At 43.6% G+C, this 114,627-nt stretch overlaps 5 protein-coding genes across 6 annotated transcripts; 2 read left to right on the top strand and 3 right to left on the bottom strand.

Moving 5' to 3' along the window:
- Window positions 1-30,353: 30,353 nt before the first annotated feature.
- mrc2 (mannose receptor, C-type 2) lies at window positions 30,354-54,309 on the bottom strand. Its single transcript, XM_029508494.1, has 29 exons — window positions 53,933-54,309; window positions 47,507-47,911; window positions 45,814-45,987; window positions 45,487-45,651; window positions 44,763-44,876; window positions 44,343-44,486; window positions 44,039-44,230; window positions 43,273-43,427; window positions 43,017-43,121; window positions 40,378-40,493; window positions 40,147-40,295; window positions 38,641-38,858; window positions 38,275-38,417; window positions 38,079-38,175; window positions 37,853-37,982; window positions 37,678-37,710; window positions 37,405-37,571; window positions 36,956-37,124; window positions 36,725-36,867; window positions 36,474-36,582; window positions 35,944-36,110; window positions 35,747-35,855; window positions 35,388-35,626; window positions 34,954-35,116; window positions 34,686-34,835; window positions 34,428-34,541; window positions 33,168-33,347; window positions 32,923-32,946; window positions 30,354-32,809 (listed from the first exon to the last, which is right to left on the bottom strand). The coding sequence occupies exons 1-29, from the start codon at window positions 54,057-54,059 to the stop codon at window positions 32,589-32,591; spliced, it is 4,422 nt and encodes a 1,473-aa protein (XP_029364354.1). The 5' UTR covers window positions 54,060-54,309; the 3' UTR covers window positions 30,354-32,588.
- A 3,489-nt stretch (window positions 54,310-57,798) lies between these two features.
- Window positions 57,799-65,600, top strand: LOC115047205 (suppressor of SWI4 1 homolog). The gene is made up of 13 exons (XM_029507997.1): window positions 57,799-57,985; window positions 58,600-58,770; window positions 59,612-59,713; window positions 59,795-59,845; window positions 60,034-60,204; window positions 60,394-60,470; window positions 60,746-60,853; window positions 60,964-61,087; window positions 61,175-61,253; window positions 61,439-61,568; window positions 61,657-61,814; window positions 61,905-62,291; window positions 63,622-65,600. Exons 1-13 carry the CDS (start codon window positions 57,971-57,973, stop codon window positions 64,572-64,574), a joined length of 2,526 nt encoding a protein of 841 aa, XP_029363857.1. The 5' UTR covers window positions 57,799-57,970; the 3' UTR covers window positions 64,575-65,600.
- An 80-nt stretch (window positions 65,601-65,680) lies between these two features.
- On the top strand, window positions 65,681-68,395 carry eif3g (eukaryotic translation initiation factor 3, subunit G). Its single transcript, XM_029508944.1, has 10 exons — window positions 65,681-65,791; window positions 65,884-65,930; window positions 66,535-66,623; window positions 66,919-66,978; window positions 67,076-67,180; window positions 67,268-67,463; window positions 67,588-67,698; window positions 67,807-67,943; window positions 68,091-68,197; window positions 68,290-68,395. The coding sequence occupies exons 1-10, from the start codon at window positions 65,769-65,771 to the stop codon at window positions 68,303-68,305; spliced, it is 891 nt and encodes a 296-aa protein (XP_029364804.1). The 5' UTR covers window positions 65,681-65,768; the 3' UTR covers window positions 68,306-68,395.
- Window positions 68,396-69,160: 765 nt separating this feature from the next.
- Window positions 69,161-80,558, bottom strand: dnmt1 (DNA (cytosine-5-)-methyltransferase 1). Of its 2 annotated transcripts, XM_029507686.1 has the most exons (34): window positions 80,350-80,558; window positions 79,753-79,789; window positions 79,198-79,305; window positions 78,851-79,091; window positions 78,672-78,744; window positions 78,470-78,554; window positions 78,332-78,372; window positions 78,199-78,250; window positions 78,029-78,112; window positions 77,803-77,912; window positions 77,571-77,689; window positions 77,400-77,492; window positions 77,154-77,305; window positions 76,593-76,780; window positions 74,708-74,888; window positions 74,504-74,601; window positions 74,158-74,305; window positions 73,940-74,052; window positions 73,649-73,850; window positions 73,432-73,565; window positions 73,134-73,310; window positions 72,822-73,046; window positions 72,544-72,736; window positions 72,284-72,374; window positions 72,033-72,173; window positions 71,656-71,938; window positions 71,418-71,559; window positions 71,096-71,262; window positions 70,824-71,001; window positions 70,537-70,732; window positions 70,278-70,441; window positions 69,890-70,006; window positions 69,572-69,665; window positions 69,161-69,452 (listed from the first exon to the last, which is right to left on the bottom strand). In XM_029507686.1, the coding sequence occupies exons 1-34, from the start codon at window positions 80,394-80,396 to the stop codon at window positions 69,415-69,417; spliced, it is 4,512 nt and encodes a 1,503-aa protein (XP_029363546.1). In that variant the 5' UTR covers window positions 80,397-80,558; the 3' UTR covers window positions 69,161-69,414. The 2 variants fall into 2 exon arrangements, with proteins under 2 accessions (XP_029363546.1, XP_029363547.1); XM_029507687.1 differs by lacking the exon at window positions 78,199-78,250 and having other exon boundaries at window positions 78,029-78,173.
- Window positions 80,559-83,038: 2,480 nt separating this feature from the next.
- s1pr2 (sphingosine-1-phosphate receptor 2) lies at window positions 83,039-98,563 on the bottom strand. The gene is made up of 2 exons (XM_029509360.1): window positions 98,228-98,563; window positions 83,039-86,311 (listed from the first exon to the last, which is right to left on the bottom strand). The coding sequence occupies exon 2, from the start codon at window positions 86,182-86,184 to the stop codon at window positions 85,069-85,071; it is 1,116 nt and encodes a 371-aa protein (XP_029365220.1). The 5' UTR covers window positions 86,185-86,311; window positions 98,228-98,563; the 3' UTR covers window positions 83,039-85,068.
- Between the last annotated feature and the right edge of the window lie 16,064 nt (window positions 98,564-114,627).

Genomic DNA, 114,627 nt, shown 5'->3' on the forward strand with positions numbered 1-114,627 from the left:
GCGTTTCTGTAGCGGCCGACTCCACACACTGTCTGGAACTTCAGGGTCCAGTCAGCGCGACAGATGACCTCTTCATTGATGGTGAACAATTTTTGGGTGTCCAGTTGGTCCCTGGACTCCAGATCCTTTCAAAGCTGTTGTTTAACCCCCCCCCCCCCCCCCTCTCTCTCTCTGTCTGTCTGAGCTTCTCTGTGAAACGCTCCAATGGTCACTCTCACAGCAGACAGTTTCTCTCAGACAGCAGGACTCCGTCTGGAGTGTTTGTGCAAGTTGGCAAACTGCTGTTTCCTGACAGTGTTTGGATGGAGGTGAGAGCGGACAGGCCCATCTACTGTAAGTCAAAACACTGTCAGCAGCTAAGAGCTCTACCTTTTATAACTGTCAGTGTTTGTCTGACAGCTTAACTGTTGTTCCGCCGCGGCAGGGAGAGATGAAGAGAGAAAGAAACCAAGACAGGACACTACAGGGGAAGTGAAAGACGGTGTTCGGGGGAAGTATTGAAATAATATTACACCAAAATGTCTCTTTGGAGATTCAAGTAATGGCCTCCTGAAGGCAGCTCGTCCTTTTCGAAGAAGACGCAGGAAGTAAATGAGGACTGAGTGTATCGATGTTACTGATTTCACAATCAGAACAAATGAAAACAGCCATAAACAGCAGAAAATAAAAATCAGGCACAAGATGTGCATGTATACATATTTATGTCGGAAATAAATTCACACACTGCTTTTTTGTTATGCTGCGATATTTTAATATTCCTATTTCCATATCTTTACATTAGTGAACTATAATTTTAGTTGTGTCTGCATCGCTCTCCTATAACAGTTTTCTTTTTAATTCACCGCCGATTTTTGTTTTATTGTATTCTTTTCCAGCGTTGTGTCCCGAAATGCACTCATGGATTTCTTGGTTATCACTCGCCTGTATTTAATTTGATATTCCCATAATCAGAGTAGTTGTCATAGATCATAAAAGCTGGCTAACAGTCATTGAGCTCATTTGCTCATTGTGTTGTCCATCTGTTTCACTGGAAGAGTGATGTCTTTCTGCTCGGTCTAATCATCATTGGACATAAACTCGTGTGCTTATTATGATTTAACGGGTTCAAAGCGGAACATATGAACAAAACCATCAGATTTGTTTCAGTGAACGTCCCTTCTGAGCTCTCCTTAAATAGCCCAGCATTCGATCCAGATGCTCTACAAGTTTAGCTAAAAATGACACCAACCCCCCCACCAATAGAGATTTCTATGGCAAAAATTTCCAGCACATAATCGGTAGCTGTCAAACTTTCCATGACCCTGTAATCAAAGCTTTTACAACCCCCCATTCATGTTCACCAGTATCCATTCACAGGCAAATGGAAAATGATCCACGGTTTGTTTTCTCTCATTTTACAATGTGAACAATGCGCTACTTTCCAACTCCTCATCCTGCAGCCCCCTCCGTGACCCGCAGAAGTTTAACGTCCATGTCAGTTGGATCCGGTTTCAAACTTTTCATCGATAGGTTGTTTAATTTCTCTGTCGTCTGTGAAGGTTGTTTTGGGGTTTGTCTGTTTGTTTGTTTTTTTTCTTAGGTGGCAAAGAGATTTAGCTTCACTGTAGAAGAAGGATCATCTTTTGCTCAATGGAGTGTAGCTCCCCCCCCCCCCCACCCTGATATCAGACGGTTCTGATCCCCACCCCGCTGACAATTAGGTCGTTCATGCAGAAGTGCTACTCGGCTCTCTAAGAGGGCTAATCCTCTCCTTTTTGGCATTTTAGTCTTTTCAGTTCCTCCAACTCTCCTATCAAATCCATCGTCGTCTTCCGTTGATTACAGATAGTTCTTATCTCATCAGACACGAAGCACTTTTGAGAATTCCAGCTCTCTGCAGAAGTCTGGGCTCTGTCAAATATTTGTTTTTAGTAAGGTAAGATATTACCTTGTACTGCTGTTGCGGGAAAAACTAAAATATGATGTTTCAATTCTGGAAATTTGAGGGCTGATGTATTATTAACCCAAAAACAGCGTATTTTATTTTATTTTATTTTATATATTTATTTATTTATTGATGGACACAGGATTCAGAGGAGCTGTGGAAAAGGTGTTGCCCTGGGTGGGAATTGAACAGTAGAAATGAGGTCAGCACCCGCAGGAGGGCCACTGGGCCTGCTGTGCCCCATACCGTTCAGACTGACACTAGAGGATTAAGCTGCCGGTGCAAAAGTGTGTGTGTGTGTGCGTGTGTGTGTGTGTGTGTGTGCATCATCTCCATTGCACTACCCTGCACTTCTACCATCGGCCTACATATTCATCAGATAAAGCAGCCATCCAGACACCGACACAGATGGATATGTCTGAGACATGAAAAAAATCAGATGCTGCTCTGTTTTGTGAAATTAGTCCGGCATCAAAGTTTATCTGAACGATCTACTTCCCACTCTGAAGCAGGTTTATTACCGCAGCATGTCTCGTCTCGAATCCAGCAATCTGATCAGCCGTTTGCCCTTTACCGCCGAGACGCCAGGAGGATTAGAAGCACCTTTGTGAGTTCACGCTCTGCTTCTGCATTCTTGACTTTTGCTTTCTCTCCACTGCTGCGCCAAGTGGCTCTGACAAGCACAGAAAGCCCAGTCATCCCATCCCCAAACAGCCCAGAGGTGACGTCATGTGCACAGGAAACACATGATGGCGCGCGTTCTTGGCTAATTACGACAATTTGCAGATGGGGTTGTGTCCCCAGAAATGGAAATGAGAGCGAGAGATTGACAGAGACACGCTGATGAGGGCTGATGGAGACAGAGGGAGACAGACAGAGACGCTGTTTGGTCTGTGTGCTGACAAAAGGCTACAGAGCAGAGCCACAAATTGCATACAGTCATGAGCGGATTTGTAATGAGGAGCAGTATGTGACCATGACGAACTCACAAACACACACACACACACACACACACATACACACATATTAGCACGCATGCACACACAGGAAGTTGGCAGAGATTGTTGGCTTTCCACATTCATTGTGCTTGAATTGACCACCAGGGCACTGCAGAAGAAAATGCCTTCAGCAGCATATTAATCTGACGACCTTTCCCCAGCTACTTCTCAGGATTTTCAAGCTTTATTGTTTCCTGTTTCCCAACAGGTAAACCCTGACAAAGTCGGGACCAACCGAGCCCCTCCCTGAGTTCAGCTGGTTCGGCTGCAAAAAACACAGACAGTGGAGATTAATTAGCCCACAGCTTAGTGCTTTCTGCTCTAAAGTGGCACTAATTAAAATGTGAGTCTGTGTTTTCATTTAGTCTGTCAGCGCGCAAGTCCAAACGTCTTTATCTTTACATGAGTTTACATCTGAGACCGGCGCTGAGATGCATCTATTTTTTTTATGTCTTTAAACAGGGGAAGATTGACTGATGTGAGAAGTTATTGATACTTTCGGCTGTGGTGTCCCCCCCCCCCCCCCCCCATCATGTGTTTTCAGATGGATGCACACATATTTCCCCGAGGGTTTCCAGGTTGCATATGGGTTGCTTGTGTGGCTGAGCTTTGTGAGCGGAGGCCTGATAAGATGAAAAAGATGGAGGAATTTGGCAACAATATTCAGTATCCAGCGCTTGAGTTCTTAAATTGATATTGATATTGACTGATATTTATCTTGGAGGGCATCTATGGGAAAGGATAGAATTTTAGTATTTATTGAGAGGTTTCCGTGGCTGGGGCCACTCTGGGTGAGATCTTTTTTCTTTTTTAAGATGACTAAACAGGAGCTAACCATCCTGGTGGTTAGTTGGCTTGTTAGTTCCTCATTCTTTCCAACACTTTATCTGAAACTACAACTACTTTGATGGAATATCATCCGTTCACGAAGCAGGGGTTCAATCTTTGTGACCTTGGTTGTCCTCTGATCTGTCCTCTACCGCCACCTTGAGGTTGACGTTGAAAACTTGGATGAATGTCCATGAAATTTGCTGCAAATATCCAAACTCTTTTGTTTTGTTCTTGTGGAAAAAGGCTCAACAAGTGTTCGATTGATTTTAATTTAATGGAATTCCCTCAGACGGAATGAATCACTGTTCACTGTACTGAATCAATGTTCAGTACGTTAGTTCATGACCAAATACCTACAAAACCAATTCCTATTAACTTCAGCTAAACGTTTCAATTATTCAAAATGAATGCAGCTACCATGCTGAAACTAGGTTTTTGCACATTTCTAGTAACTTTATAACTGCTTACAGTGAGCATGTTAGCGTAGCCATTGATTGTATAATGGTGGGCTAATTTAACTATTTAGTGCCAAGTTTCAGCTCACATATGCGCCGTCTGGAAAACCGTAATTAGATTTATTGTAGTGAGCAACATACAGCAGCAAGGTAAAGTATATGTACTTGGTTGGCCTCCAAACATTCATCCATTAATTCATTCGCAACACTGCCGTTCATTAGATTAATGGTGTACTCATCTCTCTTCGCTGCTTGAGGTGGGTCTATAAATCCTGACACCCCCCCGCTACTAAGTCACTTTGGTTGAAATTCTTGTGTATGTTGCAGCCAGTTACATATTGGCACACTGGGGAGATGACCTTTTAATTGTTCACTGTTTGACCACTGAGCAGCTCAACTGGAGCAGCTGGGGGGGGGGTTTGGGTGCCGTAATAAAGGTCACATCACTGTCAACCGCTGAGAAAGGGGAGAGCATTAATTATTCACCTCTGTCAATACGATGAAATACTTTCGTCTATTCCTGTTACTGTCTGAGCCGCTGTAAGAGCTTCTTTTTTTTTTTTTTCCCAGAGTGCTCGAAAAGATGTCAGGGAACTAAGGTAAGTCATTTGAATAATTTTATTTTCACAAGAAAAAACAGTGAGGAAAACCAATTTGAATTCTAAAAGTAAAGCCAGAGTATTCAGCCACATTCATCCGACTCATTTTTCTGTGGTTGTAGAAAGACGACGCCAGCTTTGGCGGCCTCCGTGTCCTCCAGTGGTGACATTAAACTGTGGTACTCTTTCTCCCAAGCAGAAAATATAGCCAATCAATCAAAGCGCTCATGCAACAAAAATATTCACCTCCAGAGAAACCGCCGATCCACAGCGTCCGCAGACTTCAGGCCTGAACACAGAACACGTGGCGCCGAAGTCAAGACAGAAACAGATAAGGCTGACTTTTAATCAGCTCAATAAATATGTCGTCCTTGACTAACTGAGCAACATCATGAATAATTTGTTATTCATACAGTGATGAAATAACTCACAGGGGCACCGTGGTGTGATGAAGCCCTTATAAGTTGACAGGAATGTTTACAACAGCGCCCGTGGTTTGAAGAGACTTTATTGGTATTGTCAGCTTGAGAAGCAGCAGGCTGCTACGCAGCGATATGAGGTGGGGCAGCAGCACCGTCCACAGTGCATGCATCTGCTTTAACACTTCACACATTCAGCCCCAAAAGCCAGATTCCACCTTTAACTACAGCTGACGTGAATTAGGTTCTGCAACTCTTTGTATAATGCAGATGCTAAGACTGTTTGTGTAATTGCTCGTCTGTAAAGATGGCACCGTTTGGAGGAGGCCACTTTAGAAAATTATAATCTCTCTGCACATTTGGATACAAGAATAAGCTCCCCAGACTGTCCAAACATAATGTCAGCGAGAAGGCAGGCTCATCATCTATCGCCTCTCTGGGGAGGAAGTGTCTCAGCCTCTCGCCAGCTCAGTCGAGGTGATTATGGAGTAATAATACCTGAGTCTACTTGTGTACTGCAGCACACGTTTGTCAGGCTGACAAATCTGCTGCTGAAATCCTTCCTGCTGCTGAAACAGGCTCGTAAGCTTTCTGATGCGAGTGCGGTTGGGACAATTAAACACACATTAGAGAGCCAGTCAGGTGTTGGGTCAGATCTCGCTGCCGTTCGATTTTCTCTCCCATCCGTTTGCCCCGGAGGCTTCTCACACTGTTCGACTATGTTACATCAACAGCACACATTATGGCTGTTATCAGAGAGGAAGGAATATTATTCAGTGCACTCTCTGACAAACTGATGGCGATGAATAGTAATACGATTGTGGCAGAATCTGAATCTGACCCTGATCCGTGTGCGACTTTCCACAGACACACCGACGTCATGGCAACCGGGGCGGCGATGCCTCAGCATGTTAATGAGCCTGATGTTGTCCGAGACATGCTGTCAGTCACCTGGTGGAGTTTAGCTGCTCGGAAGTGGCAGCGAAACAAGAGCGCAGAACATTAACAGGAAAGAACGGAGAACGGCGGGAGAGGGGGAGGAAATGCGGATGCTGAGTGGTTCATTGGTATGGAAAAAACCACTGAGCTGTTCTTAATCAGACCTGCGTCGCCCTGAGCACGAACTCCAACATTATTTAAAGGCTGGCATTAGCTTAGCTGACTTCCCACCTCCAGAGGTGGACAGAGTACACAACTTCTCTACTAAAAGTACAGATACTCCTCGTCAAATATTACTCAGATACAAGTAAAAGCAGCTTCGTCAAAATATAATAGTACAAAAGTATTTGCTTAAAAAATGACTTAAGTAAAAGTGTAAAAATAATACCTCAGGAAATACAGGAAAGGAAAGCAGTAACTTTGTCCCTGCCCACCTCCTTCCCGCTCCACCTGGTTCTGCTTCGCGAAAGGCCACTTATGTTGCTCTGGCCTGTTCTCAGTGGAGCTGCAGGCTGGATATACCTGTAAATGCTACGCAGGGGGGACATTTTGAGAGGCTGAAGACGGTCCTCACTTGTTGAAAACTCACTCTGAGGGTCAATGTATGGGAATGCATTCAGGTTGTGCCCTCTAAAAGGCGTGTGTGTGTGTGTGTGGATTTATGCACGTGTGCGTAGGCCTCGTACAGTACACACAAACAAACAAATTGTATTGAACTTTGCATTGGCTTTACAGGAACGGCTGTGTATTATTTTGTGAGTATGTGTATGAACTACGGGGGGGGGGCAGCTCTGGCTGCAATCCAGACCCAGCTAAGTCATTGTTGCCAGTTCTGGATGGCAAATCACCAACTTGGCAACAACTGCTTTCAGACTGAAAGGCCGGGGAACGAAACAGAATGGCAACTTTGTTATGTGAACGGCTGCTGCAGAGTCGTCTGTTATATGTGGCCTCTGCAGCATAAAGCTTAAGTCTGCATCTAACTTGTAATTGATAAATCGAAGGAACGAATGAAAGACGGAAGCCTCGGCGCCGTGACCGCAGATTTATGCATGTTAGAGGGGGAACTTTGTTATTTCTTTGAGTTCATCTCCACTTTGTTATGAATGACAATTGCGTCTATCAGTCTGTGTCTTTGAGATAAGATAAGAAGTATAGACCTCATTAATACCAGAAAAACACATTGTTGAGAAACAGGCTGCTAGCAAATAAAAACTAATTGGTACATTTCCCTCCTGCAAGAGGCGCGTAGGTTTGCTGCTGATTTTTTATAAACTGATGGGGAATCTCTGTTTGGATGTGCGAGTGTGTTCAAATATGCTTATTTACTGTGTGATCTGGTTTGTTTGTTATGCATTGCATGATGTGTGTGTGTGTGTGTGCCCGTGTGCACGTGTGTCCATATTTATTCATGCTCTGTGGCAATGCATGCACGTCTTGCTGGGCAAAGAGGAACAGATGAACAAACAGAGAGTGAAGGGGGGCCAGCCTGCAGGCTTTTTCTGTGTGTGTGTGTGTGTGTGTGTGTGTGTGTGTGTGTGTGTGTGTGTGTGTGTGTGTGTTTAAGGAGAGAGGTAATAACCAAAGCTTATTTTATGTCCTGCTTTGGTCCACCTTCACAGTTCGCATTGTGCTTTTGGGTGGACATAACTCCTGTTGATGGCTGAGTCGTGGCAGCAAGACGTGTAGCCCTGCTGCTGCACGACACATAAATTACAGCTTCACCCGCTGAGTGACTTCACACCACACAAAGCCATCACCCGACAACGACACTGGCTATAACAAAAAAAAAAAAATAAAAAAAATAAATCCAAAGTATTTTCTCAGCCAAACTTTAACATACTTTTTTTTCTGTTTGCAGCAGAATGAAGGCTCACAAAACATGCACCGTTGGTATTTTCTAAATCAGCGGGCCACATAGCGTTGAACTTCTCTGAGGGTGAATTATTATTCCTGCTATTATTGCAAGATTCATCGTGCAGTCAGTTATAATATACCCCCCACAACACTTCACGCTCACAGTGACAGAAGAGGAAAGAACTGAACTGAAGTGGTGAGATTCCCGCTTTCTTCATTCACATTCCTGCAACACACAAGTTGCAGCTGGTGGCTTTTCTAATGAAATTTTCAGGCCAGTCAGAAACCAAGAGGGTCGGTTATGAGGCGCCATCCAACACCAGAATGTCATCCTGACTTATAAATGAGTCCTCCAGCCCCGGGGCAGGCCCGGAGCCAGGGTCAGGGTCTGGAACATCAGAGGAAAGTTAGTTCAGCAGAGTCATAAGACCTTGCCGAACGCGCTGAGCCGGCCACTGCAGCCACACACACGTAAACATATCTCACACTGGGGAGATTTCCTGAGGCGAAAACAAGTGCACATTTAGGATTGTTGGCTTGGCGAAAGCCGGCGGCTGCGATGATGTGTGATTTTGTGAGAGGCGTGGGGACGCAGCTGGTTGGCTGAACGATACACTCGTGATTTATTTATCTATTTTTTTTTAACTAGGTGGTTTATTTCCCTTGCTGCACTGCCATCTTTCCTGCCATCTTTCCAGTCATTTTCTTCCTTCTTAGACAGGTTGGGGCTACATGTTAAATAACATTTAACACAGCCGCTGAAAATCCACTGCAGGCAGCTCCATTCCTTCCACTTGATATTCTCTGGGGGCAAAATTAAAGTATGCCATCATCACTTTGGACGCGAGCAGCATTTTTCTTCATAAAGTCAATTTTGAATCAAAAATGTCACAAACTGGCAACTACGCATAATGGTTGTTGTTGAAAATAGAACAGGACAATTTATTTTTAATAGATAAAGAAGACATTTAATGTTGATGGATGGTGCTTATCTTTCAATTTTCGAAGCGTTTCGATATCTTAATGTGCAGAGATGTTCATCTGAGGAGGAAGAAAAACAGCTAGGCCAACAGACATTGAGAATAATTTCAAAACAGGTGATTAATATGGATCCAAATCTGAGTGAAAGAATCACTTTGAGTCTGTGGGATGCAGGAGAACAAAGCAACAACTCTCCTTGAGGTTCTTTTCAGAGTATGGTGTAGACGTGCTGGTGATAGGCACGGCTTCAGTAATGGCTTTCGCACTTCCAACTCTCCTGAGTGTCTCAGTGTGGCTGACGCAGGAAGAGCTTCCTTGCTGCAAAGCAGGAAAGTGCTTGCCAAGGAAAATGGAAGTGTTTTAAAAATGGATTTTCAGTTTAAACAGCATGTAAAAGTAAGCAGATTAGAAATGTATACATCTCGCACTTACATGCACAAAGTCTCACTGTTTTCCTCAACCTCCCTCCTGTTTTTTTGTTCTTTTCTCCTCTTCTGCTATTCTCCTGTAATTTAGTCTTTATCTCTTTCACTCTGATTACTTCTTCTAAGACAATAACACAGGCTCACTCTAAATGGGCAGTTACGAGGAGAGATGTGCTCAGTGTGCCATTGCCGAGGAAATTAGCCCGCGTTTGTGATTTAATTTCAGATTTTCTGACTTAATTACTATTGTGCGTATTTGTTGGCTTGGTGTGAGCTTGCCAATGTTTTTTATGTGTCCTGGAACTTTAAACACACAAGGAAAAACATTATTTAGACCAGCAGGTTGAAGTACAGCACATACAAGGGCACCAATAATGATGGCACTGTAGAAAGAAAGCAGTTATTTAAATTATGACAGCTGGAGTCTGTCTCCTGGAAACAGGGAATAAAGACCTTTGTGTTTCAAGAATAAACGTGTTATTTACACAGTTATTTATCTCTGAAATATGAAACTGGCTGAAGTGAAAGAAAGAAAAATGTTCCTGTCAGCTCTGAATGGATGAGAATAACTGTAGAGTCAAGATAATAAAAAGTTGAAATTCACTGCAGGGGTGAGCTTTTTTTTTTATTTTTTTATTTTTTTATTTTTTTGTGGCGGGGGGGTCCAAATATGGGGCCAACTTAAAAAAAAAGAAAAAAAAAAAAAAGTTCAGCGTTATAGGAGCTGTTTAATTACTTGATTCTTGCTTTGCACAGCTGTTGTACTTCGTTTGTACTATTTCACGCTACAATCAACTGCATCGCTGTAAAACATACGACAACCAAATAACTCTGAGGAGTCTGAGAATCACGAAAACAACGTGAAAACTGAAACGCATCGAGCGAGGAGCTCCCAGTGCAGGTGAATATGCAGCACAGTCATTTGTGACTGTAATTTAGCGACTGTGCGGCGTCAGGGCTGAACCCAGCTTCCCCATCAGCATGTGGAACTTCAAAACCAGTTCCTGTGTCCCTACAACCCTCCCCAGAGATTAAAGCTGTGAGCCGTGGAATGGAAAACCATGTGTGGTTCAAGTTTTTGAAAATGTTGGGAGAAGTTTTCTGCACACGACATCCAGCCATCAACTGCACGCTCAAATGTTTTTTTTCCACTGCTAACATAAGGAGTAGCTCTAGATCCTGCATGATTAACTTCTGAATACTTCTGTTGAGTAAGATCATTACATTTTTAAAGTATTATAGTTTGTCTGTGTTCCCCGTGGACAGGGTTTCCTGCAGGCAATGGAGATCCCTTGTTTGACAGGTGGACATCAGCCAACGCTACGAATCCCCATGTGACGGCTTTTAAAAGAGAAGTAATGAGCCAGTTTTGGTCTGGAGTTGTTTTTACAGGTTGACCAATGCCAGAGAGGTAGAAAACGTAGCTGTGTGCTGACTTTGAGGGGTCAGCTCAGAGTTATTACTGCTGCTCCTGCCCAAACACACACACACACACACACACACACACACACAAATGCTCAGAAAACACGCAGCCATGCAATTTTAAAAATGACAATTCAGAGAAAGATAGAAGGATGACAATGCAATGATACAAGTGAGCCTTGAGCTCAACATCAATTTCTCCTATCGATTTCCATTTTGTCCCAACACCGGAAAAAAAAAAAAAAACAACAATTTCACAGCAATGGACCTTTTTCCCTTTTCCCCTCTCCCTCTTCTCTTTCGTTTCTCTGCTCTTATCTTGCTTCATTTTCTTCTACAGCCTTTTATTGCTGTGGCTGGAAATAATGACATAATAGCAGTAGTTTTTCTTTGCGAGCTGTAAATGATGGTTGACAGTAGTTGAAGGTGTGTGAGAGAGAGAGAGAGAGAGAGAGAGAGAGAAAATGGGGGGAAGGGCATATCTCCTCTCAGTAGTTTCATCTTCTTGTGTCAGAGCCCTCCAGAGTCAGGGGCCCTTCAGGGTCAAGGAAAAAAGTCAAAGGGGAGAGAGGAGACATGTAGTGAATCATTCTGCTCTGCTGGATCTGTATTTCTGTGTTAAAAGCATGACAATTAGGAGAGCATCACCGCCAGCTGTTCCTCAGAAGGCCATTTAGCATCATGCTGAAGTGCAGAGTTACACAAATATGAAAGATGCTTTGGTTGTTTTGGCTGTGCGTCCCACGACTTTTTCTACACAAACGAGGCCAACTGAAGTGTTTAGATGACATGAAGGTTGGGGTGATATTATAATGCTTTATTTGCTTCTGACCACGCTTCAAAAAACCGGGGTGAAGTGTACGGGGACACCAGCAGCGGTAGCCGTACTGTGTATCCAGATGGCTCTGGCAGCCGAGATGTACACACTCAATCAACACACAAGATGAGGAGGCGGCCTCTTTTGGCTCGGGGGTTCGAGTGTTTATAGGTATTCTAATGGTCGAGAGGCTGAACGCAGACTGGCTACCCTGAGAGAGATGAGAGGTGTAAAACCAAATTAGGCCAGAAACAAAGAGGCATCCACTGAATAGCAGCCACATCTACGACGACTGGCAAACACTCTGAGCTGTGACGCCCGCCCCCCCCCGCCCTCCAGCTCTCCTGAGAGGAAGAGCCGGGCCTCCACTCCTCATGTGGTCACAATGCAAACAAGCCAGACCCGAGGACTTCAAAGCAGCCACACAAACGCCACACACAGGGTCTGTCTGAGACATCTCCGGTCATGTGACGGGGCGCCAGGTGCACTCAGACCGGGTCCTTGGCAAAGTAACGTGGTCGCTGCCCCTGTCAGTTTTGAGAGGCGGCCAATCAGGGAGCTCTCCTTCCTTTGAGGTGGCCGTTTTTTTTTGGTTTTTTTTTTTTTTTTGGGGGGGGGGGGGGTCGTGCCACCTCCCACAGTGGAAGAGCACCTGCTGCTCTCCAATATGCCCACCCGCTCCCCGCAGTGTCACAACAGTCCTCATTCAAATCCAACCCCCCCCCCCCTCCCTCCCTGCCAGGTGGGGGCAAACACATGCCTGCTGTCTAACAAACACCGAGAAGTGCCAGCGTTGCCCGGTTAGCTCGGAGGAGTCCTGAGAGACGTCATGCCGGAGCCAAACAGTTTAGACATGACCCACACGGCCAATAAACACAGCAAGTGCTTTAAAACACGCTGGCACGAAAACAGCTGACAGACACACATTCAAAATAAATCAAACGGTTGGTAGATCAAGGCAGACAAGAGTGAGGGAAGAGAGGAAAAAAAGCTGTTGTCTCCCAAGCAAAGGCCTAATAAAAGATTTTCAGCATGAATAAACACAATCTAGTAAATCCGTGTCTTTATAGGAGAGTGGGAGAGAGTGGAGGGCCAAATGAGAACCCGCCTTCCACCTTTTGTTTGTTAATTTCCTGCGAAGAGGCGATGATGACCAATATGTCTGACCATCAAACCAAAATAGCCATGTGATGTTGGCAGGGCGGTTTTAGGAACTGGAGACCGGCCAATGGAGCCAGACCAGCTTCTCAATGACGACCTACACACGGGGGAAATCAAGCCAATCATTCACCCCCCCACACACACACAAGCCTCCCTTTACCTCTAAATAATCACACTCCTGCTCGTTTCTTTTCTCTCCTCCGCCCGTCTCACTCGCTCAGCCTCCTCCGCCATCGATCTATTAACCTGTCCCTCTCAGCAGAGCTGGGGCAATTTCAGCTGGGCAAAACCAATTCAGCACATAATGTAATGCTCTCCACTTCAGCTAAGCTCCAATTGGAGCTCTTGAACTGGAAATTACATTTTCACAGCTTGCTAACACTGAACGAATGCCAATTATAATGGGTGTTGAAGATGAAGATTCAGTGAAAACAGCGGCTAACTTAAAGCCAAAACCAGCATATTTCTCAGAGCCAAATGTTAATATCACCTAAGTTATATTTTTGGCAGCTGCCATTTGTATTCAGGAAAACGGACGACACTTTCCCTTAATCTTCTTGCCACTCTAACCTTTTTTTCCCCCCCTCACTCTACTTCTGTCGTCTCGTCCACGTGAAGCGCTGTGAGTCAGTTAGGAAGACAGCCAGCAGGCATGGAGATCGTGGCAACAGCATCATCAGCTGCATCATGGCACCAGTGAGCGAGTCCAAAGAGTGAGGAGAGGAAGGAGGAAGACGGAGAAACAGAGCCACAATGTCCTCTCCCGTCAGGAAGAGAGAGAGAAAGAATAAATGGAGAAAAAACGATGGCGATTGGAAGGGAAGTTAATGGTGATGAAGTGCTCTGCTGGAACAAAGTCCCCCTCAGATCCATTTAGCTTTAGCTGTTCAACTGCCTGACAGCACAGCGGCATAGTGGTTAGCGCTGTTGACCCACAACAAGAAAGTCACGGGTTCGGTTCCTGGGGCCTTCCTCCCACCGTCCAAACACATCATGTTTGGGTTAACTGGTGACTAAATTTCCTGATAGTGAGTGGTTGTTGGTCTCTGTGTGTCTCTGTGTGTTGGCCCTCCGACGGACTGGCGACCTGTTCAGACCCCACCCTCACCCAGTGTGAGCAGGGATTGGCTCCAACAACCCCCACGACCCGGAAAACACATCAGCATTTTTTATTTTTTTTAAATATTCAGCAACATAAATAAACTAAATCACACAGCCAGCGTTTTCGTTTTCAGACAATATACCACCATCGACTTAATGTCTTCAACCGCATTACCTGAGAATTTGGAAACAGTAAAGACGTCACCACACTATGGAGCATTTAAGTGATGTTCAGCAACAACACATTTATCTCCTGGTGTGCTTATGAGGAACACGAAAGGAAAGTATTAAAATCATTTATTTTCCCCCCCATGAAGGATTGTATGCAAGCCAAGCGCCAATGTTGAAATGTAATTGTCCATAAGGTATAAGAAAACCTAAATGTTTATACTTTGGTGTTCCTATCTGAAAAAGCAAAGTTGCAGCCTGAGTGCATTTTCAGTTTTATTCACGAGCCGACTGTTGTGATGGCTTTAAATTGAACAGTAACTCATCGGACCTTTCGTTTTCAAGTAAAAAGAAAATAAGTCGCAGCTAATAAAAACTCGTGTCGGCCTAGTTGATCTGCAATGAAGGTGAAATGATGGCGGACGTTTTCATGATTGCGCAAATATTGAAAGACCTCTTCTGTGAAATCTGTAACAAACAAGTCAACCATCGAAAACAACTTCCAACTGGTACTATTGAAATCATTTTTGTTTGCTGGTTCCCGACCAGAGTTGCATTTCAATTAAGTTTTAAATCTTAATACTGTAAATCCTGAAGTTGAGTTTGCAACAATTAAGATATAGTAATTACACAATCTCACTTTAATGTCATGAAACCTATTTGTAGAAAAACTAGCAGTGTTTATCTTACAAAACCAAATTTTCCAACCTTAAGATTTTGGTTTAAAAAGCTGGTTGATGTTTTTGGAAAACATTTTTCTGACTAAAAATCCTATTTATTTTTTTCCCCCCATCCTCCTTACAGAACAAACATTGGCTGTCTGCTTGAGTGTGTCGCTCATGTTGATTTTAGAAGTCATTCATGTTCGAGCTACTTTACTCGCAGTGTGGATGAGTAGCTGAAATGAGAGATGAAATATCGCACATTGTGAATTCAGGACGATCCCAAGTGTAGTGTGATTCCCAATGATGATCACACCTGTCGCCGACACCATCTGGAGCGCTCTCAGATTTGTTGCTCGCTCTCGTTCCTCTCCCCGTGTCAACAGCTCGTACCTCGACCAGTCGTGTCTGCTTTTGATAAATCATTTATCATCTGAGTCAAGCAGGTCATGCATCACAGCTTTCTCTGCTGATGCAGACGCTGCATATTTCGCTCGCAAAATATCCAGCCGGTGCGTGCAGATTGAATGGCAATTGAGCAGCTATGGAGACGCCGAGGAAGCCGTAAGGCTGGAATTTGTGTTTGTAAATAAGCAGGCTGGCAAATAGTACCAAACAGTCTAACATTAATTGTCATACCCCAAAGATAACAGCTTTACAAAAAATAAATAAATAAAAAATTGTTTTATTTAAACCCATTACGGGGGGAATGAGAGGATGCTGGAGAAAAGCGTGTCTGTGTGATGGCTCATCTCTGGAGGCCGTGCTGTGGATGTACACAGCTCATTAAAATGAGCAGCGATAATGGGAACAAGCTTGATTATCTTGCTAATGACATGTTGTCTCATAAAGAAACCAGGAGGCTGCTGCGCTGGGATTAACTGCAATACAACATTGGAGAGACTAAAATATTTCAGGTCCGCGGACAATTCATAATTTGTGCACTAACATGAACTAATAGACTGTAAGGGTTTTTTCTTGTTTGTTTGTTTGTTTGTTTGTTTGTTTGATGTTGGTTTTTTTGAAAGCCGAGGTCAGAGATGGGTTAAACTACCAAACTTATTCTCACAGGGGACACTATCTGTGAAAGCAGGCTAATACAGTGAAACTGCTGCTGGTAATCAAGTGTAATGTTCAGCTTGGTAACCATCTCCAGCTCTTCTCCTGTTCATCACCATCTGGCTTTTGTCAGCAATGGCAAAGTCTGCAATCTGCTTTCAGACCAGGTTAAATGACCCTGCAGTAGATTTATGTATAAATCAACTCCAGTTCTGATTGGCACTGATGCAAATTCAACATTAACACAAATGTTCCCGTCTCTTCCTGTTATAACCCCCCCCCCACCACCTCCACGCCGGGGGGGGGGGGGGGGGCAGACACACATCTGTAACCTGTCTGCGCCAGTGCTGTTCAACCAAACACACCACAGCCACACTTTCCTCCGAGACTGAGCTAATACTCTGAACCAACTCCTAAAAACTCCCATTATAGAGTCGCAGGGAGACTCTTTTTCAAGTGCACCAACTTAGAAATGACACGCGGCAGATCCATTTTCGTGGGTGTCCTCAGTCTAAGCAGAAGGGCAAACTGAACCAACAGCAAAAATCAACTGGAATTCATTAGCTGGCTCTCCCAAATTTTAGAAAAGGCAGGTATACTTTTAATTTTGTAGAGAAAAGGAATCCGACTGCATCTGCATACTAACATTGACTAATCATCACCAAGTATAAAATGCATATAATGTAGTTTCAATGCAAAAAACAAAACCTTTTAGAATCTTTTAGAAAGATTTGAACCAGATGTGGTGCTACGAAGTCCATCGAGTGGTGTGAATGAAAAGAAAACCTGCTGGTGGTCCTACAGATCAGGTCAGAGGTCAGATCAGATGTCACCAAAGTCAGCAGGATTATTCCTCCTGGGACTCCTCCTGAATGTGAGTGCAGCGTTTCACAGTAGTCCACCCAGCTCTTTTTAAAATTACGTGTGTCCAGTGTGTGAAAATGGACTTGAGACTAGTTTTGTTCTTCTGTTTTTTTCCCCCAAACAGCTACATGGATCTATTTCATGCAACCTTTAGCTAATTGTTCAACTTTGCTCCCGGCTCAGTAACAGGTTTCGGCAGCAGGTTCCTGTTGGAGGGAGCACAATACACGTCTATTGACGAAGAGGCTGCAGCAGGCCAGTGGCTGCCTGCCCAGAGCAGGATGTTTTTGTGTGCGAGTGTGTGCGAGTGTGTGTCCGCACACATTTGCTCTTTTCCCCACACAGAACGTCTATTGTGATGGTTCTGGCACTCTGCAGTAACATTTGACTGGGGGCCTCTGCCAGCTCCCCGTCCGCCTGCCTCTCACTTGGGACTAAGGAGGACGGACAGAAGGACAGGTGAAGAATCACATCCTGAATAACTTTGCCAATAATGAGTCTAACTCGGAGTGGTATTCTTGGAAAAGGCATCAAATGAAATGAAAAGGATAAAAACAACAACAACAAAAACACTTTTAGTATATCAGACCCCCCCCTTAGCACCTCCACCCTCCTTCTCCATTCACTCAGTTTACAAACCTCCTGCTTTTAAAATATCAGTAGCTGGCCACTTCTGATGCGATTCTAGATGTCACCATATCTGAAAGTCTCCAGAAGTCTTTTAAATATCAGAAACTTTTGAAGTGCAGAACCAGGGGAAGAAATGTGAGGTCTCATTATCATCATCACATCTCTGCTGCGATAGAGCTGTTGGCATTTTGGGATGTTTCAGCCATCAGACCTTTTTTTTTTTTTTTGGTTCTTTCTTTCATGTGTGCAAACAAGTGTCAACCAAGGTGAAAGCCAAAACCGTCCCACCCCACCACCACCACCTCCACCTCCTCCTCCGGCCCGGCTCTTAGTCTAATCTTGAGCCCTCCTCAACTGTCAGTCATCCTGCCTCCTGCTGAGTGACAGCCCTGTCAGCTAGTGCAGAGAAAGGGGAGACTGACGGGGTCCAGTCACATCTGTTGTTTTACAGACAGTCTGCGTTCAGCCCCAGGGATCTCATTATAACCCAGCCCGTTGAGAGAATCGCTCATGAAACACCCAGCCACATGATGCACACACACACACACACACACACACACAACAAGACGGCACGATTTCAGCCCAAAAACGCAGGCATATGTTCAGTCTGTGCAGACATGCAAGTTTAACCAACCAGTCTATGTGTTTGTATGTGTGTGCAGGAATAAAAACAGAGAGAAAGCTGGATGATGGCGTAAAGAAAAAGTGCCGCCTCAGTGCAGCACACGCCATGCAAAACAACAAGTGACACCACTCAACATTCACTGCCTGCATTCTGCTGTGCAGCTGTCGATCTGGGATTAAACTCTGCCTGAGAACAGACGCTAAAGGTGAGCAAAGGCAGGATTCAAAGTCAAACAGGCAGCAGTCAGGAGGCGGAGAGGTGCTGCTGTAGACTGCCCACTGGCTAAGTGTCACTCCGCCATGAAACAAAGTGGGCTGATTTGTGTCACGTTACTAATTCTCACTGGCGTGATGGGAAACGCCACTGTTTATCTGTGTGTGTGCGTGTGGTTTGTGTGAGCAGGCGAGGATGAGTGTGGATGGAACGGGAAGAAGTGCTGGTGGTGGCGGTGAGGAGGGCAGCGTGGATGAAAACAGCGTGCATTCTGGGATGCGCATGTTGATGCAAGTCATCGTGTCACTCCGGCTCTCTGTGAGAGCAGGATGCCCATTTACTCCCCACTGGCCACTGCATCTTTGTATTCACACACACAAACATGCAAATGCACCGTCCTATCTGCTGCTGTGTCCCTCTGTGCTGCTTTTTTCTTTAACAAAACAGCAATAACAAATTAAAAGCATATTTCCTGTATTATATATCATCGTTTTCCTCGCTCGTCTCTGCTGGCCGCGAAAACATTATGCTGAGAGCATTGTAGCATCATAAACAGCATGACACGGTCCAAGAAATAATATTCATCAGATGATCAGACACGGTGCAGCACAATCTGACATTTTAACCTGATCATCTATCGCTTTATCAGGAGGGAAATAATGATTCATAATCCTTCAATGCACATTAACACTTTAAGAGGTCGAATATGGAATTGGAACTGAAACATACATGTATAATTTTAGTAAACGTGTGATTGTCTGATAATGTGTTTTCAGATCTTTGCATCTATTTTGATGTCTGGATCTTTTGTTTTGCAGTATATGGGCGCAAAGACCAAAACTCTGGATTTCAGTCGCAACCAGAAGTCTCCTTTCAGTGAATGTAACATTTTATCTACGAATAAACTCAAACAGACAAATTACTTTCTGGACGTATCGGGGAAGAATATATATAATCAACTTATGTAGACAGCAATCTCCCGTCTATGAATTCTGACTCCCTCCTTCTTCAGCACTCGGCCTCTCATTGTCCATTTAATAATTCAGCACACTCCTGGCTTTTAGTGAGCAGTACCGACCCGTGCTCCCATGTGTGTGTTTTGTTAGGACACCAAGCACATTGTCGGAAAAGTAAGTCAGTGTTTTCAGCGTCTGAGATTTTCAATCTAGTCAGTGGGTCAAGATCAGGAATGGGCATTAAAATTCATAAAGGATTGCTTTAAATCCAAAAGGTATGTCAGAAACGGAGAGACGAGACGAGGCGATAAACATGCGAGCCTCGGGTCGACATGCACAAGCCAACAAGACTCCGAGGTAAAGCAAGCCCACTGTCTGCTCTGCAGACTCAGCCGAGCTCCCTGCTGATGTTTACTGAATGTCCACAGAGTTTAGTCAACCCAGCCTGTTACCTCTCACAATATTCAGAAGCCGTCTGCTGGTCCTCCCTCATGTTGTGCTCCAGTTTCAGCAGATTAACCCGCTCGTTCAATTGGAGAGGAAAAGAAACTTTAAATGGACTAAAACTACGCTGAAATAATTTTAATCCAAAAACTTAAATCTTAATAGCGTACAGGCTTAAACTGGCCTTGATCTGATGCATGGCTGCAAGGCAAGCTCCACCATACTTCCCTGTTTATGATATAATCTCTTGCCTAAGGCTACACACCAGTTTAAACAATCCTCTCTAACCAGTGTCTCATCCAGCCTCTCGTCCACCCTCCAGCTGTGATTCAAATGCTCCGACTCACTGTGAAATGTTTTTTTTTTTTTTTTTTTTTTTGGAGGGGGGGGCCTCATCATTTTTCTTGAGGGTCCGTTTTATTGCTTCTACAACATGTATGCATGCAGAATGCCAGGCTTTGGTCTGGACCAATAAAGGGCTTAAGATGATTATTGATGTTTGTTACAGAACAGGCCTGTCGGACGTGAGGAGTTTTGAAAACACTGTTGAAATGCTATACTATGAAGAGTTGAATAGTTTAGGTCGTCTGACAGGAGGTTGTGAGAGGCACAGTCGGTATTTTACCTGCGGGGAGATATGGATCCAAAACAAACAAACAAACAAAAAAAAAAAAAACCAAACGTCTGTGTTCTTAAGTGCACACTTTATTTTAAACATTTTCACGCTTTGTTGTCCAGCAGCCCTTTCATTTTAAAACATTTTCTCAACTGTGTATCTATTATGTACAAGCTTGCTTTAGCTTTTATTTATTTTACTTTTTTAGGACTGAAGCACCTGATCTGTGGGCAGAAATATGTTAGTTCCAAAGAAAAGGGCACGATAAAGGTGTGTAAACGCTGAAAACAAAATGAACACTTCAACTGATATTTGCTTTTTTTTTTTTCGGAGCAGTACATAGCTCAGCTTCTGTGCCATACTGAGAAAGTAACTGCAGGTCGCTCACTGTGTTTAAGGTTGTCACGTCAAATATCCTTAGCCATCACTTTAAGAGGACGTAAAATGAAGTGGAGTCTATGGGCAAAAAGAGCAGGACAGATCCTGGACTTTTTGGTTTGTTTCATTACCCGCCTTTTTTTGTACAGATAATGATGTATATATGTAAATGCACTGAAGGGCCAATGTATCTCAACTCATATTCAAATGAAAGATGTAGATAACACGTATATTTAGATCCGTGTGTCGCCGGCTGTTAATAAAAGCCAAGACGAGAGGGGACAGATTTACATAATCTGTCTAAGCGTGTGTATTGATGTGTGGCGTCATTATCACTATCGAAATCAGCTGTGCAGAAGTAGCCTCAAAGCCTGTATGTGATAACGCAGCGTTGCTTGTGTACTAATCAGTCAAATGTGCAGTCGAGGCACGAAAATCCTCAGTTCACGTGGAAATGTGAACACAGACAGTGATTTCTTTAAACAAGACCCTCCCTCCTCTCGTCCAGTCACATAAACTGTACAGACAGTGAATAGTATGTCGATCAGGTGCAGTGCAGAGGACTGCAATCCCTGATCAGTTTGACTCATATTCACTTTCAAATTCTAACTCACCCCCCCTCAAAAAAAGAACAGAGAGGGCTGACAGAAAAATATCCTATTCACTGCACAAAAACAAGCCATTCAATTGAAAAGTTCTGCTGTATTCAAATCCAGAAATAACGCTCTCAACCTTTCCTCTTTTGAAAGTTTTAATGGCTCACAAATCGATGCTTCCTGAATTTTTGCAACAAACTCCAGTGTAGAAAGATAAACTTAGTTGAGGAAATAAGCCTGGTCCTTTGGTACCACACGAGGCAAGGCCACAGAGAAATTACCTTTATTAAGTCTACAACGACCCTATTGATTTTCTGTTGTGTGTCTGCCATAATAATGAAGATGGCGGATGTCAGCGGGGCCGCAGCATAATCACTGTATGCTCTGACAGCCTTCCTCTGACTGATGAAGAGAAGAATGGCCGAGCTGGAACATGTAGCCACCTGGCAGGCGTGCAAGAATCACACATATCCAACTGTCACTGGTGTTTAACGTGCACATATGCAGCATGTGGGCGAGTGTTGGTCAAGATTAAAGGCTTAATCTTGATTTATTTTAGCAGTAGAATAATATAGCTCCTCAACTGATTCCATTATTTATCAGTGGTGAAGTGAAGGTCAGTGACACATTGTGAGGTTTATCGCTGTTTCTAATAATTAAACTTTAAAAAGGGGCCATTTGTATGCTTTCTGTTTAAAGCGGGTTCTTGCTGGAAGCAGGCGGCGGTGACAAAGCCTTCATGTTTGCAAGACACAAGGTTACGGCACGCCCTCCGAGCAGGCCCTATTATAGCCATGAGCTGGTTAGCATGCTAATTTAAAGTAAAGCTGTGAAGTTTAATGCTGAACTCCAGCACACTTGTCAATAAACAGCTGTTAATGTCTCTTAATGGCTCTTTGACAACAGCAAAACTTTCTATGAAGGAGGCGGGAGAGAACCTCAATGTCACCACATCAAACTTAGTTTGTTACTGTGATCCAAGGCCACGTCTTCGCAGCGCCCCTTCATCTCGCCGGCGGAGGTCCATTAACTCCATTCTGTTCAAGCAAGGCATCATGGGAGCTCAGAGTAAGGTGGATGTTTTCCGTCTGAAAATTCATTTCTTCCAATAAAGGCGAGAAGGCCAAACGAGATTCTGATAAACTGGGACGTGGAAAATGGTTATAAGATTGACTTCAACGATCCCTTCCTAAGTCTTTTGAGTCACTGCAAACACAATCAAACACAATCAAACCCACACAGGTGCGGCAGGGACCGACACATGCCCACACAGTCCCACATTGCGGACTTTGATTTGATCCCTTCCACATTCGCATCGAGGGGCCATTGCTGTCTAAATTCTGGGCTCTTCTGCATCCCTTGACGTTGTCATTCACTTCCCCAGCAACATTAGCCACAGGACACATTCTGAGGCAGCCGAGGAAACTTTGATCCTTCTGAATACAAATGATGACACAGCTTCACAAAGAGGCCTTTCACTCGGACCGCGCTGTCGTGCCGGGCAGTTGCCTTGAAGGCACGTGGGGGTCAGATTCGCTGCACTTGAACCAGCTGAACCGCTAAGAGATGCTACACAGAGCAGCACCGTTTCACATTCCCGCCCACGGAGATGAGTTGACTGACATTTCACAATCCACCAAAATCGTAATAATTGGATAATCATTGAGCTTATTTGCTAAGCAAAAAAAAAATGCAATTCTTACTAGGAATTGTTCCATTCAAAATTACTCTTATAGGAATTTAGCTTTTGGGCAGTTGATTAGATGAAACGAAAAAATTAGGGATGTAACCTTGTCTTTAGGAAACTCAGCGTTGTTATTTATTTATTTTTTACAGTAACAGATTAATTTCATGTTGAAAGGAATGAAAATAATCATCACTTATAGGTCTGACACGGCACCTTTTTTCAGGAACGGATGAGCGTGAGCTGAGACATAAAAAAAAAAAAAAAAAAAAAAATATATATATATATATATTATAAAATATATATATATATATATATATATATATATATATATATATATATATATTGGCCTGTTCTTAGAGGAGAAAGTTCTCATACATCATGTTTAAACTTACTCGACAGTGCACTTGCTTCTTCTGTCTGAAAGTTTCTTAAGGATAAGGGATGAGAGGAAGAAGATACGGAGGGCTGTTGGACACAGCCTATGAGAGTTCAGAGAGGGGCGATATATACTCAGAGATGTTGGCTCGGCGTGACTTATTGCTCCTCTAAAGTCTTTTTATGAAGTGAGAAATCTTCATGTCTTGTACCTTGATGTGCAGAGTGCTGGCTCTCTGGGAGATGATGGACAGTCGGTCTGTGAACTACAGGCAGTCCTGTCTGTTCTGTCTCAGCTTCTCAGTTTTGCTATTCGTCTCTTTGGCTGTCTGCTCCCTGCAAGAGGGAAGCAAGATTGCGTTTCATTGTTGCCTCCGTGGCTCCATCTCTCTTTCAGCTGAGCATGCATTACATTTTGGGGGTTGTTGCTCCGTGTTCTGGGCTTCTAGAAATTATATATTTATATTAACTTTGCACTTTTGCACGATTCATACAGCGGCAGTATTACATTTATACTGCCGCAGCGGCCCGGCTGCAGCGATTCGGATGTTGCAGAAAAACTAAACAAATATCATTAAAAGGCTAAATTGAACGATGTGGCTTACAGTATCCCATCATGCAATGCAGTATGGCTGCTTGAGTGGATTCCCTCACCCAAACAGGTTCAACAGTTCACCTCATGAATCAGCTCTTGGATAACTCGCAACACGTCTTGAAAATATCAGAGCCACTTCTCTCTGGCCAAGTCCGACGTCCTTAATCACCAGCCGCAGTATCCCCGGTCTCTGCACCACCTCCCACTCAAACTCCTCTTCACTTCATGGCCCGGCCCACCCCTTGCTCTCAGACAGAGAAACTCATTATAGCTAAGGATTAGATCGATCAGTACGGTGGGTGGAAGGATGAGGGGGGGGGGGGCAGTGTAGAGGCAGCGTGCCTGGGCAAAGCAATTTATGCCAACAATGGAGCTCATCTCTGCATATCCTGACTGCTTCACAGGAAAACACACACCACACAAACAGACACAGACACACTATGCTCACATGTTTACTATTGCTGTGTGTATTTCAACTAAATTGACTGGGAAGATACTTATTAGCACAAATAGCACCAACAGAGATAGGTGGTGCCTGAGATTCCTCAGCGGTGGGGCCAAAATTAAGCCAAGAAGCTTTTTGGTTAGAAAACAGTTTCTCTTGTTAAAACATGCACCCACACGCAGTATTGCCACATTGTGAGAAATCTGCTACACAAAGAGAAAATGGTCTGGGGTAATAAAGCCCCCCCCGCCACCACACTGCTTCTATTCTCAAGGCCAAAATTTTCCGCTCTTTGTGGCGGTTGGCTCTTCAGGAAACGCAGCGCCTCCTGTCATTGCCCTGGTAACCGGTGAGAGTAAACACCAGTGGGATTGAGTTGTTGCTCGGCGGTGCGTCTTCACTGGGGCCTCATCTCACTCCTCAGCCTATCTTTATTTCCCAGAGGGGTTATATCGGCCACAGTGCCCGGCTCACCCCGACTCAGGAACCATCAGCTCCTCAAAGTGTGTGTGTAGAAACTGTATGCACACATGCATGCTCATCTGAGTGTCCCTAATGTTGTGGGGGGGGTTAATAACGGATTAAGCATCAAAGCATAGAGCACGAGAGCAGCCAAGCCGTCCATAAATTAACTTCACCTTTTGTCTCTATTCCTTCTTTTTTTTTGTACCTCCTCATTATTACTTTGGGGTGGAAATCCATGCAAATGAAGACGTTTCTAATCCCGTCCCTGGTTAGGGATGATAATGGCACCTTTTGTTGTTTACAGTAAGGAATTATCATCAGGCAGGTGGAAGAGTGGGTGCCATATGAAGTGATCCTTTCATTTTTACTCTCCTTCATTCTGGAAGAGCTCACAGAAGACGGCTACTGCTGAAGCAAAAGCTTCAAAACTGTTGAATTAATTTGTCTTTCAGGGTCAGAAAAATATTAGCATGAAAAAAAAAATCTATCATTTAGAAATGCTTTTGGTAAAATTAGAGTTGCTATCTGATCTGTTTGGAGTGAGACATTCTATTGAGTCTGAATCTCTGCTCCTCTGTCTGTCTGTCTGTCTGTCTGTCTGTACTTAAGGTTTGTTCTTGAAATTAATGCAAACTGTGCTAATTAGGCCCATTAAGAATGCTAATTACACACCCAGAAAATAGCCAACAAACAAGACCACCAAGTACAGATTCCAGCCTCCCTAAAGGCAGAGACTGGGAGCAGCGTGCCCATAATCCCTTTCTCCACATGGATGCTGTCCTTGGCCTGAGAAAGAGCAGCATCCCGCAGGCAACAACATGTTCTCATCTGCACAGAGGAGATAACCACACCACACCCAGGATCCACTGCCACCCCCCCCCCACCACCACCACCGCCACCACAAACCTGCCTCTGCACACCATCCATCCTCCTGGCCCCTCCAAGTTTTTTCTCTTATAACTGTCCATCATGGCACGCACGCACACACACACCAACTGAAGTACAATGGTGCTGCAAATAGGCTGGAAATATGAGGAGGGAGAAGAGTTAAGATGGGTTTGGACAGCAAAGAGAGAGCAAAGCTTTTTCTTTCTTCTTCCTCCTGCTCTGGTGTTGGCGCTCTGCTGAGCATCTCTGCTGATTCAGTCACTTTGGAGTGAACGGGCTTTGATTTGGACAAAGATTGGGGAATTTGATCCTCGTTCTAAAAGAGCTGGCACACAGCGGTTGTTTTCATGGCCATACAAAAATATTTCTGACAAAAAAAAAAAAAAAAAAAAAAAAAAAAAATCAATGGCTGATTCCAGATGGGGCCTTCTCGGCCGAGAGTTGAGTACATCATATCGAGGCATGTCACCGTGCCTGCAAAGTGTTTATCGGGCGACCTGCTGGCCAAAGAGATTATTACATCAACTCCACACTCACAGTTAAGAGGAGTTTGGCAATGACAAGCAATGAACCTTGACAACAGGTGGACAGAGAGCTGTCATACTGGAAGATGACTCACCAGCAGCAATCTCAGCCAAGAGCTCTTACCTCTGCAGATAACAGGGACACTATCATCTCTGCGGTGCCTTCATAGAAAATGAAGCAGACTTTGAGCCCTTAAAAGCATAATATTTGTGCTGCTCTCCTTGTAGAAGACTCAGTGCTCGGATAGATCATTGGTCTCGAACCACCCGAACCCTCGCCCTGCAAATCATATCCAGCTGAGCAGATAGCAGATATTTCATAATGTTTTTACTTAACTCCCACTAATTTCAAGGTTTGAGGAGGGAGTCAAACTGAAAGGCTGTGTTGCTTTCTTCTTTTTTTTTGGGGGGGGGGGGGGGCTGTCAAATTTCACCCCCCAAAAACAACAACACATGCATCTTCTGGCTAAAATGCAAAGCCAACACTGAATGCCAAAAACTGCTGTTGGTTCAGTCAAACAGCGAGCCAGTCCAACTTTACAGCAGAAGAAAAATGTTTCCAGCCTGGTGAGAATAAAGCCTCAGATCTCTAGAGCCAGTTTCCTTCTTTGTGGAAGTCCCTCCTTTATCCAAGTTATCTGTTTGAATTTTATTAAAGCTAATATAAAGTGTTTATCCCTCCTACTAGATGTGGCACTAGATCACAAATCTCCCCGACCAGAACATTTACTGCCATTCTCAGTTAACCTGATGTTTTAGCATCCACAGAAAACAGAGAAAAGGCACAACTGAGTAAAGTTACCAGCCAATGAAAAACAATTCAACCGCAACTATAAGCTGTCCTGATATGTTCCACAGAAGTGCTGCCAGTGAGCCAGATAGTAAAATCAAGAAACCCATAACATTTTTATGGCTATTGTAGCTGTCACTAATAAAATCTTCTATCTTGGTAAATTTTGGTTTCACATTGACAACAGAACTGGAACAAGACTGTGAAAGAAATGCAGCCTTGGGCTTTAAATAGAACTAAAGGCGCTGGTGGAGACATTGATAGAGCTTAGAAAAACTTCACATCGTACCAGTTTAGCAGGATTGAAATATAAAAAATTCTTTTTCTGCAATAAACGATCCTCTGGTAACTTTTGAAAATGTACTAAACTGATGTGTTTCTTCTCGTTTGAGAAGAATAAATGGTCACGAGTTCCGTCACCGTGGCTGACAGCATCAGACTTGATGCCGAGCCGAACAGCAGGCCGACGGTGGAGGTCACAACCATGTCTGACTGCATACAGTCATTAAAATGCACTTTGTCGAACACGTCACCTTCGTCGGGGCATATTGTGGAGGGTGGTTCGATGAATGTGGCAGATGGAGGAGCCGTTTTGCTGATAATATGCACGTTCGGGCTCATAGGTGCCATTTTGGATGAGACTTTAAAAGCCATTGATTACATAAGCCAATAGTTCTGAGTGCAGAGAGAGTTTTTATGAGGCAGCTTCTTTTCAGAGGGAAAAGAGCACGATTCTCTTCCTTTCAAAACACGCTTTCTTTCTCTCTCTCTCTCTCTCACTGTCTCGCCCCTCCATTGCAAGTCCAACAGCTGCTTCTCCTTTGGCCGGCCTCCAAATGGATGACTGAGGAGAGTGAATGGGTTTTTAATTTCACTTATCGCCACTTTCTCTCTGGTTCCCCTCCCTCAACCTGCAGTGCCAACACCGTCAGTGAAGAAGAAACATTGGAGTGGGAGTAAACAGCAGTTTGTGAACAGGACGGGATGGGAGAGGCAAACCTTCAAATTAAGAGGACATTGATTAGGCATGAGCAGGGGCATGTGGAGAGTCTCACTCGTCCTTCTCTCCTGTTGTTGGTTAATTAATCATGATGGGTTTTAGTCAAGTACCTCAGAGGAGGCAGGAGGGAATGAAGTGGATTATTGTTCTGTCGCTGCCAGAGTAGAGACCTCAGACACACTGTTTTTCTTTACTCTCCAAAACTGCAGACGGGTGCATCCGTTGACGCCTCGGGCAAGATGGCTGTTTCTTTATAACTATGGAAACTGCAAGTCAGACGTGCAAACATGAACCCACAGGCCGGCAAGAGATCCTCCTCATGGTTCAACCTTTTTCACCTCGGACTTACAGGAAGCAGCTAGTGGTGACAGGTTGAAGCCATAAAGGTTGTTAGGTTGCAGCTTCTTAGCATGAGAAAATGAGAAAAATCATGGCACACATGCACACACTCCACACACAATCAGTATGAAATTTTACATGACGCTGAATTTCCCTCAGCTGTTGCCAAGGAAACATTTCAATTAACTGTGTTTTTCTCCTACAAACCTTTGAAACACACCTGAAATATTCAGGAACCTTCATCGAGGACAGCAAAGTACAAAAATGATAAATACAACATGGCAAAGTATTTAGACAACCAGTTGCACCTGTGGAATGGAAATAAGACTGATGGAGAGCTGTGCTGAAATTCAGCAGACAGAAACCGTAACATGTAAAGAGTAAGCAGAAACTCCTCGACAAAAAGTTCCCTTACACTAGAGACATTAAAGACGACAGGCGGCAGGACTGTGAAACCGATAAACATCCGCTGGGAAACCCCTGGATCCTTTAAACTGAGTGCCTGAGTGAGACGGATTACACAGAGCCAGTTTGATTTGAAAAGCAAGAAATTTACTGACCAAGATATGAGACGCTACAGAGATGCAGGTCTCTGGGAGGAAGCTGAGGCCAAACGCTTCTCATACACCGAGTGTTGTGGTTTAAAACAGCCAATATCTCCGAGATGTCCTACCTGTTCCAGCCTGGTCCGGCCTGGAGATGGCGGTGGAGCGTGACCAGCGTCCGGACCAACACTCAACAATCCCAGCACACGACAACATGGTGAGATGAGATGATACTAAATGGATAAATGGCCAAAATTAATGTGAGATAACACAATAAAAGAGCAACAATGGTCGAGATTTACAATTAAAATAATATGGCTCGGCCTGTGTATCTACATTCCTGCATTGTTATTTTTATTTGTGCGTGTGATCCACAGACACGCAAATGAAGTAGCGGCATGTTTTTAACACTCATCCAATCTCAGTAGTCATCCAAATCCAAAACCACATGCTCACCCTCAGCGCTGGTTTTCTCTGCAGTCACTTTAGTTACATAAAGCTCAGTTCTGGTTTAGGATTCAGTTTGTTGTCACATTTGACACCAAAGTGTTGAGCACATTTGGTTTTCATTACTCCTCCATTATCAGCTTAGGTTGAATTTATTTGTTTCCTCTTGTGATTGAGTTACCTGCATCTGCCATGCCGTCTGCCATCTGAGGCCGAGGGTGGAGCCTTTTTAAAAACAGAGGCCAAAGACCTGGACCAGACCAATGGCTGCTTCAGCATGGGGGGAGATGTTGTGTATTTGTGTAGACTTTAGACCTCTTGGCAGTGTAATTTCCCCCCTTTTGTTTCTAATGGACTGATCAGTCTGTGTATATGTCTCCAAATTAAGGTCCTGGGCTTTCACCAACTTTTATTTTTTTGAAAGCTCAGTTATTTGTCATGTCTGCACAATTTCATAATAAAACCCATTTAATGAAATCTGAATCCATGCTTGCTTGTCCTTTAGCTGTGAATTTGAACACTTACATCTGTCAGCTATTAAACTTTCTTTCTGACTGTAGATAATCTATGTGGTTGTATAGATCTGTAAATATTGATTGCCTCTGAAACCTGATTTTTCAGCTGCCTTATTAAAGAAAAGAGGTGAATAATTATACAAAATACAAGAAGATCTGAGCAACAGTTTTTCTCCAGATGCTCAAATTATCCAAAAAAATCTAACTTAGTAATTGCCAGTATAAAAATCTCATCAGGCTAAAAAAAAAAAAAAAAAAAAAAAAAAAATCACACAGGGATTGCAGCTGAACTGCAGAAACAGTCGGTTCAATCAAGGCATCACAGTCATTCTGCAATTTTAACATCTGAAATAAGGCTGGAAGCTGCAGGCTGGCTGAGGCTTGGTGTTTTAGGAAACACACCCCTGAACATGAACAGGAGGGGGCATCAAATAAACAGACGAGGTGTGCCCTCTGGTGGAACAACACCAACATCACAGTCTGAGCTACTTCTCCACCTTGGAAAAGTAAAACCTGGGAAATCTGACCCCCAAAGGTATGGACGCAGAGTTTTCTCATTTCTGAATATATATCCATAAATAACCGTGAAAACAGAAGCTTTGAGAACATAGACTTTATTCATTTCATATAAAAATGCCACAAAAACTTAAACCTATTAAAAGAAGAAGAAGAAGAAGAATGTTGAACAGGTAATCTTCACGGGGACATGAGTCGGACATGACCTCACCGGGGGAGAACACCTTCACACTCCTGCCTGTGCAGTGAACCGCCAGCAGAGGCCGAGCCTGAGAAAAAACCTCTCCTCTCCCTGACTCCTCCTTTTCCCCCTTTTCTCCTTCGTAACGTTCCTCCCCACCACCACCATCAACTTCCCCAGCCCAACTCTTCCTTCTGACCCTTCATGTCCCTGAGCCCTCCTCCTCTGATTGGTTCCAGACGTGCCACTGAGCTCTTCTTGACGACTCAACATTCCACAGCTGGAGACGGCACACACACACACACACACACACACACACTCCTATTTACTCCCTTTTCCAACCTTCCCCCTCTATCTTAGTCCAACTCACTGAGCTAAAAAAAAAAAAAAAAGCAAAGTTTTTTCACAGCAGCTCAGCGAAACACCAAAAGCCTCAGTCTCAAGCGTCTCCAAAGCATTCCTCTCTGAACACGACAGAAATGCATTTAGAGAGCTGAAGGGAAAAAGAAAAATGTTAGAACAAGGCAAATGAAAAATCTGCTCATTGTTATGCACAAATGTGAAATATATTGAAAAGAAAAACAACAACAAAATGACAGGAGGGTTTTCCTTAAGAAAGAGGGAATTCAGTTTTAAAACCTTTTTTTTTTTTAGGCTCTCATATATACAACATTGTCATTCACACGAGGGATGTTTTCCTCACTGGGGTAATAGGGTTCAAGTGTTGGCAATTAGCCCATAAAAGTGGGAAAGTTTCCAAATGCCCTTTACCAGTCGTACTCAAGTCAAAGCATTAAATGAAAGAATGAGAATGGGAAATTATTTTGGTGATGAAACACACAGGGAAGCTAATTGTGGTCCATAAAAAATGATGAATCAAATATCAAATTGCAAGTCCCTCTTTTTTTTTTTTTTTTTTTTTTTTTTACAGGGTGCACACAAAGAAAATTGCTGTCCTTAAAAAAAAAAAAAAATGCTGAATCAGCTCCAGATGGTGGCCTGAGGAGCCAAAAGAAACAAAAGTTAGGAATCACACAGCAGTGGACTGTGTCTTAAGGATAATGACCAAAGGCAAGCACATGACAAAGATTGATTTAGATCAAGATAATAGTAGAAAGTGCCAGAATGTACAGAGAGCCAAACAAGCGAGTCCTGCTGTACCAAGAAGACAAAGGAGACTATTTAAAGCCCAGCTTTCAACACTAAGTTCTACTTATGTGCACAGTTTTTAGTGTACTGCCCTCAGACGGTTTGAGGTCACTGGTCCCTGTCACCTTCCACACATTCACATTTGGACTTCCCCCCGTCTCCGCTCGCCTGACAGCGGTGGCGCTGACGTGTCGGATCAGAGAGGTGGAGAGAGGCAGGCTCACAAAAAGCACACATGCATCATCAGTAACAGTTTTCTGCAGCTGCACAGACAATGACAAATCAATGAGAAGGACATGAACGCAGTAATAAGAACAACAAAAACACACCTCAAGGTCAGGTTAATACTGTCATGGCAAAGAAAATGATAAAACTGAGAGAGAAAAAAAAGACTTTGGTCCTGAAGAAGACTGACTGTGTATTTAGAGAACAGAGACAAATGGTTTTTGTTAAGATTCGATTTGTGGCTGTGATTGTCTCCCCTTTTTTTTTTTTTTTGCTTTATAAGTCTTTCAATCAAAAATGGGAACAACAAAGGAAATATACACCAAGCAAAACTTTACTTTGGCAGCAGGGGAGACAACGAGGAGTCATTTCATAAAGACGATTTTAGGCTGTACTTTTCCACTTGCGACACAACTAAATTCCCAGAGGATCCACGGATGCTTTTCGGCAAAAGCTGTACATATGGAATGGTCTGATTTGTTTGGAGAGAAATTTGTAGAACAAAGTCTTGGCAAAACAGGATTGAAAAGGCAGGGGATTGAATTTAAAAACAAAATATCTGCTGCGCTCTACACAGCCCTTCAGCACTTAAAAACCTTTTCTTTTTGGTTTCAAAAGAGACACACACACAAAAAAAAAAAAAAAAAAAAAAAAAAAACATAAATGCCATAATGTGTTTCTGAGTCTGCACACTGAAACCAGCCTCTCCTATGCCAGGTCCAGTCTTGGGTTGGTCAGCCCGTTGGTCCAGAGGCAGCTCTGCTACTCCGGCTGCTCGTTCAGCTCCATGTCGGACACCAGGATGTTCTTCTCCGTCTGCTCGGTGAGGCTGGAGTTGGTGCGGCTGTAGCGGGCTCCTTCGTAGGACCCCCGTGACCCGACTGTTCGCCGACGGTACAGGTAGATCACACCAACGATCAGCATCACCAGCACCAGGCCTGTCACTATGACGACAATCAGAGTGGGCAGATGGTCGCCATCCGCTAGACAAAGGCAGATGATGAAAATCTGGATTAACACATGGACGGGTGACTCACTTTCTGGCAAAGTTTCATTTTATGAAGACTTAGACACGGCAGCTGATGATCATACTTACAAGTTACATCTGAGGGTTCAGCACCTGCAGACAGGAGAGGGGAGAGTGAATGAATAATTTCCACTTATTGTTGATTTTAATTGTACTTAATTTTAGCCGCTCATCAAGATAATAGACAGTTTATTCATGAGTTTTATATTCATGCACAGTGAAAAGACTCCCAGGCATGATCCATCATCCTCAGTCAGCACTCACGAAGCCCTGAAAACTATTTAATTTCCTTCAGTGCTGGCTAGTGCACTTACTGCGTGGCCGTTTGCAGATGACTCCATGTGTGCGGTTCCTGCAGGAGCCCGGCTTCCACAAGCCGCTGTTGCTCTGGATCCAGAAGCAGGAGTTCGGAGACAGAACAGAGAAGGCCAGGTTGTGCGCTTCCCAGTTGGTGTATGACATCTCGATGTCCTCACTCCACACCAGACCTCTACCTGCAGCAGGAACACAGGCACACACACTAATGTTAGACACCGATTCCTTTGAAAAAGTACAAAACAACACTTTGTGGAGTAAGAACACAGATATTTCCATGTTACCTGTAATTAGAAATACTATAATCCCATATTTCCTAAAATAGACCATACATATACTTAAACTTGGCTTCTCAAATCTCTGCTCCTGTGTATAAAGCAGACGCTGCTGATAAATGGAAGCAGCGGTAGCTCATATATGTTTCATTCTGTCTTCAGTGTTAAAGTCCAGTTAACCAACATTAGAAAATTTCTAACTTTATTTTGAAGTCATAGTTTTGCAAACGTAAGTGACCCAGTTTCTAACTTTATCCGTAAGTTATAGTTTAGTTAATTAACCAGTGGAGGTTTCTAGCTTCAGCCTCAAGTTATAGTTTTGCTAATTAATGTTGGTTAGCTTCTAATTTTAGCTTTAATTTACCGCCTGTCTAAAAATGGTGGCTAGTTTAGAACTTTCGCTTTAAATTATAGTTAGGCTAACTGCTTCCTAGCTGATCGCGCCCTTTCATTTCTTCATCTCGCAAATTTCAGCAGACATTGGAGCTTAGTCGTGTGCAGTGGGACGATGTGGGATCATCTGTCGTGGAAACGTGTTTTTACATTAACACAGAGGTTATCAGTCTATCAGTCTCACCTTAGTATGTGTTTTTTTGAGTCTTAGAGGCTTCCAAGAAGATTTTTTTCTGTTACCAGGACCAGCTCGCTCACATTATCACAGCAGAGGGAAAATAATGTTTAAATAAATTAACTTTTCCGAGATCCTTCACTTTTGCTTTATCACATTTACTAGACATGAGAGAAACAATCTTAATCGGGTCTGTGCTTAATTAATTCTTTCATGATTATTCTCTTCAAAAGTCATAATCAGTCAGGTTAAACAAATTAAATGAGGAAAATTATCAGCAAGCAGTGGAAGGTAATTCGACTGAGAGTAGCATAAAACGAGTAAGCCTGGATTTAAAGTTTTGAGAAGTTGAAGGTTAGTACGTATGTCCCTGCAGGAATAGTTGGGAAAGACTCATTGTGTTTGTGTGGTTGGACCTTTCACGCTGATGCCCAGCCAAGCTCCATGTGCCTGTTCTTCATAGCTCTGGATGTGCTCCAACACAAATCCATTCTCTGTCTCATCCAAGATGGAGAGAAGTTCTGCTCCCACTAAAGGAGGAAAAAGAGAGAAACAGTCAGAGATAGAACAAAAACTTAATTAATTACGCAGAGATTATGAACAATGGTGCAGCTGGCTCAATGAAACATTTCTAAATTTAGACATCTTGATGCATTTGGTCAGATGTGCCTCACCTTTTTTACATGACACGCGTGCGTCCTGCTGCAGTTTAAGTCTTTGCAGGTTGAAGGCGTAGCAGTGATTTCGGAAAGGCACCCAGGCCCACTCCCCCAGCAAGCTGGGGCAGTGACCGGGATAGATCCACTGGTGGCTCACAGGATCATCTGTCAGGGAGAAATTAATACTAATTTAAGTTTATTTCAAGTTGTGTTTCCACTAAATACCACAGGACTCTGCGTGCATATGGCCTTCTGGTATTGCTATCATATTGCACAGTCATACCACTAATTTGACAGATAGCTGCCTCCAGTTTAGCATCACAGGGAGTCATAGTCCACTGCCCGGTAGTGGTCATGTGACCGCATCCAGCCATCTGATTGGGCTCCCCGTATTTCCAGTTTGAATAAGATACTTCTTCTTCACCCAGCCAGGTGAAGCTTCGTCCCTGAAAACATCCAAACAATGAGTTCATTGTCTTATCTAGATTATGTAAAAAAAATAAAAAAAACGGATTCCATGTCAACACTAAGAGAAGAGAAATGTGGTGACTGAGGAAGTTACTGCAACACATTTTCATTCATTTCTCCATTTACTTTGATACGTTCACTGTATTATTATAGAACCCAGACCTGCTTTATTATACAAAAACATGGATATCTTAGATTATTCAATGTGGGAGCTCTGAAGTAAACTATTCGTTTAGTTAATAGACTCACTCCGTAGTTGTAAAGAGCAATCCAGGCTGGCCGGCGCAGGCTGTTGATCAGCAGCGTGAGATAAGCTTGCTGGTAGGGATCCTTCACTGTGGCCAGAGTCCCATTCAGAGATTCACAAAGATGCAGAGCACCGGTCCAGTCCAGTCGCTTCTCCACAACCCGGTACGTCACTCCACCCAGCTCCACAGGCTTCGACAGCGAGGCAGGAATCAACGCGGGTGCTGGGGGAAGTTGTTGGTCTGAAGACAAAACCGACACATTAAAGCAATCCAACGGACGTTCGTTTGTGGTGCAAGCAGGTCACCACTTTTAAAGCACTTTTAAAGCAAAGCTTGCTGTGGTTATAACTGACATCACACCTTGATGCCTTTGACAAATGTAGCCATTAGATTCCATCTCGCAGGCCCGGGAAGCCCACATGCCGGTGTTCTTCTGCGGGTTCCCATGAATCATCACCACACAGTTTCCCTTAGAGGTGACAGTAAGCTCATGAGGACAGGAAGAAGACTGAGGACAACACATGACATGAGTGGCGATAGGTGGGTGTTGTGAGTACCCGTGTCTTGTTGTGGTGTGGCCCGCTGTTGTCGAGTGGCTCTCCAGGGGCCCAGTTGGTGTAGCTGAGCAGGCTAGTCTTGGCCCACTGAAAATGACCTTTAGAATCCGAGGTCAAACCAACCCAAAGGTCCACACTGGCATTGTTCAGCAGGGTGGTGATAAAGGCTGTGTAGAGAATCAATTACATGACAATGCTATATAAATAAATCTGATTTGAATTTATTTGATTTGAGATGTGGGTGGAAAGGTATATGAAGAATAAACATGAAACTCTACAAAAGCCATCAGTTGATGATAAATAAGCAGTGCATCCCTGATATAAAATGTAGGAAAGCACACTGAATCCATTTGATGCCACTCACTGTGACAGATTGAACAAATGTGCATTCTAAATATAATCAGACCTAAAAAAAAAAAAAAAAAGCCATCTACATTCAAGAGGAAGATTAACTTCATAAAGTTAAATTGGGTCAACGCTCCCCTCCCGCCGCTTGTGACTGTTTGCCAGCTGTAATCTGCTGTAATTACCTTGCTCCAGATGATTGGACACCACTGCCAGTGCACCTCCTTGCGGCTCACATTTCAGCTTGGCTGCAGACCATGTGACCCGGTGTGACTGATCGAACACCCTGAAACACTGTAGAAACAGCGTCACAGCTCGGGTTAGGTTAATCAGCTTCAGTTAGGATAGCAAAAGGTGCATGAAATAAGACTTTAGCTGCTTACACAGTTCTCTAAATATACTGTTTAAGTACTACAATGGTGTGTTGTAGCTCTACCTTGTGCTGATAGGAAGCCCATCCATCAGGACAGCCTGCAGGTTGGTGGGGGGTTGATGGAGTTGGAGGAATGGTGCCTGTGACGTTCACTCTCTTGCAGATGTAGGGAAGGTCGGAGTGGCATTTCTGATCAGCCCAGTCCGCTGTTTGGAAGCGAAAACCACAAACTGTATTTCAGTGCACTGCAGATGATTTACTGCCTTGAGGTTATCCCATCTCGGCTAATTGTACCTTTGCTGGCGGATATGTGGATACACTTGCGATCACGGCTGAGCGGGTGGGGCCTCCCAAGAGCCCAGGACACATAATTGAGCACAGAGTTGTCAGACCAGCGGAAACGGCCGTCGTTCTCGTACGTGTAAAGCCCCAGCCACCAGTTGTCACCCTCTACTTTCACCATCTGAATGTCAGAGAGAAACATCAAGGCTTCTTCAAACATAAAAGGCCTGTCTGTGGAAAAGGAACTAGTGCAGACTAGTGCTGTAAATATGCAGTCAAACAATGCTGGACGGTGTTTCTCTGCACAATACAGACACCATAATTACCGGTGACTTCATAAACAGGCTTGTGCTTGTTAGATATATCTTATGATTTTCCACTATATTAACTGAACTGCCTTCTGAAACCGTTCAAATCAAATGCATTTTTTTTTTTATTCATTTCGATGGAGTGTCCAGTGCCTTGTGTAAAGTGTTGGCCAGGAAAGCTTCTTCCTCAGCTGAGTGGACGGAAGCCAGCGAAGAATCAAACCAGGAGCAAATCCTCCGGGCCTGGTCCCAAGTGGTGCGGTGGTCAAAAAATTTATACTCAGCCTCCTGGAAGGCAATCCACTCTGGTGAACCGGCGCCTGACCAGCCACGGTGAGACATAAAAGACAGGTTTCAAATAAGCACTCTGGAGATAATTTCAATATGTGGAGAGGTGAAACTGAAAGCTGAGAAAATAATACTAACCTTCAGAGGCTTCGGGTTCTTTCTCAACACTACCTGAAAATACAAGACAAAGAAAACTGCTAAAGACGACCAGAAAACATGACGAACATGAAACAATATTTTTGTTGTAAAATTGAAATATTTTGTGGACTAATGGACACAATGTGCCCAAAGAAACAGTGCATCATGGTTGTACCTCTGGGGAGCTTGCAGATCCAGTCTAACTCAGAGTCACAGTGCATGGCCAGCCAGGTCATAGTGCCCAAGTCCGCTGCAGCACACTGCCGAATGTTGTAGTAGTAGCGGCCAAAGTTCTGGTATGTGAACTGAGACAAAAACATAGCAAAACTGATGAAGTATACTAGAAACACAACAAAGTCAGAATGCAACTTTTTGGACTAAGTTTTGCTGCCATCACTCACAGCCAGTCCATCACTCCACCTCCAGCTGCCGTTGTCCGTGGGGTTCCTGCGGTTCAGTCCAATCCAAAACCAATGCTGCTCGTGGTCCTCAGACTCCCTGTGAAGCACATTTTAATCAACATCATCGCCATCATCATCATCATCATCATCATCATCAGCATGATTACATGTCATGCGGTCAGAGGTGTGCACCTACCCAAAGGCCTCGTGAAGGATCTGCAGAACGAAATACTCCTCGTCCGGACCGCTGATGCTCAGCAGGTTGGCGCCGTGTTTCTGACAGAACAGGTGAGCCTGCAGCCAGCTCAGCTTCTGCTCCAGCCGGGAGGAATGAAACACCTGCACACAGGTAGCACTGACATGCAATAGCAGTCTGATGCGAATGAACGGACGGATGAATGCTGTGAAATAAGCAGCACTAGCTTTACTTTCCGCTGAACCGATGGGGCTGAAAAAAGGTTGGGTTAGTTTAGGAGCCGCAGGACAGCAGGGGAAACTGTGAGTGAAGTCAGGAGGCACTTTCAGCAGAGTGGCGGCGGTGTGTAATGTTTCTGGGACGAACCTTGTAGCAGTAGCGCAGGTTGCTGTTGCTCTTCCAGCCACTGGGACAGGAGCCGGTGAGACTCGGGGTGGGCTGAGGGACGGGGGGCTCGGGGCTCAGAGACGTGTCCTGGTTCTGTCGGCAGATGAATTTCGCCTTCGCTGACGCACACTCCCTCACCTCCCACAGACCTGTTGCGAAGCCCGTCGCCATGGAAACACAGCCGCCATGGACTTTGACTGAAATAGATAGAGGGTGAAACATAGGTGAGCGGAGAGGAAGAGAGAGAGAGAGAGAGAGGCTGAGCTGATGAAATGCTCAGGAGCAAGGAGGAGGAAGAGAAATGTCCACCCAGACTCTATTCTTCAAAACTGTGTTCGAGATCATCATGATGGATCATAATTTCAAGCGGTAGAGGGTTGGACTTTAAAATGAAAGACTTCACTGGAACAATATCTCATGAAATGTTGCATGTGGGAATTTTTTTTTTTTTTCTTAATGATGCTGTCACAATCTTATCACAAAGACAGTAGAGTATTTTCTCCTACTACTGTGCAACCTCAGCTGAATTTTAGGGGTTATGAATGAACCCATCTATGAGTACTAGCAGGTGTCAATGCTGGAAATAGTGTCACATGACAAATATCATCAGCTTTTAACCAGAAAAAGCAGAAAAACTAACATACTAGGACTGTAATCCGAGCAGAGGTCATTGAGTCCATATCTCTGGATCTATCAGTGACTCTAAAGCCAGAGAACACGCCCCACAACTGGGTTTTGAATACGTTTGAGGATCTGGTTTAGAAATTACGGCCACAGTGAAGCCAAAGCCCCCAAAAAGGCTGGATTTTACGAGGAGAATACTCGTGTTTGATGCCTCATCTCTGTGCTGCTGCCATGACAGTTTGTTGGAAGACAAAACTATGACTATTCCAGTTACAATTTCCTCAACAAACAGGCCCAGTTTTGATTCATTAAGTTAAAATCAGAACACATGCTTCTTGTCCCTTTTTTTGTCAGGCGCCGATGATTTTCTTAGATAGGTGGCTTGTCGGCAAGTCGAAGCTGCTGCAGAGCCAGATCAGGATATACAGGCTGCATGTGAGGCTCTGAATCTGTATTTTGGCAGAAGAAGAAAAACCTGGGAGCAATCCAGCTTCTTCTTTGTGGCTAAATCCCAAACTGGCTCTGGTTCTGAATGGAACTGCTGATTTGGGCAATTGAAAATCTCAAAATGTAGATTAAAAATCCCCTTAGAGAAGAGAATTCATCACAACGGCAAGGTTAACAGATAGACAGGGTGTAAAGAAGACAAAAACCAATAAACAGAATGATGTTTACTGGACGAGATATAAAATTACAGCAGTCAGAGCGTCACGTGATATCAAATCTGATTTCTCTTGAAACTCAATTATTTATATCCTTAAAACTGATCACACAAGTCTTTTTTTGGACCTAAAAATTATTTTTCCACATTTGTTTAGAGAAACAGACGAATCCAAATTATCGTGACTCGTTGGGATTTACCTGGCTGATCTCGATTCCAGTTGGTGAAGGACACCTCATCCCCGCTCAGCCAGTGGAACGAGCCGGGGCTGGGGTGGTCGTGGAGGCCGATCCAGAAGGAATCTCCAGAACGACCGAACAACAGGCTGTTGGCGTACGCCTGCTCAAACCTTTCAACAATCAAAGAAGCATTTAGGGAGGAAATAGGAAGTATGCAAGTGTGGGAAAGCATGCTCAGCTGCTGTGTGTTACCTATTGGTGATGGTAATGAGAGCGGCTCCATGGCCCTCACAGGCTTTCCTGGCCTCGTCAAATGTGAGCAGATCTTCTCCCACCCAGTAACAAGCTGGACTGTGCCATTTCCAGCCCTGGGAGGAAAGAAGAGAGGAAAAAACACACAATCTGGATCTTTATCAAACTGCACACGTAGGCACGTTCATGCTGATTTTCAGATAATGCCCTGTCTATGTAAAAATTTAAGTGGGTCAGACTCATTACAACTGAGTTAGGGGTATTTAAATTGATCATGTTTCAGGAACGTCACTTACTTAGGCCAACAACAAACTGGAACAGTTCAAGGAAAATTGAGCATCAAATAACATCAAACTTTTTCAGTCTGCAGGATTATTCCTTCCACTTCAAACAGTATCACTTCATTTTTTTCTGCCCTTAAACTTCCACTAAATTTAATTCACATCTGTCAAATACTTGTAATTAAAAACAATCTCCTAACCAGCAGAATAAACAAACAGCACCTGAAACTCCTTTTGGTGAGGTATCTTAAAACAATTGATTTCATCCCTCAAAACAGAATTAAATCCACTTCAATGAGCCGACTTTATCCCAAAGCCGGAATAAAAAAGAACAAGTTTATGCATGCAGAAATAACTTTTCCTTGGCCTCTGTCCCTCCTGCCAGTTCAAGCACCGTCATTGCAGAAGCAGTGCGGCACAAACTCACAAAGGGCGACGGGGTCGAGGTACTGTGTAAGAAATGACAAGTGTCAGGGAGTTTGTGTACAGCTTTGAGTGAATGAGCTAAACCTTTTTTCTTTTTTTTTTTTTGCACAACCCTGTTTAGTATCGCAGAAATAGAGCTGAATTATTAAACCTGTTGGGCAGACGTGATGTGTTGAATTTTCATCTTCGTATTTGCTTGTTGCAGTCAGGACTGACAGCTTTTTCCCATGACTAAATAATACAAATATTTTTCCTTGTGTGTGATCATGGAATGAAATGCTACGTATACTCAATTAGATTTCTATGACTATGACTGATTTCATTTTTTCATTCTTATAAATCACAAAGATGCCCAAGCAATTAAATATTTTTATGAAAATAATCAGAAAACGGGTCTGAAAATATGAATTGTAAATATTCCCACCACTTAGAAAAACAACATGATAAGTAATACAGTTTAATAGTTCAGGCTTTTCTTCAGGAAGATGCTTTGGAAAATTTGTAAATTCCAATCTGGACATCTGGCACAATATTCACAAACTGTATCCTTAAACAGCTAAATAATCACAGACTTGAACAGAATATCCCAGAGATTTGACATTTTTGGTTATTTTAGGCCCCCCCCTCTTTGTGTCTACGGGGCCTCAGCAGCTGCTCACACCCCAGGCTGCATCTGACATTTGCAATCGCTGTTTTCTGATCTTGCCGTTAAATCCCACATAAAGCCACTGATCACTTATCTTTGGAGAACAAGAGCATGAAGAAAAAGCCTGCTGGTGGTTACAGTGTGAGTGAGTGGGCAAAATGGCAGCAGTGGTAACAACGAGCTCAGGGCTGAAAGAGGTTAATGGTCCGGGGGCGGGGGGGGGCGCGTTGTGTGGTGCAATGCTGCTGAAACTGTCAGTGGACTCTCTGACGCCATCATTTCACAGATTGCGTGAGAGTGAGATCATCTGCTCAAAAGAAGCCACTGCTGCCAGTGCCACGCTAAATGACCCCCATCACATTGCCACCCATGTTGCCTCCAGCCGCCCCCGTGGAGAGGGATAAAGTTTCATTACTCCAAACAAATGGTCTGACCGTAAAGAGACGTTTGTTGAATCTAACAGCTGATGAAACCTCCACTTGAGGTTGTTTGCATCATAAAACAACACACGCACGCACGCACACGCACGCACACACACACACACACACAGCAGAAAGGAACAGGGACATATGATACGCAATACGATTCATCTTCTCAGAATGATAACTCACTGTGTCACAAATCAGCGTGAAAAATAAAAACGGTAAATGCAGCAGATGGACTTGGACAGAAAACACCTTTAGGAATGGACAGGTGCGGTCAGCTCAGGTATGAGAAGCTGAGTAGTCTCATATATGTTGAATTATGAAGTGTGAAATCTGAGAGCTGTAAAATGGACGTTCCAGATGTGATTCAATTCACCACGTGGCTGCAAGTAGTAGCCATGAAAGTGCATATTAACGTGCAATGGACCTTTTCCTCTTGAATCAATTTACAAATCATCTAAAAAAATATAAGGTATTTTGCATTAAGCTTGTGTTGGCCTTGAAAATCTATGCGCTAAGCCAAAAAAGAGCGTGTGTCTGTGTGTGTCTGTGTGTATCCAGAGCCGAGTTCATCTGCTGTGCCTTTTAAGCTTCCCAGTCCTCTGGGGATGATTTATATTACAGTTACAGACCGGGGGTGGACGAGTGGGCCAGTGGGGGGGCAAGCAAAAGGGGAAAAAGATGAAGGAATGGCTGAAATATTTCAATAATAATTATGCTCCCTGTAACACCACAGATTGTCAGCAGCTGGAATAAGAGCACTGAAATGGTGCAGGAGATGTGAATAGAGCCTCTGTGGCAATAAAAGGTCAGGGAGAAAAACCAAAACACACAATGCAAAGAAAAGAAAAAGGGCAATACTTGTTTGCAGTCTTGGTGCTGCGGCTTCCCGTCACTCTTTGTGCCTGGTTTCTTGCAGATGGAGGGGAGAGTCAGATTGCAGGGGCTGTCATCCCAGCGGCCCTCCTGCACATGTTAAGCAAGACACAAACAGACAACGAGAGCACAGCTGTTAAATATATACAAATGGCGGAGAATCTTGGACAACAAGAGCCCTTTACTGTGAAGCCCTGGGGACTTGAGGGGGGTCAGCATGAGACCGCTGGAGGTCACTCACCGATCCCCAAATGGAGACGCAATCCTCTGGGGTGTTGCGAAAGTTGTTGGGTTCAAAGGGGTGCCAGTAGGTGAAGATGACAGGTGTGTGGTCAGTCCACTGGAAATCCATTTGCATGTCAGTGTCGTGGAGGCCTATCCAGAGCTGGTCGATGTCTGAGACACAGATAGCACAGTCGGATTAAGAGGACGGACAAATGTGGAAGAAAGAAACAACAGCCAGTTATGACCTAAGAATAAAAATCTCTCATTTTCCACCAAGTTCAATAATTAAGCTGGAACTGGTGCCATGAACTAAAAATATTATTCCTCACTTCATGTGCTGTTTTTTTAAGCCCAGGAAGGAAAGGCAAAGGGGGAAAAGGTAGGAAAATAGCTGAAATCGCTTCATACTGTCCATATTTATTCATCCATTTTATCAGAAAACATTGAAAACTGTTTTTTTTTTTGTTGTTTCACAGTTTGGTTCACTGAGCAATTAGAGACAGAAAAATCTTTAATTTAAACTGCGAACCCTCTGCAGGCTGAGTTCCTGTGTTTTTGCTCCCCGTTGAGTGATCTCATATATATATATATATATCTGAAAAACATTAAAATCCCTGACTTCCTCTGTGAAGGCAAAATCATTAATTTCTTTGATTTAAGGACTGCTGGGAAACCCTGAGGCAAAGACATGGAAGACAGGTTAACAAGGGACCTGTTGAAGGTGAAATAAAAATGTGATGTGTTGAAAACAGTGTTTAAATAAAGACAGTGTGAGGGATTACCTTTCTTCATGTTGCGCATAATGAACTCCAGCTCAGGAAGGGTGTGGATGCTGACCAGGTTGGCCTCCATCTTCTGGCAGGTTTTTTGAGCTGTATCCCAATCGGTCTTCTCTGAAGTCAGCTTGTAGCAGCCAGCCTGGAAGGCCTGCCAGCCCACATCACACTCATATTTCTCATCATCTGCCCACGAATCTGTGGGAGCAAAAGACGAAAACACCCATTCAATTCTTCTTCTATACCATGGCAGAGTTGCAACTGCTGCATTTAGCTTTAAATCAGCTATTGCGCATGCCTGCACACTGACCTGTGGTGAAGGGGTCCAGGGTGGCGTTGGGCCTCTTCTTACAGACATATGGCAGAGCAACAGAACAATCACGGTTTTGCCAGCGACCTGATGACTCACTTTTAATCACAGCACAGTTCTCCTCCTCAGCGTGGTTTGGATGGTCTTAGAGTGACAAGAAGAAATACAAAACCCCAGAAAACATCACTAATGTCAAGATGATCTTGTTCAAGGCACTTAACCCCCAAATACGCTGCTGGTCAACAGTAAAAAAAACAGTGGTTGCACTGGAAGTGTTTGAACTCGGAGCAGGGCCTTGTTAAAAATGAAGAAAGCTTGTGCAGCCTTCTGTGGGAAATAAATATGCATAAAAAAATTAAAATTATGTGTCAGGTTTAAAAAAAAGGAAGGATATAGGTTGATTTGTTTTTGCAGACTAACCTGGCTCCCAGTTGAGATATTTCAGAGGTGAGGAGTCGGCCCACTGCCAGCCTCCGTTGATATCTAGGTCATTGAGGCCGATCCACAAAGAAGCACTGTAGGCAGTCAGTAAACCTGCAACAGCAGGACAAGCCCTTTCTCAAATACTACAAAATACAACAAGACAGGGAAAGACTCAATACTTCTATCTCAACTTAGGCCTAACAACCTCTCCAGACAGCTGTGGATTTAACTGTCAACACTGGACTGGGTAAATGACAGAGTAGTTGTGTATGAATTGCCTAAGTGTGGCCTGATATTGGCAACAGGGCCACAACAACCCCCCCCCAAAAAAATCATTCCTGCTGGAGAATGATTCAGCAAACCAAACAGTCTGTGTTTGCCAGCATGGCATTATGCTGCACAGCACATTGCATTGCTATTGATTTTTTTTTTATTTGTCAAAAGCAAACTAAGAGGATCCAGGCCAACAGCCAGGGCAGCATAGCTCATTGTTGAAGGTATAACTGGAGTTTAATTAGGTAATCAGGGCAAGTAAAAAAAGATGAAACCAACACTTACGTGCCAAAAAAATGCAGTTAGAATTTAATACATCCATTTAAATTTTATGAAGGTTCAAAGTTCTGCATAATCCAGTGTGTACCGTTTTGGGTGAACGTATGTTTGTGCATCTTAAGGTGGACATGCAGCAACATCTCTTTGGATAAATGTACACTGACTTTACCGTTGATGTAGGTCTGCTCATGCAGTTTGGTGATGCTCAGCAGGTCTGCCCCCTGCTGCTGGCAACTGATCCGAGCCTCACTCCATGACAGCGTAGCCTGGAAGTTAAACTGGTAGCAGCTGTCTGTCAGCGGGTCAGTATCCCAGAAAGTCTCACAACCGCTGCCTGACAGCGAGTGGGGGGTGGGTGGGGGAGATTAAGTAGCCCGTTGGACCAGAGGGGAAAGCAGGAGGAAACAGGAGGTGAGTGGGAAGAAACTGTGATTTCCAGTGTGCTTAGAGATAAAACACTCCCATCCTGAACTGAAGCAGTGACTCAGTGACTCACTCTTGACTGGACAAAACCCCCATCGCTCGTCTTTGCCATAGTCATAGGTGGTGGCGCACCACAGGTGACCGTCCTCACGGCCGATGCTGGTGCAGCTGTGGAACCACTGGCCATCATACAGGAAGGGCAGGTAGCAGGGGCGGCCGTGAGAGTTCCCCTGGATCGTATAGATCTCTGTGGAGCAAAGAGAGGGAGGGGGGGGGGGGGGGCTTTAAATCCCTGCAGCAGCAGGGGTGCATCAGGTTGTGTTGTCTAAAGTCGCGGCTGCAAACTGTGCTGAACTCAAATACCCTATCTGTTTTCTCAGCAACTTGTATAATCAAACAGACGGTGAAAATAGAGGATGATGTTCCAAAACAAAGACGTCAAACAGTGGTCAGCTCAGGGAAGAGTAAACAAATAAAAAGAAGGATGTGATTAGGAAAACTAAGTATCTTTTATGAGGAACCTTATGTGAAAACAGAATCAACAGCTAAAGGACAAGATCTGAATAGTTATTCGAAAGGAATATCCTGAAGCGTTTGCAAGAGGTTTACCAAGCTGTATTTGTTTTGACAAAATACCCTGATGTCAATATTCTGCAGGATTCTGTCATTCCCAGGAGTTAAATATGGTGTGAAGAAAAGGACAGCAGCGAGAGAAAAAGAGGGAGAGGGACAGAAACAGGGAAAGGCTGGATCTGTAGTGTTACCAAAACATGCTGGGCCAATGGAAAGTAGGGCAGACATGTTAAACGGGGGAGGAAAAGATTTCTAAAGCTCCCTCCCTGACTTCCATCTCTCCGCTCTACTGCTTTCTGGCTGCTGTGAAGCTGCTTCACCGGCTGACTAATGTCAGAGGTATTCTTTTTTTCTCCAGCAGCGAGTTGACTTCACAAAGAAACTTGTGAAGACCGGTACTTTAAAGTTAAAAATGTCAATGCATCCTATTCCCTTGCCACAAAAAAGAAGATTTAGGATAAAGAGGAAAGTAAAGCAGAGATTATCTGGTGTTTCGTTTATGGCAGATCTGGTTTTAATTGCAGACAAGCTGAGCCTGTTAACTGCAGACTAACTGAGGCGACCATTTTATATTGGTAAGAATAATACTGACAGCGGAAATGAGAATTAGCTGTAAGCGGCCCAGTTTGGATTTAATATTCACTGAAAACTACATATAAATACAAATATACACGATGGGAACTCAATTTATGTCGAGTATTTACTGCAGTTTACAAATACCAGCTATGTTATCCTTTTTGACTGGCAGGCAGCCACTTGTCCTAAATGATTCCCTAAAAACAACATTTTGCTTTATCCATTTGATCAGATACAGCTGTGGCATCCACAACAGCGTGTCCATCTGCTGCACCGAGGCAGCAAAGCACACAGCGAGGAACAAATGGGTCACTACAGCTGGATACTGTAGCTGACCATGATCTTCAGCATCTGTAATCTCATGTCTGAATTTCACAGCTTCAATATTTATTCATTACTTGTCTCTAGCCATCTTTGGATTGATGAATGCAACAACTCTCCAATGTTTTTTGCTTAAAGTTCATTAAATTATCATAAAAAAAAATCACTTCCAGACTTGATTACTCAGGCCGTTTGTATCTTGTATTTTCTATGCAGAATTCGGTGTTGCTCAGGATTATTGGTTTGAAAAATAAAGGCACTTCGTTGCAAATGGGAACTACGTTGATTCTTCTCACCTTGATACATCTTAGCACACAGGTCCTGTGCGCCACCGTGCAGAGTCCATTTGAGCTTGGAGGGTGGCGGAGTTGAGGAGGAGTTCCACCGCGAAGGTGAGGGAAGGTAGTTGTTGAGGTTTTCCAGCACCTGGCCGCAGTTCCACGTCCAACGCACTCTGGGCGGCTCGCGATCACAAGTGTACACGCCGAGGGGGGACCTCTCCAGCCTGGAGGTGAAGTTGCTCGTGGTTACGCCCAGGCAGAGTGAGGAGCCCAGGTTGAACAGGCGTCCTCGGGTCACCCACTTCCAGCGCTGGTTGGCTTCCTCACAGGAGGCCGACAGGATGAGGGAGTGATCCCGCACCCCCAGGCACCCTCGGGAGCCCTCATGGAAGAAAGCAAAGGCATCAGAGTCCACAGCGGCTGTGAAGAGAGAAGCGTTAACAGAAGGGACAAGTCATATTGATGAACTTTCACATGTACGCCTGACTGATTCTTGGCAGGTTGTAATACACGTTACATAGACTGTTTTTGTATATTTCACATCGTCCTATTAAAACATACATATATACTCAGAACATTGCACAATACCCTTTTGCACAAGACTAACAGTATTATTGAGAAATTATGACTAATTGCAGGGATTACTGCACTCCAGCAGGACTGCACATTTATTTATTTATTTTATTTTATTTTATTTTATTTTATTTTTCCTTTTTGCACTTAACTTCCAGGTACAGAAATTTCAAATTTACACATAATCACAAGTTTGATTTCACCATAACTAAAGTTTCAACTGTCTCTTAAAGGCAACAAAACTTGAGAGACAGGATATATGTGTATGTCTCTCTGAATGGGATATTGCCTCAGTCAACTGTACCAAAACTCAGACTTCTGCTTAATGAACTCGTTCGTTGGTGGAGCTGCAAGAGTATGTAAGACCTTATGTAAAAGGCAGATACATTTTAAGTTTTTAAAATTCAAAAGGCTATAAAAATATATATATATATGGCGGGTGGAGCGTTTCCTGTCCAGGACTTTGAAAGGCTTTTAAAAGCATGATTCAATGGGTTTAAGGGTTGAAGCATATATTTATAAATGCCCAGCTGGTGATACAGTCATCAATATACAAAAATATCATGGAGTGTAAAAACATCAGTCGATCACGTTGATGCCAACGGGACCTTGTGTTGGCAGCTAGCGTGAGGTCAATGACTGGATCAATATCTCCATTTATAGATGCAGTGCTGGTTTAAACCTCGTCTGTGTGACAGCAGTCGGTGATATTAATCCTCTAATAATCCTTAAAATCCTGTACACACATTTTATGGCAGCGATCTCAGCAGCAACCAATTGAAATGACATGCAATAAACTGCTTACACGTGTTTTTAATGTAAAGTTGACGGTATTAGTTTAACCTGGAATTGGGTTAGAGTTAGGTCTGTTTGTGCTGGTTTTCACCGTGGACAGAGCAGCTGTTGGTGGATTTTTAGAGATGAATACATAATGATACCTATCATAGGAATTTGTAAAGCGTCTCACGTGTAACAGAGTGTGTTAACATGTCTTGATTTGACTCACTTGACGAAAACTCTAATGGTCCTCAGTGGTCAGTCTGCTGATTTCTTACTACTGCAGACTAATGTCTTTGCAGGCTTTGCTTCAGTATGATCCTCTAAGGAGCTATAGCTGCTTTACAAGGTCTTAGCCACAGAGCCTTGAAGTATTCTCGTATACATCCCCAACATCCAAAATAAACAAAATGTTCACAGAAAATAAAGTCTCTGAAAAAAAAATGTGTTGAACTTAACACATCCAGAGCAAAGGCTGGACGCCAGACGCAGTGACTGGAATTTCGGGAACAAAAACCCAACACCCCCTCTCCAAAAAAATATGTGGTTTCACTTCTCTCCTGTTTTTCGCTTTTCTTTTCTTTTCTTGAAGGATTTAGAAACGGGCAACCAAGAAGCCAGCACTGTGAATTTGCAGGCGTGTGGCAGTGAATGTGTGTGAATGTGGGAGAAAGAGGGAAAGACAAAGAAATGCATGTCAGGAGTGTAGGAGTGACTCTAAATTAAAACTGAAGAAAAAAAAAAAATCCCTGAATAAACATGAATCTCTTCCCTCAGACCTGAGATTCACAGAGAGAGACGACAAGCGCCTCAGCATTCCTACTCCACGGGCTCCTGCGAGAGGCCAGGAAGTGGGGTAGGTGGGAGAGAGATCACCGGGTATTTGGCTGAAAAACACAACTCTCACATGTGGGTACTTGAGTCCGCTCAATCTGCGGCAATCCCTCATTTCCCTACCTTTCTGCTCCAATGCTCTGAATCTCCTTTGCTGCTACTTTTATGGACACAAAGACAATGGAGTCTCATAGAGAGCCCCGTAAAAACCCCTGTAATCTGGAAGAGACGGCTAACACACCCCCTCTCTCCCCCCCTGCACTGTCGGCTCTGTGGTTGAGTTTCTCAGAAGCAGTGTTAGTTCATTTGGTCGGTGGCAAACACAGCAACAGAGCAGTTCAACATAAGTTTGAAAGTGCTGTGTGTGTAATCAGACATAATCACCACCCTGCTCTTTTCTTTTTAGAAAGCCATCCATCTTACAGTGAGCAGCGCCCAGCTGTTGGTTTGTTTTCTGCCAGTTTATTGTTTCAACCATGAAAGACTCGAATCAGATCCAGTGTTTTGCCCAATGGGGAACACCAAATCCTTAAATACTGTATCCAATTAACACAAAACATTTGAAATTCCCCTGTAATAATTCTGTTTTTCCATGACATAGATATTAATCCATTAATACGGCTTAATCCATATGGATACAATATCTAAGAAATGCAAGCAAAGACCTGTTTCTGTGGAAAACCGCTGTCTGAAGATCCAAACATCACTGATTTCTGCCAGACCATCAACTTCTCAGGTTCTCCTCAGGTCACCATTGACAATAGACCTCAATGCACAAAAATTGTGAAATTTTCCAATTATAAGTTGATTTATTTACTCATTTTTTCTGTCAAGCATCACCGTCTAATTTCGTAGCACAGACCATAATGTAAAACAAACAGATGGATCAATCAGACCCTCGGTAACTATAACTCATATAAGACCCGTCTCTTGGTGACGTCTGTCTCAACAAGCAATAAAATCCAGATATGCTGGGATCTTGGCTCAGGCTTTAGCCACAATTCTCACAGAAAGTAAAAAACCATGTTGATACTCATCCACAATGCGACACAGACATGCCGATAAATCTCCATTGTGTCATTTACACAGTGGGAATTAAAGCCATGTCTAGAGACAGACCACAGACTCGGCTTCACCGGTGCTCGTGGGAGGATTTTCACACCAGAACAATACCAGAATCAGAAATACACTGTGTGTGTGTGTTTGAATCCACTCCAGTATGTGAATATAAGCTCAGTATTAATGTGGTGACAATATGGGACATTCCCGCCAAAAGCTACAGAAGCACAAGACAACCTGAGGCTCAGTTTCCAGACAGCGAGAGGCAAATTCAAAAGGAAGTTTTAATTCCAGTCTGGAGGGGACACATCGGGATGTTTGATGTGAGAAAACTCTCGGGCAATCAGAGAGAGTGCAGAATTCCAGATTAACTTTAAGCCATTGAGCCCTGTGAAAGCTAAGCCATAACAGCTCTCCTGCTGTGATCTCATCCTCTTCTCTGTCCTATCACCCCTTTTTTCAACACTGGAGAAAGTTTCTTGCTGAAGAGAGAGAGAGAAAAGGCTGAAACCGACGGCCAAGAACAGCCAGCGGTACTCGCCAAGAGAGGCCGACATTCCCAGAACCTCCACCTCCTCAATACGGTCATCCATTGGATCGGGTTTGAAGACAATACTCAGGAATGCAATTGACGAATGAATAGCAAGTTTTTGCTTGAGACGTTATGTTAGTGCCACAAATTTCTCAGTATGTGGTCGGTTGATGATGTGTATATCTGAGGATCTAAGCCGAAATATGTGTCCAACATTTTCCTATTTTGACAGATGCCTGAGATAAAGAGAGAAAAGCAGTCAGTGTGATAACAAGGTAACCAACAGATAGACAGGAAATTCCAGCCTGTGTTTGTTTCTTTGGTGTTTTATGGTTGTCCGGCCTCTGAGGAAACCCATGCTGAGGATAGGTTTTACCTCATCCAAGAAGGTTCAGGAAAGAGAGAGACAGAGCGAGAGAGGGTCCGCCACAGGAAAGGGCATATTTGCATTTGGCAGCCACACTCAGAAAAAGAGCTAACTGGAACATTTGGGAAAGAGCATCTCAAATTTAGAAACCAGAGCGAGAATAAGTGCACGCTGTCGAAACTTTCCATCACTCCCACACTCCTGCGCAGTGTAATGGAGGTTAGGACTTATCACACTGCAGGTAATCGTACCTCACGGGTAGAGACGCTTGGATTCATTCGTGTTCAGTGAAAGCAATGTGACATAATGAGCAACTTGCTGTTCAGGCACATAATTTTTACTCTTACGCTCAAATTAACTCAGTCATGAATTGGGGGGGGGGGGGTGGTGGAGGAGCAGATCTGTGTCTCCTGTAAATCACCCTCATATCTCTGCCTGGGGCCATTTTTCCAAGATGCAATCCAGGACAAGTCACATGTACGCCTGACTGATTCTTGGCAGGTTGTAATACACGTTACATAGACTGTTTTTGTATATTTCACATCGTCCTATTAAAACATACATATATACTCATAACATTGCACAATACCCTTTTGCACAAGACTAACAGTATTATTGAGAAATTATGACTAATTGCAGGGATTACTGCACTCCAGCAGGACTGCACATTTATTTATTTATTTTATTTTATTTTATTTTATTTTATTTTATTTTTCCTTTTTGCACTTAACTTCCAGGTACAGAAATTTCAAATTTACACATAATCACAAGTTTGATTTCACCATAACTAAAGTTTCAACTGTCTCTTAAAGGCAACAAAACTTGAGAGACAGGATATATGTGTATGTCTCTCTGAATGGGATATTGCCTCAGTCAACTGTACCAAAACTCAGACTTCTGCTTAATGAACTCGTTTGTTGGTGGAGCTGCAAGAGTATGTAAGACCTTATGTAAAAGGCAGATACATTTTAAGTTTTTAAAATTCAAAAGGCTATAAAAATATATATATATATGGCGGGTGGAGCGTTTCCTGTCCAGGACTTTGAAAGGCTTTTAAAAGCATGATTCAATGGGTTTAAGGGTTGAAGCATATATTTATAAATGCCCAGCTGGTGATACAGTCATCAATATACAAAAATGCCTGGGGCCATTTTTCCAAGATGCAATCCAGGACAAGTCAAACCTCATTTCACTTTAATATCACACAGTACAACATGCTGAGCTGTTCCAGATCAAACAATGTTTTTCACCATTAAAACTCTGGGAAATGAAAAACAATTGACGTACAAAAAATCCTGAGAGACAACATTTTATAAATCAACAAGCCCTTCTATCCTTTCACGTCACCCATTTGGTCTCAGAGTGATTGAAAGGAGATTCTCGATTTCAGCAACAAGGGAAATCTGGTGGCAGATGGGTGCAAGTTATTAAAATATATATATATTTTAATAACTAGGCCTCGCCAATGAGAACTTCACATAGGGCTGTAGGGTGTGTGTATTCTCAGGGATGAGAACACAAAGTAAGATTTTGCGTATGTATAAAGACAGTTTTGTAACTAACTTCAAGATTAAACAAAAATTTAGATAAATGAATGCGTGACGTCCTGCTCAGAGTGCAGTGTGGTAACTTCTACTCTCAAAAAGATGAAATCACAACAGATTAGAGGTCCTACGAAAGGAGGCAAACTGTTCATATCTGATAATAACAACAATAAAAAAAGTGCTGTGCATATGCAACGTAATCACTGTCTGGGTGGGTTTACCCTTCACCCCATCCTGTTGCATGTAATTGTGTGGTGTCTGTTCAGGACTGGACTGGATGTGTTAATTGCAGCCTGTAACAGGATGTAAAGGTCACATCTGCCCTCAGGTTGCCCAGTGAAGCGTCACACTACTACTCCATTTAACAGACATACCTTTACAAAAAATAAGCAACGACAACAACAAGAAAACATTACTGAATTGAACAAAAAAACACCCCCCCCCCCAAAAAAAAATAAAAAAAAAGTGCGTCGCTTTGGATAAATTTTACGCATTAATACAAATGTCAGAGACCAAAGCCTGCAGCCTCCCCCTCCCTCCCTCCCTCCTACCCCAGTTTCTCTCCACATCTGTTTCCACTCACTTGCTCGGACTTTTGGTTCGTGGCATACCAAAGCACCAAATCCACCGATACAGACCAAACACATCTGAGCTCTCTGCTTTCCAGCGCGTTTTGTCTGGACGTCGGTCGGTGCCAAAACAAAAGCGTGACTTTTACATGAATGAAATGAAGCGACAGTTGAGATTTTCCTCACCAGAAAGGCTCCTCTTCAGTTCCACGCTAAAGATGAATAAATATAAAGTGCATTTGTAAAGTCCAAGTTGCCGATTTGTCCATGCTGCCCTTGATTCCTGATTTCGGTGACGGTCGTTGCTTTGCATGCTCCCAACTAGACTACAACACACGAACACATAGACTCACACATACACGCACACACGTACACAAACACAAGCATATGCTGCAATGATCCCCCCCAAAAAAGAAAAAAAAAATTAAATGGAAAAAATAAAAAATAAAAACACACAGTGGAGGCTTTCAAAAGTGAAGCCAGAGAAGCAGAAGTGTTGTACTTTGAGGACGGATGATGCAGAGTTGGTGGTGAGTTTGACCGCTAGAGCTCCGTCTGCCTCAGTGAGATGAGACTGAAATGAATGGAGCAGCGTCAACACTGTGTGTGTGTGTGTGTGTGTGTGTGTGTGTGTCACTGTTTGTATGGTTCCCAACGTGAGGTCCGGGGACCGACACAGGCTCACAGCGCAGAGAGAAACATTAAGCAAAACTCAAGAGGAGGAATTGTTGTAGGTGTCTTTATCAAAGTGAGCAAATGTCTTATTTTATTTAACGTGATGGGCATAAAAAGTCAAAGAGAGTGAGAATAACTAGAATTGTTTAACTTTGTGCTAAAATAAATAAATAAATAAAAGAAAAAGAAAAGGAAATACAGCAAGAAGCTGTCATGTTGCGTGAGAAAACTGGTGAGATCTGAGAAAATCAAAACAATAAACACTGTCATTTTGTTTTCCTATGTGGAAAAGAAAAATATACTAACATTTCATAAACAAGGCCCTCGGTGGGCCCTGCAGCACTGAATAAATCTGTATCAACCTCTGTGGATTCAGTGAGGGTTAGGGTACTATAATTATGAAGCTAGGGGAGACACAAAGGGAATATCCTACTTATTGTACTATCATGTAAGACTATGTTACACAAATCATATAATAAAAATATACCCTCATATGTTTATATCATTAACACAATGTGCAATATATTACTTATGTATGAACACGTTTTTCCTTTTGTTTTGTATGTTGATGTTCTACTAGACAAAAATAAAAAGAGTGACTTCAGGAAATATAACAAAAATAACTCCTTACTCAAGCAAAATAGTGAAACGATAGAAGGACCTTCAAGGCAGGCAGCACAGCCATACTTCTGCTGGTCTTCAGCCCACAGGTCATGCCACCCCACTTTCCCCAGTGTGTTCCTTATTTAAACATTAAAAAGAAAATGCAATAATCCAAACCGATTTTAATTTCACATATTCTGTGCGGTGAAAAAAAAAAAAAAAGGGGAACAATGAATATCTGTTTGACACAGCAAGCGAATAGCGCCCTTAGGCTGCTGCTTTTTTTTTCTTTTGATAGTTTTTTATTTTTTTATTTATTTTATTGTTTGATTTTACTATCATGTTTTGTAAGGTGCCCATGATTGCCCAGAAAAGCGCCCATAAATAAAATGTATTATCAGTATTATACCACTACACCCTTTTGAGGCCGAAATGAAAATGAAATTACAATCAGTCCTCACATCCGGAAGAATAACACTTCCTTGTCACATGATCCTTTGTCTGTCTGCAGCGGTAACTTGTTTTACCGGTGTATACGGAAATGTCGGTGGGAATGATAAGAGGTAAGACTTTGAAATATATATTGCAGTAAGTGATATGTTACTAAGAGACAGGAATTTAGTAGTTAGTATGATTATAACCCTCTGTGGGTTTTGGTGTAGACCAGTACGACTAACAGGACATCGACTATCGTTGATTTTATCCAACGGCATCAACATATTTTCTATGCCACTGCCTATGCCTATGCCTTCTTGTTGCCAGACTTACATTTTTTTTCCATTCAGCAGCACTTATAGACCTGGATCGCACTCCTTGCAAGCTTGTGTAAAGTTGTAAACAATGTGTGAAATAGTTAATGTCCCTACTGTAAGGTTCACAGGCGATACATTTTGTTTTTTTGTTTTGCTTTTGCTTTTTGCCTACATACAGTTCTCTAGTTAATTTTCAGTCCTCATCAGACAATTGTCCCATTGTGCATGTTACGCAATGTTGGTTTGTACAAAGGCAAAAAAACTCCCAAAACATCATGTTGTGGTCAGAGCTTCCAAGAGGCAGGAGTGGGGATGAGTTGATGAGTATGACCTTCTGACTTAAGTGTACAAGTCAATTGTCCTATTATTCTCCTCTGCAGTATGTGCCAAGTTGTTGTTGTTTTTTTGTTTTTTTTTTACAGTTTTAATACGTTTATTGCACAGCACACAGCTTCACAAAGAATGTTTTGCATGTCTTGTGAGCTATGTAATGCAGCGGTTAGTGACTTGTTTTACTGGGCTGTGCATACAAAACTGTCCACAGGTCGTTCTGTGTGAAGTTTGCACAGTCTCCATGCCACAGTCCAAAGATGTTAACTGGTGACTCTGAATTGTAAACGTAACCGTGAACTGTTCTTTCGCTCTGTGTGTTCGTTCTGCAATGGACTGGTGGCCCATTTCGGGTATTACCTGCTCTCACCTAATGCCAGCTGGAAATGGCTCTGACGGATTTAGCGTTACAGACAGGGGATGAATGAAAGTCTGTGCTGGATTCAGGTGCACTGCTGCAGACACAGCTGAATTATGGGTACTACTGGATGGTCTGCAGTCAAATGGGGCCTGAGGAATGGCTGCCAAGTTTCTCCAACAGCTTGGAGTGAGATATGAGACACCCAAAACGCATGATACTCAATTATTTTTTGCTATTTTGCTCATTTCTTGTGCTTGATTTTGCTAAATCAGCACAAGAATTTTTTTGTGAGCATTGTTAATTTCCATCACCTTAAATACAGTTAGTTACCGTAGTCCAGAGCCCAAAACAACCCTTAGTCTTCATGTTGTAGATGTGTGGACACTTCTGAAACAGACAGTGTAGTGAATGGGGAAAAAAATCTCTTGATCACTATACAAATGGTCTTGGAGCACCAAAGATAGCTAATTAGCTAGCTAGTTAATTAACCAATTATTTAGCTGACTGACTGGCTAGTTAGCGCCGGTATTTCGGTATTTTATTCCATAATTAAAGTGTGATGACTTCCTACCGTTTTCGGAGGCACATCAAAGGGCACGCGGCTCACCTGAACGCGAAACTCGCCTCGCGCTTTCGAGGTTGGATGTTTTGAGCGCGTGCAGAAATCGCCTCGCCAAACTCAGGTGCAAGGGATTTCAAAGTAAAAGTCAAATACATTTGTATTTGTATATACAAATACGCTACCACATACTCCGATGCAGTAGGTGGCGGCATGCACCAGACAGTTAAAGATTTCAGTCCGCCATGGAATGAAAAAGGAGAAGAGGATTTGTTAATCCTGGAGTGCCTTTACAAATTAGATTACTGTAACTAATCCGTGTGAGAAATTAGCAGCTCCGACAGCTCTCTCGGATTAGTTGTGCAGATGCTTTTCGGGACTCGGTGAAAGGGTTTTGTTCGGACAACCCAAATTATTGGTCAGAATTGCTAGGCAATAGCAACAACACAACTGGGTGTTCGCGAAACAAAAACGCTGCCAGTGACCGGGCTTCCGTAGACTCCGGGCCTCTTTCAAAGTCAGCAGCTTTGGAGTTGGACAAAACTAAAATGTCTTTGCCGGTCAAAGCGGATACCGTGGGGCCCGTTAACGGCCGGGGATCGGTTATTTACGCAGATCTGATATCGACGGAAAATGGCTTCCTTCAAAGAAGTCCAAAGAATAGAAGGTATATTTTTTTTTGGTGATTACGGGTTCGTCGTTCGTCATATCCGGAAACTCGGAACGAAACTGTGGTTCGTCCCGAAGTAGCCGGACATTTTAGTGTGACGCAACCCGATTTACCATGTGCGGATGGCGGATTCGGTTCCGTACTTGAGAGGTTTCGTAAAAATATAAGCGATCAGGATGGTCAACTGTTAAAATTGGTATTATCGTTACTTGCAATATTTTTTTTAGTTTAGCTAATGTCAGTTTGATCGCCGGTTCTACAGCCGTGCTGAATTATGGGTAAATCAAAGGTACGTAGCGGCCTACACGAACAGATTAGCCTTAATTTATAAAGCTTAATTTTCTCCTAAATGGACGATGTATTACAATTACTACTATTATTACAAATAATTCACCGAAGAGCTGCGTTCTGGTAATTCCTGCTAGATGACGCCTGTGATTTTTGTAATTATTCAGCATATTTAAAAATAATCCGAATTTTATTTGTTTCCCAAATGAATTTTCGGGAAGCTTATATATCGGAATTTCTTTTAGACAAGTTCACCCAAGATGGCAGCACGGCGGCGTAATGGGGCCTTTTTGTGTGGAGTTTGCATGTTCTCCTTGTGCCTGCGTGGGTTTCCTCTCACCATCCAAAGACATCATTTTAGGTTAACTGGTGACTCTAAATAGTCTGTAGGTCTGAGTGTGAGTGGTTGTTGGTCTCTGTCTGTCTCTGTGTGTTGGCCCTGTGATGGACTGGCGAACCTGTCCAGGGCGACCCCGCACTCGCCCAATGTGAGCAGGGATTGGCTCCAGCAACCTGGAAACAGAAAAACAGTTAACAGAAGTTCAGTCAAGATGTCACCGAAGCAGTTTCTTTCAAATTGTTAACGCAATCATATTTTTTGGAATTTTCTTTCAGACCAAGAACCAGAAGAAGTCCCGAGCCACAGCCAACCATGTGGCCGAGCAGACCTACGCAGCTGTCCCCCACTCGTTCGTCTTCCACCGGGGTCAGATCGGGAAAAACGTCGCTCAGCTCATCGTGGATGTGCGGAGAGTCATGGAGCCTTACACCGCGGAGTCCCTGAAGGTTGGCCCGGCACCTTGATTTAAAAACTTGATGAGCAGCAGTATCGATGCAACAGCACTCTGTAAAATACCGGACCGTCCGGTACGCCCTGCACAGAACAATACGCCCTTATGTCCCGCCGGTTTTCGGTACAAGTTGGGTTGCATTAACGCTTATGGCTTTACCGGCTTAACAGTCCAGGTGAAAGCCCTCCCCGCGAGTTAATGTCCAATCATTGTTGTATCCCCGCCCGCTCACGGTGACTAACCTATCACACTGTTGCGGCTCACACACAGAGAAGCAGGAACACTTTTACCTGGGAAACGACAGCTTTACATCTGAATGCCCCGGACACGCCGTTGCTGGAGGCTGATTATGACTGATTGTTTGTGTGAGGCTGCTGTGCACATTCGTTTGTGTGTAAACAACACCCGCCCAACTTAATATTGCCTCTTGTTGGCTTACTATGAAATCTCACTCTGCCTTAGCCAATCATCACCAAAAGAGAAACAAAACACCTTTGCAATTCTTGTGGCTGGCTTGGCATAGAACCAAGTCTGATGGCAGCTTAAATTAGTTACTTCACATTTCATAACACACCACATTTAATTGTTGGTCACGGTAACAGTGTTGTAACGATGGGAATGGTAATTAGTTAGATTACCTGTTTATTAATGCTGTTATTTCCATCACTGCTACTATTTATGTATACTAGTAGTGAATCCAAAGAGGCACCTCAACATTTGTTTTTTGTTTGCAAAAAAAACACAAGTTTGTGGCTTTTATGTTTGCCGGGGGCTGTGATGTGCAGAAGTTTGTGTGCTTTGTGGCATTCCGTGCTCACTGTGCTTGATCTTTTCAGGTTAAGAAAAAGAATGTGCTGAAAGACTTTGTGGCCATTGCAGGACCGCTGGGAGTAACCCACTTCATGATCTTCAGCAAGACCCCAACTACTATCAACATGGTGAGATTCCATCAACCCCGAAACAGATGTTTTTTCTCCCTTGTTAAACTTGTCCTGATAACACTTTTCTTGCTCTTTCAGAGACTAGCTAGATTGCCCAAAGGACCCACGCTTTATTTCAGAGTACTCAAGGTGAATGCTGTATATACACACAAGCACAGTAGATAGATGGGCCCAGATGATGATCATATTTTAATATTTGATTTTCAAGTGATGTTTTTCAAAGTAAACGCACTGATGTGCCCAAAGTGCCAATGACTTCTAGCTTCTTTTTTTTTTTTTTTTTTAATTTTAATAAGAATCTTCTTTTTTCTCCACAGTACACCCTTATCAAGGATGTGGTTTCATCTCTGAAGAAGCACAGGATGCACGAACAGCAGTTCACCCATCATCCGCTTCTCATCCTCAATAACTTTGGAGCTGATGGCATGCACATAAAACTAATGGCCACCATGTTCCAAAACATGTTTCCTTCCATTAATGTGCAGAAGGTATGTTTTACCAGCATCACTGTCATTTTGATCAAAGCCATATTAGCATGATGAAAGTATAGTCTTCTGACTTCACCTGAAGATTTGTCAAAAGTAAACGCTTTCTGACTTTTTAAGGCTTCAGGGATTTGTCACTTTTCAAAATTGAGTTAAATTTCGAGGGATCAGCGTGGATTTTTATTTTCTTAGGTAAGCCTCAACAACATCAAGAGGTGCGTGCTCTTGAATTACAACCCAGAGTCTCAGGAAATTGAACTCCGACATTAGTAAGTAAAAGTTTGACTATATATTGTCATAAATATTAACCGCAATAATATTTAAGAAATTATTATATTCAGGCCATATCACTCTTCTCTACATGACTGTTACTTTAAATGATTTTGTGATGGTTGGGCTCAGATGATGACAAATCGTAACGTGACTGTTCAGTGATATATGTTCAAAGTAAACGCACTGATGGGCCTCCAAACAATTATCACATATCTCTAATGCGCTGATCAGAAAGAGCAGTGACCTAAACAATGCTGTTCTCAACCTGCAGCAGCCTGAAGGTCGTCCCTGTCGGCATGAGCCGTGGAGTCAAGAAGTTGATGCAAGAGAAGTTCCCCAACATGAGCAAGTTTGAGGACATCAGCGAACTGCTGATGAAGTAAGTCCAGAGAACCAAAAGGACGGCATTTCTGATCTGGAGTTGTGATGACATCTGCAGAAAAGTGGTGTTGTGTGTTAACTACTGTACACTTTACTAACCGCTCACAGGGGGACAAACCTCTCAGAAAGTGAAGCAGAGCAAGACGGGGAGCACAACATAACTGAGCTGCCACAGGTCTACTCTGGAAGAGGAAACATGGCATCCCAACAGAGCGCTGTTCGTTTGACCGAGGTGAGGCTTTCAGAGAGAGCGTGGTTTTTAAAAACAATTTTGATGCTGTTTGGATGGAAGATGAAAATTGCATCTTGTTCTCTTCAGATTGGTCCTCGCATGACGCTACAGCTGACAAAGATCCAAGAAGGCATCGGAGAAGGAAACATTATTTATCATTCTCTTAGTGAGTCACTGTTGCTCATCTTTTAACTTTCTGTTCAGGTGTGGATGATGACAACACAAGTATGAATCCTATGATTTCTCTCCAAAAGTAAACGCTTACTGATACACCGAAAGCCTGTTAGATCTTACTCGCACCTGGTGCAAACTGTTCCTCAATTGAAAGTTTGTTGATTACTATGTTTGCAGTCTCGAAGACAGAGGAGGAAATACAGGAGATCCTGAACAGAAAGGAGGCCCAGTTAAAGGAGAAAGAATGTCGTCGCAAAAAGCAGGCGGAGAATGTTGCTCAGAAAAAAGAGAAGCGAGAACAGCACAAGTAAGTTGGCCTCCAATATAATTAAATTCATCTTCCTGTTCCATGTTTCACTTTAGATCAGAGTGAGAACATGTTCTGCTTGTACTAGAAAAAATAGCCTGGAAGGCATTAAGAAGAAACGTGCTGAAGCTGAGGAGGACAGCGAAGTGGAAGATCCTGGGATGCAGGACGGTCAGGAAGTGGCTGCTGAGTCAGACGATGAGGTGGAATACTATCGACAGGCTGTAGGAGAGGAGCCTGATGAAGGTGAATGAAAATGTGCCATTATGAATTTATGTTAGCTCCATTGGTTTGAATGTTTGTAAGTATGGTTATTTTTTTATTTTTTTTATGCAGACATGTTCCCCAGTGTCAAAAAGAGGCGCGGGGCAGAAAAATCTCATGGACCTGCCAAGAAGAGGAAACTGTCCTCTGACAAACCACCAAGAAAAGACATGGATGCTAAGAGAAATGACCAAGGACAGAACAGAGGCAAAACAGGAAAGGTGTGGAACAAATCAGGGCACAGGGAGAACATGAAGCTTGGAGGAAGTAAATTTGCAACCAAGAAACCTGGCCACAGAGAAAATAAATTTAGTGGGAAGAAGAAATTTGAAGGGAAAAAATCACTTGGAAAGAAAAATAAGGACAAATCATTCAAATCTAAAGGCCAGAAAGCAAAACCTGGTTTCAAGAAGAAAGGTGGTGGAGCACGGCAAGGCTTCAAACAGTGGAAGGGAAAAGGCTGACCTTGCTTTTCCTACAGGGCTTGGACATTGAATGCCTCCACTCATGTTTGTTTGTTTTTGTTTTTGTGAATGTTTTTCTATTTTTTAAATAAATAGAAAGAAAGGAAACTTGGCGTAATTTATTCTTGTTGAGGAAGCCTTTGCTGATTAATGTGGCAACGTCATGGTGTTCTTTCTACAGCTTCACTTTCCTGCATTTAGTGTTATCTGTTAACAGGACCACAACTTACAGCTGCACATTGTTTTGATGAAGTTTAAACATTTTACAACATAAGTTATTATCCCAATGATTCATTTTATGATTATGATTGGACTTTTTTTAATCATAAAGGGGCACATATTCTTGCCAACAAACACCTTTGTATTAAAAATCTGAAAATGGTGTGATGGCAAGCCCTATAATTAGATATATATATATATAGATATATATATATATATATATATATTTATTTATTTTTTTTTTAGATTGTAGAGAGAAATTTTATTTTCTAATAAGCGCCATTGGTAGTGCTTTATTTTTCTAATCTCTAAAGAGACAAACTTGATCTGATATAAAGATAACACGCATGCCCAACCTCCCACAGATGAGCAATGCACATCACTGAAAAAAAGATAACATGGTTCAATAGAGTACAGTTTTGCAACACAATGAATCTATGGTCAAACAGGCAGAAGAGGGAAAATTAGGCACAATTGTACATTTGTCATCAGGAAGTATCATCTAATAATAGCCCTGTCTAGAATGTCAGCTCTTCACAATAAGGAGCAAGTTTTGTCCATCTGCGGTCAGATGTGTCACATATGTGCACGCTTGATAAGTGATAAGCTGTCACATGATGACTGTTAAAACACCAGTCTAGTAGCGTTTTGGTTTGTAATGGTACAACACTTTTTTTTCTGAGTTTTGCTTCTTCAAACTGTGAAGTTTCTGCAGTGTTTGAGAGGAAGTAGGAGGTTTGTGTATCAACACTTGAAATCTTCCCCTCAAACGTTGTTAGTTACAGACAGGAATGGTCTCACCCGCTGAGAGCTTCAGAGTGCCAGCATATATACCAGAAATGCTCTGGACTGCACCTCAGCAAGCGTAGGTTAACGTTTTAATTTCTGATTGTTTTTTTTTTTTGTGAAATGAAGATCATTTGTAGCAGAATAACATTTCCTGACAGTAAACCTTTCATCAATGCAGGCTATGTTAAAAAAAATAACGATAAATATGAACTACTGTTTAACTATTGTGATCTGAAATGTAATGAACTAACATACTTCCATTCACAGATACTGCACTGAGCAATCTGTAAAAAAAAACAACTTGATAGCTAAGTAATCTTCATCTAAAAGCAAGATGGTGCATGATTTTGCTGACTGTGAGAAGTTTCAAATAGCCCTGCTGCCCACGGTGTTTGGCATAGAGTTCATTGTGGCCCTGGCAGGAAACCTGTTCGCCCTGTGGCTGCTGCTGGTCAAAGAGAGAAGGATCTGGCACACTGGCGTCGTGCTGTCTTGTAACCTGGCCATCAGTGATCTGCTTTACGTGCTGACCCTTCCCCTGCTGATTGTCTACTATGCAATGGAGAAAAACTGGAAGTTTGGTGATGCCGCTTGTAGAATCGAGAAATTTCTTTTTACCTGCAACCTCTATGTGAGCATCTTCTTCATTATGGCGATAAGCTTGAACAGATGTGTGGCCCTTGCGTGCCCTTTCTTCACCCGATCCTACATAGAGCCCTCCCACGCCAAAGCCGCCAGTGTCACGATCTGGATCATCGTAGGAGTCATTTCCTGCCCTGTGTTGAAATATGCCACCATCTGGCAAAATGGCCACGCAAATAAGACTCTGTGTGTGTCATACTCTGAAGGGAATCATGCGGACATAAACCATCACTTCAATTACAAAGTATTTCTGGCCATCTTTGGGTGTCTTGTTCCCTTTCTGGTTACTTTCACTTCTTACTTTGTGGTTATTTGGGTGGTTTGGAGGAATGTCAGTATAACCCCGCTGGAGAAGTGCAAAGTAGCTGTGCTGGTGGCGTCAGTCCTCGTGTTATATGCAGTTTCCTTTGTGCCTTATCACATCTTTCAGACCTATCACTTGTATCTGAGAGCCAAATCTCCAAAAAGCAGTGTCTGCTGGGCTTACAGCATGTACCAAGTATCCAAGGGACTGGCAAGTCTGAACATGTGCATCCACCCAGTGCTTTACATGGCTTTGTTCGACAGTATAAGAGTAGCTTGTTGTGGAAAGAGCCCTGAAGATAATGGTGTTGAGAGGGGGAAGTAGTGTGATGACATTACTGTGAAGCATGTCCTTATTTCAGGTTAAAAATTTTACTTCTCCTCCAACCACAATGTTTTCATTATGTTGTATTTGTAATATTGCATTTCTGTATTTTTAACCTTAAGGGACCTTAAAATCTGTAATAAAAATATCTTTTTTACTGAAAAGCAGCTGGTTTCTAAAATAACACAGTTGATTCCTGTCTGACCCAATACATATTTATATACTTGCTTGAATGAGTCTTGAATGCTTGAATTTTTTTTAATAGCTATTCAAAACAAATGAGGAAAAAAAGGACCACATTTGTTTTCTTAAAAATTTTATTTTGTGCAACAAAAACATTTTTTGTTTTGTTTGTCTTCCTGAGAATTAAATGTTCTGTGACAAAAACAAAACCTTTATCAGTTTGTTTTTCCTGAAGTTGGCATGGATACCATCACACCACCAGAGGGCGAGCCTGTCGCTTCTCCTCCCTGTCATCTTGTGCATGGCTGGATTCACCTTTTTTAGTTTGCAAAGATTATTAAACCACGCTGTACATAGAGGTTTCATTATCCCACTAAACATCCAGAATGCACTCGAGAGCTGAAATGATCGGTTGCTGATTCGGTTGGTTGATTGACAGAAAGATTGGCAGCAAGTTTGATCATGTTTTTTGTCATTTAAGCCTATTTTCCTTAAGGAAACCATCAATCGATTTATAAACAAAATATTTACCTTTTATGCACTTCTATGCTGGAATAGACAGAATTTGCTTTAATTCGTTTGTTTCATACTGTTTTTTAAAGAATTATGGATTTATTAAGATTTTGTGATGAATATCTGTTAGGCTCCGTGTTAGTTGACTTTATTTGATCCAGTAATTGCTTGAATCATGCAGACCTAAATGGTATAAAAGAAACGGATACTTTTTTGCCCCTTGTGTGTCCCAATATGACTTTGTTTTAGATCCAGTCTTGATCCTATGTCCTACACAATATGAATTATTTGTATTACTGTTATTACTGTTATTATTATTATTATTATTTATAATGCCACACCCTTTTAATTAAATATTTTCAGAAAGCAAAATGTCGGACTCTTAATTTGATAAACAGCCAACGTGGTGTTTTTACTGTGAAAGTTCACTTCCCGGAAGCGGATGTGGTGTCGGCTTCGCTCGCTCTTTCCGGTCCTGAAGCTAAGCTAGCTGAGAGGATGCCGTCGATTGAATACGACGAGTGAGTGTTTTTAAGCCACTTTTAACACTTACGGTGTGTGTCGGAGTGCTGTTATTGATCTGATACCTCATATGAACCTTTCCCCCCCGCAGCTCCAAGCCCAGCTGGGCGGACCAGGTGGAGGAGGAAGGAGATGAAGGTAAAGAGCTACTTAGCTTCGTTAGCCGATGCTAGCGCATCTGCTGTAGCCTCGCAGCCCGGAGGAGGAGGAGGCCGGCTAGGCGGTTTCAGCTTCCACGTGGCTGCCGGGTGTAAAAATCGGGTGGAAATATCCACACCCCAGCTTAGTTAACCCCGCAACCCCCCAAAGATGTCTGAATGACTGACAATAAACGAAAACTATCATCAGGAAAAGTGGGGTCGTCCCGCCGACAGTGACGCTGCCGATCAATGGTGACAGCTAAGTGTTAGCATGAGCAGCGCCAGAAAATGACTTGGACTCTGGAGGTTTTGGACTAAAAGACCTAGTCTGGATTTTGAGATTGAAATATGTGGCGTGCGTGGCTGTTATTTGGGTGTATTTCAAACCAGGAGACGTATGCAAAAGATAAGAAACAGGCATTAGTTTTTAATCCTGAAAAATGCCGTTATCATCATCTTTGGTGGAACTTTCTGTCCGGATGTTGGTGAACTGCAACCAAAACAAAGAAATGCATGTATGAAAGTAAATAATGTCTATCTGTGTCATACATTTGTGAAGTCCGATGTGACTGAGATATGTATCTTTTTTTTTTTTTTTTCAGGCACACTACCATCCCCGAAGGAAATCATCAAAGGAAACATTAAAACTATCATAGACTATAAAAGGGACGACGATGGAAAGAAGATCAAGGTAAGAATTTTGTTCCTGTTAACATCTGTAAACAGCAGACACAGCTCCAAAAAAAAAAAAAAAATAATAACTTAAATGTTTTGCATGCGTCCACCTGTCAGACCAATATAATAGTAAATGTGTGTCTTTAGTTTATCATTGGGACTTTTCCAGTAAACCTCAATTAAAACCGTTTTTTTTCTTTGTTTACATTTTAAATATATGGTCGTGACATTTGGGTGCCTCAAATATCGAACACACTAAACAAAAGTCTGTGTGGAATAAAACTTTGCATTTGCTGCCTTTCTATCTTTAGATTGTCCGGACCTTCAAGATCGAGACACGAAAAGCCTCAAAAGCTGTGGCCAGGAGAAAGGTCTGCTTTCAAGCTGAATATAGTTCCATCGACTTGAAAATGGACAAGATCTCAGTTGAATTCAGATTCTATGAACTTTATTTTTCTCTCGTTTCAGAACTGGAAGAAATTCGGTAACTCTGAGTTTGATGCTCCAGGTCCTAATGTTGCCACCACCACAGTCAGTGATGACGTCTTCATGACTTTCATTTCCAGCAAGGAGGTGAGAATCCACTCTGAGCTTAGAGGTTTTGTGTGCTAACTTACTTGGGGTACTGAATTGATTACCTTATATCTCACCCTTGTGCAGGACCTGAATGCCCAAGACCAGGATGAGGATCCCATGAACAAACTGAAAGGACAGAAGATTGTGTCTTGCCGTATTTGCAAAGGTGACCATTGGACCACCCGCTGTCCTTACAAGGACACCCTGGGACCCATGCAGAAGGAGCTGGCTGAGCAGCTTGGGCTTTCCACTGGAGACAAGGACAAACCTGCTGGCTCTGGTACAACCCACCATTCTCATATCACTCTTGAATCTGTTGATACGGTCTGTTGTTAGTCTTGGCAGCTGGTTGTTCTTGGAAGTTGTCATGACGTATGCGGCCTACCTTTCCTCTCTTTAACCAGCGGAACCAGAGCCTGCACAACCTGCGCAGAGCAAGACTGGCAAGTATGTTCCCCCGAGCTTGAGGGATGGAGGAACGCGAAGAGGGGAGTCCATGCAGCCTAACCGCAGAGGTGGGTGTGTGTTGGTGGATAAACTGAATACATGCTTTCACTGTTTTTGAATTATTGTGTAGCAGCAGACATGTTGTCCAGAATAAACACTGGTGTGTCACTTGACAGCTGATGACAATGCCACCATCCGTGTGACCAACCTGTCTGAGGACACCCGTGAGACAGACTTGCAGGAGCTCTTCAGACCGTTTGGATCCATCTCCAGAATCTATCTGGCCAAGGACAAGAATACAGGCCAGTCAAAGGTCAGCGTTCATCCGAACAATACGAAGAGCTGCTTGCTAAAAGAAGGCATTTACTATGTCCATTTAGATAATATATTGACCCTTGAAAAGAAATGCATTATGGTCCAGCCATCTCATCCATCACCTGTTCACTTTATTTTCCTGCAGGGTTTTGCCTTCATCAGCTTCCATCGCAGGGAAGATGCAGCCAGAGCTATTGCAGGAGTGTCAGGATTTGGATATGATCATCTTATTCTCAACGTTGAATGGGCCAAGTAAGTCAATTTACATCTCTGTAAAATAACTAAGCATGTTTTTTTTTTTTTTTTTAATTCTTGAAGCCAACCATGTTTATGTTTCTTTGCAGACCATCAAACAACTGAGGAATCCATCAGAAAATATTCCATGATGCTGCCAGATTTTCTTGTGCTAAAATATGGCTGTTACCGAAATAAAAATAGTAATTATCACAATTTCTTTGTTCTTTTCTTATTTTGTGTCAGAGTATAAGTTTCATGGTCATTTTTAGCCTGGATTTTAAAATTCTATTATTGAAGATTCTTCAGTTGAATGCTTCTGAAAACCCGTCAGACCACATCAGAAGCTGAGACGAGTTGTACAGCTCCTATTAGCTGAAGAGTGCCGTGATTATGTAAAAAGTTTTGTGGTTCTGTTGATTTGAAAATTGTCAGCAAAGAATGGCCTTCAATGCAGTTGGTGTCAACGACTTATTGCCCAGGATGGTTCGTGAAGATATAAAGAAACCCCACACATGAACTGTGACTTGTACCTGAACATTACCTTAAAAAAAAAAAAAATAAATAAACTGACATAATTGATGAAAATTTGGACTGCACACATGAAACCACCAGTACAGCTCATTTCACTTTAGGCCAAAATCATCACCCCCATACAGTTAATGCACAAGCTTTTAATTCTGGCCACTTTGTTGTGCTAAATGCTGCGGTGGAATTCAGCGTATGAATATTTAACAGCCACTCAAGTACATTTCATGTGATACTGTATTTAATGGACCTCGGACCAATTCAAATTCAGTGCTGACCTTTGTCCAGGTTGTATTAACCATAAATAGCAGCTGTCCAGTCCATGAAATGCAGCCACCAGCTGCATTAAGTTGCTCCACATGAAGTCATTCTGACAACCAGCATTTAGATCTGAACGTGGCCAAAATCCAGCTTCATCACGTCCCATTTTTAGTACAATGAAAGAGATTTTTATCATTTCTTAAGAGCTTTATTTGAAATATTACATATTAAAAAACTACATACAATTTATCCCTTATGAGGCGAGCAATTCCCAACAACATGATTAAAAGCACATTTAAAAACATCGAACGGCACTGCACAGAATGTCCATGGTGGCCACTTAGTGACACAGTTGAATAAGTTGCCATCTTATTGAAAAGAAATGATTTCCAGACACAGCATCAGGATTTTATGGAACCAATTTCTGCTGGTATAGCAACTAGGGGCTATTCAGAGACCTCCATCTTTTCTTGTTTGATGTTCTCTAGGGAAGGAAACACAAAGATGTCTGGATATGCAAATGTGAAAGTCTGTCAGGACTAAAAAACAAACAAACAAACAAACAAACAAAAAAAAAAAAAACAACTGAGACAAATAACTTACCTGATGCTTGTTCTTCCTTCATTCTATCCATGACACACTTCTTAATTTCCAGGCCTATGGCTCTGGAGAGAGGAGGAGGCACTGCATTTCCCACCTGAGAGGCAGCAACAAAAACAAGCAATTACATAACCTGTGACAGAACAAAGCTGTGAACTTCACTGTTTGTATGTAGAGAAATAAAGTCTACATTATCATATTGTTTAATAAAACATGTTTTGGCGATTTGAGCAAATTTTAGGGGCGGGGGGAGATAAAATAAATAAAACCCACTTCCACTTCTTCTGTTCAAACTAGTTCTTAGTGAAGCTGTGGATTTACCTGTCTATGCTTGTCGAGAATGTTTCCAAAGAAGCGGTAGGTGTCGGGGAATCCCTGAGAGCGTGCACACTCCCTCACACTGACCACTCTGTGCTGCTCAGGATGCAGAACGCGACCCTGCAATTAAAAACGGCAGGAAATCCATTAGACATTAATTCAACTGTTGAGCTGTTAGCAAGATTTTTTTCCAGCCAAACCAAAGGTCAATTAATCTGGATTTCAAACAGGGTTGACTAAAGGTTTTAACCAAAAAGAGGCTTTGTCCCCATAAATGACTTGAATTAGATTTTGTTTTTAAATGAGATTAGGAGAGAAGTTTCACAGTATTTTAACAAGCACAGGCTGGAAGCTTAGCCTTGTTTTGGCTGAGCTCTAACAGATGACACACCTGTTTGCCCATGGGTTCAGGGTTAGTAACAGTTGTGCTGAAGAAGCCGTCCCACTCCAGCCTGCCATACAGTCCAGCCCAGTGATTGTGACGGTTACCCGTGTGGGGCAGACACCAGGGGATCAGCGTGTTGAACTGCCTGTCTGCAGGGTCACACGGTTTCCCTAAACGATGCAGAAACGTAGCCATGACCATTAGGGATGCCTCAGGAGTGGGAAGGTAATGTTATCTTTTCTAATTAAAAACTAGACCAGCATACCTCCTGCACAAGTGCAAACGCCTCTGAGTGCACCTGTACTGCTGCGCCCATTCTTCTTATCAGAGTGTGTGTAACGCAGTTTCTTGGTCATGGTGTTATCTTTAAGCCGGACCTCAATGTTGGGCAGATCCCTCCAGTCGGAGCCTGGAGCCAAGGGGATGTGACGCATCCGACCCTCAACCAGCGCACTCATGTCCTGAGAACACAATCGTTTTGAAAAGTGACACAACAGCAATGCAGCACGGATATATTAAGTTGGATTTACTGCCAAGAAGTAGACAGCGAACCTTGCAGATGTGATCTCTGAGGATGGGCTGATACTGAGTGCCTCTAATCTGCCTCTGGAACCAAGACTGAGGCTCCCCGTTGTAGGAAATTTCCAACGCAGCTGCACCATTGCGAATCTCGGGGAGGTCAGACATGGTGTCTCGGACAGTGATGGTTCTGTAGATGCCTCCGTTACCTCTGTTGTAAGAAAAGAAATTTAGTTGGATGACAATCCCACTGTAGGTTTGTGACTTACAATCTCAATTATATAAATAAATAAAATATTGATTACCGTGTGACATTACTGATGTATTTCTTTTCGTCCACCACCACACTTAGAGAGCAAGCTCTGGGAGCAAACACATGCAGAGGCTCTGGGTAGAGAGGAAGCTTCTCTCCAGGAGCTGCAGCCAGGATGATTGCCCTGCGACGGGTCTGGGCAACACCGTACTGACCAGCCTGCCCAGAGAAGCACCACAAAAGGTAGGCCATCATCATAAAATAAATAAAAATAAAAAATACATACGAGCATTCATGGCTTTCAGTGTGCACCAAACAGTAGCATGATGAGGGATGGAGGCACGTGAAATATAAATCGGTATAGCTGAACCCACCTGAAGGACACCAAAGGTACATTGGTAGCCCATGCGCACAAGACAACGTAGAGTCAGCTTTAGGACCATGGAGTTTTTGAATGACACAAAGTTCCTCACATTCTCGAGTAGGAAAAACTTCGGTCTGTAATAATCACAGTAACTGCAAAAAAAATAAATCAAAGAAAACTGGCTTTAAATGTGCTCTGAAGTAGTATGTGATCTATAAATGTGATGTACAAGCCAAGATGAGACTGACCTCAGATAAGAAACCACAAGCGAGTTCTTGAATTTGGAATAAGTGCGAGAGTTGAAACGGTTCATCCCACTGAAGCCTTGGCAGGGGGGGCCTCCACACAGCATCTCCACATCCCCCTTCTGGGGCAGTTTCTGGCCCAGAGAATTTGTCTTCTCTCCAGACATCACCAACTTCAGCAAGACATTACAGTCCTCGGTGAAGACCGTGGTGCCGGGGTTGTTGAGTCTGAAGGCCTGGGCTGCAGGTTCCCACATCTCGATGGCCCACAGCGTCTCAGAGATTCCTGAAAGTAACCAGCAGTCACACTTTCACTCTGTTTGGCAACATTTATTGATATTAAAGCAGTTAAAAAAAAAAAAAAAAGGAACCAAACTAACCAGCTTGATGGAAACCTTCAGAAAGTCCACCACAGCCAGAGAACACATCCAGTGTGCGATATTTCGACACTTTAGGTGCTTGTGGTTCATTCTGAGTCTCCTGTGGCTCCTGTGCCACTGACGCCTTTCCTTTCCCCTTCCCTTGTAGAGGACGACAGGATTGTTGGATTCCGCTATGCTTTTAGCGCAACAAAATCATTTTCGCATACAAAAAGAAAATGCATTTGTAATTATGACAGAACTCTTCTTACCTTTCCCTTTGCCCTTTCCTTTTCCTTTATGAACAGCTGAGCGAGCATGATTTGGAGGATCCTCAAAGCTTTTTGATTTTGCATTATAGGCCTGTTTGAGAGGGATATGTAAGGAATGTTTATACCATATTTAAAATCCACTTGTACTCAAATTTGAGCATTGCATTTCCCAAGTTTCAGCATGCTTTCATATTTATACCTCAACAAGAGGTTAATCAGTTACAAATCCACAAATCAGTTAAACATTTTTGCAGAAATACCTCCAGGAAATAGAAACGGTCAGGTCCACCACTGGAATAGTCCTGGACCGGCTCATTCAGGTCTTCTCCATACTCTACTTGACAGCGGCCGAGCACGTCAGCCATGTTGACGGTCACTTCTTCATCACTCCAGTACAGCTGATTGATATCTGTGTGGTAACTAGCTTTCACACCTTTGTGAGTGTTCTCGGGCCTGGAATATGAGACGAAACAAAATCTGTTAGTCATTCACAGACAACACCCTGAAATACACCTAATTTCATTTTAATCCAGTTTACCTGTAGAACTTGTAGATTCTTAGTTTGACCTCTGACACGTCAGGTTTCGCATTGCTGCGTCTGTGACAAAAGATCTCCTTGATGCGTCCAACGCGGAAAGGCTCAGGAGCATCCAAGTTTGACCCCTTAATGTAGTCTGAGGACTTCCTGTAGTACTCTGGATACAGCTCCTCATCCACATCCTCTTTCCGATGGGAGCGCTTCACTGGGCTGGCTGGCTTCACACTTCAAAGACAGGAACAAAGGAAATGAGTCTCATGTGCATGTTTATAATCATACAAGTACATAATTTTGTAAAATGACTTCACTAACCTGAAATTAAAAGTCTCAGGAGGGAAGTAGACACCATCTCCTACCCTGAACTGCTCCCCCTTAAAGCAGGCCAGAGCATACAGAGCCCTGGAGTCATCATCATTATCCAGGGGCTCAAAGACGCGAGGACTCTCCTTTTCCTCCCTTTCTTTAATCCTCTCACAGCTGCCACAGAACCTGAAAGGAGGAGGGAGGGAGGGAGAGGGAGGAAAAAAAGAATATCTCCATAAGGTTAAGATAACAGAGAGGCACAAAGAAAAGATCAGACTTTCCAAAGAAATCTGAGAATAGTGCTTACTTGAACTTGGAGTCTTCTGATGGAGTGGTTTTAGGAGGCGTCTCAAAACGGGCAAACTCTGTGTCATACCAGAACTGATAGAAAAAACTCTTCCCGTCATCTTCAATCACCTTAATGTCAACGTCCATGCCACCCTGAAATACAGGAGCAACCCTGGCATCAAGAAAAGAGAACAGCACTCCGGTCTGCAAATTCAGATGCTGTGAAGTGAGCATACCTCCATAAACCAGTTGTCAGATGGAGTTTTGTATGTGACGTTCACTTTGCCTTGGATATAGTTGAGCTGCATGTCTTCACATTCATCCACAATGACGAGCTCCAGTGGATCAGAGGACTCTCCCAGCACCGTGTGAATCCCACGAAGAAACCAGTGAGCATGGAACATTTTCCCATTATTGTCCTCCCACAGTGAAGTGATTCTGCGGAGGAGTGCATCATTCCATGTCATTAAGCTCATACATCACCACAAACTGAATGTCAACAGGGAGCGTCTTTCTAAATGTCACACCTTGCCAGATAGAGGGGAGTGCTCGGGTCCTCTGATGAAACTGAGACACAGTCTCCCACCTCCAGCACTTCATCATTCACAGAGACCTTGTAGTAATACTTCTTTCCCTCAGTCTGAAGGCCATAGAGGACAGATTTGTGCCATAAAAATATGTACTTGCCCAAAAATGCTCATGTATAACAAGCAAAAAAATTAAACCGAGGAAGCAAAATAAATACCTGAACAGGCTCTCCGATCCATGTCAGTTTGCACTGGGTCTGCTTCTTCCTCTTAGCATAAGAAACCTTTTTGGCCTTCTCCACTGGAACATCTTCCTCCTCAATATTCTCATCATCCTCAGCCTCCTTTACTGCAAGGTTTGGACATCTAAACAGGATGAACATTGACAAGAGATTAAGGACTACAGAATTAAATGAAACCAATCACCTTAGTGTAACTTCTCATATACTTCTCTATTTCGAGTTTCAAAGATTCAGGAGCAAATATATCAAGCAATAATACGGATACTGTGGGAACAGAGAGACATTCTTGAGCGAAAGACAGTTGCTGCAGAGATATGCTCACCTTCTCTGCTTACACGCTTGCTTGCTTTTGCCACTTCCTCCAAATTTAATCATGTCCTTGCAAGCTGCACACTTGCCACAATCAGGGGATTGGCAAACCTGAAGAAAAAGTAAACCTTACATTTTGAACAATTTAAGAAACCCACAATCAGGCACAAGTTGTTGCGTTGTTGTGTTTAAGAGAGGGCTGTTTTCAGAGACTCACCTCACAGACACCACAGCGCTGTCTTTTGACTCCACTCTCTTTATCATTCTGCTCTATCTGATCAGAGAAGAAGGTGTCAAAGATCTGGTAGACCAGCTTGGTGGTGGTTGCTTTGGTCGGCCCCTTACTGTCCTTCTCAATCTTTGTCGGGTGACGAATGGCCTGACGTCTGGCAGCTCTCCTGTCAGAACAAAGATCGCTTTCAGAGGTGAGGTCCATTTGGGATAAACACCTGATGGTTTGTGGAGCGATGGCATTATGAGGCCCCTGGCCTTCAACACACCACAGCATCAGGCCATGCAACAAATGAAACAAGCAAATGAAACCAAACAGACAAGACAAATACAATGCAGAGTTCCCGTTAGATGCAACTGGCCATTGAAGTTCTTTCCAAAAATTCAAGCCAGAAGAGAAAAAGTCAGTTGCTGAGTTACAACTGACAGTTTAGTGAGTTCACTTTGATCTCAAACATCCAACCAGTTGTTTCCTCAGTCTTCTTAAAGTATGAGCTTTGACGTTCAGACTTCCCTGAAGATGATTCTTAGAGTTAATTATTTTAATGCAAGTTAAGCTCTGGAGTCAATAGTTAGAAAAGCAATTCTGGCTATTTGCCACACTAACTGAGCCTATGAGGAGAGAGGCTTGGTCACAGCAGCCCTTGGTGCAATTTAGCTTTGTTTTATAGTTTCAATTACTTTAATTTGAACAGAACTTATTATATTAAGAGCAGGCTTAATAAGATTCCATATATTACCATCAAAAAGTATTAATATCTCTAAAGGATTTTTGTGACAAGAAGCAGAGTTGCACTTAGAAATACTGCACAGGTTCTACTCCAACCATCGTGGTTCATGTGGAGATACCCCAGAGCTGACTGTAGCACTGTGAGGAAACGCCTTAAGAGATGCTTAAAGTCAATCCTTGGACAGTTTCTCTTTCTTTGAAAAGGCCACTGTTGGGTGATGATAAAAGTTCCAACTGTCTACCAGTTACCTTTTGAACTTACTCTAGCCAATCAGACTTGTGTATACATGTTTGGAAAAATACTGAAATAGTGCAAGTTTACATTACTGAGTTTTAACAATAAAAGTAAAAGTTATTCATTTTGATCAGCAAGATATTTTACAAGACCCTGCACAATTCATTCAAATTTTTAACTAAACTTTTCCCCTTGTGACTGAGCCAAGATAACCTATGGACATTGGACCATGTGCTATTTGGCCAAAATTCAGATGTGCCTTAAACCAAAATGAACATCTAAAATCTAAGATACAAAGATAAATAACATCGGAATCATAATTCTAGCGTGAACTCTGTTATAATGCTCTGTTTGTTGATATAGCTTCTATATGCTTCACACTAACACACCACCATACAAGCTAAGGATGCATTCACAACGAGGCCTACCTACCAGTACAGGAGCATGCTGCATTAGGAAATGTCAAAGGAACGTTAGACATTAGGGAAAACAAGGAGCGAGGAGCATCAAGACAGGAACATAAGCAAAGAAATAGATAAAAATAATAAAAGGGATCACATCACAATCCTGAAGCATCTGTGCTGTGGAGGAGCTGCTGCTAGAAATATGAGTTAGGCGGAGAACAAAGCGCTTTCCCTGAAGCCAAATATACAGAGTGGACACTGTTCAGCTTTGTTTTGACCTACAGTAGGACTCTTTCTTTTCTGTCAAATGAATTATGTATGAAACTGAACTTACACAACTTGCACAATATTTCCTGAGAGAAATGAGCTTTCCAGTGCAGTGTGACCCCCTTAGTTGCTAAAAAGTGAAGTCAGCTGATGTGATGTTGACATAGACTATCAATCTGTCTGACACTGCAACAGAGTCAACAAAAACCATATCTAAATCATCTTCTAGCCATACCTCTTTCCTAGAGTGACTCCCGCGAGCTTGATTAGGTCTCTCATGCAGGGTGTTACAATGATGGGCTGCTCATCAGAATCGCCAGCCTCATCATAGCTCTCTACCTGCTCCACCACAAACTGGGCGTGGCGCAGCAAAGTGTCCTCGGTGAAGCAGTTGAAGTTCAAGCCTGCTGGAGGTACGGTGGTCTGAGGACAGGAGGAACAGATAGCTGGTCAAGATCTATATTCTAAAATTATGTTGTGGTTTAATTATTTTGTCCATAAAAAGCAAATAAGTCACAATATCAGAGTATGTTTATATTTATGAACATTCAACGAGCAAATATTTATTTTAGAAATTGATGTGAAATGTTAGCAATCATTTCATTAAATTACAGCTCTGCCAAAACTTTCTGTATTTTCTGAAAGTTATTCATTACAGATTTGTATATTTATCCCTAATGTGAAATTTCCTGGATTAAATGTTTTTATCTCTGAAGGGAAAAGTGCAGCTCAAACAAATTTATTAATAAATCTGGAGGAGCAGTCGTAGGAGCAGGCAGACGTTGGGGTTCCTCACCTCAATCTTGTTCAGAAGGTCCTCATAAGTAGCATCACGATTCTTCTGGAGGAATTCCACCACTATCTTGCTCATGTAGATCTTCTCTTGCATGAGTGCAAATATGGGGCCATACTCTTCACTTGGCTGCATCAGGATGTAATCAGCAAAAGCTGGAGAACAAATACAGTGATATTAGCCATTAGTGCATTACACGCACAAAAAGGGGGAAAGATGCATTAAAACTTTAAGCAATTATGTTGCTACCTGTAGTAAATCCAATTAAAGCTTTTTCTCCACCATCAAACCCAGTGATCCACCAGGCATTAATGGGACCGAGCTTCTTTGCAGGGACGCCACCTACAAACACATGCAGATTTGCTTTAGTCTCTCCAAATGAGATGATGATGTTGATTCTTGAAATTTTTATTTTTGTACCATCCATGCAAGGGTTGTCATCATAGATGGGTTTGACAACACAGCTAACGTAGAGCTCTACATTCTTCTCAATCAGTCCAGAGTCAAAGGGACAAAGGTGGCCATGCTTGTCATAGACACTGCAAGATAAAAGTGTTGCTACTATAACTGACAAAGCCTCACTTTCTGCAGCAGAATTACAGACAACAATGTAATTAAAAAGGACATTTTTCTTATTAGTTTGCTCTCTTACCTGAAGCTTGTAATCTTGTGCTGCGGCAAATCATCATAACTCTCAAATCCATCCTCATTTGAGTCAAACAAGGAGAGGCGCTCATCTGTTAGCATTTCTGGTTCATCCAGCTGAAGACAGAAAAATCATTTCATGTCTCAAGCTCATCAACACAAGAATGAAACTTTCAAATCACTTCCTGAAAGAACATCGATTAAAAAAAAAAAAAAAGAAAGAAAGTACTTACCGCATTATCAGGATCTCCTTGGAAAAATTTTAGATCTGAATCATCCAAGTATTGTCTACAGTCTGGACATTTGGGAGGTGGCGTCTTTAAGATGGAAACAAAAACTATAAAAGCTGCGTTTACAAAAACATGTACATCTGTGTCACTGAAACGAATGAGCATTTTATTACCTTTGCAGAAACTGTTTTAACTATCTCACTCTTTGATTCCTCTGGAGCAGCACTACAAATAAAAAAGTATTAGCACACTATTTTTTTATGAGCTCTATAACTGTTCTTAATGTTCAGAGGGCAAAATACTTACTTTTCATGGGAGTCTACTTTGAGCCGCTTCTCCTCCCGAGACTAAAAACAATTTTAATGGGTGCTGAGTTATTTAACGAACATTGAGAATTCTACCTTTGCATTTCTTAAACTTCATTGACGCATGAATATGTTTCACCTCCTCAACTTCATCCTCCTCTTTCTTCTGTTCAATTTTCCCATTAGTTGATTCTCCATTCAGGTCTTCTGACTTCCTCTTTTGACTGCAACACATTTATTTTTATAAATTTACAATACAGAAATGAAACTGGGGGTGGGGGAAAGGAAAACAAAAGTAGGGCGGGGGGGGGGGGCAACAACAACAAAAAACATATACGCACACTTTGGAGAACATCGACATGATGCTTGGTTGTTTCCCACTGTTTCTTGTAACCCTTGTACTGGCTGGAGATTCTACAAGAGAATAAAGATGTTTAATTTGTGCTTCATCTCTACAATTAAATGCATCTGTGCAAAGATGGAAAAAAAAAAAAAAAAGGAAAACAAAACCCAAAGTTACTTTTGGTGTCAGAATTTGCCTTGCTTCTGCGTCCACCCTTTCCCTTAGGAGCAGCTGGTGACTTAACAGCCTCTTCTTCCTCCTGTACATCCATGGTTGCATCTTCCACGTCCTCTTCTTTGTGGGAACCATTTGTGAAACCGTTTGTCTTTCCATTCTGTTCCACGCCATCAACGTGTGAGCCATTTTCAAGGTTAAGCTCTTTACCCAGCAGGGCCTTGACATTAGTGATGTAAACCTCCTACGGAAAGCATGAGGCAAACATCAGATCACATTTCAACAAAAACAAGCTGTAAACTTCTGATATTACTTATAATTCAGCTCTGACAATTGAAATGGCCACTCACTTTTGAGATCTCTGAACTTTTCATCTTTTCCTCCAGGCTGGTCAGCTGGTCCTGAGCATCAACATGCAAGAAGTCCTGTACTAACTTGAGCTTCTCTTTAATGTGATCCTGGAACAGCATTTTAAGAAAAACAGTTAGGATTTTTTTTTTATATATAAAACTTATTGCTTAATTTATGAGTGAGGTATTGAGTGTTGCCCTGACATGGACCTGGCAACACAGTCAGAGATTGAAATAGTGGAAAGTTAAGTATGTACTCGTTCAACACAAGTCCTTGTGCTACATGTGTCTCAGTGAATGCGTTGGATATTTCAAACTTTTTTTTTTTTTTTTTTAAACATGCAGGAAGCTACAGTGGAGAAGCACTGAGACGTGTTGTCTTATGGCATCATCTATCAAATGCACTGACAGTAAACCACATTAGAAGGAGAATCCCTTTAACGTGACACTGAGCTGTGAGTTTGTCATGTTTAGGTGACTTTGGAGGCCCGGAGTGAGACACTTGTGGAGACGGCATGCAGGCTCTCAGGTGCAGCAAGCAGACCCTGAACCCACCTCGTCCGAGAAGCCATCCTGGTCCAGCACCTGCAGCCTGCGAACAAAAGAAAAGACGTCCAAACAACGTTACGGTTTGCCATCCGGCGTGCGGATCATGCGGCAGCAATGTGCGTGTCCGAGGATGCCGCGTTGAAAAGCGGCGTGTGGGCGAGAAAAGCCGCGACACAGGTTAACAAAACTTCCCGAGTGGCGCCAAATCTCACAACACGCTGCCTCCATCCATTGACAGGCTAATGCTAACGGGCTAGCCGTTGTCAAGGGAGCTAACTCGGGCTGCATCGGCATTGACCCGTCCGAGCTAACGCTAGCAGATGCTAGCAGAGACTGCCCCCCCCCCCCACCATCACCATCATCATCATCACCACCACCACCACCACCACCGCCACCACCCTCCTCCTCCCCCCCCTCCTCCCACTCTCCCCGCTCATGACAACCGGGGCACACACAAAAGGCAACGTTTTCGGGGTTTCGCCGTGTCTGTCGGCGGGGCGGGGGGCGGTGGGCATTTTAGCTGCTGCCCCGAAAACAAAGTGCAGACATGCTACATCCCCGCGAGCGTCAACTGTTATTAGCATTCAGGTTCACGAACGTTACCTTTTCTTGACATCCTCTGGCAGAGACAGGGAAGTCCTGGCTGGCATGGTCAACAGTTAACGGGCCGCGTGAAGGCAAGGGAGATAAAAAGCGTGTTTTAAAAACGTTTAAAACAGATTAAAACCGCGGTCGTTGACCACAGCGCGGCTCCACTGGGACTGTCGGATCCGGCAATGGATGCTATAAGCGATTCGGGCGCGCGGGCCGTCTTTTCGCGCGGAAACCCGGGTGTTGTGGACCGTACCACTTCAGTTATCCGCGGAGGGGGGGTGGAGGAGAGACACGCTCAACCTGACACGGCGTATATCTCGACCGAGTTTATGTTTTAAACCGATAAAGAAAAATTTTCTGCAAATAGATCACAGCTGAAACACAGCCGGGTCTGTATGCGGCTGTGTCGTTTCAAATGCGTTTTAAATAAAAACTTACACAAAATTTGTTGCCCCCTCTGCTGTTTGCCAGATGTTGTAGACGGCTGACCAAGCGGAAGCGATCTGAGTGTTGTTTACTAATGTGCATTAGCGATATATTTCCACGTTTGTGATGGTTTGTGTCTGCGCTTTTTAACTACAGCAAAAATAAATATCGGATTTGTCATTCCGTGTTCATGATTCAGACGCCGGCTGAACTGTCTGTTTCTTTCATTCATAGCTAGATTAAAGCTGCAATAATTAGCCGGTAATTAATCGATCGGCTCGACGGAAAATCAATAATCACCAAAAAACACTTCCATCAGGAATAATGGTAATGGTTATTTTTGTTTTAGATCACAAACATTTATAGTATCCAGCCGGATTGGTTTGGGAAAAAAAAAAATTAACTGAATTTGGGGTTTAGCCTTAGAAGATGTTAAAAGACATTTGTAGAGGTCATCTTTGAGTCTTAAAATCACAACAAACCAAAATCACTTAATCTATAATCTCAGATATAACCTAGGATTTTATTGCTGTTTTTGTGCAACAGCAAAACACAGTAGATTGTAAAAATGTAGTTAAAGGTAAAATAAGGAATGACTGAAGGCGTCAACTAAGATATAAATATAACTATTATTCATTAATGAACAATGAAAAAATATTTACAAGAAGTGTAACATATAGAACAATATTAATATGCACTACATCCTAAATATGCAAAATTTAATGAAAATAACCACTAGTTGCAGGCCCAATGTACAGAAAAGGGGGTCAAAAGTAACTAAAAACGTCCACTTGGTTTTTGTACATTACTTGTGTTTTCATTTCAACTGCACAGAAAAGGGAAATGTTGCAGTTATTTATTTTACAGCTTTAGTTACTTGTTACTTTTATCGTGAAGATTTTAAATAACGAATAACACAACCATTTTAAAACATAAACCTCGTTCTAGATGTCTGACTTTTCTGATTAACTATTCGAAACCTCTCCCATGGATTTATTTAAAACATTTTCAAATGACCAAAAACACCAGAGAAGGAGTCCAAATGTTTTTGCTTTATTTCCCTTCCCATTAATCGTCCCAGGACCCCTCAGATTTATTTGGTGTCTCTGTAAATGAAAGTGTTCACAAGGTAGACCCAATCTAAAGTAGCTAAAATTGTAAAAATGCTACGTGCATACTGATGTTTCAGAATTAAGAATCTAAGTCATACGTGATGATATATCCGTATACACCTGACTGTAGTTTGCTCCAAGTCCCACAGTTTTATTTTAGATGGAACATTTTTACATGTCATTAGAGTACTTAAAGTATATTGAGATAACGTCCTTCATAAATGGATAGATGCGCCTCTTTTACCACAGGGCGGCGCTGTGTCATTGCTGGTCTGAACACAGACGTGGCTTTTTTGAAGTTGTCAAATCTTGATGAATCTTCTTTCAGTCGTGGTGTGCGTGTAACTGCTTATGCACATATGCCCACAGTTTCCTGACAAATAACACCTTCAGACCTATTTCCATGTGACACAGTTATGCGTGTCAGTGTCTATCATACTGACATAACAGAGATGATTCTAGCTTGGAATTTCCCTCCATGTGTGGTATTTTTCTGGTGAAGTGTTACAGATTTTTTGATTTTGCAGGAATAAGCATGCACTGGTGTTGTGTGCCGACTTTGGTGTTATTGTGTATACAACTTCACTTTCAGGTTTCTGAGTCTGATGTCACATCCTGCAGGGCACTGGAAAGACTTGGCTGACATCCCAGCAGCACAGCCTCCTGGGGCTGATTCAGCCAGAGTTCCCACCCAGGAATCCTGGACGGCTGACAGGAAACAGGCCCAACTCTCTCAAGGCTGCTATAAGTCAGCCTCTCCCTTCACCCCAAGTCTCTCCTCACCCGAAAACCTCTCCCAGGGCCATGCTTTATAAGCTTCTCTCAGGCAGGCTATCTTACAGACATTCTTCTTCCCCAAACCCATTTCAAACTCCCTGCCCTGTGCTCAGCTTCCCATCATAGCCCTGTCTTGCCTTAGCCTTTAAACTACTGAGCAAGTTTATTAGGTGAGAGAACAATGATTAATAGCTGAGCAGCATCTGCATGTACCATTTTGTGCTGTCACGGTGACGCCAGTGCTTTGCTGACCTTGTCAGAGCATGTTTAGATTAAAAGCTCTAGTTTGAGTTTTCTTTTCAGTACAGTAAGAGGACATCTCAGGACCTGCAGACGAGCTACATCTGCAATTCAGTGTGTTTACAGTCGACAGTTAGACAGAAAACCACAAAATGTATTTCATTTATTTTATAAAAAGGGAATGCAATTACAAAATGTTTATGTACCTACATTAGTGTTTCAGATTGTATCGGTTTAACACAGGCAGCGTGCTACTGGACACACAAGGCTATTGCACACGAGACATTTCATATGACACAAATCATACATACTGTACAGTTTGATACATACATAATTACAAACATACATAGTTTTTCATATATTTATCATAAAAAAAATCATGGAATCAGGCAACACAGCAAAGTGATCAAACATAGATTAAAACACCTCTCTGTCTGAAAAAAACTGGGGGAAAGCAAACATCACTGAAGCTGCCAAAGTGCTTTTCACCATTTCTACTTGGCCATCTACATGTAAAGGTCAATATAAAAACACTGAAGGAGAGAAGCGTTTTAAACGTGTGGCTACAGGAAGGAGCTTAGTGGAAGCCTGAACAACAGGAACCGGACAATGAAAAGCAGGACTTCCTATAACTGGAGGAAGATGCATGTTGTAGGATGTCATAGAGTGAGAATGATGCTAACCTCCCTGGGAGGCAGAACCCCCCCCCATGTATTCTCAACAAGACCTTCTCTTATTTTGTAGGAGAGAGAAGGGGTCTTTGGAAAAATGAGATTATACTTTTGGATGTGCACAGCGTACGGACAAGCAAATGAAACCAGTATGTTCACGGAAAATTATTGTTCATGGTGCTATCTAAGGCTTCACAGTGAGAGTGACCTACCCTGTGTACACCACTCTCTGATCGTCAGTGACTTGGTAATTCAAAAATAATAAGCAATAATACTGTCGACAATGGAGCACCCGCCCCGAACACTTCATACATACATTCAGCCGAATTCCCGAAAGGAGGAAGGCACAAACAGAGACAGCACATTGCTGCTATGTTGCTACAACATTGTCAGGGCATCAGTCCCATTAGTAAAAGCTGCTGGACAGCTGTCAATGAGTAAAATTTATCAGTGCCAACTCACTTCAGGAAATGTGCTTTCTGATTAGGCCTTCCTCAGTGGAAACTGATAACATACAAAAGACAATAGTAAAAGCAAGAGGGACAGATTATGAGGGCGAATGAGGGAAGGGGTGTTAGTGATGGAAGCTGGAGCTGGAATATCACATGCACATTAGTGCTTACAAAGTTAGAATTTCATGCAGTAAATGTGAGCAGGTTATGTAAATTTGTCGTCGTTTATCAGATGGTTTAAGCAGTGTTATATAGGGAATATATAGTCCTGGTTTTGTTGAGGGAGCACTCGTGGTAATATGGCTTCTGTGACTGCCATGAAGCTCATCACTGCCCGCGGTTCTTTGCTGAACGAGTGATGGATCTCTAGGCCCAACGTATACATATATCAGTGAAGAAGAGTAATGTGGTTCAACTTTAAAAAGGACGATAATCACTGAGTTAATCTACAGAGTGCAACTTTGCAAGCTTTGCATTGATGCCGTTCTTAGAGGCCCAAAAACGACTCACCATATCTATGATATTATTTATGCTATGTTTTCATTTTTGGCTTTCAAAAGGTTTTTACATTTAGAGAAAGAAACAAACTCAAGATGACAGCCACATGATGACATTTATACAATGGTCCGCAACTCCATATCAGCTAATGGGAGTACCCATGAAAAAGCTATTTTCACATTTCTGAAAGTTCTCCCCATTTTAATTGGCCACCTCTGAATGTGTGATTTGCAAAACATTGTATTACAACATTACAAACATTGTGATTTGCACCAACTGCATGTGTGAACTGATTGAATGCTGATTGTAAATTCATACACATTTGATTGTAACACGAAGAAATCTGCATTGAAGGAATTGTCCCTGCAGATGTCTCTGTCCCAGCCTCAACCAGGCATATCAGTCCAGAGTGTGCTTGCTTCTCATCTGAGCCTCTCATACATGATCTCATATACACGTGTTCTCGCTCGCTGACGTTCTCACACACTCACACACATACACACACACACACACACACACACACAGAAGGGTTCTGGTGTTCTTTGCACCATATTAGACACAGGTGGTACAGTCTTTCATGATGGGCGTGGTCTGGTGTTCGAGTTTGTGTGCGCAGTGCTCCATAGAGCTGGAGCTCTTCAGGAGGACCAGACAACGGTCAGTGGGCCGCCTGCTTTGCAGCACCCCCCAGCAGCACAGCACGCGCATGAACTCCTTTCTCATGTCCTTGCTGCGCAGCATGTAGATCACCGGGTTAAGGGCTGAGTTCAGAGTGGCAAACCCAAAAAAGATGTTTGCTTTAGAGAGGATGTGGCAGAACTGTATGCCACAGGATGAGTCTAAGAGGAGGATGATAAAAGCGGGCAGCCAGCACATGATGAACACACCCAGCACTATAGTGACAGTTTTCAAAAGGGCATAGGCCGGTGAGTTAGTCGCTTCCTGGTGGCTGGAGCGTACAATCAAATAAATCCTCACATAGAGGATGAGAATAGAGAGTAATATGACACTGAAAATTGTTACGACAAAAACAATGTATTTCTTAGAGTAGAGTGGCAAAACGGCTGAGCATTCAGGGAGATTGTTGATGCAGTTCCAACCAATGATGGGAAGTCCTCCGAGCAGGATGGAGGTGACCCAACAAGCTCCTATCAGGAGGAACATGCGGCACGTTTTGTTGGAGCCGTACACCTTCACCTTGGTGATAGCGATGTATCGCTCTATAGCTATAGCCAGCAAACTGAAGACAGAGGCCGCTAGAGCGATGAACGCAGTGCCCTCCCGGATGAACCACTGCACAGGCACCAGCTCAAAAGTCCTCGCTCCCGATAGGAAAATGTTGGCTATGTAGGCCGAGCCTGCGAGCAAGTCAGAAAACGCCAGGTTGCCGATGAAGAAAAACATGGCAGAGTGGAACTTCTTGTTCCGGCAGACGGCGATGAGGACCAGCAGGTTCTCCAGGATGATGATGGCGCAGAGGACCACTATGACAATGTTGAGGCTGGTGAGATGTTTTTTGGTCTCAATGTACCTGTCCATCTCCTGGGTGGTCATGTTCTTAGCAAAGGCATAGTAGGAGTGGATCAGGCTGTGATTGTAGTACTGGGAATACTTGCTCTTCATGGTGACAGGGTGGCAGAGCACAGCAGCTTTACGACAAAGATTCATTCACGCAGCGGAGCAGTGCAGCGCGTCGACTGAGATAATCATTGCCTTTAAGGCCAGGAAGAGGGGCCAAGCTGGGAGGGAGTCTGCCTGTCCCACAGTCACATCTCAGGAGTTCTGTACGGGTCACCTGCAGACACACAAAGAAAGAGAAGGCCTGAATAAATCACAGTGGAAATTTAGTTGCACTAATGAAATAAACTGTGACAAAGCAAACATACATTTTTAAAATAGCAGCAATGCACTCGGCAAAGTCCAACAAAGCAAAACAAAGTATCCAGGCAACAACCTGCGTGTAGTCCAGTCAGTCTGTGGAGTGGAAACTAACTTCACGTGTAAACTCCACTGTAAAACAAGTCAAAGTAAAAAGCAGCAATAAGCCAGAGCTTTCAAATAAAAGCCTGTGATTTAACAGCTAAACATCGAGTTCACATTTAGATTTAAGGTAACGTCCAGCAACCACATGACACAAATGAATGACCTCACAGCGAACACACAGCACTCACTGTATCCATTTGGCACATCTCAAACTGAACTCCCTTGCAGAAACAGTTGGAGCTTGTTGCTTTCTAAAGCAGATGGAGAGTCATAATCTACCGGCTCACAAGGCAGTTGTGCATTATCATAAAATATGACTCTGTCGGGGAATATTAACATTCAAAGATCTTCCCCCTTCCCCCCCCCCCCCCCCCCCCCCGACGGTGAACCTGTGCCGTCAGAGTTCACCTTCAGGTAGAAGAATGAATTCTCTGTGAGGCTGCCCAACTGCTGGCGCTCAGACAAAGGGCTGCGCTCGCAGTCTGAAGGGGACATTCCACCAACCCTGTCCGAGCACTCGGCTGTCAACACACAGCATTGTTGTGGGGGGCAAACCATTCCACCTCAGTGAGCTTCCCCTTGAAACTTCAGCATAGCTTGTGGATCAGCCAGACCTCCTCATCCTCACCCGCCCTTTCCAACCAGTTCAAATTACGTATTGCCATTTTAACCGATCAATACACTAAAATAACAGCTGTGTGTATGTTATATCGAGGCCTGGTGCGTATAATTAGTTATAACACACACAAGTTTAAAACAGTGAAACCAGTCTGTGAAACCATCAAGTTATGAGGTTTACGGTTTTAGAATGAGCAACAACAACAACAACAACAAAAAAAAAAAAACTGTAATAAAACCGCGGCAAATCATATTACTCTTTCAAAAGCTTGTACATGAACCGATAAATAAATAAAATTGGATGCAGCTCCCGGGGCTGCAAACAAAGGAAAGTTTGAGGCTCTGAAAATCTAATTAGAGGTGGAGCTGCTGTCTTAAACCTGTCAAAAGTAACAGGATCCCTCTGCAGGCCAGCTCCAGAGGTAACTCAACCCTGATGCTTGTCTTTGCGACTAGCCAGGATGGCTTCAGCAGCTCTCTGCTGGAAACCTTTAGTGGAAATTTCTCCTCTGCTCTGCTGGGTTTGAACTCAGAACCCGAGAGACTGGAAGCTGGAGAGGGGATGAGACAAAGCCAGATAGAGAGCATGCATGTGGAACGGCATCTGGACACAAAGGCAGGAATCTGAGACGTCACCGCCGATGAGGACACAGGGGCACAAACTCATCAATGTGATGCGTTGCACCATAGAGCCTTTCTCTGAGCACACACAAAGCTAACTGAACACGCAACTAACTGACAGATCTCCGTGGCAAAGCCTTCCCCTTGCACAGAAGCGTTTGCAGCACACAGCTGCGATTGGTTGCCAGTAATAACCAGCACACTGTTTCCTCAAGCAGGAACAAAGAACAATAGTCTCCCTCAATGTGAAGAGCGCTGCCTTTGAGCCCCACTAATGGGGGAACGCACGTCCATTTGGTTTCTGCAACTGTATCATAGCAGAAATTTATCTACAATTGAGCACTCCCTTTTCAGAAGCACTGTATCAGGCCTGCCCCCCCCCCCCCCCCCCCCACCTCCATCCCTTTTAGCTCCTTTAATAGACACATAAAGGAGGCTTGAGTTTGAGCACATGTGCCAGCTGCATCAGCACAATTAAATTAGGTTACTTGATTACAGCGTAGAATGATTTTATTAATGGGAAAGTCAGCCGACATAGACCAGCTCTGTCTCCACAGCCTCCTGCCTCCAGGAGAAAAAAAACTAAATGTGCTGCTTTCTCTTTGTTTCATTTCCTTTCTCTCTGAGCTCTGCAAGTCTTTTACCATAGGACAGTTCTCTCTCCATCTGCTGTCCTCCTGGCAACACGGCGTCCTCTGTGTCTGTCATCAAGGGATTTCACTGTGTGTGGGAAACCTGACAGGCTGGTCTGCCTAGAGCGCTGTCTCGCCTCAACCCTGCCCTGCCCCATTCACCCGCCATGCGCCATTCGTTTGTTTCCAAAGTGGTTATTCCACAGGAGTGAAAACTTCCGCCTATGTAATGCCTTCTGTCTGACCCATCCTCAAACCTGTGCCCTGTCTTTGACATTTGTAAGGGCAAACCCCTCCAAGGTTAAACTAAACTTGTTCTCGCCATTTAATCTTTATGAAGAACTACCCCTAAACTGTGTTTAGTAAATAATGTTCTGGATGTTTGAATAGACACATAATTAACATCATTTTGCGTATGGCAAACAAATTTCTTGAGCACACAGAAACCGTTTTGTACTGATTTATATTCAACTGTCATTATGGTGTGATGTATGTGTTGGTGGTGTAGAAATTGAAAATAACACAATATCCTCTCTGGATTTCACTGCAACGCTCAGACACACTCAGGCAAGGTGCTCAAATAAACCGCTGTAAAGAGGAAGGTAAAAACATGCTCAAGAGACAAAGGAAGCCAGACAGCAGACAGGATATCTCTAAAGAAAACTCTTCTGATCCTTTGCTTCACAGAAGTTTTACATCTTTCTCACCATTTGAGAAATGGTACGGAGTTGCATTTCTCATGCATGTTCAGCTACACAAATGCTCACATTCTATATTTAGGATTTTCACAGCTGCGCCTACATTGTGTGTTACAGTACAACCAGCCACCGAACCACAGCTATGCAGGCGTACTGTAGAGTCTACAACTCTTTGTATTTTTAATTTTTTTTTTTTTTTTAATCACCCGAAAGATGATTCAAAGGGGAGTCATGCTGCTTTACTGTTGAAAGCTGAGTCTTGTTTTTATCTCCTAATCTCCTAACAAGACAGCATTTTCCTCTCTATCAAGGGACTGACGGCTGCACAAAAGCCTCAGGTGTTTTTTCCTACAAACACCAGATAGGCCTCAATTAGCAGACCATCCACTCACTAAGAAATCAGGGCAGGGCTGCTCCATTACACCACCTGCTACCTGTTACACACTGCTTGGACCTCGCTCCACCTTAAAAACCTTGACGAAACATGCACGTTCAAGCTTGCACAAAGGGGCTTTCACTCACGTGTGCAACGTGGTGCAAACCTCTCAGTCTTGATGAAGTGCAGTTACTGACCTTGGTGTGGAACAGTTTTGTACACATTATTTGCTCGTTCTGTGTTGCGTGACGTGTTTGCTGTGTGTTCATGGAGAATCACCTGCTGTGCTCTTTTCTGTTGAGCATTTGTGGTCGGAAACATCCTGTAGCACATCTTTTAACTCCTGCTGATAAGCTGCTGTAATTTCAACACAGCATGATATTCAGCATCTTTTTTTCTGAGCGTGTGACACTATAACAAAGAGGTCCTCTTGTACAAATATATTAAACACAAATAAAATGTTTTTCATTTATCTTTTCCTTACTGTGGTGGCTTCCTGCTGCCTCTGTAAAACACTGGCCTTCTTTTCTTTATAACGAATGAAATTAAATTTAATTTGACAGTCACGAGGAAATTCATCATGGTTTCATAAAAAGAAGCTGATGCAGTGATTCGTTCTCCCTGCTTCAGTTTTTCAGCCATTAATGGCGGTATGAATTAATAACTTTGCTCTAAGAGCACTTTGACGTGACTTTGAGCAAGGCCAGTGCACGCCAGTTATTCTTTTTCCTCTTTGTGTCTGACATCTTATAATTTACTTGGCCTCCTAATGATCGCTACTCGTCTGTCAAAGAAGTATGAGGCTTTGAAGGAAGAACTGACTGTGTCTGAGTAACTGCAGTAGCTGAGGTTGTATGCTAGACAGTAGGAGCCATAGTTCAAAGGCAAACCACAAAGTCTTTACACAAAAATAGAATATAATTTGCTTGTTTCAGGCATTTGAGATGGAATTAACGAAAAGGTGTGAATACTAAAATGATGCTGACGGCAGGAACAGACATTGTGTGCAAAGGTGCAGCAGTGTTGTGGGAAAGTTTCAAATCAAGTGTTGACATGATAGACACATAAGATGAAATTCAGCTATTACCACCACAAGGTTTCCCCGCTGCTACCACAGGAATTGCTACCACAAACGGAAATTATTGAGGTGATAAATGCATGCTAAACAATGCGCCACAAAGTGTTTTGCCTCTTTTTTGGTCTCTAAAGAAATCTTAATCAACAATTTAGCAATATAATACATCTTTGTGTTGAACAATAGCGCAAGGCTCCTCTAAGCCACTGTACACATGAGCCGGGTCAAGCAGCTCTACGCAACAGCAACGGCCCGTGTGTGCCGGCAGGTGGGTGTGGTGTCCGCCTGCTGCTCCATCCATCACTGAGCCCCCGGGGTCTGTGGGAGATCTTTTCACATTAGCACAGCAACGCTATTGATTGTCTGCTCCCAGTTTCCAGGAAAAAGCATTAATGTTTCCAGTATCACTGTAACTGGGATGAGGAGGGTTTGTGTCGCTGCTGTGACGTGACTAAGGCTGGTCCTTCAAACGACCTCGGCCGCCACGCAGACACCTGGGCGAGCGCAGGTCATTGTAGGCCTCAACCTGGTATCAAGTCTGGCCTGAAACCTTTTGCTGAATGCCTTCCCTCTACTCTTTGCCTAACTTTCCACTCTCTTCTTCACTATGGTTGTAATAAAAGCCTGCCAAAAATCCAAAGGTTTCACTTCTTATGTATTAGGTGAAAACAAAACCACATTTCTAACATGCTCAGTCATGCACATGCTAAGGCAGTTGCTCTTATCTCTGTTCCATGTGACACAGCTGATGTGCAGGCAGCTTAAGATTGTACATGTTTAAAGTCCAACCAAAGACCAAAGCATAAGCAGCTTCATCTTTATAATCTACAACAGAGTAAAAGTTGTGTTACCCAATGCGCTCCCACCGCCTACTTCTGGAATTTCACAAGCCTAAATGCAACAGCAAGTTTCCTTCAACAATGAGCAGTCGAGTGATAAACATGCATTTCTGACTGGATATCTGCATGTTTACTTAGAGTAGGAATCAAAGCAGTGAGGCGCAGAGAGGCTGCTACATCCTGGCAGTGATTTTTCACACTGCAGCCTTGTACTCGCAGCGTGTGGGCTGAGCTGAACACGAATGGTGAAACCAACCTGACGAAAAACAGAGGCTTCAGGGAAAGTGCAAACAAGAGGGAATAGTCTATTTAACTTGTACAGTCAAGAGGCAGAACAGGTAGAGATATGAAACCGGGCATTGGAGTGTCTGACTGCCTCTTATTTGGGGAGGAGCTCATTTGGAGAAGAACAATATATTTGTCAAAGAAATCAGAATACAGAAGTATTCATGATAACTGGCCTCATGTGCATGAGGTAAAAAATCAACAAGTTCCTCTTTACTGACCAAATAAACGGTTGTGTCACATGATAACACTTGACGTTTGAGGTCTAATTTTAGCCTCACAGGCGAACCTTCCACTCTCTTTGTCCATTATTGTACCAGCACACTAATGCAATCATTAAAACAGCAAATAAGATGGTGGATATTAGGGAAGTGGGGGGAGGGGAGGGCTGTCCCAAATTCATCATATAATTAGGGATTACCCTTTCGCTTGTCAAACAGTTTGACAGTTTGGGTGCAGCCTCTTCTGAGGGCCGACTGTCAACATGGTTTCATCACATGGACAAAAACTGCTTCTTTTTTTTTTTTTTTTAAACAATGTTTCATAGAGGTTCATCATGTTTTCTGTTCCTCTCCTTTTTGAGCTCATCGCTGTAACTTCACAATGGTTTATTTATGGCAACTGCCCATGTGCTGCTCTCGTGCTTTGAGGCTCTGTGGAGTTGTACTGAGTTTGAGCCGGAGACAAAGAAGGGCATCGTACAGCCTGAGGAGCCATAACCCAATGATCAGCAGACACCCCCCTCGCTTCCTCGCCCCCTGTGTGTCCCACTGGGGGGTTGGGGAATCTCCAGGAGTGGCGCCTGAGAGGCAATTACTGTAATACTTTCGCCCTCGGACCACGACTGTCAACTTTAGTCAAATTATTCATGATTTTAAATTGCTCTATTTTGCATATTTTTCTTTGAAGCTGGTCCCTGATTTAGAGAGCCACATCATCCTCACTCCAACAGCCCCCCATCCCTCCTCCTCATTTATTTTAAATTTCACCACACAGATCAAAAGACAAGGCCACAAAGAGGTGATTAAATGCACATCAAGCAGGATTTATTTAGCACACATCTGGAGCAGACATGTTCTTGTAGCCCCTATTAAAGACTTCATTACATCACACACTGTGCAATCAGTTCACACCGCAAGAAACTCTGCAGCTCTGTACGAAGAAACTACTTTCTAGAGAGAGCTGTAGCCGTCTTAAATCATTTTTACAATGAAATAACTGTATGCAGAACAGATAGCAGACGACAGTACCTTTATCATGCTAATCATGAACTCTTTGAGGCCACGTCTGTCTTTCTACAGGAAGCCGGATGTGCAGCTGATGTGCAAACTTTCCAAAGATTTGCTCGAAAAAATGAAAACGCCAATTTCAAGCTTGACATGGACTGTGGTAAACCACGCTTGCACAGCTGAGTATTTTTTTATGTTGTGTTTTTTTTATATGCACGTATGGAGACAGACAAGTGTTAACCACACAGCACCCTTAGAAATATGGCATAAAAACTGGGTGAAGAATAACAAGAACAAAAGTTAGGTCACCTCTGGCTAGTCTGCCCCAGACAGCTCAGGTCTGAACCCTGAGGACTGCTTGATTCAGGTTTCAGGCAATCTGGCTTCTCACACTTTCCCATATTCTAATCTTTACAATAAGATCTCCCCTAATGAATGGCTTTGAACCCTCTTTTAGATCTCCTTTGTCCTGGATCCCTGCTTCTATTGCTCGATCTTGAACTCCACCCCTTCTCATGTTCTATTGCTTCGTTGGGAAACTACGTGCGTGCCGTGAGAGAGTTTGTGAACGTTTGTTGCTTGGCGTGCCAGCACATATGACACATGACAACATATATCTGCTGCGCCGTGGAAGTTGGCAGCATGGTGTGCTGCGACAGCGACGTTGCAGTGATTTTCAGAGAATTACCCGCAGACAGTTGGGGAAAAAGCATGCCAGAATTCGGAGACAAAGCAAAAGGAGAAGGTGCTGGCAACAAAGCAAAAGCACGGCACAAGGGAAAATGATACCATCTACGCAGGCTCACACACAGGGCCACAAAGCTGCCCTGATTGTCCACTGATAAGATGATGAATTGATGGAGGCCCTCCATCTCCCCTCGTGGTCCAGCATAGGAAAACAACTCCAGACTCCGCTGGCAAACACGGATCCATTAAACAGAGCTCTGTTGTTGGAGAAAAACACGGTTGCCTGGAGAGAGAATATTGTTGTGTCCACACAGCCCACAGTTGGTCCTCAGCATTTTGTACAATTGAAGAATTTATTTCTTCGAATGACAAATCTATTTCTTGACAAGCTCAACGCCAGTCAGACTCTCTGATATGAGGAGATTGTTTCCAAAAATAGACACGATGTGTGCATTGCATGATGTGTGTATATATCTATATACACACACAATATATATGCACGGCGTGCAAAGCCAATACAGTAACAACCTGCATTTAAAACCCAGTAAATGCACGCCAGGAAAGAGACCCAAGAGTATTTAAAGTCAGTCACACAGTTTTGGAAGGATACCATGTCTGCCTGTTTTATTTCCTGGCAACATTACACAAGTGAATTTTCAAAAAAAGAAAAGGCCCCATAGTAAATAACTCTGCCTTATGCAAAGTTTGGGGGGGGGGGGATTACCAGGGAGATACTGCAAAAATATCAAACAGGTCAGAAAGCAAGCATTACTATGGAAGAATGAAACAACATCTACTTGACTTTGACCTACACGAGGGCTCATCTCAAATGGATTTGTTGGAACAGTTGTCATATTAATTTAAAGTAAACAAAGTCCACTTCCACTCAATCTGTCTGTCGCAATGGAGCAGTCTGGCCTCTGTCACGACCCGGCTTGTGTTTGGCTGGAGGTTAACTCCGTCATGTCTTTAAGACTGCAGCGACTGAAGCTGTGGCCTTTGCAGAAAAACAATCTTAATAGCGCTTTCTGACAAATCAGGCCGCAGTTTTTTCAACCATTAGAAAATCTGAAAGAGCTTAACAGAAGCAGAGACCAACTTTCAGCTCCAAACCCCAACGAATGGCTTAAACAGGCTCTCCTTGGCTGCATGGGGGCAATTCAACATCCAAGAAATCTGTCTCCAGCTTACTTCTAGGTCTGGGGAGGTGGGGTGTTGAGGTAATCCTGTGGAGTTTTCCAGCTGCACAAACAAAGCTGACTGGAAAACAAAGGCTTCCAAGAGGGAGGAAGACAGAGCAAGAGGAGGAGGGGATCTCTAACTCTAAAACCGCAGCATCTTCATGTGTACCTGCTCCATGATTGCTCGCTCCACAGTGAACTGCTGAAAAGTACCAGAAGTCAGGAAACCACGACATGACCACACTGATTAACCCCGCCGCAAGGGCAGACGACGTGGGGTTGCTGACATTCAGTTCATAAATCACATGCTGTAACCTAAAGGGAAGATGCAAAGTGTTTCAGATCTCATCAAAGCCTGTCAGAGCTCTAAAAACCATTTTCTGCATTACTTCCAACTGGCAGCGTTCGGATCAAGGGCTGTTCCAAGCTCGAAGTGTGACAGAGGAAGAGTCTTATCCCCACCGTGCAAACTGTCAGGAAATCCTGGCATGCTGCTACAAGCATTAGCTGCTGGTCATGGGGGGTCTCAGTCTGTCCCTCGAGTGGAACAGGAATGTAACAGGAGACTCAAACGCTAATGGATTCTTTCACTCGGTCAAACATCTTCCTAAGAGTGTCTTGACTCGCATTTTTCCCCTCCGCCAAATATCATCTTGTGTAAATGTTTATACAATAATCAGAGCAGAACTGACAGCATCTTCTCGCAACTGAGGGGTTGTTTTGAAAAAGGAGGCAGATAGAGCGAGTGAGCCTGCATGTGTGTTACTCTACCTGCCAACAAAAAGCAAACACAGCCTTTAGTGGCATGCTCTTTTCAAATGTGTTTAAAAAGCAGAGGACGCCATATTAATTTTGTCTGATTTCAGACACTCCCAGCTCTTGGCCATGACTCAAGAGGCAACATGCTGTCAGCTGTGTGTTGTGACTTGTGCTTCGGCTCAGAGTGAACAGAAGGCGTTTATTGTGCCCCAGCTGCCACACCCAAGGAAAGTGTTTTTCAGGCGAACGAGGGAGTACCAGCTAGAACTCGAGCTTGGAAGAACCCAGAGGGAAGTCTGCAGAACGCTAGAGGAGAACCCAAAAGTTACGTTTGGGAAGTTGTGTTTTGGCTTGTGACTGGTTTCATTTAACCAGGCTGAAGCCCGGTTGCCTCTGGCAGGTTGCTCCTCTGATCTTCCCACGTTGTTTCCCTTCCAGTATGGCTGAATAAAGTGGTGAGCACACACAACAAAAGATAAGTCAGTCTCCCCAAGGAAAAGCCCTCTCACTGCTTCCTATGAGCGGATCGCTCCCAGGCCTGAGCTGAAACCCGAGCATCCTTTAGAGATCGACGCCACCCACCCACCCACCACCGCCTTCAACCCCCTAGTGACCTTTTCCATTAAAAAAGAAAAAATCCAGTTCCCACCAGTGCATTACCATTCATTTATTTATCCGTCCATGCATTTATACATCCATTTATTTATTCAGCTCATCTATTTGTCTTTATTTCTCACGCTATTCCCATTGAGAGGGTCTGATTACAGCAGTGGGGGAAAGCAGGGCCGCTGCGCACAGTGAGCTGGGTCAGCGACACGCAGATCCTCAACTCATGATGTCATGGGCTGCTGGACTGAGCTGGTCTCCCTGCGCTCCCACATAAAGGACTTTAAATTTCCTCTGTATAGACTGGTAAGGCTGGGTGTGGAGTGAAAGGAGTGGCGGTGAGCTGCTCACAGCAGCCTGAGGTCACTCTTGCCAAAGCCTGGATGGATGTGTGAGCGCTCGTGTGAAGAAGCCTGGCAGTGGAAAGGCCTGGTGGGGCTCTTAGCGTTGTTCTGGTCTAATGAGCCATGTGGTCACATGTGCCAAACACAGACGGCCGGCGAGCTGCATCGTGCCCGCTCTCCAACCCGTCCAAGGCATGCTGGGAGGAGCACCTGAGCAGCGCACGGCCCAAGCTGCCGCTCACAGATATCCATCATCGGGGGACTTGTTGACAGGGCCTTCGACAGTTGATAGCACTTGACCAAAACATCTGAATGTGCTTCCTGATCTCATTCTACTACTGATGCTATCACAGCATTGGGTTTGCCAAATGTAACTTTACCGACTCCTGTGTATTTAAAAATTTAGTTTCTACTCTATAACATTGAGGAAACTTGAGGCAACCTTACCACAAACCGTTGCAGTTTTTACTTTGCAAGCCTTGCTAATGACCCCCACACTGTGCAAACAGATCGAGACCAACCACAGCAGAGAGGATGATTGATGAGAGTTTTTATCTGAGCAATAAACATTAGTACCTCCACCTTATCATCTTATCTCAGCGTGATTTGAGGATTCCCCCACAGCAGGATGCCCAATGGCTGAGTTGCTGACACTTGTGCATCCCTTTGTGCACGGTTTACGCTTTCAGACAGACAATCTGCTGTTTAGATAAGCATGGCCTGAGAGTGGTGATAAGGAAATGTAACTACCAGGCTTTCAGAAGGTGGCACAGACTCAAGGCCCCAAAGTGCTGAAGACAACTTTGACTTCCACTCCAACGTGGCTACAACTGACTTATCTCCAATACTGATGTACGTCACCATGAGAGTGCATTCAAATGCATGTTATCTTGGACTCATTTTAAACCTCTGACAACAATACACTGCTAAGTCTCTGCTCTTGAAGGGAGAGTGCTGCCTTCCTATGGGGCGCATCTCCAACCACATGAGATTAACTCGGGTACACTGGGGATAAAGGGGCCTTTTGTCTTATTAATACAGCCTTTCAGTACAATGCCTTCTTCAGAGTGACGGATGAACAAGCCTCAACAACGTCGCAGGGGTCAGAGCGCGAAGAGGGGAGAGTGGGGGGTAAGAAAGGAGGGCTGTGGTTGAGGGGGGGGGGGGGGGGTCACAACAGGCCGCGCAACTGTTTTGTTGCGTGAGGACGCGCAACACATTTCATCCCCCAAAACAACAACAACAACAGCCAGGCAGGGTATCTAGTGTTGACCCCCCCCCCCACCCCCCTCCTCTCCCTTCTCTATGATCTGCAGCTGTGATGTCCTTCGTTAATATTTAACAACGTGCAATGTTATTCATTAAAACGCACTCACGCACTGATCAGCAGAACGCAGCTGTCAGGCGGATTCTGCAGACTCCGAGCTGCAGCGGTGCGCTTCGCTAACAGACCAGCAAGGCAGTCTGTGCTGCTGTCAGCGGGGTTAGTGAGTCAAGGGCACACTTCAAATTTCCCAGCTCGACCGTGCAAACTTTCATAACATCGCTAAACACGCAGGGTGATTCACATCATGAGTGCCAAGGAAGGTGGGGGGTGGGGGGGGGGTCCAGGAGAGTTTACCAGAAATGATCCGGTGCGTAAAAAAATAAGAAGAAATCCAGATTGTTGCTAAACGTGAAAACACATAGACCGGATCCTTTTGTTGGTCCGCCGCGGCTCAGACTGTCACACACACACACACACACACACTAACACTTTAAAATACACAACTACTCACCCCATGAGAGATTCAGTAACGCTGGAGGAGAGCGGAGAGGAAAAGGCGCTCCGGCAAACTCGGTTATTTGTCTCCAATCTCCAATGCGGGAACCAGTTTCCAAAAAAAACAAACAAAAAAAAAAAAAAAAACCCCGTCTGTGTCAGAAAGTTGGTCCCGGTCCTCCTCCAGTCCTCCAACACGGGCCGAGGCGCGGCGATGACAGTCAAAACTTTGGCTCAGGGCTTGGCAGCTTCGGCGGCGGCGGCGGTCGGTGGTAGATCCATACCGGTCAGAGCGCGACGACTGACCCCCCCCCCCCCACCACCACCACCTTCCTCCACCCCTCCGAACAGGACCAAGATCAAAACGTATCTAAAGAGGAATGAATGAGAGCAGGGATCACACTCCCTCCCTTCGTCAGTCTGGTCTTCACTCTGCTGCTCTCTGGAAGCACAATATGTGTAGTGGCACAAAACGCGGTAACACACACCCACACACCCACACACTGACGCTCACACACACACACACACACACGAGACTACGAGACTACGAGACTAACTGTATGTAAACCTTATAAAGACTGTGGACTCAACAACGGTCGATGCGGATTTGTGGACACCAATTAATATGGAAAATAGCTGTTAAACATATTTCTGCCCCCCCCCCCTTCCGACCACAACACCCATCACACACATTGGGGCACATAAATGAAGTCCAGATGTTCGACCTCCTCACTTCCTCTTTTCCTAACAGATCCCAGCATGAACCAGAGTCCTCACTTTTCAGCCCATCCTGGCTGCCACTTCCATTTGGGAGCTGAAATATCAAAATCCTGCGCAACAAATACAGCCATGCTTTGTGTAAAAGGCCCTGACAAACACACACAGGGCAAGATTTACTGGCTATATTATTCTAAGAATTATTAGTTTTTATGTGCGTCATTGCTGCCGTTTCCATCTGCGTACAACCCCCACCCCCAACCACCACCACCCCCCCAAAAAAACCCTCCATTATTAAAATACAGCTGTGATATGTGATAGAGATGAGGTGAAGCTAAGTCACAGGCTTGTTAGTCATCCGTGACCACACATACTGAGGGGCAGGTGCTCTTCAGTCAAAGGGTCTCTCTCAACCCCCAGAGAAGGCAATAATCTCTCCTTAGTCATTACACTGTAAGTAAAGTCATCCTGTGGCCATGATGTCATGTTTCTGATAAGAAGAAGAAAAAGAAGATGAAAGACTCCTTCTTCTTCTTCTTCTTCTTCTTCTCCTTCTTATCAAAAGGAAACTCAAAACTCAACACTCCTGTTTTCGCTGTTTTGTTACATAATCCATTAGTTATCTTACGAACCATCTGGAGGCCTCCTCGGCTTCTGTTAAACACACGCACTGTTAAGATTAATCTCGGGTTTTTGGTTAATGCTTTCCAAAAACCTACCAGAGTAAGAGGTGTGATGTAACGTAAGAAAGAAAATGAAGGGAAGTGAAAAGTTGTTATAACGTAATGATTCAGGGAATATTTTTGTGCTTTCCATCTAAAATGACTGCTTGTGAAAGAGGATGTTGCTTCAGGCTCGATCTGATGCCTACCTAGGTGAATGACGTCAAAACGTTTGGTCTGCACTGGAGGGGAACCTCCCTGCTGATCAGCCAACCTATGAAGGGGAACAAAATCACCGTGTGTGTGTGTGTCTGGTCTCTGCTCGTGGTGTCTGCAGATGGCTGGGAAGGAAAGCGAAATCATGGAGATTGTGCAATTCCCCTCTTACCGCGCTCATCCCTGCCGCCCCCACAGCTAAGCAATGCAGAAAAAAGAAGAACAAAAAAAGAAATTTCAGCACTTTGGCATTCAAGCCAGATTTTTGTTTTGTTTTGTTTATTTATTTATTTTTACCTGCTGTGGCACCTCAGGAAGTAAATATTCACCTTCTGCATTCAGAGCCTAAGCGCTGGCAGGTTGAATGAGCGGTGCTTAATGGATGTGTGGCAAAGAGGTTTTATGGACTTACTCCTCACTGTCAGCAGGTTTATGATGGGGCACTCCTCAGGAGCTGCCCCAGTAAAGCTGCCCCTCTGCTGTGGCTCTCCCTGAGCTTTTAGGGGAGGGGTCGAGAAACCTTGACCTCACTTCCTGGTGGGACTCCTCACAAGCATTCCATTGTCTGTGAGAATATGCATGGACTCAACTCTGCACATCTGGCAGCTGTTATTAGCAACCTCCTGCGCAAACCCCCCCCCCCCCCCCCCCACCCCACACATCATGTGCTGCTGGATGTGCGGCCCAAAAGGCACCTCAGAATAGACTCTCCGGAGCTGGTATTGCTTCATAAGCTACTGTGCTGTGCTGCCAAAACCTACACAGAATGAATTTTGCTTGAGTAATGATTTAGATTTTACAACAGTTACATAACATTTCATACATGTTTGTTTTTTTTTTCCCCCTCAGCTGAACAGGAAGAAGTGATATTTACACCATCGGAGAAAATGTAACATGTCTGTAAGGCTTCCTGCAAGGAAGTCACCAAGAGGTTTACATTCTTATCTGTCATAATTCAATTACTATAAATAAAGTCCACAGTATGGAGACAATCACAAACAACCAACCAGACATAAAGAACAAACTTCAGAGAAACTTCAGAGAAACTTCAGAACCGTGATCTCAGTGTCATGGAGTCTGGGATCACATGACTGAGAGTGACACAGACGACACAAAGACAAAGGAAATCAACAATCAACAAGCTTTGAACGACCTAACAAAGAGTCTTAGAAACAAAAAAGCAACTTTGTGCAAGTTGGCAAATGTATGCTGATTTGTGTTTCTCTGTGAGAAAGGGATTAAAAACGATTCTCTGCATCATTTTTTAAAAGGAGACAGTTAACTCAGCTCACCTCAGAACAGAAACTAAAAAGTGTGGGGGGGAACTATATCGCCTCCTCTAAACCTCACAAATGAACTTGGACACACTGCGTATATGTTGCAAAATGCTGACTCGAATCGTTGCCTTCGCACCAGACAGGCTTCAACTGACACACTTTCAAGGAGCATTCAGGCTGGCCGCAGTTCCCCGACCTAGTCTTGAACTCATTAGAGAGGCCCTGAGACGACAGCGGCAACCAGAAAGTACCTTCAGTCGAGTTTCAGACCTGGATATCATCATTCATTTCTTATTTGTGTTGCTCATAAGGTCCTTTATCAAACACCCAAAAAAGGCTTAGAAGACTGCCTTAACATTCAAAGGATCCTACTTTTAGACACAGGGTTACACTGGGGAAGTCATTAACAGTCAGCTCTCACTATTCTCAGGCTCTCTTCTGTGTTCTGTGGGATGCAGGGACTTCCCATCTCTTGTTTGTCCACATTTGTATAGTAGCGGTCTATGAAACTGAACCACAGATGCAGCCAGTCAGTATGGAGAGTTTTTTTTCTTCTCATGTAACAAATCCAGCCAGACAGGAGAAGTCTATGGATATGAAACCGTTTCAGAGTGAGTTTTAATGAAAGCTTTCCTGTCACATTTTCTTCAGAATAAAGCACCCTCTGAGAAGCATTTTCTTTTTCACAGGTCTTCTTTTTTTTATTCTCACCGGAATGGAAAGTATTTTTAGTGTTAATGTTCAACAGGAAACTATTTTTTCTGTGCAATGTGGCCCAAATGATCAACTGTGCTGCATTTGCATTTGTATGAGCATGCCTAATAGGAGGACGTCACACAATCGGAGAGCGTAGTGAGCTCATGAACAAGACCTGCAAACAAGTCAAACCATAACTACTGTCTAAAGCGTTGCCAAAATTATTAAAAGCTGTAATCTTGGGCTCTGCGTATGCAGTTAATTGATAGCTGTTGACATTGTTTGTGGCAGCAGAGATTTGGTTGCCTCTTTCAACGCTGAGCAGGACGAGTGCTGCCTGGAGACAGGCCGGCTTATCTCTCCCTGCACTCAAAACAGCGGGCTTAAGTGCTGCCTGTGCCACATGTCTCTGCTGTTCACAGGTTTAGAAGAAATCCGTCCATCCTACAGTCACTCCCCCGAGACCTGCAGTGTTATTTTACCGCTTATCTCTAGACCATCTAGCAGCTTTTTTTTTTTTTTTTTGTTCCAGACACAAAAGAACTCAAATTCTTTTCAGATTTGATCTGTTCACTATGCAGGAATAAAGTCACGCTCATTGTCGGTTTTTAGGTCAGCTTATTCACCCACACATGCGTGGGATCAATGTCTTTGCAGTCCTAGCAAAAAAAAAAAAACTCAAATGTATTTGTCCTCTCTTTATGGGGGCTTTCATGATATTTCATCGCTCCACCCCTCCACTGAGACGTCTCTCACAGGAGGATAGAGTTACAGGGAGGCCTGAAAAGACTGTTCCCATGGTCCGGTTCTGCACCGGTCTGCGTACTGGTTAGCAAGCTTCGTGTTAGTATTAGTGTTGGATGTCTGCTGTGCTCACTGTCCTCCGCTCCACTGAGGGGAAGAGTGTTAGTGGATAGTAAAAACGAGAGATTGGGGGGGGGGTCTCACATGGTTGAGGAGATGGGAGTCATGACTTTTGCGGCTTCCTGCAGATTAGTGCAGTCCCGCTGAAGTACCCATAGCAAAACACATTCAAATCCACACATTCATTATGAGACTCTTTTGTGAAGGCATTATGACTCCAAGTGTGTGTTTTTACACTCTGGAAAGGGTCAGCTGTCAAAAGAGAGGTGATGCAACTCCTGTCAGCTCTGTGCTCCAAACAGTCATTTGGAGACTTATTGTCAAGAGCAGCTTCAGTTTTCCGCTCGGCACAGGCCAAGATCAGACTCCTGTCATTTAATCTTCCCTGGCATCGCAAAGTTCATGGCTGAAAATCTGTTGTTTTGACCTGAAACCATATGGCAGCCATCAGTGCGTCCTTTGCACCGTTAAAGAAACCCAACCCTGATGTCTCTGGCTCCTTCCCCGACCAGAAAGAAGGTTCAAATAGTTAGTCATAGGTTTGCATCTGTCTGTTTGTCAAGACCAGGACTGTTGACTGTTGCATATTTGGAGCAGCACACAAGTAAAGAGGGCAAGCGTTGTGTTTCCAGACTGGGGTTGTGTTAGAAAGTCATGAGATGCTTGCTACTCTGTCACATCTGTAATAGCTATATAGACTCTGCTCTTACTCTTTGACCTTGGTGCTGTTGAGTTTTAGGGTGCAACATTCTCTCTCTCTGGCTAGGAGAGAGAATTACGTGCGCAGATGTTGTGCAGCAATCACTCAACGCAAGAGGAAAAAAAAACAAAAAAAACCAGATCTGTTCTTTTTCTGTTTCAGATCTGTCTGTTTCCTAAGGTCCGAGGGATAGGGAGGGAGAGAAGAAGTCAGTGGAGCGGTATGATGAAGAGTCGAAAGGAGGAAATAGAAACAGGATGGATGTGAGGAAGCACGGGAGAGGAGGAAGTGAAGTAATGTTGGTCAATAGAGGCTAAAATAAGCTCTCACTAACCAGGTCAAGCGTGCACCTATTGGAATCTGACTGACTGTCGTACGGCCGAGACGGAGGTCGAATTCAACGAGCTGATCTCTGTGTATTTTTGCTGGAGGCAGAGCGTCGGTGCTTGTTTGTAGAGGCGTGTTTACGAAGGAGTGTTTGTGCTAACACCCGCGTCAAAAAGGGACACATTTTTCTCCTGGAGGAGAATTTATCTGCCGGTTCCCAAAGGGAAGCTGGCACTTGGCTGCCGGGGTCAATGTTGGGGGTCATCAGATAAGAAGGATCAGGGTCAGGCCATTAGTCTAATCCAGCTGTTAACTCCAGCCTCTCCGATGACCTGCAACCCCCCCCAGTTAGAGGTGAGCAGTCACAGAGCTGTCTCATGTTGTCAAAGAGGTAAAAATTATATGTACAATAATGAAAAGATGCTAAATGCTAAATGCTGTGCGTTACCGATAGAGGCGGGAGGACTCTGTCTTCAAAGCTGATCAGAGACGCACACAGCATGAACCATAACTTTGTGGATCAAACAACTGCAACAGTCTCCTGAGAGACCAAAGCAGATTGTAGCAAACAAAGATCACATAGCTGGATGACGATCCGTTGGCAGTGATATTTTATTGTGTTTTACAGTATTTTATCTTTGTGTGTATCGTTCTAAGTCACCTTTGAACCTGAGAATCCCCCCCCCCCCCCCCTCCCACCTCAGCCCTGGTTTATGGACTACTCACTGTTACCTTCCCTGTGGTCAAGCTCCACACACCACCGGGGAAGTGATGCTTTGATCAGCTCTCTGCACACATTCTTCCCATCATCATCTCACTCCTCGGCGCCCCCCCCCCCCACAACCCAACCCCATACACACTCAGTGTTTATTGTCGGCTGCAGCTGGAACACCTCCGGTCGCTCAGACCTCACTCACTGACAAAATCCCGCTCCACAGAGCTGGAACGGCCCACTTCTGTTTGCCCTCAACTCATTTCAGCATGTGGAGCAAAGCATCCTTGCAGTCTCAAACTTCTGCATGGATCTCCCTGCTGCATGGGAGATTTTGAATATGAAAACAATTTCAGTTCTTTACTCCGCCTTTTTTCTCCGTTAAATAACATTTTCTCTCGAGCACCTGTCCCTGCAGCCTCTCTGTCATCTACTCCGTGACCTTTGACCCCCGTGTGTGGAAAACAGCAGTGTGAACTCTACAAATTATTCACTTGCATGCCATTAACAGTTCATCGACTGTGGTGGAAGAAAAGAAGGAGAGAAAGACAAACAAAAGAACTGTGGTCACAACTCAACCACTGAGTGTAACATGCTCTTTCAGGAAAAAATTGCTCAGAAATGGGACACAACACTCTTCGATTACTCACTGAAACAAATCATCAAATGCCTGTTCGTGCTTGCTGAATAATCACTCATCTCTTCAATGTATTAAAACCTGAGCTTTTTTAAGGTATTGGTAAGTAAAATATGAATTAGCTGCTGGTTTGAGAGTTGCTCTTTTGAATTTTTGAATGATTTCTTGATGTTAAGTTTGAATAACTTTTGTTTAAAATGGTACGGCAGGTCAAACGTCATCACTCTGCATCATCCACCTTTGCTACTGTGGTGGCTAACTATTACACCGAGCCAGAATCAAGCCCTTTGTATTCCTGGTATTTTGAAGATATATCCAATGAAGGGGAAAAAGAGGAGAGCGTGTCCCCGGTCCTACCAAAGGAGACAGGAAAGATAAATATTTTTTGTACAAAGCCGAATTTCCACGGTTGGTCAGCAGCAGTAAACACACCATGAGATGGCTAATTTACGACAATCTCAGAAATTAGTCCAAAGCTTTCTTTGGAGCAGGAGCACAACAACCGGCATCTTTTATCGTCCCTAATGCCTGAATGAAATTTTCTTTCACTTTGGTCTTGGCGCGAACTCGTCATTAGAGCAGAGACGTGAATCCGTTTCAGCTGTCATTTTCCCAACACTTTACGGAGCCAGGAAGAAGGAAGGTGGAGAAGGGAAATAACATCGTGGACTAAGACGTTGGTGATATTGATCCAGCTGTACTCTAACTGCGCAGTGATCTCACTAACCACATCCAATCAACTTCAAAATTACTTATCACCCTCCCTCTGTAATAAATGGCTGCAATTAGAAGGAAGTAAGCAGATACCACAGGGAAAGAACCTAATTGTAAGGAAAACCAAGCGTGCACATTAAAAGCACCACTGTAGAAGCACAATATAAACAATACTTAACAAGATAATTAACTGCAGCCCCAGATTCCAGTGAACTGGCAACACATCCCACATATAATATCATATCACTCAGTAAACACAGCGTTTGTTCGTGAGGCGCAGCTGTAACTTTTCCTCCGCTGAAGTCCTCAATCTGCCACAATGACTAAAGAGCATCGCCCTCGATTAGAGTCCTCGCTCAATATGTTTGGATGGGCCCATACATTATTGGATTTGTCAGCGCTGGATACAGACATGTGTGAGTGAGGTTTTGTCATGAGGGTGATTGTTAGCTCATGCTGCTGCTTGCCAGCTGGGCTGGTTCTGCTTAGAGACCTGTGAGTCATAAGTTTAGAGTCTGCAGGAATAAAGACATGCGCTGCGCTGTTGTCTAATCACAGTGCAGTTTTGATGGAGGTGAAATCCGCTGAGCAGAACATATAAACACTCACCCCCTTCAGAGAGTCGGGGGAGATGATGGGAAACGTAGAGCCAGAGGTGGGAACGTATGTGTGTGTGTGGGAGCTCAAGTACACTAAAATGTAGATTTTGGAAACATTGCAGCTGCCCCGCATATTGCTTCATAAATCTAATGAACATCTTCTGGACAACAACAAAAAAAAAAAAAAAGAAATGTGTATTTCATTAACAGTTCACAAGAATTCTTCTATGACTAGTTTCCTCACAAAGTTACAACAGACTGAATAAAACGTTGTTCCTCATGGCGAAGCAGAAACTGGACAATTGTCCTGAATTTATGTCTTCCACAAGCATGTGATTTTGTAAACCGAAACTTTGAGTTATTTATGGACCATTAATATTTTCATTTTCTGCTCCTGAGGGCTGAGCCGGTCAAGGAGTCACTTTTTAAATGATTATCTCATTTTTCACAGACTGCTCTCAGAAATTGACACTCCACCGAGCTGAAAGGAGCAGGAGGGTCCTCGTTGCACTGACTGGAGGACTTTTAACTTTCATTGCTGTTTTGACAAGCTCCCTTGTTTCTTCAGTTTTGCACTTCAGGTGAACGCTGCAGTCACCTCATGATTCACATGGTTGACCTCAACCAGTTCCAATAACACAGCCAAACTGTGGGCTCCAGCGAAGAGAAACAGGCCTCTAACCTCCGGGGACTTGGGCCGGCTTTAAGCCCAAGAAAAGAGGAAAAGGAGAAGACAGAATACTTGTTTTCCATCTCGCCTCATTCAGGAGGTAAATTGATTTAACGGCCTCAGTGATATATTGCTCTTATCCTGGCCTCGGACCACTCTTGCCCCCTAACCCCATCCCCAGCACCCCTCCACCCCCCCCCCCCCCCCAAGAGAAGCCACAAATTCCAGGAAAAGTTGCAGCAAGTTGCTGGCTTGTATAAATCACAGTTGGGCTCCCCAGTCGCTCCCTGCAGAGCACCGATGGAGAAACATCATCCCCTTGCCTTTTACTCGAGCCCTTCTAGCCGCCAACCCCCCGCCCCCCTCTTCCTCCCCAGACTTTTATGGTGCCAGCGCAAAGCAGCAAATGAGAACTTCCTCATCATTTTACCACAACCTCAACAGGTCTCTGTTTCCTTTTGAGTCACTCACTGGGGGCTAAGATCTTTACGACGCCGTCTGTGACACCGCAGTGGCGTCAAAGTCGTGGTGCTTCAATCAATCTCCTTGCCTTTCTTCTTACCTGTTGGTTTTTCTGCATGCGGTCATGATGTTGTTAAGCTTTTATTGCCCACAATCCACTATGAGGGTGACAGTGAAGTCTCAGTCACAGCTATCTCCTGACAGTGCTCTCTATAGTAAGTAAAGAAAACAACAAAACAAAAACCTGACCAAACTGAAGGAGGGTTTGGGTTTGGGTTAACCCTAACCCTGAAAGAGGGGGATTGCCTGGAGGGAAGCTCAGGTTGCGAAAACTGTTCAAATAACTGACGAGGAAAGAGCTGCAAAATTCATGTTGGGAAAACATTTTGCAAGAGTGAAAAAGCTTTTAAATGATCGGCCCGTGTCGAGGTCTACAGAGAGCGTGTGACTGCAGCGCTGCAGACCAACCCTAAGAGGGATAGACCTGTCCCTGCATGCCCATTAAGCACAGGAAAGCTGAATAATACACAGGGAGAGGCTCACTTCTGAATGACATATCCATCGAGTGTCTCAGTTTCTGGGACAGTAGGTCCAAGGGCTCTGACAGGAACTCTCGGCTTGGCTCTCATGAATAACACATAAACAGAGAACATCCGTAAACAGTTTAGAAGACCCGTTTGGACTTTGTTCCAGAAGGGTGGGTGGGAAGGAGGGATCCAGAAAGGGGGACAGGGACAGGAGGGGTGGGTGGGGGGGGGGGCGAGGGTGAGGCAGTGAAGTGCAGCTGATATTCCCTCTATGGTGACCCAGCTGGGAGGAGCAACATCAGCCTGCCTCTGTTCTCCTTTGGGACATTCTGCCTGTACAAACAAACCGACCCCAGGCCTCTGGTCTAATGGGAACCAGACCTGCTCAAGGACCAAATCTCCTCTTCCTCCTCTCCTCCTCTCCTCCTCTCCTCCTCTGTATGACCAAGCCGGCACACACTCCAGCTGAAGGACGCACTTCAATTATCCCAAACAGACCTGAAAATATTCCCTGTTCCTTTCCATAGTTTTCCCACACATCAACAGTTGGTGACGTGTCTCTGCATCAGCGCTGACCTTCTTGACCCGGGAGCAGCCAGACTCCACCAACACGCCCTTATCACCACAGACACACTTTCTCTCACTTTCAAATGCTTTCTCTATCATTCCTGTCTCTCACTGTTTTTCCTTCCAGCTGCATTATCATTGACACAAAGCTTTTTACTGACTCATGTCAATACCGACAACCTTTCATACTCCTGTCCTTCTTTGTTGTGCTCAAGCCAGACAGTTTTTTTTTTTTTTTTTTTTTATTACTCAGCGTCACAGGACAGCATGGTACATTTTCCTTAAGTAACTGCGTAATTAGATCCCCCTCCACATGACGGAAGCGTCCCTAATCTGTGCCTCAAGACTGGAGACACCATGGAGACCTGCTGGGTGCTGAGTGAGTCCAGCTCATCCCTGGCTGCAAAGTCTGAATGTTCTCATTGTGAGGGTTCAGAGTTTATCAGTGAATGTCCTCCCAGTCTCTCACTGGCTGTATCTATCTGAATGTTCTGTTTCACTAAAGTATGAATATTGGCACAGAGTCAGAGCGAGCGGAGAAAAGGCTCTTAAAACACATTGGGCCTCCACATTGACTGCACATCCAGCACAGAGAGGGCTGATTGTGATACGGCAGCGAGTCTCGTTGCAACACTACATGCTCCTTCCTTTTGAGTTAAAAAGTTTGAGATAAAAATACATCCGGCAGCTTCCTTTTTACTCTGCGGGTTTGTGCCTGCGTCTCGCTGCAGCCAGAGAGACTCGCAGATACGTGCGTGCTACAATCGGCAACGTGTCAGATTTATTCAGGAGAATGGATCGTGTCTGAGGAGTCTGAACGAACACACTGGATATGACTGTTCAGCCATGCCTCCCTCCTACACATCTGGGCACAAACCCATCAATGTTCCCGTCAGGAAAGATCTGCCAGCGATGAGATGAGCTGTCCAGTTTGTAATCATTTCACACAGCACCGCCCCCTTCTTTGCACCTCACCACACACCCTCGATTAGACTTTTGCCTGGTCTTGTGAGCTCCTGTAGGGCTCCCTGCATTTCCCTGTGTTTCTTTGTGCCGTGTGAGCCGGGAGTGGCCAAATCCAGACGCAGCCCTCTGGAACTGAACTGTTTTTCTGCAGAGTCAGCGCAAGGCGAGACCTGCCGGTAACAAACATGTTGTGACTTTCTCTCTCCCAGCACCCTGAAAGGCTTTAGGAGTGGAAGGTGTGTGTGGGGGATGTGAAAGAAATGAGACTGAAAGTACAACTTTTAGCGTTTGGTTATTATGGTGCATGTGTGTGAGAGAGAGAGACAGAGAGCGCGTTTGTGTTTGCATGACATGGCTCCAGGATACATTTGATTAATTTGCACCATTGATCCGCTGTGAACATGAACTCCACCTCCCATGCCACAGTTTCACGGATGAAACAGAAATGGATCAATACTGCAGCACCATCTCAATAAAACATGCTGAAATTTCACAGCATAACCACAGAGGGAAAAAGAAATAACCCCAACAAAGGATTTTATCCACGATAGCACCAAATGGGTGTATCCAGAGTGGAGTCAAGTCCGTGTTGGTTTATTTCCCGCTGATGTCATTTGTTGAAGCAACAGACCTCTGGCAGGAAGGGACGGACAAACAGTCAAGGTTATTGACCCACTTCAGGGAGAAAGCCACCAATCACTCTGCGTGTCCCTGATGTCACATATTAATGATTATTTCCTAATGTGGGACTACAGACAGAGGGAACAGAGAGCGTTGTACGTTGGCAGTCAGACATTTTCTCCACTATTGGCTAAATATACACAGTCTTTTGTCATTTGTTAAAAGATCCTTCCTCTTCTCGCCTTTCTTTGCTAATCTGATCTCTTCCTCCGCATTGTTCCACTGCCGTGTTGCGGCTGTACGGAGCTGGGGAAGTAGGGACACCTGGATGGGCCCGCTTTTCCACTGACATCCGTGCAGGGCAGCTTGGGCCAAAGTCTGCGGCGATCTGACGACAATGATGATGTGGCATGGGCTGATAGTGAGAAATGAGCGAGCGTGGGGACTCCACACCCCCGTAGCCCCTCAGCGCTCGCCCCTCTCCTGAACCAAATACACAGAGATGTGTGGGATTAATCTCACAGGAGGAACTTGAACCCTCTGACTTCCTGCCCACTGATGAGGTCACTGGTCTCAGTGGGAGTGTCTGTGAAATGCCTGCTCAATTACAGCTGACTGACGGCAGAGCACACTAGGAGAGGAAGGGGGGGGGGGGGGGGGGGGGGTGAACAAGGGGGAGAAGGATATGTAGTGGGTGGGATGGATGACAGGTTGTGGAGGAGAGAAGTGGGGGAAGACTGTCCAGTTTAGTGTCTCCTGTGAGCCTGAGGCATTTTGCGGAGCACAGCATGTGTTTGCGTTATGGAGAGGACTAAGTCAGTCAAAGGGAGGGGGGTGGAGGCTACACAGCCAGGAAAAATCTCACAAAATGGCCGAGAATGTTCCTTTCTGACGAAACTCTCTGTTTCTCATTAATGTGTCATTTCAAAAGTGTTATCCAAGGAATAAAATCTCACTATTACGCACTAACGTGTTGGCTCAGATAACCGACGGGACTCCATCTGCCAGAATCTGTCTCTTCTTCGCCCCAAGGCCAGACTCATCCGTGATCAACAAAATGAGGCCTTCAACAAGCCAGATGATTGTCTGCTGAGCTTTTACAACCGTCATGCTGTCACAATAAAGCCCTTCAGAACAAAAAGGAAGATTCCTCATATGAAGCAACTGAAGTGTCTGACTTGAGGGATGACATGCTGCTCCCCGTCAGCTGGCGGCCTCTCCGACTGATGTCAGGGCCCCCTTGATTAAAGAGCCGACCGCCTTTGGTCCCGGCGAAGGTCAGGTTGCTCTGAAGTAACTCCTGCTCCCCATAAGCCACAAGACCTGAGCTGCTGTGAGGTCATGAAAAGAGGAGGAGGGGCGGGGGGGGCAGCACCTGGTGCCTGATGCCTGAGGCTGCAGCCCCATACTGTAGGTAGGGGCTTTGGGGAAGGAAAAGAGGGGCAGGATGGCGATCGCACGCACAAAGCCATCTTGTTTTAGACTCGGCTCAGATGGAGCTGCTCTGTTGCCAAAGGTCCATGGCGCTACATCCTGCCGCCGAGTCAAAGAGCCAGTCTTCAAACACGCCGCACGAACAAAGAGCCATACAGTGAGCACCCATACATCACACCCTCAGAAAGGGGCGAACTGTGTTTTGCTATCTCCCGTCATCTCTGATTCGGCTTGCCGATGCCACCCTCATTCTGCTCTGAGTATTTCTCAAGAGGTCAGGCTTTCATATGGCTGACTCTCACACAACAACGCAATTAAGCCTTTCTCCATAAAACACACACGGCTTGGTCAAAACACACTAACACTCACTCCCCCGTCATCGTCTCCCCCGTGTTTCACCCTCGGGCAGCAGCAGGCCTAATGCCTTCCAGATGTTGAGATGCTGTACTCTTCCAGCTCGACCAAACCTTGGAAGTCCGTGCCCCCTCTCTCATGGTGTTAATGGTGATCAAGAGGCCTCTGAGCGGGGGATAGAGGAGGAGGGGGGGTGGGGGTGGGAGGGGGGGGGCGGTCACAGGACCTTTCAATCTCCAACTGAGCCTACAAAAAGCACTTCAGCATCCTTTCCCTTTCACGGGGTAATCGCTGATCTGTATTCTCTTTACACTTAATCAGCAGGGTTTCGAATGAAAAGCTGCCTGAGGAACAGGGGTGTGGTCTAAAAAACACATCCTGGTAACGTTTAAGAAAAGCGGGTTTGCTTACAAACAGGATAACACAAAAGTCCTCCGCAGCTGTTCTCTATCCAGATGGGTGGTGGTGGTAAACACTATTAGGTTTCATTTGTCTGCATCCTTCAGTGGGGCCTTAGGGTATCTTGTGTCAGCTGCTCATACAAAATACAACCCTGCTTGTACTTTGCCTCTTCCCATTTTACTTCTAGTGACTTTCTAGCATTAAAAAAAAAAAATCAATGGCTACTCTCAAGAGCTAGCTAGTGTTACCATCTCCCCTCCTTCCTTTAGCTGTGACCCTCTCGAAGCGATCTTGTGTCACGCTTTCATATTTATGTTCCTTACAAGGTTCCAACTTGCTGTCTATTAATTTGCAAAAGGCCATTTATTGGGGTTCAACCTTTTCTCAGCGTGGACCCTTAAACGCCCTTGGACGCTGCTGCCCTCCACAGTCCCTCAGGCCTCATTTTTTTTAAATGCAAATCTCTTTAAAAACCAACGCTCATGTAGCTGCTGTGAAACCTGTTATCCTACTTATGTAGTGAAACTTATTTGTTGTTAGTGATTCTGCGGTGGTTAAATGATGAAATGCAACCATTATTGACAAACGATGGTTTCCAGAGATGGGTGTGGGGCGTTTCTGCTATTTTGGCATCTTCCAGCACAGCATGGGCAGACACTTAGTATCGCTGGGGCAAAGGGACACGAAACGAGATGATACAACCCCCAAAAACGTTGTCGACCGAGTCCATGACTCAAACCTAAGAAAAGGAGAGAGCAAGGCTGGAGGGAGCAGGGAAAAAGCTCTGGGCCGAGGACCTCTGTGAGAAAGTGTCCATCTGCAGCACACACTGGAGTCAGCCCAAAACAAACAAGTTAAAATTAAACCACAGAATGTCGGCCGATCCTCGTGTTTAGTTCTTACAAACAGAGGATTACCGTGTTACCATTTCAAAGGTCTGAGAAAGTGTCAGTTTTGTGGTCTACCCTGCCACCCCACAAAACAACCAATAATCAGCTACACCGCTGGCTGAGGCGCAAAGCATTTACTGGAGGGTATCACAAAAAAAAAAAAAAAAAAAAAACTAAAAATCTGAACTTCTCAGCAGGTGCCTCAAGAGGAAAGTTTTGTAGGTTGTTTGAAGTGCGACATTTTCTCAATCATTAAATAACTGGAAAATGTGAAACACAAGAGGGCTGTTTCCACATAATTTCCATCCATTTCTGTATATTACACTGTGGATGTGTGAAACATAAGGTCAACTGTCTATCTGTTACGCAAAGGTGAGCTATTGTGACAGAGCTTTTGTACCAGTTTTATCACGTTCCCCCGCTAAATGAGTGTCTGATTTCCAGTATTAGTATTAGTATGCCTGTGGTTGTGGTCAAAAGAGTAAAACAACAAGGTGATCTTTTCTCTCCCAGTTAATGATTAATTCAAATTAAATCTGAGTAACGGGAATCCCACGTCTCTGACTGGCTGACATTGCTAATTGGATTTTCCCAGATCTTTTGTTACAGCCTCAGTTTGAGCACATGTGGTCGCCACTGCTTATGTTTCCCATATCAATACAGTATTCAACTGTTTAAAGGAACCCCCCATCCCTCCACACACACTTCTCCTAAAGGGATTGCCTGTGTGTGACACTTTGCTGCCATCTAGTGCTGTTTGACTATTAATCGTGTGAGGCTTCCATGTTTAGTCCTTGAAAAAAAATACAAGTGTTGTTACATCTAACAGCGAGAAAAACTGTTTTGAAATTGAATCATAAATTCAAAATACAAATTGAGATACATCTTAGATGAAATCCTGCATGTTCTCCAGCATCACTTTGCTGACTTCATATTGCAGGGGAGCAAGAGTTCAGTGACTTTGCATGCAAGAGCCGAGAGATAAAGTATTCACACATGTTTCACTTTCAGCCTCATGAGCAGCTGTTGTTGGACAATTTCAAACACACACAAACACACAAGAGAAAGGTTTGGGGCTGAACTTCTCCCCTGCAGCCATTTGACCCAGATGATGTAGGAATGTCTTTGTGCTCAAGTGGAAAAATATCTACAATTTATTATTCCCAAATACGCATGACATCATATTTTACAACCTCTGGCCACAGCACACGCCCCTCCTGAGGCCTGTTTTCTGCTTTTCACATAAAACAAACAGGCTACAGGCCTCTTCGAGTTAGATCAATCATTTATTTATTTATTTGTTGTACGTGTTTTTTAGCGTTAAAGTGTCAGTTTAAATTTAAAATAAATGCTGAGCCAAAAGAAACTGATCTTCCGTCTCAGTTCTTCAGCTGTCCCCCGT

The sequence above is a fragment of the Echeneis naucrates genome, chromosome 8, assembly GCF_900963305.1.
Source record: "Echeneis naucrates chromosome 8, fEcheNa1.1, whole genome shotgun sequence".
In the NCBI taxonomy this organism is placed as follows: domain Eukaryota; kingdom Metazoa; phylum Chordata; class Actinopteri; order Carangiformes; family Echeneidae; genus Echeneis; species Echeneis naucrates.

Excerpts from the sequence above, each read along its gene's own strand:
- mrc2 (XM_029508494.1), bottom strand. The coding sequence starts at position 54,059 with ATGCAAAGCAACGACCGTCACCGAAATCAGGAATCAAGGGCAGCATGG. Across the intron at positions 38,418-38,640 it reads ACCTGCGCTACTGCTACAAG|GTGTTTCATTCCTCCCGGCT; the intron begins GTTCGTCCCAGA and ends ACCTGTGTGCAG. Across the intron at positions 37,572-37,677 it reads AGAACCCGAAGCCTCTGAAG|GCGCCGGTTCACCAGAGTGG; the intron begins GTTAGTATTATT and ends GTGGCTGGTCAG.
- LOC115047205 (XM_029507997.1), top strand. Across the intron at positions 61,569-61,656 it reads GAGAAGCGAGAACAGCACAA|AAAAAATAGCCTGGAAGGCA; the intron begins GTAAGTTGGCCT and ends TGCTTGTACTAG. Across the intron at positions 62,292-63,621 it reads CAAACAGTGGAAGGGAAAAG|CTTCATCTAAAAGCAAGATG; the intron begins GCTGACCTTGCT and ends TAGCTAAGTAAT.
- eif3g (XM_029508944.1), top strand. The coding sequence starts at position 65,769 with ATGCCGTCGATTGAATACGACGA. Across the intron at positions 65,792-65,883 it reads CCGTCGATTGAATACGACGA|CTCCAAGCCCAGCTGGGCGG; the intron begins GTGAGTGTTTTT and ends TCCCCCCCGCAG. Across the intron at positions 67,181-67,267 it reads CTTTCATTTCCAGCAAGGAG|GACCTGAATGCCCAAGACCA; the intron begins GTGAGAATCCAC and ends ACCCTTGTGCAG.
- dnmt1 (XM_029507687.1), bottom strand. The coding sequence starts at position 80,396 with ATGCCAGCCAGGACTTCCCTGTCTCTGCCAGAGGATGTCAAGAAAAG. Across the intron at positions 74,602-74,707 it reads AGCGCTGTGGTGTCTGTGAG|GTTTGCCAATCCCCTGATTG; the intron begins GTGAGTCTCTGA and ends CTTTTTCTTCAG. Across the intron at positions 73,566-73,648 it reads CTGACAACTGGTTTATGGAG|GGTGGCATGGACGTTGACAT; the intron begins GTATGCTCACTT and ends CCTGTATTTCAG.
- s1pr2 (XM_029509360.1), bottom strand. The coding sequence starts at position 86,184 with ATGAATCTTTGTCGTAAAGCTGCTGTGCTCTGCCACCCTGTCACCATG.